Below are 136,102 nucleotides of genomic sequence, written 5' to 3' on the forward strand. Positions count from 1 at the left end.
TGTCATGAAAGTTAATAATTTTAAATTAATATGAAATAAACATATTGTGCTTTATATATATATATATATATATATATATATATATATATATATATAACAGTAAACAAGAAGTAAATATTTGGTAAATTTGACTTAATTTAGACACAATATTGCTAGGCATAATATAATATATAGGCAATGTCACAAAAGTATCGTTGCTCTAAATTTTTAAATATTGGGTGCTTTTATACAACAGTCCAGTAAACAAGAAGTAAATATTTAGTAACCTTTACTTATTTTAGATACAACATTGCCAGGTGTTGTAGTGTCACCCCCTGAATGAATCAGTGTTTTTGAACAAATCAGTCGAATGAGTGCATATACTATCCACCCTATCTGCCCTAAATAGTATTGAAAATTACTACTATCACATCGAATTTAGGATGGATTGTATGCACATTGGGACACAGCGTATTATTTGTTTTGTTCCAGAATGAATCAATGTGTTTGGACGATTCGGTTGAGTGACTCACACATGTTTCCTTCTTGATGCATCAGTGGTTCTAAATGAATCAGATAAGTGATTCAATGACTCACTTTGAATGAATCAATAGATTTGAACGAATCGGTTCAGGAAAAGACTCACTCAAAAAGTTATTTATCGCCACCTACTGGTGTCAACGATGAATCGGCAGAAAAAAAAAAAAAAATCAAAATCCTCCAGACTGAAACGCGCAAACGCAGAAAAGTCACAGCCGCTGAGCCAATCAAATTCGAGGGCCATAGTCATAGATAGTCATTGATGCAAATACAGGCAACTTCACGTTTCAGAGGTCTATCATTGGTGGTATGTATAACTTGTTAACTATTTGTTGTTGATATAAAAGTGTTTGTTGCTACTAATGTTTAGTTGAGCTCATCACCTTGTGTTTTTGTAGCAGCACAGTCTGCAGGTGTTAATGGACTTCTTCACTCGTCCATCTCTTGAGGGATAGAGGCCTTGTTTCAGACGTACACACCAGTCCTCTGTGGGATTTCATCAAAGGCATGTATGTAGAGGTATTTCCAGTTTTGTGCAAAATACCTTGTTCAAATGAACGTACTGAAATCTGAGAAAGGAGGAAACGAGGTATGTACGCAAACAATACAATGGAAAGAGGTGTGAGTGTGTCCTCGTGTGGCCCAGGACATTTTCTTGTCAGCTTATTTTTATGTACATCAATCAGCATATTCAGTGCTGTCAGTCTAGGCTAGACTAAACTGGAGTGAAACCATATGAGCATGTAAGCAAGCTAGAATGAAACCCACATATTTAGGATTTGAGGGACCAAGAAATCATGATGGAAAGCCCATATCCGTTGACCACTAATTAGATTTTTTGAGGTATTATCCCCTCGATGTTTGTAGTCATTATTATGTCCCTGCTGAAAATAAATTAACAGTTGTTATGTATCAAAGCAATTTGATTTGAGTTTTATTATTTGTTATTTCTTTGCATCAAATGCACCGAATTATAAATTAGCATATGCCTTTACATTGATTTAAGTTACGCATTTTTCATTAAGCAGTGATTTAAATGATATTTTCCTCACTGATACTGATTATTTGAAATACTTAATCATATTAATGCTGATATTTGCTTGTAAAATGTTGTGAAAATTTGCTTATGCAAACAAATAGTGCTTATGCAAACAAATATACAAATAAGTGTTTGTGTATGTGCTATTTTGTGATACAAATATGTGAGTGACTCAATGTGAAGAATTTAGATGTTGTTTATTAATTTCATTTAATTGATTTGTTTATTAAAAGGTCTACATCCGCCATATGACTCTTGTAGTTGGAAAGGAACTGGGAGAATTCTTAATTTAGCAAATATATCTGTATTGATTATAATTGAAGACAGGCACATGTTTTGAGGGATGAACAGGAATAGTGTGGACCTTTTTGATTATTTGATGATCATAACAAAATTCTGCAAGTTTCAGCTGTTGGTTCCAGTTTGGGTTTGTTCATCCTTTTATGACTCATGTCTTGCCATTTGAGGTCCGTCACTCCATCCGGAGATCTTCTCTTTCCCGTTAGTCATTTTGGGCAGAGAGCGTGACCCGTTAGAACTGGCAGTGAATTTGTCTTTTTCATCCAGTTGGCCATGTGGAGAGAAATACGAGCTCCTGCTAAGAACGTGGGCAACCTTGTTTAATTTGTGTTGACCTCGAAAGCAAGACAAATGAAAATGGCTGTTTTTATTTTTATTTTATTATCCAATCAGTCATTGCTGGAGGCTTTTGTAGGACTTTCGTGCCCCATGTCATAGGAGCATTATATTCGGCTCACCAGGTGTAGGAAGACGGACAAAGAAAGGAATAGGATAGGTACTTTATTTATAAAATTGATGAGTATAAAAGGACAGTCGTCATTTACATCAATTTGAGATGTTTGTATAGGCCTTTGTAAGTGATGTAAACCATTCCCCGGTTATTAACTGTACCACCCATCTCCACCCTTACTGCAGCCATTCATTTCTTCTGTGGTTCACACAAGGATTGTACATCACTTTGGTGACTGAAGCATAAAATCTGTTTTGTAAGAGCTGGTTTCTGAACAGCAGTTGACTTTTTACAGATTGGTTTTGCTGTATGTATGGTGTATGCGGCAGATAGGTGTGCCATCATGCACTGATCTCTATCTGTCAATGTTAAAATGTCATTTAAAAATTAGGTCACTGCTATAATTTGTTTGAAAATTTGAATGAATATAAATAAATAAATGTATGTTTGTATATGTTTTATATGGTCAATTATATATGTAAATTATATCTAAATTAAGGTATAGAAATATATAAAATATTATATTTAATATATATATATATATATATATATATATATATATACTTAATTTTTTAAATATATATTACATATCCCCCACCCCCAAAATGTATTTCACTTGACTACTTTCACGAGCCATTTTGAGTTTGTTGTCATAAATTGTGTAAGGGTCAAAGGTTATTATAGACCATAGTACTTTGGATGTAATGAATAAAAAAGGCTTTTGAAGATATATCCAATGTAGTGGTGTGATAAGGTGTGTGATAAGGTTCATTTTAGTTCTCATATATGTGTGTGTCTGTTGCAGAAAATGTACTAAATTCCACGCAAAGGTGGAAATAACCGATCGGCAGGCACACCGTGACATCGCCGCCGCCTCATGCATATGTGATTGTGTTTGTGTACATTATATAGCCTCGTTGACACATGGATCAAGCTGTCCTGTCTCTAAGCTGCTGCTTTATGATGTATCCATGTATGGCTGATGATTATTGGCTCCTGCACTAATCTCTTATCTCTGACCTTATCGTATTGAGCCCTGCAATAAAACGGCAACACAGACAGATTGTTTGTGTGCGTGCCTGTATGTTATGCAAGAAGCTTGTATGAAGGCTATATATGTTACTCTTATATAAGTAAATTGAACATTTTTAATGTTTAAATTTTATTAAACTGTATACATTATGCATTTTTTTATTATTAGTGCACCCATACAAAAGTTTTGAACGTTTAAAAAAAATCTATTTATTTATTACAATAATTAATGTACACAAATATACAGACAAAGAGTTGCATAAACTAAATATAGCTTGTAGACCAGTATGTGCATGCATGTCTGTATTTGTGATAATTGTTTTGGGGCCTGTTCAGGGAGAGGCTTTAGACCATCTAAGTGTTGTAGCAACAAAGCCTGGAAGTGATGTTTTCCTGGAAGCGTCTGGGGCTAAGTGGGCATGTCGGTGTTCCAGCAGCTCTTCTCGCTTGCATGTGAGGATGTGTTTATGTTTTTTTGCCTCAGTGCTGATTCACTTACATTCATTTTCCCTGTGTTTTGGAGCAGCCCTGACAGGTGTGTTCATGGCATGTCTGAGTGCTGACGCACAGCAGAAGGGTGTCGAGTCAGATCCAGCACTTTGGATCCAACAGTTCTGTCTAGCAGCAATAACCACTGGCTTAGAAAGCTGTAAGCTTGAGAGAAGGCCAGTTCTTGTTATCATGCATAACCAGTCTAACCATACTCTCATAAACTACTCACACGTCACACCCATATGTACAGAAATTATTTATTACAAGTGTGCATGGCTGCCTCATTGCACATTGTGAAATCAATGTGATATAAAAAACTAAAAATCTCCAGACTTGAATCTTTGTGCTGCCGAGTTGAACAATTACGAATGCGCCTGCCAGAAGTATTTATAAGGATATTTTTCTGGTTTTGTGCTGAATGTGTTTTTCCACATAAATTAGACTCTTTAATTGCCCCCTGCTTGGACAAAGCATTTCTCTTAAGTGCTGTGAAATGGTAATAAACCAGATAGCCAATCCATTGTGGGATTGAGTCTCTGCATTGTTAGCATTGCAGAAGGTCAAATGTCATCTTACAGGGTGCTGTGAGCCTTATAGGCCTCAATGAGAGCCTCTGTTCAGTTGAGAAACTGGCAGTCTTGGACCACTGACCTCAAGCTTATTTAAAGTCAGGGAGATGCATTCAAAAAACAGCTGTGAGCTGGAGAAAGAAGGCTTTGAATCCATATACATATTTTTGCCGAGAATTTAGCCGAAAGAAGGTGTCTCGTGGGGCCATTTACACAGATTTTGCAATGAAAAATGTGAGACGCTTACTGTTGAATTGTTAATTTAAGCACTATGTTTCTAAATGCTGGGTAGTGCAAGATGATGTAAAAAAGGCATGTGTCTAGCAGTGCAGTGGTATACAAAAACACATTCTGTGTGAAAGGCGTCAAGAAGTTTAAGGCAGTATTGCATGTATACTTTGCAGAGAAGGACAATCCCAGAATGCATTGCAACCAGCTCTGTGGGTGTGTATATATTTATTCAAAAATAGTTACATCTAATTAAAGTTAAACTGTTTTTCTAAATATTTATGTGTGAAATGTATTTTAAGTGATTGCTACAGTATCACACTGTTAGCTTAGCAGCATGCTAACTCTACTAAATAGTGTTTTCTGTGTGCTGTTTGCACTATTTGCTGTGTTCCATATCAGTTAGGACCCATCAGTAGAAAACCTCTTCAAATTATTTAAATTTTACATGCTGTATTTTAAACAGTTAAAGATGTGAAGTACGGAACAGCTAATTGTTGTGTAAGTGTAAAGTTAATGACTTAACTTTCATGGTTTAGGCTACTTTATGTAACACAGTAATGAATATTTATCATAATTTTGAATACAGTGGTTATTTAGGTTTATTGTTTACAATATAATTACTTTTTTGTTCTTTAGGTTACGTTCATGTTATGTTTCTGACTTCAATGCAAGACATGTTGTAATAGGACTTGCGAGTTTCTGAGGCAGTGCTTGCAACAAATTAAAACTGAAGGCCAATGGAACGGAGCTATGTGTGTGTGCGGAGCTCTCGGAAGAACAGCTGCTTATTCCAGCTGTCTGTCACACATGTGAAATGACTCACACACTCAGGGGTGGATATTTTCATCTTCAAAATACCTTAACAGTCTTCCCACATACACATCACCACCACTTTAAACCGCAACCAGCCCACAATGGAGGAAGGCCGGTGTGTTTAACAGTCCTCTGAAACTTTATATTTTCCATCAGCCGTCAGTCCTGTTATGGTAATAAATAAAAGTCCCTGATTCAGCAGGTATAACGCCCTCAAAATACCCGTAGAAAAAAACCACATCTTCCGGTATTTTTTTTCCTTCCTCAGTGTTTATATTTCACAGAACTCTGTTTAGGCTACGCAAACGCATTATCGCCTCTGTTCTTCCCTCGGGTTGTGATATACAAGCACAGACAGGGCCGCCACACCCCACAGTATTCAGGTAGCACAAGAAACGCAGGCCGCTCAGCTAGCAATTATCTGATGTGATATGTTTTTAGGCAGGTTTTTGTATGTCAAAATAAAAAATGCAAAATGTGTCACACAACAGATGTGTCCTCACACAGTGGTGTTTGCCTCTGGGGGCTTGTTTTTGAGAAAGATCTGTTGTCCTGATGGCGCTGCTTATTGAATGGCATGCATGTGCCTGTACATGAGAAATGAAAAAAAACTAAAACCCATAAAAACAATCTTGTTGAAATGAACATCCTAAACTGGTTTGCCAACTTGTTTTAGAGAGGTTTTAGGCAATTTTAAAGGGATAGTTCACCCAAAAATGAAAATTCTGTCATTAAGTACTCCCCCCTGATGTCGTTCCAAACCCATAAGACCTTCGTTCATCTTCAGAACACAAATTAAGACACGGAAGTGTCTTTGCACAAAGTATTCTCAGAGCTTCATAACATTTAAGCACTGTTGTCACATGGACCATTTTAACAATGTCCTTACTACCTTTCTGGGCCTTGAACGTGTTACTACCCTTGCAGTTTATGCAGGGACAGAAAGCTCTCGGATTTCATCAAAAATATCTTAATTTGTGTTCTGAAGATGAACGAAGGTCTTATGGGTTTGGAACCTTCATCCGTACATTGGACATATGCACATTCACAGTTCTGTCTATGAACTTTTTTTTTTTCTCTTCTGTATATTTTTATTACTGTTATTTATAATTTGTCTATTCTCTTCATTATTAGTGTTTTTATTACCTTAATTATATGTTGTCTGCACTGTTTTTACTTCTGTACTGGAAGCTCCTAACACCAAGACAAATTCCTTGTGTGTGTAAACACACTTGGCAATAAAGCTCTTTCTGATTCTGATTCTGAACGACATGAGGGTAAGTAATTAATGACAGAATTTTCATTTTTGGGTGAACTATCCCTTTAAGATATTTAGACCATCTTGAACCAGATAAGACCAACAAACTTGATGGTTTAGGCTGGTTTAAGCATGTTTTCTTCAGCAGGGAATGAGCCTTTTGAAGTGCTCAGTATGGACCATATGTGACTAATGCACCAAAAAATCAACTGCGTTTTCTGCTTTGTGACGAGGCCTGTGTGGGCTCGGTAATTGAAAGTTTTTCGCCAATTTCTGCCTCTAATGGAGATGTTGTTGGTATGTTGTTTATTCTGTATAGTCGTACAGAGCCGTACGAGTGGGTGTGTTTGGAACAGGGTTGTGGTTGAAGTCCTCAGGCTGTTTTTCATCTCTGCATTACAGGTCTTGGCCTACAGTAAATGCAAACAGAGATGATAATATCAGCCATAAAAACAAACTTTGCATTAGCGCTAGTTAGCTAACACACGGGTTTGGGATGACAAGGGAAGATAACAAATGTCGGTTCATGTGCATGTGCACTCCCCTAGATCTCAGGTTTCTCAGTTTGTTGTTATGCTAAGGCTAAGGTTCGTGTTTCTGCACGTGAATGTGAGTTGTAAAGACAAACAAGGAAATGAAAGTATCTGCGCTACGTCTTAGTTCCTCTTACAAACTTGCTTGAAGTTTTCCATACTCTTGTCATGTTTTTGTACATTTCTGAAGATTTTGACAGTTAAAGAAGAACTAGCATGATTAGCTGTTAGCTCTTAGCTTTCTGCCTCTTTTTTTTTTTTTCTCTTGTTTCTTGGTAGTAGGTTGTTTTGGTCTCGGTTTTTTTGCATGTGTCATGAGTCACAACATGATTTTGATGGGAATCATCTCACGTGCCTACATATTTTTCTGAGTGCCAGCTGTGTCTGGTTATCAGACGGCTGTTTGTGTGTGTGAATGTACTATTTGAAGGTGGGTATTTGGCTGCTGGTATAACCAGGCTATTGAGAGATGTACTCAAACAGAAGGCCCTGTGGGGGCCATGAGAAAAGGCAGGCATTGTGACTACAGATGTGTGTGTGCGGCTGCCTGTGTGTGTGTGTGTGTGTGTGTGCTGGGGGCCGTGGACTACGCAAATGTGGCGGCCGTAAAAGGAAGGGGGAGGGTGTTTTTGAGTCACAGACAGTCATTGTTGTTGTCTGCTGTGCTGGTCAATGAAGACCTCTAGCAGGCCCTGGCGCTCTGGACTGTAACCCTGTTCTTTTGAGAGGGTCTTTTCATGTCTCTTGGCTCAAGGCTAGTGAGAGTTGAGATCTGGCTTTTGGGCAGGGAAGAATGATGTGACAGCCATGGTTTCTCCTGCCACTGGCTGAAGAAAGGGTGCTTTCAAATGGCAGGGCACGAGATCTCTTTTGAGGACGATGACAAAGACCATCAGCCGCCCCTCTTGAAAATGTTTATAGCTCAGACAGAATCCACCCTGCTGAAAAAAAACATTAGAAACAAGCCTAAGCTGGTTTGTTAGTTGATGTACTAGTTTGTTGATGTGCCCTTTTAATAACATGCGCTCATATTGGTCTTGTGCTTTTATATCTGTAATTTTTCACACTTTTTAGTTAAGCTTAGACTTTTACCCAGTATTCATGAATGTATTTTGCATGCTTATTAGCATGTTGTTAGCAGCATAGCAACATGCAACACTCAAACTCTGTTGGTATCAGTTTGAAGTTTAACTCTACCACACTGCTAAAAAAGTTAACATTTTAAACCAGTTTAAACTAGTTTGCTGGTTAGGCCTATAGCGGCTTTAGGCACTTATTAGCTATACTAGTCAAACTGCCAACTTAAATCACCTAAGACCTGCAAACTTAGGCCGATCATATTTTCTGCCTAAATATGGGCAGAAAAGATATTTACAGACTGAATGCATATAAATTGCGTAATTCGTAATTACTGTATGAGTTGGGAAACTCAGAATTTTCCAAGAGATTCTGAGTTGGGAGGGTTCATTATTTAAATGTTAAATGTTTTTTAACATTTACAAAATACAATATTTTACAAATATGTTAGAATGCATAGAAATTAATGCAAAGCACTTTCATAAATTTTGCAAAATTCTTGCTGTACTTTTTGTGGAAAAGATGCATTACCATCTTGCTCTGATCACAGTGATTTCAACACATAATTTTGACTTTCCAACTCATAAGTACGAACTTCCATGGAGCACCGTGATTTGTTTTTTCTGTAACTAGTGCATCTTGTGCTATTGCTGTGGAAAACAGCGACTGTCGTCTTGCTGCCCGACAGCGTGAAGGTCATTTCCAGTTACCCCCACCCCTCCACCTACAGTTTTCCTCTAATGTAAATGGCATGTGAAAGCGTATTATATGAAGGGCGCATCAACTGGAACGGGGCAGTCAGGAAAGCAGAGGCTGTGAAAGAGAAACAGCAATGATCTTGTAATGCCTAAAGCAAGAATACATGCTGCATTTTCTATTCCTTTAACGCCTACTCTGTATATAAACAGTTGCTTTGTTTCAAAAGCTTGTGAGCTACCTATACATAGACAGCATGTTTGCGCATCGAAAACACTATTTGGAAATAGAATTACAGATTAAGATTAAAGATTGATGTTGAAAGAAAATATATCTATTGTACAACGTGGATTTGTATAAAAATGTATGATTTCCCTACACCTAACTGTCACTAGGGTGTAAGGAGATCATACACATTCAAATGAATTATCCACAAATTTGCCAAAACATAATATAGTTACGAATTGCCATGATAGTGTGTTGGCAAAATCACATGTATCCTTTCTGCATTGTGAATAGTTTATTGAAAAGAATCATACAAAATAGTAGACGAGTTGACCAAAATGCAGATTCAGTCTTTGAATACTAAAAAACATTTATGAAAATAGCATAAATCTAGTTTAAAGTTGGAGATTTGCTCATAATTTGAGTGTGTGGTTTGTTTCATATGCTTATTAGTGCATATGTTAGCTTAGCAGCATGCTAACATCATTATTGGAAATCTTTTGAGTAAGTAGCACTATTTGCTTATGTCATCACTTATAATGTTTTATGAGTTACGTTGCCTAAAGGCAGTTGATATTGAGAGTTTGGAAAAGAGCTAATATGTTCTGTGTTTTTGTTTTGTGTCAAAGCCAAGAAAGAAAGCCATTTTCATTTTGTTCTTTGCTTTTTCTGTCCTTTTCACTTTTCACACAATCTCTCTTTCACAGATGTATGCTGGTTGTGGGCTAGCGTGACAAACGTGTTAATAAATATTTGAAGTAGGTGACGTTATGATGAGTAAGAGAGGATGAGTTAGAGGGAAAGAGAGCGTTTGACAAAAACAGTGTCTTTTATGATGATGGCAGAACAAAGTGCTTTGGATTACATGCAATTTTTAATACACTGGTGTATTAAAACGCCAAACCCACATGCTGATACACACAACCAGTGGCCATTCTCTGTGCTATCTTTTATTGAAGACCTTGGAGGTGAGATCATCAAGCAATCAGGCCACTGCACTCAGATACATGACCCCCGACTAGGTTCAAACACATGACAGCATTTGGCTAAGTGTGTGTGCGTACTCACACGTGAGACGGTCTGTAATGTGTGTGTGTGTGTGTGTGTGTGTGTGTGTGTGTGTGTTAATAAAGGGAACACTGCAGCTGCAGTCAAATACGCCCTTCAGTGCTGCGTGTACCATTCCAGCTGAATTACATTAAGACCTCCATCATATCGATCCACAGCATGACATCACTGTCTCCTTAATGCATTTCCCGTGCAGGACGTTTTGGGAATGGGACAATGTGTGTTTTTTTTTTTTTTTTAATAAATGAGATGCCTGATTATTTTTCCAGTATGTCTTTCAGATTGACAGTTTAGTTTCTCCATAAATGAAAATTGTCTTCATTTACTCACCCTCGTGTCATTCCAAACCTGTATGACTCACTTTTTTCTGTGGAACAAAAAAGAAGATATTTTGAAAAATGTTCACAATGCTCTCTTCCATAATTATAAAAGCATTTTAAACAGCCCTGTATTCCAAGTTTCCTGAAGCCATAGGACCGCTTTTGTCTGAGGAACAGATGGAAGTCTAGTTATTTTTTTACCTGAATGTTATGACATTATGTGAATAGTATTTAAAAAAGAAAACGCCCTTTTTTTTTTTTTTTTTTTTTTTTAGCAACTTTAACCACAAAATTCAGTTCCAAAGGAACATTTGGCTTGATTCGGGCTGAAATATGGTAAACAAGCATATTCAAGACATGTTTTAAACTGCCTGTGTCAGTGGATGCATGTTCTGGAGGAACTTGTGTATCTTCATGATACACAATATACATAAGCGATAAATATACTGTTATTGTTTATTCTGGACATGTATTTTCTTATGCATGTGTTTGCATTATGCAAGTGAAAGAGAGGCTCAATACTAATAACATATGCTTCTTTGTTTGTTATATAACCCAAGCAGAATGGATCACAGTTCCTCCATGAGATCATTGCTTTTGTCAGTGCATTTATTTCTATGCTTTGTCTCATATTAAACGAACAATGCTTAGCAGTTCATTAGCTGATAATGTCTAAGTTGGCAGTGTTCCTACAGGGAACGGTCCAATATAAAGAGTTGAAAGGGAAAGGAGTTATGTTGGTGCTAGAGAACAAATGACAGACTTTTTTTTTGTGTCTATCTGTCTTAATATTATATATGTGGCTCGTTCGCTCGCCGAATTAGACTTCACATCTGAAGTAGGTCATGTAGTCTGTGTTCATAGAGCTGCTGTCTATAATCCATGCTTTCTATGGCTGTTATCACTGCAGCTCTCTTAAAGCTAAAAACCTGAGTTGTGATCTGCCTCTCTATATATCGCTAAACGTGTGACAATACCATGTTGAAAAGGCCAGGTTCAAATCAGCTGGCCTGTACGCCAGTAGATGGGGTTTTAAGGTAACCATCATAAAAAAAGCCATTATCATGCTCTTGGGAATGTCTAGTATTGACAGCGACATCACTGGCAATTTGTGCTAGTTATTCCCATAGCGAGACCACAGAAACTGTTTCATTGGCTGTTAGTGTTCACTTCTGTTTAATCGTATGTATTCAATTCGAGGCACCATCTAAAGAAACTTTAATTGCACTGGTAATGACTGAGTTAGCATATGTGCTAGTTGCTGTTATCACATTACTGATAAATACCTTTTTTCATTGAGATAGATATATTGATTGAAATAAAAACACAAAGACAACTTGAAAGACACATAGTGAGTCAAAAATATGCCCACAGCTGCTTGTGCTCTTTGTACTTTTATCTGCATGTAAAATTTCAAAACGCATCACACAATGGCTTGATTCTTTTTTTTTTTTTTTTTTTCTTTTATTGATTTGAAGAAAAATGGAAATGAGTTTAATTGCACTTCAGAGGGAAAGTGGATAATCCAACCTTCCATTTAATTACCATGAATAAAAGAAAAAACATTCGAACTGTTGCTATGGAAATGATGTAACAATGGTGTATTTAGTATTCGTGTCTCTGGGTTGTATTGATAGGATTGTGCATCTGTGAGAGAAACTACAGATTTCCAATTGAATTGTTATTGTGCCCCCTTTATTAATTTGTTTGATATTGCCGTATGATAAACCAGAATAGATTACGGCTTTTGAGATTGAATCTGCCAGCCTTTCATTCATTCGGAAGACAGAATTCAACACCATTCAAAAACAGATTGGGTTCAAAAGGAAATCCCTTGGCCTTTTTGAAACTGACAAAAGCTCTTCAGCTGACACAATCCATATCGGAGCTGAAATACTGAATTTTAATGAGTTATAATTATGACTGATCTTGAATATCTGAAGGATTGAGTTTTGAGAATTATAATACTCAGATTGGTGCCACAGAGAGACTCGAGGCATTTGGAAATCATGGCTTTCCCCGTAATCTCATCAAGTGCTGCTTTACATTTCGTCCTCCTACAAGAATCCTAAAGAATTCCATCCTTTGAATCTGATTTCACAGAACTGATTTGCTTTTCCACCTTTATCTTGCACCCTTTCACTGTAATTTTACCAGGGATGTCTATACTTGTTTGAATCTTATTTTTGACTTTTTGATAAGCCATACGCCCACATGTCTTCAAAGAAGCCATGGTTACCTCCTGTTTTAGCAGACCATGAGAGCTTTATCAAACCCAGAGCAAAACCAAAGCACAATCTAACCGTAAACAGCTTTTAATCTTCAAAGCGCTCTACAGTTAGCATTTTAAAAAGTTGTTTTCACAGACCATCTAGCAGGGGGTTCTGTTTAGCCCGCATTAGTCACATGGGACACTGAAGCGAAGCCATGAATTAAACTGCAAACTTGTTTTTCAAGAAAAGTTTGAATGTATTGTTGTTGTAAAAATGAGATGCATAACAAGATTAAAATTTATATAAATACCAGGTCAAAATTTTAAACAAAGTCATAATTTTGCTAACACCTTGAATATATGCTAGTGTAAACATCTCATTATTAAATATATATTTTCAAAGCATAAAGTGTTTTAACAAGTATAATGAATTCTTAACTCATAAATATCATGTTATTATATATCATAAGTATAATAGGTTTTTGTGCAGTCACACATTATATACTGTACAATATGAACTAATAAACCTATTTTTTTATTTATATTTTATTATTATATCATCTATATATTTGCATATTTATCTATAAATATATATTTATATAAAAAATAATAATAATAATAGATCCAGAAAAAATTAGCATCATGTCATTGACTCATCTAAAAAAGCTGACAATGCCCTCTCCATACTAAACTGTTCCCAGAAGGCATATACATTTCATTAAATGGACAACTATGACTTTCTTCCCATGTGCATATATCTGATAGTGATGACACTTTACTGGCCAAAACACATTTGACCTCCTTTCTCTCCTCCCTTCTTTGTAATTAGACTGAGACACAGGCTCGGTCAGGCTTGACCTCTCATTGGCACTGACCTGAGGTCAGTGTATCGGCATACACACTGATTTGACGTGTTCGCCCTGGTTTCCATGACTCTTTTTCTCACGAACCACTGGAACAAAAGCTCCATAATGCATGACCTTTAACCTCTCTGGGGTATTTAAGGCTTCGGGTGGGTACCTGTGGTCCGGGGCTGGAGAGAAGAACAATGTGTGAATGATAGAATTAGAAGGAGAGAGAAAGAAAGAAAAAGAGAAAAAGGCAGAAGTTACATGAAATAAAAGACCAAAAGTGCCGCAGGCGGTGGGGTCCTAAATCCTTCTCTAGTTCTTTCCCTGCCAGGCCATCTAATTTGTTTTCTTGGTCTCAAATATCCTTCAGTTAAATTAGGTTTTCGTTGACATAAGGGATCGCTGTCTGGGTGAACACAAAACTATAGAAGCCTCTATAGTTCTCTTTCCGCCTCTGAGTAAAAGATAAAAAAAGGTAATTGAGTGAGAAAGCTTGGAAAAATATGTTATGAAATATAAAGTGGTAATTCTGAGAAATAAAGTCAGATTGTGAGATATAAAGTCACAATTAAATTCGAGGGGGGACGTCGTTTCATTTCCAACTGGTTAGGTTTATTTTGAAATTAAAGTAATTTCTTTATTTTATCCATTCGAAAGACTGCGAAAGCGATCCCAGTTCTGCATATAACCGTAGCACAATGCAGACTAAATAAAATGTAGCGGGATATTTGTGTCTATGGTTAGCTGCGCAATGCCGTGTTTGATTGGCCGTCAAGAGCAGACTGCAGCCAATAGAAATGCTTCTCTATCGCTGCGCGTCCTACTCCTCACAGCACAGATTGTGAAAGCTGACTGCAGTTTTTGTCGTCCATTATAACAAACGAAGTGTAGAGACGATGTAAATAATAGATCCATTGTGCAGTGTAGAGAGCTTCATTCATTGAGATCGAGATGAACTAAGAGTGACAGCTTTTAATGATTAGCTATAAAGGGTTGGCAAATGTGAAATTTAACTTACAACAGTTTTATAAATTTTTGATTTTATACAGAAGTTAGTATTAAGTGACTTAAATTTTAGGAACACTGTTGTCTGATTGTGCTCTATTTTGTCAACGAAAATAGTTCCAAACAAAGTAACAGCTGAGCTGCTGCGCATCTCCAAAGCAAACGGCTTTGTTTCGTTTATGAATGAATCTGCGTTTTTGAACAAATCTATTGAGTCAATGATTCAATGACCCGTTCATAAAGAGTCACTTGCTTCGTTCCTAAATGAATCAGCCGTTTGAATGAATCGATTGAATGAATGATTCCGTGACTAAGCAGTGACTTGCTGCCACCTACTGACGGTTTCAGTTTCATTTTTAAAGTATTAATTTAGTCATTTAAATCGTTTAATAATTCTATATTCAAAACTTTATATTTAAAACATTAATCTCATAACGTTGTTATTATGAAATGCATGAATGCCACCTGAGTCTTGTCAAAAAGTCTGTAAATATTCTGTAATGCCACATTTGTGCTCTTCTGTGCCATGCAAAGATGAATTGTTGATGCGGAGTTCATTTGACTAGTTACTTATTCTTCCTGATTGTATCTTATTTTAATTGAATTTATTTTTTATTAAAATAAAAGTTTATAAATCTAAAAAAAAAATTGCCACTAAAGATGACATTTAATAAAGTTAGAGGCATTACAAAGGTTAATAAAAAAATAAAAAATAAAAAATAAAACATTTTAAGGAGTGAAATATTGCCTTATAATGGGAAGGTTAATTTCTGTCAATGACAGAAGGTGTTCCTAATTTTTTTTTAAGAAAAGTAAGCGTAGAGCCCTTAAGAATGTAATGTGACCTTTTAAAAACTAATTGCAAACTTTTATGCAAAGTATAAACTATTAGACATAAAATCATGCAATAGCCTACTGTACCACTAAATAAGAAGTGATTTGAGGGCTTAGCTTAACAGGCCAATTAAAGACAATTGCTAATCATTCAGATTTTTTTATTAAATCATTCTATCATTTCACTAATCAATAACTAATTTTCACTAATTATTATTTTTTTAATTAAACGCAAGGGGTCATTAATGATGCTTACATTATAACATGTGCAAAGTCACAACGTAGCTTTAATTTGGCCAGAATTGGAGGTGCCTTAACATCCAATTAAGGTTTAGAGAAAATGTGAAATAAGTTTAATGTTATTATAGATTATATCCGAAAGGTCATCTAAAATGACCATTATTCTCGCTGGTATAGACTACTACATTTGTCTTCATTGTTCTAAAATTTCTGATTCAGACAACTGAACTTTAACAAATGATCATAACTATTTTTATGTCAAAAACGCATATTGAGTGTTCGAGAGTTTGGCCCATGCAGTCGTGGTGAAGTTGTAAGGGAGAAGCAGGATAAATATTGTGGTTCCTAAACAACAGATCAACTAAAAATGACATTAAAATGTTGGAAAGTCTATCAAACCTTATGCTATTAATGGCTGTGTGTAGTTTTAAAGCAGCAACAACCACAACAAATAATTTGTTTAATTTAAAGGGTCAGTGAGGGTGGAAAATGGTCATGAAAACCAAATAAAGTTTATATAACAACAAAAAAATGTGAACCTGCTGGAGAAGAATGTAATATACAAAATGTAAGATATGACCCCTTTAAAGCAAAGGACACAGACAAATTAAACTCTTATTATGAAGCCTTCAAACAAACCAGCCAGTTAACTTTGTTGGGCAGCTGTTAGATTGAGAACAGTGCCTGAACAAAGAACAATTTCCCAGCTGAAATCTGATTTGAGCCAAGCACACCTCTACCCTTCAGCCGGGTGAAGATCCAATCTGAAATATGATGAGCAGCACAATGTTCAAGATTAAATTACATTAGTTCTTCCTTCTGTATTCAGTCCCTTTCCTTCCTCTTATCTTTCCCCCATCCCCCATTTGTTTTCGCTCTGTCCTTCTGATGGTCTTTCACTTGTGGGTGTTTTGAGTGCTCATTTGTCTGTGATTGTGTATGAAGGTAGATAGGAGTCTTTCAGTCTCTCAGACATCAGCTGGAATTCCCACACTCAGTTTTCCGAATCTCCCTCTGGGACCCCTCGGCATAATGCAGTCTCATTTTTTAATGATGTTTAGAAACGCAATATGCATTGATGGGCTGTCATGTAAGACTGCTGGGTTTAAGGGCTCATCTCTGTCATCTATTCTATACACACACACACACACACACACACACAGGTGTCTGTGCGTATAGTAATTTCTTGAGTGCTGCTGTTGAAGATTGAGCTGAGGAGTTTTCTGTGAAATTGTGGAGGCAGCATGTTTTTGACCAACTATTAGTATTACATCCATCTATCCATCTATCTATCTGTCAAATGATTGTAATACTTCCATTTGGTAAACATTTTTTCAAAGAAGTCTTTGATGCTTACCAAGGCTGCATTTATTTGATCAAAAATACATGAAAAATAGTAAAATTGTCATATATATATATATATATGTCCATATCTCTTTATAAAGAATTCTAAATTAAATTATATGGAGTAGAAAGTACAGTGTATATATAATTTTTTTTTCCCTTTGAAGTTTAAATGAGCCTGAGTATTCATTTTCAATATTACTGTAGTTAAATGTGCAAATTTACTGGATTAATGCTCAAGTAATTTACACCTCCGCTTGGGAAGAACACCAATAATAGCACCAAAACACAAGACCAGGAAATAGACTACTGGGGGATGATCTTTTAGAATGTAGAATACCTGAGACACTCCTAGATGAATGATCAGATGAATAATGGTTGTATTGTCATTCAGATGAATCAGATTCAGGAAATGACTGTCTTGTCAAGCATTAAGCAAGCGAATATGTTCTCAAGAACTGCTGATATGCTAGGATTTAGTCAATTGACGATGTTCCTTCACAAACTATTTTTAAGAAACCATGACAACCACTGCTTTGGTATTGTTTACATTTTTAATGATTCAGTACCGACTTATATCCTTTGCAGCTTTGCTTTCATTTGTGTCAAATATGACATCTATTCTTAAGTTTTAGGCACCAAGGTCCAAAATATTTTTCCCCCATTTTTTTAATTATCTAATAGAACAAAAAAAAAAAAAAAAATACTACTAATGTTATTGTTTGTATAAACACGTATGTGTTGAATAATTAAGAAAGTTAGTCACTGCCAGCAAACCTGTGAGAAAGCAGCTGTGATGCTCTGACACAGCTGGACTGTTAAAGTCACAGGACCGGTAATTAATTTGAGACACTGACAAAGACTGTTAGAAAAGGTCGGATTGATCCACTAGGACTGATTAACGGTTTCACTGTTATTTAACATGTGACTCGGGATTAATTCCCAGAAAGCGTTAAAGTGCTGTAAATTTAAATGTGGGAGCATCCATATATCCACGGCTGGCAGAATCATCACTGTTGTGGATTACGTACTCAAGGTGACTCTACCCATATGTTTAAACATGATTTATGGCTGTTTCAGTCTTTAATTTAATTCATTTGCTGAGATTATTTGTGCAATAGTGTGTACTGTAATGGACAGATCAGAGGTAAGTCAGCAGGGAATGGAGTTTGAGGGTGGGTCTGTCTAACACACACCTTGTTCTGTGGCCGTGAGAGTTTGCCTCAACTGTGCACACCTGTCTCTTTCTGTCACTGCATGTCTCATCACTGATTCAGTCAGCAGAGACTGAAGCCTATAAACAAGACAAGAGGAGAAAGTGAGGGATGATAATGAAAACTTGTTTTTTTTTAAGCACAAAAAAAAGCTCCCCTGGTCTTTTTTTTTTTTTTATACTGGAAAACAAACAACTAAAAACTCATTAAAAATGTATTTTTATTTTATAATTTTTTTTTATTTTGTCCAAATCTCACAATCAATGGCTTTCTACATTCACCAAGCAGCTATTAAAGTCATATATTAATATGTTAAGAAAGTAACATAATCTCTCACAGTTGATTCATTTGTCTATCCACATGGTTAAAGAATCCTATATTAAGATACTCAGATAAGCTCTAACAGCATTCAGTTGATGCATTGTCTATCTGTGTAGATAAAGAGAAGCACTTTCAGTTTAGCTTCTGTCTAATGTGGATACACAATCTAAATTTCTTGTACCCCAACAGAACATTGTGATTGTCTCTCTTGGACAATAATGAGCCCAAACCGTTAATTGTACGGCTTTATTCACGCATATAACATCAATGTGGATCTTTTCCGGCAATGTTACAACATCTTAAACCTGTTCAATGGGTTCTGTTCACACATGATAAAAAATCACAAATAATTACAACATTAAGAAATGCATTGAATTAAATGTGAAATTTTGAAGTAGAAAAACTAAACTAAAATAGTATTTTCTTCTAAAACACTCCAATAATTAAAAAAGTAATTGAAGTTGGCATGATGTGTGATGTTGCTTGGGCTTCAGGGCCTTCTGAGCATCTGTTGACTCCGGGTGATGGGGATTAAGTGAAAACTGATAAACCTGTGGAGGGCAGGAGCCGCTTTGTCTTGAGTTTCTTCTCTGCTTGGCTGTTATTGTCATTGAGTCGTCCTCACAGCTGCCATATTACACACCCACAGCTATTTTTCTCATTCGTGCTCCCCCTCCCATCCTCTGCTTGAGTCTGTTTTACAGCTGACAGGTACATGTCCCAACAAACACCCAAGTCTGAGTGATAGTTGACTTACTGCCCCGGTTGGATGGGACTAGTTTCCCCTGAGGACATTAGGTTGAGGTTTGCAGACGTGCTTTGCGATTTCAATACTGAGAAAAACAGGTCTATGTTTTTCTCACACAGCAACAATAAAATAAATGACATATTAATCCTAAACCAACTTTTCAGTAGTACTCTGAATTACTTTAAATTAAACAGTTTTAATTGTACATTGTAAATCCATCCATCCTTTCTTTTTTTTTCTGTAACCATTTTCATCAGCTCCATCCATCCTTTTTTTTTTTTTGTAACATTTTCATCAGCTCCATCCATCCGCCCATCTGCCCTACCTCAAAAGCAAGATCTTTTTTTACTTTTAGAAATGATTTATGTCAATTACTAGATTTTTTTCATCCTATCTGAATTACTTTGAAATGACAGACGTCATACGTTAATAGGTGCACATGACATGTAAATTAGAAAAGTAATCCTGTTCAAATAGTTCTTAAGGTAGTTATCTGTCATTATAACAGTTAATGAGCACATCTTAACCTGTTTTAAAGAAATGTGTGACTGGGATTGTCATATTTAGTGTGTCAGGGATGGACACTGTACATATGACATACATTAAGTGTTTTTTTCTAGTTTTAGATTCTTTTAGCACCAACTTTTCTACAACAACCCCCACACACACACATGTGCAAGACGTCTCTTTAAATAGCTTGTGAGGGGGATGTGATGAGGTCGAGAGTGGGGAAAGGTGTTTTTTTTTTTTTTTTTTTTGGTGTCTCTTTTGTGTAAAAGCGGCTCCCGTTTACTGAAAACAGATCAGAGGCCTAATCTCTAAACCTGCAACCATAGCACAACCTCAAGCAAAGAGTCAACACATCCAACCTACAGCACGGACTGCCTTAGTCATATAGTAAACCCAGTTTTATCATGTCCATTTACACCCTGAGGTCAAGCTGACCGTAGAAATGCATCGATGTTGGACTTTGAATGACTTTTTGTCCCTGATTAATAAATAATCCAACTGCATAGGTTCACATTTGCTGATAGCAGTCTTTTATCAGCTGTATTTAATGTCATCACTTACATTTGTGATACTTTGAGTTCAGTGATTCTGAAAGGAGGATATTTTCCTTTCTGTAATAAGTTATCATTTTACTATCCACTCAGATGATGTTCCATCTCTAAACTGTGTAGTAAACGTCCTCAGATGTGGCAGGAAGTAAAATCTGGTCTGTGTTTTAATAAAGTAAACTCGTTGTAAAACGGGTATTAGTTGTTTGTGAGTGTACGTGTGTATCTTGTGCATGTGTAATGTGCATTTCTGCCTCATCTGATAAGGCAACAGCTGCTGAGCTGGTTATAGAATGACTCACTGTTGGCTGTCTGTCATGTTTCACTCACTCACACACACACACTCACTCACACACACACACCCTTTTAAGTCCTCAGGAGCTGTGTCATCTATTTGCCTATTCGTAGCCTGAGACATGCCTGAGATCAGTATGGACAGAGCAGACTGTAGCTGCTTGCGCTGATATATCACTTTTTTTGTGGTGACATTTTGTTTTTAGATGTGAGATGGATCCTAATTATCTGGCTAAATACATGATGTTAAAATCTATAATTTTAAAAAATCAGTCTCTGGGCTGATATGAGAATTTGAATGGCCAGAGGAAGCTCTTTCATATCTCTGGACATTTATTTGAGTATAATACTATTACTACTATTACTTCTTCATCATCTTCTTCTTTTTCTTTTTCTTCTTCTTCTTATATAATATATAAGTATATATAAATATAAAATATATAATTTTTTTTTATATTTTTACTTATATTTTGAGTTTTATTTTAGAATGATTGATAATATATCAAATATTTTTATTTTATATGAAATTTTACATTTTTCATATCTCTGGACATTTGAGTATAATAATACTTCATCTTGTATTTTGAGTATTATTTAATATTTTATTTAAGAAATATTATTATTATTATTATTATTATTTAATTTCTACCTGGGATGACATGAAAATTATTCTTTCATAGCTCTGGAAACGTATTTGAGTATGATTTATCTGAGTTAGTTGTTTACTTGGTTGAAAAATCAGTCCTCTCTTGCCTTTGCATTCTAGAGGAACATTTTAATAGTCAGATCTTTTTATAGCTCTGCAGAAACAATTGAGAATTAAGGTTTAAATTCTAACTCTCATTCAATTATATAAAATTGGAAGTATTTGAATGTTTGAGTTAATTTATGTACATATTTTCCTTCCTTTACACACAGATTAGCATTGACAGAAGAATTACTGTAGTATAGAACTCTTTATGAATTCAGTGACAGGAGGGAGAGTTTGCAGTGTGTTCAGGCTCATGTTAAAGCACACACAAAAACAGACCCACAGACCTGCTACCGGATGTGACTCACAGGGTGGTGAATTTGTGCTTCAGCTGAGACGAAAACCTGGAAAACGTCCATATGAGCTCTTGAACATGTCCACACACACACACACACACAAAGACAGACAGACTGACTCACGAAGAAACACATAGTACTTGGCAAAACCGCAAGGACACAGACACATGCACACCGGGCAAGCTGGACAAGGTTGTATCCTTCTGATATGATATTGGGGTGTGTGATACCTCGTGATTACAGCAGAGATTAAAATAACACCCAAAGCATATGTACGAAGCAGCTGAAATGGTTCAAGCCTAAACCCGTAACATTCCTCCCACAGCCAGACTGTGTTCCATGACTTCAGAGAGCTGGATCAGCCCTGCTCTGCTACGCCTCATTTAAGGCAAAACCGCTTAAGTACAGGCCAGAATGCTGCTGTGATATTCCTCAAACTCTCTGCCACCCTGTCTATGGGCTTTGCACAAATTATATTTTCATTTGAATGCACTTACAGATGCTCAGGCCTGGTGTAGGTGGTAAATTTTTGTTAAAGAAAATCAGTTGTCACTCTGATGAAAGAGTGTTGATCTTGTCATCAAAAATGTTTAACAAATAGGTTTGTTTTTATTTAATCAATAAAGACAAGATGAAAATGTGCATCATGACGATAAATAAATTATTTTTATTAAAATGTATTGACAAAAAATTAGTAGAACAAATGAACTAGATAGTAATATTATACTATACCTTATATCTCTATCTATCTACAGTATATACTATACTTGTGTGTGTGTGTGTATGTGTGTGATATATCTATATATATATCTACATATAATATAAACAAATATATATTAATACATTTTTAATTGTAATGACATTAATATTAAATATATTTGTATAATATATTTAAATGTTGTAAATATATATAATAGTTATATATTTTTAATATGTATAGACACTCATAGAATTAAATCATTTTAATTCAACACTGTTCAATAGGGTTTAGGTCTGGAGACATGCTTGGCCAGTCCATCACCTTTACCCTCAGCTTCTTTAGCAAGGCAGTGGTCGTCTTGGAGGTGTGTTTGGGGTCGTTATCGTGTTGGAATACTGCCCTGCGTCCCAGTCTCCGAGAGGAGGGGGATCATGCTCTGCTTCAGTATGTCACAGTACATGTTGGCATTCATGGTTCCCTCAATGAACTGTAGCTCCCCAGTGCCGGCAGCACTCATGCAGCCCCAGACCATGACACTCCCACCACCATGCTTGACTGTAGGCAAGACACACTTGTCTTTGTACTCCTCACCTGGTTGCTGCCACACACGCTTGACACCATCTGAAACAAATAAGTTTATCTTGGTCTCTTGGTCTCACGACAGCCATGCAGACCAATTTGATGCAGCGTGCGGCGTATGGTCTGAGCACTGATAGGACCCCCCCCCGCTGGCAGCACTCATACGTCTATTTCCCAAACACAACCTCTGGATATGACGCTGAGCACGTGCACTCAACTTCTTTGGTCGACCATGGCGAGGCCTGTTCTGAGTGGAACCTGTCCTGTTAAACCGCTGTATGGTCTTGGCCACGTGCTGCAGCTCAGTTTCAGGGTCTTGGCAATCTTCTTATAGCCTACGCCATCTTTATGTAGAGCAACAATTCTTTTTTTTTCAGATCCTCAGAGAGTTCTTTGCCATGAGGTGCCATGTTGAACTTCCAGTGACCAGTATGAGAGAGTGAGAGCGATTAACACCAAATTTCACACCTGCTCCCCATTCACACCTGAGACCTTGTAACACTAACGAGTCACATGACACCGGGGAGAGAAAATGGCTAATTGGGCCCAATTTGGACATTTTCACTTAGAGGTGTACTCACTTTTGTGGCCAGCGGTTTAGACATTAATGGCTGTGTGTTGAGTTATTTTGAGGGGACAGCAAATTTACACTGTTATACAAGCTGTACACTCACTACTTTACATTGTAGCAAAGTGTCATTTCTTCAGTGTTGTCACATGAAAAGATATAATAAAATATTTACAAAAATGTGAGGGGTTTACTCACTTCTGTGAGATACTGTATATATGTATATGTGAGTATTATTTTTTTGTTAAAACTGGATGCCAATTCAGTCATATTTAGTAATATTTTTAGTAACAGTAACATTTTAGTATTAATATGGCATAGCCAAATACAACATTTAAAGGATTTCTTTGTCTAAAGACTAAAAAAAATACAAAAACAAACAAATAGTAAAAATGAAGAGTAGTTAAGGATGCTAAGCCCTGTATATGTGTCTCAGCGAAGTTACACAATATCTTATTCCTGAGTATATGATGGAGCCGGGGGCTTATGAGGATATTCTGGAACGGGCTCCTCTTCTCTCTCGCCTCTAAAAATAAAGTCATACCAGCCTGGCGACTAGGGGAGATATGGACAGATACGGAGTGTGGGGAGCACAGATTAGCACCCCTATTAATAGAGCCAAGGTCTGTAAGGTTGCTCGAGCTCAGTTCAGAGGTTATCAAGGGCCAGTGCATGTTAGAAAATGGATTGTTTGTTCCCGAATGTTGCTTCCTGTTCGTTAGTGTTTCAAAAATGTGTTTTCAGAGCCTGTGGAAATGAATGGGAAGCGTGTGAAGGTTTTTGAGCTGAAAAGGGGTTGAGTTTCCAGTGGAATGTCCTGCGTGTGGAAGCCATGGCCAAACCACACAGTTGGGGGTTTTCACTTCCAACCGTTAGAAAGAGCACTCCCATACTTCCTGGATTAGAACTACAGGAAAGAGAGGGGAGATGAGTCATGAAGGGGTTTGGAGGTTTTATTTGGACCCATAGTTATATACCTGAAGGACATTTTCCCTTTTTTCCATCAGCAGTTTATTCATAAGCCATGCTGAAAATCTTTGCAGTCCCTGAGGTTTATTGGCTTTCCTTTTTATGACTTTGCATGCTCTGACGTACTGGTAGAACCGCATTGAACTTTTGTGTTGGCTGTAGTTTTTTTTTCAGTTTTAACAAACACTTTCTTACCTAAGAGACTTAAATACAATGATCTATTAATGTCACTATCTGATATAAGAACAGAAGGAGAATCTAAATGAAATGTTTTGTAAATAAGTGTGGATCGAAGACAACCGTATCAAGTAAGTGTGCAAACTAGTACTGGTATTTTTTTTTATTTCAAGTCTGTTTCTAGTTTGAACCAGGACTGTTAGTCAGAGCCACATCCCAAACACCACACACTCATACTCAGTCCAATGAAAATCATTCACGGTATGTGTAATGTGTGTAAAATGTGTCTGTGTGATGGGTGTGGGATACAGTGTGGTTAATGTAAAATGTCATTCCGTTATGGTAGAATGTTGCCACAATGTAATGTTATTACATTTGTGAAAAAAATAAAAAATAAATAATTTTTGCTATATTACACTGGTGTTCAAAAGTTTGGGATCAGTAAGAAGTCTTTTATGCTCATCAATGCTGCATGTATTTGATCAAAAATACAGAAAAAAACAAAACAATAATTTGTGAAATAATAATATTATTATTATTATTATTATTATAATTTAAAATAATGTGTGTTCTGTTTCTTTAAAATATAATTTATTTCTGGTCTGGCCATGCTGAATATTTAATATATTTTTTAGAACCTGTTACTTTTTTCAGGATTTTTTTGTAAAAAAAAAAAGTTAAAAAGAACAGCATTTTAAATATTTAATACACTTTAAAGCATAATTAAATAGAAAACCATTATTTTAAATTGCAATTAAATTTTTCTGTATTTTTTATCAAATAAATGCTGCCTTCATGAGGATAAAAGACTTCTTAAAAAACATTACAAATATTACTGACATAAATAAATGTAATTATTAAATAAATTATATTATTAGAAATTACAAGTTGACTTGTGTTAACACTCTGAGACAACTGATAGTTTAGTTTTGATAACTAAGAGTTCTATCTATGTCCTTGAAAGTATGTTTCTGTTCTTCCACCCTTCTATTCTCACTCTTCACCTCTCTATCCCTCTCTCGTGTTTACTCACTCTATCAGCAGCGTCAAGGGGAAAGATTGCGTCAGTTCTAACGGATGAAGGCAATATTCTCTAAAGAGAGGTCAAGAGTGAGGGATGGAGAAATAACGGGGTAATAAAGCATTGTCTCGGTGAAGTGAATCCACACCATGTCTTTTTATTGGTGTTGTGTTATATAGTCCATCTCATTCCGCTTGACAAAAGTGAGAAAGGAGCTCAAACTCAACATGTCACATGTTTGCTTTCCTTCTGTTCTCTTTTACAGTCATTATTGTTGTCTGTGTGGAATCTGTGTTCCGGTAATGGGTCAGTAATTGTTAATATGGGGTATCTCTGTTACTTTTGATGCACTATGGGCTATGGAGGAGGACTAAGTATAGCAATGTTCTGGTTTCAGCATTAACTTTTAGAGTCAGTACCCCCACTGTCAAAATCCTACCTAAAAGAAATGGGGAAAGTTGATCTCAGTCTTGCAAAACGCATGAAATCCTCTCAACCCTTCGAGTCCCTGGACTTGTGGGTGGAGAGAGGACAGACATAGTGATGTGATTAATCGCCGCCACTAAAATTTGTGTATAAAATTTCAGTAACACTGGATTTTTCTAGTGCCGGTTAATGCTCTGCTTGGCTGCCATGTTTACCTGAGGCTTAGACTCTGCCGACTCTATTGATTATTAACCGTTTCATGGATTCAGTTTAACATATTGTGGTTCAAATATAGCCTATGGAAGATATGTTTCTTGCAATTCTGAACACAAAATTGCATGACAGAAATTTAGAATTATTTTTAAACTCAATTTTGAGTTTACATCTAAGAATACTGAGCTTACATCTTGGAATTTTGACTTTATTGTCTAAATTCAGAGTTTACATCTCGTAATTCAGTTTTTTAATAAAAAATTAAAAAGTTAATTGTGACCTTTTTATCTCAGTTCTGATTTTTTTTCTCACAATTGTGAGTTAACATCTTGCAATTCTGACTTTTTTCTTAGAATTGACTGTTTATATTTCACAATTCTGAGGTTATATTTTGCAAGTCAGAATTGTGAGAAAAAAGTTAGAATTGTGAGATGCAAACTGACAATTGATCCTTCACAGGGAGTTTGATTGACATGCGATCTGACTAATCATAATGCCATAATGCCAGACAGGAGAGTAGATAACGTCGGTTGACCTGGACTTGAAAAATGGTGTATTGACATCTTTCTGCGGTTGAAACTACATACCTTCTGATGTTCATTTATGTTTATTTGACACTATAACTAGTAACTATTTTTGTGAGAGAGTCAGGCTTCCATATTTTGTTGGTTCATTTGAGCCAGTCTAATTGGTAGCCTAATGCTACTTTTTTTTGTTTTAGTTTTAAATTAAAAAAAAATGAAGTGCCTTTAAAAAATGACGTAGCTTCTATAAAATGTGCCTTCTAAATACTGCCAACTAAACAGTGACTTGCACATATTTGTTAACATTAGCGTCAAAGAGATTTGCAAAGAAGACCAGGCCTGAGACCCAACGATCTCAGAATAATTATTTGCTAAATACTGACATTAGCTGCTCTTGGACCAACCAAGATGTCAGTGTAATTGAACAATAGGTGTGCAGGGCAGGTCAGGTTGAGCCTTGAGTCAGCACATGGTAGTTCAGAGGTGATTTGCCTTTGGCCACAACAGAAAAAGCAACAGAATTAGGTCAGAGTGTTCCTTGTAGTCATTTTGAAACGCCTTTCAGAGGTTTATTCCCACTGGTAAGTAAATACATAGCCACATACAAACATCCTAACCTGCTGTTCTGCTAATGTCAAGGTTTCACTCGGGGACAAAAACAAACCGTGGAAATGTACGGGTCTACAACCTAATGATACAGTCTACCATAATTTTCTTTTTGAAGCTAATACAAATTGTTTTGACAACCTTTTTTGGATCATTTTCTATCTTTGCCAGCAGGGTTCAAAAGCCAGAGTCATTTTATGCAAGTAGTGCCCAAAAAAAAATTCATCCTACAGTATGTATTTATGTATATGAAGAGTTCAGATGCAATAGTGCCATCTAAATGTTCTTCTAAAATTAGTATTTTTCTCGGGCTCCTATGTTTATGTTCAGTTATTTCACTTTAATGGCAATGAAAAAAACCTATTTATTGCCATTGAAGTGAAATTACTGAGCCTACACATAGGAGCCTGATAAAAATGCTCATTTGTGACCCTGGACCACAAAACCAGTCTTAAGTCGCAGGGGTATATTTGTAGCAATAGCCAAAAATACATTGTGAGGGTCAAAATGATCGATTTGTCTTTTATGCCAAAAATCATTAGGATATTAAGTAAAGATCATGTTCCATGAAGATATTTTGTAAATTTCTTACCGTAAATATATCAAAACTTAATTTTTGCATTGCTAAGAACTTCATTTGGGCAACTTTAAAAGCGATTTTTCTCTGTATTTTGATTTTTTTTTGCACCCTCAGATTCCAGATTTTCAAATAGTTGTATCTCAGCCAAATATTGTCCTATCCTAACAAACCATACATCAATGGAAAGCTTATTTATCAATTTCGAAATAATTACACTTATGACTGGTTTTGTGGTCATCCTAACCTGCTGTTCTGCTAATGTCAAGGTTTCTCTCAGGGACAAAAACAAACCGTGGAAATGTACAGGTCTACAACCTAATGATACAGTCTATATATATATATATATGAAGGGGTATATACATAGGCCTATATATTGTGTTTAGACAGTAAAAATGATCAAAGCTTGTTTTCGCCTCAAGTGGGCCTTTCTTTCTTTTTTATCTTATCTAACAGACTTCCTTAAAATACACCTACTGTTGGGTTAGAAAACATGTGGTTGTGTGGGATGTACATGTGTGACTTTATAAAGGCACTATAGTACACTAAATATCGGGTCTTCCCCTCGAAGAGAGTTGGGAAATTCCAAATATCACAGCAGAGAATACTACAGAATGCAGAAGTACATCTTTTTAAATGGCAGCGCGAGTCGTTATTATACGTATGCATATCAATGTTGTACATGAAAAGTGTCCGCAATGTTGTGGTTCAGAGGAAAGGGTTAAAAGCCATCATCCAGCCCTTTTTTCACATGCTCTGTTTATTTCTAGAGTTGTGACGCAAGGAGCCCACTCCTCCGCGCATACGTCACCTCGTGTCAGCGTCCTGATTGGCTCGTTGTTGTTGCTGTTGCTGCTGTTAGCGGCGGGGGCATTACATAAGCGCTGCTCGCTTTCCTCACGGTCTACTCTGCTGGAGGACAGTGACGGAGGAGGGTGGAACCCCCCTCTGTGTGCGTTTTCGGACAAAACAAGCCAAGACACAGCACTGTACCGTCCTGGAACACGTAGTACTCTCCGAATTTTCCCTCCCTCGACAAATAAATGCTCAGCATAGGCATCAGAGAAATAAAACACGCGAAAAACAAGGATCATTTTGCAAACGGAAACAAAAGCGCATTGGCCATACCGCGCACGGAGCCTCTCAATGCATACCCTCTGTGCCCGAGGAACGATGAAGCCAGAGATAAGCGCCGCCGTCGGCTTTCTGTCGAGATTCCTGCGGATTAAAGGACATATGAACGACAGACAGCTCCAGACATTCAGCCAGACTCTACAGGACATCCTGTTAGGTAAATATCCGCCTTTACAGACGAATATGAATGTTATTATATCTACTTTCTATGTATGTGTGTCGTTTGTTTGTGAAAAGTGTGGAAAAATAGCGATCTCTTTGTTTATGAGCTCATTTATGTGCTTGGCCACATAGGCGGAAGCGCGCGGGCGCGTTGCGCACGAACATAAACAGCTAAAAACATCGACATAAACAGCGACCTCAAAAAAAAAAAAAACACAGAAAAAGGCCGAAAGATATGTATTTATAGATGCGTGTATACATGGAAAATATACTTGATCTCGTAATTAATAGTTCAGTTTACTGACGAGTTATTTACGTAGTTCATAAAAAATAAATAAATAAATCGATGGCAAGCCGTATTAACATGAATTCGATAAAACTAGTGTTTTTTTGTTGTTGTTTTTTTTTGGTTATAATTACATAGTTTTAATGACTAGAAAGCAAATCTATTCTATGAGAGACGGCTATTCATTCAAAATTATTCCAGTAGTGACCAATATGCATTTATTATCTCAATATTGCTTATTCATAACATACTGGTATATTTTGGATTGTTACTAGTCGCCATGCCATTCGGTTGTTATATTAGTAACATACTAGACATGTTATTCTGTTTTAAATAGACTAGTAGTAGTACTGGAAAAGGTAGTAGCAACACAAAAGACAAACTAACTAACAACCACTGTTACTGGTTAATAGTGAAATTGAGAAAAGGTAATTTCATATTAATTGGTAGTAATATTATACTAGATACTAGTTAGTTTTAAGGAATAAATGTTAAAATGGTGTGCCATATGTTGTAGGCAGTAAATTACGTAATGCACAGCAAGTCTGAAGATATCAGATATGGTGTTGATGTCTCATCTCTTTTGCATACTGGTAGTAGTGCAAATGATGCACACTGTGCCTGTGTTTCATTATAATAAACGTGTAAGTATACAGCGTACTAAAAATGACTGCAACAAGTTGAATAGACAATAGAATAACATTTCAGCTGTTTTGCATTCAAATGCAAATTTCACTTAACAATAATTTCAATTACATCACAAGCTTTTACACTTTATGCTAGTTTCCCTAGCCAAATATTTGATCATATGAAAGAAAAAAGGCATAAAAAATGTGTTCGTTTAATGCTGTTGTCCTTGTCTTGTTTTGTTCCAGCCACCCATTGTTTTCCTGTTTTATTTATTTATTTTGAATGGACCAGCATTTTGTGAGACCCTTTGTTCAGATTCAGAAAACAATAATTTAGAATAAAAAATGTGGTTAAGCAGTTGAATAACAATCAAGCACAAAATTCACTAAAAATAAAATTATAATATGTTAATAAAAGAAGTAAATTCACGTTATACACACATACAAAGTGTTTGAAGTCAGATGATAAACAGTAAATGGTCAGAAAACAGTATTATTACATCCTTATTTTATTTTTGTGGGGAACAGGCAGTCGCTAAATGCTGTTTGTAAACAAATGTAGTTGAGGCCCAGTCAGACAAAATGGCCGTCGGTGGAGGAAGGGAGGATGTGTGGCTGCTAGTTTCACGTCACGTATTACGGTGGCAGTGGACTTGTTTAGTTTTTCTCTTTCCTTCCCTTCCCGGCGTTTTCAACCCAACATATGTCCACACAATGGAACAAAGACGACTCATAATCCCCACTGGGTAGAAAAAGTGGGTTAGTTCCTTCTCCACACAGTTAAAATGTGCGTTTGAGAGAGGATTGCCAGATTGAAAACGCAGGTGTTGTGTAAGATCGATCTGAAAATCTGTTTCTGCTCCCTGTGCTCTAATCACATCTCTAAATACACGTTCGTTACGGCTTTGTCCTAATTCTCAATCTCACAGCAGGCCTCGTTTCACAAATAACACTTCCTAATAAAGTTATTTGGACATTGACGAGCAACATTTTCACTTCGTTAAACATTTAGATGCGTAGTACGAGCATTGTTGCGGTTTGGGCTCCGTCCAGAGTTGTGGGTGGGTTGATCTGCATTGATCATTGTATACTAGGCTTTCAGGAGAATGGGACGTCACGTCACAGACAGCACACAGGCGGCATTATCTAACCCAGGTCTACAGGTGGCCTGCGGGGGCCTGGCCTATTTCAGAGCCGCACAAAGAGGCTTGAGGCCCATCCCTTCGTCTCCTGTTCTCCACCTGTCACCCAATACACAGAGCCAAAAGGGAAAGAAAGCACAATTGCGAGCAGTCACTTTCTTTTTGGAAAACAAGTCCTTTGTGTAGGGTCTAACTTGGCACTTTTAAAAGTTATGATTTGATCTTTAGCAAATGAATTAGCTGGAAATACATGGACACAAACATCTACTAGCGAAAAGCAAAGCTGATCCATTTGGAGCCGTAATATTTTATCAAATCTGGTTGTCTGAAAGGGACGCTTTGTCTTTAAGAGGATGGTCCCTCCCCCTCCGGCTGCTCTGCCAGGACTTCACCCTTTTGCTCTCGTTGTGTTTGAAGACTTTGTGCCTCTCGGGCCAAAAGGGGATTGTGCAATCAAATGGTTCTCTCTCTCCGTCACGTAGGCCTCTGACACAGATGGTTAATAGTTGTTTATCTGTGTTCTACCAACGATCCTTTCACACTGTGAAAAACATCCTCGCCCCCTTTATACTGTAACTTTTGCTGCAATACCAGGCCGAATTCTCAGAATTTGTGTTTTCTTTTTTAAAACTGATTAATTTCATTTATTATGGTTGGGGAATGCGTGGGTAGTTAAGTATTAGTTAGTAAGTCCTTACTTGAATCGCATCTAAGTTTCCTTTTATTGTTAGAATAACACCAACAAAATAAAACAGTTTATGATGGATTCTGAAACTTATTGTAGTAATTTTTATATAAAGTGCTGGATTTAAAACTATAAATGGACATTCTGGAACTTAAGCTAAAAAAAAATCGTCTTAGTGTAGTTAAGGATGAATATATTTAAGAATTACATAAATTGTAATATTTCTTATTTTAAATAATCCCTGAATATTATCAGCTGATATAATGGATATTTAAAAATGTATGTTCCACATAATTTCGCATCTAGCAATTGCTTAAAATGAAAAATATTGTTCTTTAATTCCACTAATAATATAATATACTCAATTTTATAGTTTAATATAATATAACTTCAACATTAACAATCTTAAAATTAATATTTTTGATTCTGAGACAAACTAATACACATTTATTTTTTCTATATTGGCTATAATAAAATTAATACCAAATTATCGGCCAAAGTTTTAATATCTATGCTTTCCCAACGGAGTTAAAAAATAAAAAATAAATTGTAAGTTCCACTTTTATATTTCATATAAAATATAAAACTTAACAGCTTTTTTCAATAGCATCATCTTTTTTAATTTTTTATCAGATCTTAAAATGAGTGTCTTTTTAATGTACGTATTACAATTAATAGTTATAATGTAAAACTATTGATTTGATTTAATTGTTCGAATGGTTATTTTTAGAAAATAAATCATCATAGAATTAGCATAGATACTAACACAGAATTGTAATACTGGCCATGATTTATCATCCAGAATTTTAATATCTGTGCATCCGTACTTGAGTTGAAAAAGATGTGCAGGTTTAACAGAAAAAAATCTTAAACATTTCAATCTAATAAATGAGTTTATCATTATATGTAATATGTAATGTCTGTTCATTTTTTGTTTTTGTTTACCAATGCTTTTTATTTATTACTTCATATATACAAGATTACAAAACCTCCTCCTCCATCTCTCTCTTACAGAGCAATACAAGCACCACTGGTTCCCAGACCGTCCCAACAAAGGTTCTGGGTATCGCTGCATACGCATCAACCACAAGATGGACCCTCTGGTTGGACAGGCTGGCCAGCGCATCGGCCTGAGCATCCAGCAACTATACCTGCTGCTTCCCAGTGAGCTCACATTGTGGGTTGACCCATTTGAAGTGTCCTACCGCATCGGAGAGGACGGCTCGATCTGCGTGCTCTACGAGTCCCATCCCAGCATCAATGGAAACCCCAGCGTCGCCACTGGAAACAGCATCCCCGCCTCCTCTGTCGCCCAGGTATCCCCGATGGTGGACAGTCACATCAGCTGCAAGGAGGAACTACTGGTTTTGGGCCGCACCAGCCCCGCTAAACCCTACATGATGACTGTGTCCAGCTAAATGGGTCACAGAAGTCATTTTTAAAAAATAAAAAAGAGAGAAAGGAGAAGGGGAAAAAAAAAAAACAGGATGTGTCCTATCGTCCAGGTGATGGAAACCTCGTAGGTTTAATTTTCACTCGTTTGGTTGTCTGTTCTGTTATTGTGTTGGATCTACCAGAGGCTTGACCCTGGGGCAGCTAATGAAGACCTGAAACATCGCCCGGCCCCCCAGCTCACTCCTACGGCGGCGGTCCTGGGGCGGCTTTTTCCACCAACGTCTGCCGATGTTGACTTTGCACTTTCGCTTTCACTGTTTATGTTATTGCATAAACTCCCTCTAAAATGTTAAGGAATTACTCTCAAATCCTGTTTTATCATTTCACTGTTCGCTGTCGAGCTGAAGCCCAGACCCACCGGCAGCCACACCAGACCCGAGTAGCCGCTACGAGCCTCTTTTTTGCTAAAAACCTCACTTTTTTTGGACCACAAAGCGGTACTTTTGTCTCTTTTCTCGGTGTCTGGTACGCACCCGGGCCTTCTTTTGGGCTTCAGGTCGGCGTGAACTGGCTCTGCCGCGGTGTAATACCTGTGTCATACTGTTACCCACGCTAGCCGTCGATGGCACTGTGATGCAAAGGTTCTCATGCTTGTAGCTTTTTCTAGGGGCTCCCTCCTGGATGAATGTAATTTCTAACAAAAAAAAGAGGGAAAAAAAACCTCAACTCAACAAAACATTTGATTTATTTAAGCCCCTCGTCATACCAAAATGAAAGATGTAGCAAAGTTTGTTTTTGTATTTGTTGACTTGGAACAGATGTGGTCTTTACTTTCTGCCTGGTTTAGAAAGGACGTTGAATGCACTTTGACATTTTAGACTGTGTGGGATGACGTTTCGATTCGACCCAGCTGCATTCCATCGCGTACCACCTCGTTCAGTTGTCGTAATTGGCTTTCTCTGGTTGCAATATTTCTGAAGGCACTTCAATACTGGTTCGTTCTCTAGCCATTTTTATCCTTTCGAATGACTGATTGAGGCTGTTAGAGATTAGTTCTCCATCTCTAGGACTCCATTTAAGGCCAGTACATGGAAAGAAACAACAGACCGGCATAAAAAAATTGGACCAATGTTTCCCATCTTATCACAGAATCGCAGGGCCAGTGATGCTTGCTTGTTACAGAGGGTCTCCCGATGCACTTTCCAGCCAGTCGTCACCGGTCTCAGTCTTAACTAGGAGTGCGCCATCTAAACATATCACCTCCCTCCCTAGGCCTGGCGAAGGAGGGGGTAGGACCCTCAGATCAGGGCAGCTACAATCCTCTCCGGCCCCCTTCTCGCAGCCCGGAGGAGAGTTTTTATGCCAGCACACAAACCGAGCGCACTCCAAAACCTACTGAGACTAACGTACAGGGCCGGGTCGGGACGGGAAGAGACATGCGGTGTGCTCCTGGTTCTGGACGATTCTGTGTACATTGGCGCGAATGGGCTGAAATAAGCAGGTTTGCAGGGTTTGCGTGCAAAGGACTGGTTTTGCCTTGAGACAAGGTGCTGATGATCAGTCCTATGTGTGCTAATACTTATGACCCTGGAGGACCAATGGGTAACGCCGGGTTGTTGATGCACTGCCGTCCCTTTCTTTGTTGTTTTGGTCTATTTTAAAGAGGGGAAATCCTCTTTTAAATCAATTTGACATTTTAAGTACGGGTCGAACCTCGGTATTTGGATGCAGTTCGCCATCCCACCCTTCTGAATGCTTTGAACTCTGACAGGCGGCCCCCTTCGCCTGATTTACTTTTAATAGTGAAGCTTTTTAACCTTATTCTGGTGATCGTAACCAAATTGGAACAGACAAATCGAGTGCTTTTTAGATCTGCAGCTTTTAAACTACTTTACTCCCTCCTCCACCGAAATAACATCAGCAAACCATTTCCACTCTCCGTTTCAGTTCGGTAAGCGTTTGCACACAAGTTTTAAGTGTCGTTGTGAGTCTATACTCAAGTCTACTCGGAGGCAAGAGCACATGAAATGCACTAATAGGTTAAACATTGAAGTTATGTGACTTTGAGACCGATGCGTCTCGATTGGAATGTATTGCCAAGCTCAGGCCACAGACATTCATTGAAACCCTTATGGATGTGCAGGTTAAAATGTGAAAAACAGAAGGGAATGATTCGTTTGGGGATTTTTGTCGGTCATTTCAGAAGTGATTCACGTTATTGCCACTTTCGCATCTGAGGTGGTTCCATATTTGTAGAATGTATTGTTATTGTACAACATATGGTAGAGTAAGTACATGACCATACATATGGGAAGTGCCAATAATTGATATTTTGCTGTGTAGACGTGTTCCTTTTTGTATTTCATATTTTAACATGAATTCCTCTTTCATAAGTGAAGCCATTTGTGTTAGGAGTGTTGGAGAGGACCAAAGTTGTTTTGGTAAAAAATATATATATATATCAGTTTCCATGCTCTGTGCTGATAGACTTTCCTTGTTTTTTCCTCTTATCTTTTCTTTCTTTTTTTTTTTTTATTAAAACAAAAAACAGAAAAAGAAAAAATTCTGAGCAACCCAAGATAAAGCTGTCTGTATCTTGTGATTTTTCTCGTCTGTACATCTCTTGTGTTCATTCTTTTCCTCATTCTTGGGTATGTTGTGATGAACTGCTGTAAATTTGTACAGTTCATGTAAATTGATTGTGCGGAAGTTGTACAGATTTCTATATTTTGGAAGAAAAGTTTTTTTCTCTGTAATAATAAAAGATTTCCTATCTTGGCAATGTTTTCCCGTGGACCTGGTCTTATTCTTTTATCAAAACATGCTCATAATCGCATTTCATTAGGTAATTTAGTTTTTTTGTTCTTTTTGGAAGATATTTACGATAACAGCACTGGGATAGTTTTGTATCACAGACCTGAGCATGCTGATATATGCCATTCCAGTTCCACCATTTTAGACAAAATATGCCAGACATTAGTTAGTAACAGAGCCCTGATGTTACTGACCTGCTTTTCAGGTTTTTTTCCTGCGTTAGGACAAAGAAAGGAAGTCTGTGTGGACATCGATAGAGCATGATTCTAGCTTGTAAAATATTAGACATTTAACCTGCTTAAAGTTAATTATAAATGCCCACCATTACTTATTAAAAACATTAACAGTCAGAATCCACCCAACTTTAAATAGTGTGCGCATAACTGCAACTTCTGTATTGGTGTGGATTCTAATATAATAGTTAATAAGTCTAATAGTTATCTTTCTAATAGTTAATAAGTCTAATAGTTATCTTTCTAATAGTTAATAAGTCTAATAGTTATCTTTCTTGGTGTGAACAGGCCTTTATCCCAAGGGGTCAAAATGTAGCTAGTTAGCAGTTAGCCCCTGCTTATATAGGTGCTGTAACTACACCATCATTACCACAAGCAAGCTTACGGCTATTCTCTTGTTTAGCATATTGCTAATAATTCATTATAGTACAGAAGATGTTTTAGCAGTGCCCTTTTCCCTCAGTATGCAATAGAATTTATGTTTTGGATATTTTCCCTGCCTACTGCATTTTGACAATAGCTCAGAATAGCTGCTAGTACGGTGTGTCCTTGTCGTGCTAATTAGCTAATTAGCATAATTTTCCTGCAGTTATGGAGTTACTGAATACATGACATTTATAGATCATATGAAATCCCTCAGTTTAAACTGAGGGACGTTGAGAAAAGTTTTGAAAAACACTTTCAGGGATGTTGTGCTAGCTGAGTAGCTAGCATTAAAATAAATGGGAATGCTAATGCTTGGCTTTATTTTTTCCAAATAATGTTCTTCTAACATAAAGCTTAAAAATTACATAAAGTAAGGTTGTCTATATCGATTTAATCTTTCTTTTGTGTTTGGGAAGGGAAAACATGCAGGCTTCAAAGATAATTGTCTCTAGCAAGAGCAAAAGATCAAACACAAGGCATTGTGGGTACAGTGTCAAAACGCTGACTCTATTAATAAAAAAAAATAAAGTGGGTGGATTGACTTGGCACAGTCCCCAAGCTTCTGTTTTCACAAGTTGCTTGGTAGCGCTCTGAATTGGAGGGTATTTCGATTCAATGGACAAAGACTGAGATGGGGGCTGGGAGAAGACGAGGATAACAAAAGGGGAGCATGAAAAAACCTGGATGGCTGTTCGTGTGACCTATAGTTGTCCGAACACTTGGAAAGCAGCGAGAGTGTTTGAAACGGGACATAAATTCTTTGGGTGCGGTTGTCGTGTGACTCAAACAGGTCCAATGCATCTATTTACCTGCAGGTCTTGCCAAAAGTTGCCTTGCTTGTTTCATATTTTGCTTAAGTCATTCTGTCCAAAACGCTCTAGCGTTCCTGGTTTTCCAAGGTAGTACGTATGCGTTAAACATCAAAAATCTACAGAAAACAAACCATCGTAGTCTGGCACAGCTCGAGAGATTGTATTTAGATGCTAGAATTCACAGTAAAACCATATCTGTGGATTTGCTGTAAGTGTGTGTGTGTGCGTTTTTCTCCACACTGTGTGGGCTCAGTTTGTTCCTCTTTCTTCTCACATCTGCCTTTCGGCGCTCAACCACCCTCTCGTTCTTCATCTGTAGCATAGGGCCACAACAAAAGAGGACCTGAGTGAAAGCAGCTGGAAGGAAACTGCAGTCTCTGTCACTTTGGGAGAGACTCACCTGGTTGCTTTTCTCTCTCACCCTTTCTTCTTTTATTCAGACTCTTTCTACTCCTGCCAGGTGTTCTTCACTTTCATCCCACAGAACAGACTGAATATTTTCTGTAGAACTGGCAGGATAAGCTTATTCTTTTTATTAATTATACATAATATGAAAGCAAACGCCATAAGTATTCTTTTATTCTGTGTATAAGGCTCCAGCATATCAGGAAAGTATTTCTGTGGCATTCAAAGGTAGTTTTTCAGCCTTATATGTTTTTATATGTTTGTCTGTGCAGTAGTTTATAAAGTGAGCATCAGGAAAATTGCTGTTATCTGTTCTATTTACACTTATCTTATCTTTAGTGTTTAAGTTGTTGCTATTTGCTGAAGACAGGCATGGAGCTGATAGTGAAGGTCACCAGAGGAGATGTCTCCTTTTTCCTGCTGATATGTATTCAGCTTGTCTATAAATTGTGCTATATATACACAGTGGGGTTCAAAAGTCTGAGTCCACACTGAAAATCTAGGATTCAAAATTGTTTTCAAAAAATGTTTTATGATTTTGAAAGAAGCTAGTGAAGTTAATGCAGCTCAAATGCTGCGGTCATTAAAGCAAAAGAGAGACAAACCAATTACTAAGACATAAAATTCATGATTATTTTTCACAAAATTTCTCTCAAAGTATTCTGATAATACAGTTAGTAATGACAAAAAATAAAAAAGAACTAAAGTACACTCACTTTTACACTAAGATTGAGGTCAGTACGATTTTTTTTTTAATTTTTGAAAGAAATTTCTTGTGCTGCATTTCATCAAAAATACAGTAAACCAGTAATATTGTGAAATACTACAATTTAAAATAGTCGTTTTCTACTTTTAATATTTCAAAATGTGATTTATTCCTGTGATGGCAAAGCTGAATTTTCAGCATCATTACTCCTGTATTCAGTGTCACATGATCCTTCAGAAATCATTCTAATATTCTGATCTGCTGCTCAAGAAACATTTTAAATATCAATATTGAGAACAGTTGTGCTACTTAATTTTTGTGGTACTCATTTTCAGGATTCTTTGCTTTGAAGTATTCATTTCTTTCAAAACAACCCCAAATTTTTAGTGTTAGTGAATGTAAAGGTCTTTTTTGACATGTTCATCCTTTAGGGAACTTCCAGGTTTATATGTCACAGTTTTTTCTCTGTTTCTATTACGGAATGTATTTTCCTGCTTTTACATCGAGAGAGAAATGTTTAGAATAGCTGGGTACTTTTTTACAAGGCCTCTCTCACTCAGTTTCTCTGTCTCTCTCTGAAGGTCTCTGGCCTGTGGTAAATGTGGTTAACTGCTGACTCAAAGAAAGAAATATATGAACAAACACTAAAACATTACTGCAACACCAGACACAAATAAAAATGCCAACCCCTTCTTACTCTTTCTCTCACATATGAGCAAATTTCACGGAAACATGTCAGGTCATATTTTTGGCTTTATTTTCCTTCAGAATTTCTCTTGATCTCTTGTCAATTATTTTTATGTGTGTGTGTGCATATATATATATATATATATATATATATATATATATAATTTTTAAAAAAAATTTTTGTTATAGGTACTGTTATTGTAATGGATCATTGAATATTATTTAAATATCAAGAGTTTGAATTTCAGTCAGAATAAGGATAGTATGCAAATGGAAATTGCTTAAAATAATATTAAATTATATTTTTTGCATTGTACTGTAACTTTTTTTGCTTTATGATAATTAGAATTGTGATGGAAAATGTGCATAATTTTCATTAAAATAATATAAAAATGCAAACAGTCTTAATGGCCCTAAAATAGGGTTCATTTTCTTTAAGCAAAATATATTTTCATTCATTTCCTTTGAGTTTAGGGTGAAATATGACCTGGACATGTTCTTGACAGATTTCATGTGATTCAGATTGTGTAACAGTAGCCTACTATAAATGTCAGCTATTATTTTGTCTCTGGCTCAAAAGTGGCTTGATGTTCTTGTACCGATCAGAGTTTAAAAGATTTATTGTGTGTGGATTTGTTTTAGGAAGGCCAAACCCTTGGTAAACATCCCCTGACTGTTCGGCTCAGCAGCCAAGCCTATTCTTTTGAATTTGTCTTTCAAACTGTTTTGATGTACTCTGGAACTAATTAGAAAGTTTATCAGTTTATGACATATCAAACGGGGAAAGGTGATAAAGAATGAGCATGGCAGTAAACTTAGCACGTGGCAAATTTAAAGCCCTCCGATCGCAAACAACTGCACATGTTTGTGTTTTTTGAGAACTGGTGAACGCGCTTCAGCTGTTTCCTGTTTTCTGTTGAAAAGCACACCGCAAACCTGTGACAGCTGAGAATGAGAGAAAAAGAGAGAACGACCACAATGGAAGATCTGCTGTGCTGCAACCTTGCAACATTGTGTGAAACCATCTCCGTGTTAAGGCTGAACCTTATCACAACAAAACTGCACGCGCACTTACACTTCTCTTTTTGCATTTTTAAAACAGATGTCCACTTTATTGAGCAAGATGAATAGTCTTATGAGAGCTCAATTTGTATCTCAATAATTCCTTGCTGAAAGCCAGGGGCGGTTTGTTCTTGTGTTTGACAGCACTAAATATTTCATTTTATCGCAAAATGTGCAACACTCTTCCTCTGTGGTTATATCTCGAGCAAAAACAGTGTTGTTGTGTAAGTTAGCACATCATTTGGTTCCCCTAAATGTAAGCTTCCAGATCTAGACTGCTTATTTTTTTTGAGCCGTGCAGCCTTGACCCAGAAAAGCAGCTCGCTGTTATCAATGAGTAACATGGGGCATTTTTTCATGCCTCTGAGACCGATTAGTAACTAATTTACTCAGACGGTTCAATTAATTCACCGTGCAAGTGCAGCGCAGCCTCAGATAAACAACATTTGTGCAGAGCTGTAATGGATCCCAGTACAGTCTTGCTGTTTGCCATCTCAAACGTTACTGAATTTACACAAACAGAAAAGATGTGCAGAAAAGGTGCTAGATGCTGCAAAATGTGAACCGAAAGAACATGTAGGCTGTACGACGTATGTTTGAGATCTTTGTCGCAAATGTGCATAAACCACATCTATTACTGAACCTCTATGGATCATAACATGTATAGACGCCTGGGCAGCTGTGATCGTAATAGCTGCCATAGCGACAGGACTGATTGCTGTAATGTGCAGTGAAGAGCACATTACATGCGTGGGAGATTGAGACATTCAGGGTTTATAAGCTGCTGCAAAGCAGCACGAATGACGCCAGCAGGTCAATATGGTAAACACACGTTTATGAGGTTTCATATCATTGGCCTGTATGTAACGTGGAGTCCGTAAGTGTGAGACCACATTAAAAATCTGGGATATAATATGGTATATAAACCCCCTTGCCTTCTTGATGCTGTAAAATAAATGTTATGTGGTGCGACTCAAAGGTATTTATGAAATAATTAATGTTATTTGTAAGTTGAAAATCAGCTGAAATGACTGAATGTTAAAAATATCAGTTTAACGCTTATCAATAATTGAAAAACTTTTATCCGCCAGATCAAAGTCATGTTGTGCAACCAAATAAAAAGGCAAATAATATCATAGAAAGGACTACAGACCCTTATGAGTGTGTGTCAAGGTGAGTGAATCTCTTAAAATATATAATATAAATAATTCATGATATTAGTAAAACACTTTTTACTTTAAAAAAATATATTTAAAAACTTAAAATAATAAATAATGATTAAGATATGTGTGCACAGGTGTAGGAAAAGGTTATTATTTTTGATGGTTACACCACATGACATTTTTTTTTGTCATTCCATTTAAAATTGTCTTGAAAATTATATAAGTTTTACCAATATTGAAAGAATTAAACTTTTTTTTTTAATATTTGACCTCTTTTGTATTGTGGACACTCTTATTTGTCATTAACCCTAATGTAATTTAGAATGTACAATTTTGTATTAATAAATAACCATTTTCATTTGTGATCTCAGACTTTTGGGCCCCAATATTTGTCCAAGTGGCACAGTACAGTGTTTTAGTTTTGGTTCTGATATGATTTGAGTGGAAAAAGTGGGCGAAGACCACAATGTGTGTAATGTGTGTGTTGCGTGCAGCACGTGATGCACTCCGAATGTGTTTGCTTTCAGTCAGGCTTCATTTCTACAGTCTTAAATATGCAGTCACATGTATATACGACTATACATTTGGACACGCTCATCATGCAATGCTTCATACCGTCTTGCTCTTCCTGGCCTAGTTTTCCTAGCCAAACCATGAGTGAAATCCCTTCTGCTACTGACAGACCCCTGTAAATCTCTCTCTCTCTCACACACGCATTCCTTCTCTTTCATGGCAAAGCTGTTGTTTTTCTGCTCTCCTTCTGGCTACTCCTGCAGCCGTGCTTATTTTTATGGTGGTTATATTCAGTTTGCTCTCATTTATAGAGACCATGTCTGAGATTTTAGAGGGGTGGGTCCTCTGGAGCATTTCAGCGAGGTGTGTGAGTGTGTTAACCCGCCTTTTAGTGCGCGTTTAATAGTTCGCTTCTACCCGTGAGGCTGATTCCAAGATGTGGGAGGTTGTGTGAGAATTGTCTAGTTTTTCCAAAATGAGAGATCAAGTGGTTATCTGTCTGCAAACAACTTATGCTTACAGACACACATGTGTACATATACTATGTGTATTACACACATATATGCTGTATATGTAAAAATAAAGCTCATATTCACACAGCTAAAATTCTTTTGCAGAATTATCATCAGTGGTTGTGTAGCAGATTGTATTTTAAATGACAGCAGTAATTTCAGTACAGAAAAGTTGCAAAATTTTGTAATTTATATAATTGGTTCATTTTATGAATTTGAAATGGCCATACCTGACAGGAAATTGAACTGGAATTACAGGAAGTTAACAATTTCAACATGGCCAGACAACAGAGCAATTTTAATAGAATGTCATGTGGTGTGACTCAACAAAACATAAAAGATATTTATGAAATAATAATTCATGATATTAAAAAATAAGTAGGGAGACTTAGTAAGTCTCTTAAAATATCAGAACAGGTCAACTCACCAAAGACATAAAAGACATTTATGAAATAAACATTCATGATATTTGTAAAAAAAACAAAAACAAAAAAAAAGACCACTTAATATAATACCTTAATACTTAATAACTAATTAATAATACTAGATACTTAATTTAAAAATAATAGTTAATACTAATTGAAAATAAAATAAACAATAAAAAACAGAAAATTATATCATAGAGAAGACCCCTGCAGAATATTAGATAATTTGACCTTTTGAAGGCTAATTCATGTTGTAAAATGTCAAGTGGTGTGACTCGCCAAAAACCTCATTATATTAAAATTATATTGTATTCATGTATTTTGGGTTGGTTACTGCATAAACACTTTACAGTAAGCTTTAATTCTTTAACATTAGTTAATGCATAGGAATCATCAACTAACAATGAACATTTATTAATCCATCTCAATGCTAATTTATACTATAGCTTGTTTGTTAATTTACAACTAGAAAAGTGTAGTAGAAATTAGCATTAACTAAAAACATTAAATGCTTTAAAAGTATTGTTTATTGTTATTTCATCAGCTGTTGCTTTAGCTAATGCTAACAGACTCAACCTTATTGTGAATATACGTGTGCTGTGGTGCAGCTACGCCAGCAGAAAGTCTGTGCCCGGGGCTTGTTGCCTGCGCATGTACACGTAAGTCTCGCACCCCTCGTCCTGTTTTTCATGCAGAAAGCAGGAATGTGCTCTCTCACCCTTTGAGATTGTACAAGAGGCATTGTGACATTCATTGCAACAATCCCTGTGTGACTCACAATCAAGGGCTTCTGTTGCCATGGTGTTGCCACAGCTTTTCTAAAAGCCCAAAGAACTTCTAGTGAGTCACAAATGAGAAACTGAGCTGAAGTGTGTGTCGTGTTACCATAAGCTTGGGGTTAAAGTTAGTGCACTATGACAAATATTGCCTAAAATGGTTCAAAACTGTCATATATAAATTACGAAACTTTATGTAAAAAAAAAAGTGTCCCGCATTTTTCATGTCACCACCAAAAGAATGTATGTTTTAGTCCATTGGCTGAGACCTGATTTTAACTACACCCCTAAATTTATGATCGGAAATATTCTGTGACCCCCTCTCTCATAACTACAAGGTGCAAGTAGATAGGTCTCATCATTTTAAGGTAAATGTGACCCTGGATGGCAAAACCAGTCTTAAGTGTCAAGTTTTTTAAACTGAATAAATATGCTTTCCATTGATGTATGATCTGTTAGCATCGGACTATATTTGGCTGAGATACAACTATTTGAAAATCTGGAATCTGAGGGTGCAAAAAAAATAAAAATATTGAGAAAATCACCTTTAAAGTTGTCCAAATGAAGTTCTTAGCAATGCATATTACTAATCAAAAATTGAAGTTTTGATACATTTACAGTAAGAAATTTACAAAATATCTTCATGGAACATGATATTTACTTAATATCCTAACGATTTTTGGCATAAAAGAAAAATCGATAATTTTGACCCATACAATGTATTTTTGGCTATTGCTACAAATATACCCCAGCGAATTAAGACTGGTTTTGTGGTCCAGGGTCACAAATTGTTTTCAAAAGTCAGAAAATCTGTGTGTAACTTTAAGGATCGTCACTACCGAACATCTTTTTTTTTCTGCAGTTTTTGGGCTAGCTAACCATGTGCTGATCTTTGAGCTAGATTCAAAAGTATCTAAAATTGTCACTACCAAAACAGTCACTACCGAAACATTTGGTGGAATTTCAGTAGTGACATCTTCGGTTTTTTGGGTGTTATCCCATAGAATTGCCACAACCGAAACATGTCATCATTGTTTCTGAAGTGACAAAAGGGCAGTGGTGGAGGTAACGAATTACAACTACTCATGTTACTGTAACTTTTGAGTAGGCTATATTTTTAAAGCTGTACTTTTACTTGTACTTGAGTACAAATTAAGCAAAATAATCTACTTCGTTACTTTTAAATCATAGTTCATTACGGAGTACGCCCACAATCTGAATTGATATTCAAACCTTTCACGAAACTTCAGTAGCCATTAAAGATATCCGGACGTAAACGGACCAATAAAAACCCTGATATCTGATTCTGATCGGTACTTTGATACCGATACTGAAATATCTGACACTGTTCCATTACTCATTTTCCACAGTATCTACTATGTAGTCTACACCTCCTGTCAATTACAGAGTCTGAATGTCTTTGCGGGATTGCAGGTATTCTTCATAATTTTAATCATTCCCGCGCAAATGTGGCGAGCGCTTTATTGTAACATGAGAACACAGTCATGTAATCACAGAAAACTGGATGCAAGCTTTTAAAAAGGCTAGGTCTAACTTATACTAATGAACTGCTTGTCCTCTCACTCCGATATTGCTTGAGCGCGCTCAGACTGTGTGCAATCGCGATCTCTCCGAGCTTTTAAAGTAGAAATTATTTCTCTTTGCTCCTGGATTAAACTTTGTCGAAAGTTATCAACCATTCAGAATAGATCCACGCCTGACCGATGAAAATCATACCGGAAATTTTATTGGCTGTAAGTGAAATGCACCAGAAAGTCTTTCAGCAATCAAAGATGGAACTTTAATTTATTTACAATGTAAGTTTATGCTAGAAATGTTTTGGAATGGGATATTTGTCTGATTTGTAAATATAAATATCCTAGTCTGCCTAATTACATTGTACAGACATTACAGGTCAAAACCATCTGATGTTCCATTTCTCTAAATAAATAGGCCTAAAATATATGGCTCTTAAATCACTGCTTATAAAAATTATAAGTGTACAGTGCTGTCATGTTTCGAATACCTCAACTGAATTGAGGTCATTTGTTTTGTCTTTTTTTTTTTTTTTTTGTAAATTCAATTCAGTTAAAATCAAGCTTCCTTGTGTTGTAAACTTAACCTAGTTAACCTAAGTTAACCTATTTTAAAGACACAAATACACAGAATGAGCAAATGTTTAAGATTGAGATTTTTTTGTAACTGTAATTGATCAATATTTATATGTATGTACAGAAAGGCCTATATTAAAATCTGTTCATCATATAAAGCGAATGTGTCTTTTTAGAAGACTTGGATTAAACCAGTTTCGAAGCTTGAAATAATAAGCTTGAAATAATGATTGCCTTGAAAAAATGGATGGACAAAAAAATGTAAAATATTAAAATATAGTAGTTTTGCCAATGGTATTGAAAATGATTAGTCGTCACGAAATCAGAATGACCCTACTTACTTTTTTAGTGCACATTACTAGTCTTGTGGTGAACAATTAAACCGTGCAAGTCAATACACTGCAAAAAACATTGTCTGCCATCATAATCTTTAATCAAAAACTGAAAATTTTGCTTCTGCTCTAAAATGGTGTCTCGCTCTGATGACGTCAGTTTGAAGGCTTGGGGAGAATCCTCTTGTTAACTATGACGTAAGGACGGCTGTTTCCAGGTCCATGCCTCTACTCATTTCACTTGAGAATACTATCTCAACAGCCATTTATGAGCACTATTTAATTAATATTACATATTTAAGCTAAGCATTTAAATATTTGCTGTGCACAGTCTCCGTGCTCACAGTGTCTCAGACACTAACATTTTAGCTGAATCACTGTCTGGCCATCTGGGATTTCAGTATGGCGATTAAGGTTAGGGTTATAATTTTTCAGTATTACATGACATCGTGGGTGTATATTAGCACATTAGCAGATTTGTTAATATCGTCTACACCAAACCCAACCCTAAACCTACCCTCTCCCAACCTACTTGCGGCGTAAGTCCCTCCCACTTGCAGGTCTCCGGGCTGCAGCGATACATACTTGGATATTCTTAACCACTCCTATCCAACTGTGAATCTGCTATGAGCAAGAGGTGGAGTATTCAATATCCAATATTTCAGTCAATAAGATAAAAGTGGGTTTTGTTCAAAGTAGCTATTATCCACATAGATCTTTGATATGAATTAAATTTTTTTTTCATTAAATATCACCGGCTAAAAAGTAACTAGTAATTAGTACTCTGAGTAGTTTGGCACCAGTACTTTTACTTGTAATTGAGTATTATTTCAGCAATGTAACAGTACTTGTACTTGAGTACAAATTTTCAGTACTCTTTCCACTACTGCAAAAGGGAACGCGTAATCCGCATATTTGGGAGAAATAAACAACATTTTAGTACAGTTATGCAATTGTTTTGTATTTTTTAGTAGTGTTTTAGTATGCAAATTAAAATTCTATAATGTGATGTGGTTGCTACCAAAGCATTACGGTCACTACCGAAAATGTGCTTTCACTGCTGAAACATGGGATGTTTTGTCAAAAATAAAGTATACTGAATTACCGACTAAGATGTTATGATAGTTTTTGGTTCGATGTATATTCAAACTAATGAATCCTTAAATTTGAAATCAGCATGATCAAAAAGAAATACCATATAATCACCATAAAAGCATCATGAAGTCCATACAGCTCATGTGTGTCTAAATTATGGTCTGTTTGTCACACAAAGCTATTGTATGGCTGTGGAAGACTTCAACATAATGTACTAGATATATGGACTACTTTATGGTGCTTTAGTGTTTTTGTCCTATTTAACAACCCATGATTATTATGAACTCTCATCAGATGGAAAAAAAAAATTGATCTAGATCTGGAGCTGTTGGGATGACGCAGTTTTATTGTGAGATTTTCAGTGCTTGAGATCCCATTGCGGTCTAAAGCAATCAATATAGTTCTTTTCTTCTATTTTTAGATCTGTCATTCTGTTTCCCATGCTCATCACCTGACACATCAATTGTGTCTCATCAGTTCAAAGATTTATGGAGCTCCTGACATCCTGAGCCTCATAAACGAGTGGTCTGTGAGGGGTTTTGTTCATAGTGGGAGGGAAACTGATCAGAGGAATTCAGTCAATAATACTGATCTGGAGACCTTTGATTCACCATCACTATATACAGTATGAGAACAGAGAGGGAAAGAGGAGGTAAATGACAGAGAATGGCCAAACATGGTTTAATTAAGCATTGCTTTCAGTCAATGTTATAATGTAATTTTAGCATTCTGGACAGTTTATTAAAGATTTTATTTGATTACGGAAGCAATGATAGAAATTTTTCACTCATATCTTAGCTAAAAAAATGCTCAAGTAATTTTGGGCCTCATAAACCCAAACATCTGTTCATTTTTTTTGACATATTAATAGGAATGCCCTTGTTCATGTTTGACCTTGAATCTAATGCTGGTTAAAAAGCAATAAGTCGTCCAGCAGTTGATTTTGCATTAGGTATTACTTAACAGGCTTTGCTCTTTCAAAGAAAATATCACGCAACCAATACTGAGATATTGTAAACAGCCACTGAGATTACGGAGCACGGGGTGCAGAGAATTAGTCAAGAAATGCATGGATACTGATGCCGTTTTAGTGCCGTTACCATAGCAACAGGCCAAAGCCACTTCCTTGTGATAATCTAATAATCACTTCTCGGGTGTAATGAGAATGTTCCCATGATATGAGCCACAAAGACTATAGTTACTGCTCATACACAAGATCCAGGCACGTTTGCAGGGAGAGAGAATAGAAGACTACATCTAACATATGCTGCCCAGTCTATCAGCCTGTCTCAGATTCCCCATATGCAGCCCATGGAAAAAAAATGTGTGCTTTTTATTGTGCATTTGTGCCTGTCAGGTTTTGCAGACATTGTGAAGACCAGACATTACAAATCTTGAATAACTCAAAAAAAGCAATGTTTAGCCTACTTGTTTGGCAAAAACTAGAAGGCTGCATGTACCATTGATGCCATGTTTCTTTCTTTCATTCTTTCTTCATTCATTCATTCATTCATTCATTTATTAAGATTATTTGTTTTGGGGAAAAAAAAAAATCAGCAATCAGCTAGTTATTTCTTACCAGTTTTGCTTTAATGATTCATAGAGTCATTATTTTGTGAATTATCAATTTTATTTAGTTGCATTCATTCTATTCCACAAAAGGTTCATTTATAGTGGAAAAATATTCTTTAGATTAAAATGTTCCCTTTATTAAAAAGATTATTTTAAGAAATGATCACTGAAAGGTTCTTTGAGGAACCAAAAGTGCACTGTAAAACCGAACAGTGAAATGAATGAAATGAAATGAGTTAATTTCACTCAAATAATAATGAAAGTTCATTGGACTTAATTGAAATAAGTTCTGTAAACTCAAAATGTTGTTGTAGTAAGGTGAACTTGCATTTTCTAGTTCCCAGCATGCATTGCATCAGACAACAAGGAAAATAAATGTAGAAATTAAGTGTTATTTTGTGTGTTTTTGCACAAGATTAACAGAGAGAGACATAAGTAAGTACTTAAATGTTGTGTTATGTCAGGATTTACATAGGTTTGTTACGTTGGTTTTGTAGTGTTACCATTGTGGTGAAGAATAGAGCCTGTGAGGATGGACAGCAAAACTTCAAGACTATATATACTGCATGTTTTTTGACTATTTACATGCAAGTGTTGTAGTAACTGGATGCACACTGAGGTCACTGTCAACCGACAAACAGAACAATGCTAATTATATATTGTGTGAAATGTTCCTGGTTCTCATTTCGGAAATCTGGTCATCTGAAACCAAGAAAGTGCAAATGCATTTACCAGAACTTTTAAACATCCTTAAATATGTGAAAGCGAATCAACTTCCACTTTCTTTCTATGTATTTGTTGGTGTTATTTTATGCTTTTGCTTACAAAGGTGAGGGATTAACAGTGAAGTCTGTGCAAAACATTTCTGTTACTTTCACTTTTACCTAAAATTCCCTCCACAATGATTGCCTGTCACTTGGTCCTTTTTTTACTTTCCCTTGGACTCTGGGCACAGGGAAGCACGGGGATTTTTCTTGACGGCCCATAGTGATAACAGCACCTCCCTGGTCTCTTATTGGTTGAGCATCTCAAAATGATTAACAGCAGAAGTCCCCTGGATTCCTCACCTACAGGACCTTATTTAGAACAGCCTGACACATGACATGCCCAGACACGCCCTCGTATCTGATGAAACATCCTGGCACGGGGAGAAACTAGTACTTCTCACATGTGACTCACTATGCATTCAAATCTGTAAATCTCAAGTGCTTAGAGTTTTTTTTTTTAAACAATAATACAGTAATTATTTAGAGTATTTTGCAAGAAGTCTCTTACACTCACCAAAGCTGCATTTATTTGGTCAGAAATGCTGTAAATCAGTAATATTGTGAAATATTATTACAATGTAAAATAACTGTTTTCTGTTTGAATAAAAAGTTATTTATTCCCGTCCATTTATATCACTCACTCCAGTCTTCAGTGTCACATGATCCTTCAGAAATCATTTCAAACTTCCTGACTCCAAACCGTTAAACAGTAGTAAACAACATCTCAAAAAGGCTCAACCCTGAAACAAAAGCCCTCATCAGATTGGCAAAACCAACAAGGGCTTCTCTCATTCAGCCTTCTTTCAGGCTGGGTTTTAAAATAGTTGCATTTGCGTCATCAAGTGTGAAATAGTAACAGCCACACAGAGGTCAGAGTACATGGAGAGTGATTATTATATTATGAGAGATGAGGGAACGCTGCCTTGGCTTTCAGTGGCTGTCATTAGCAGGCTAAGTGCATTAGATCTGTAAATGGTGAAATGGTGTTCTGGCTCTTTGCCTCCATCTGCTCACTTTCTCCATACCTCACCTGAGGCGTTTCTAGCCTTTCATCAGTGCTAGAGAGCAAGCACCCCATTAAGTTAAAAAAAAGAAGAAAAAGTGTAATCTTTTGAGATATATAAAAAAAAATAAAGTTTTCAAGTGTTGTTACATTTTCATTTGCATTACTTTGAGGTAACTACGGGCTTCAGATGATAGCTAGTTTTTATCTGCGTAACTGTAACCTTAACATATTTGAACATGCTAACGTTTACCTTATCTGCGACCCAGCAAACAGATCGAGGTTAAACGGATAGTTTCTTTTCCTGACATTAGTGGAGCTGCATCCTGCTACATTTGTTCACAACGTTTTTAGTGATCTTATGCGTTCTGCACTTCAATACTTTGTACTTTGAATAGCCTTCATGTAAACACCACCATCAATCCAACTGAGCTTGATATCTGAATTAAATTTTGATTGGAAGAAGTGTGGTTGACCTGAAATAATCTTATTAGTAGGAGAAAATTATGCATGTAAATGCTTGAATCAGAATATTTTTACAATCAGATTGAAAAATAGCTTATGCTGATGATGTTTATGTTTACATATGTTTTATGTCTTATGAACATTTTTATGTCTTATTATGAACTGGTTAGTGCAGTTGACTGAATGTTTACTAAATATTTGCTAAAAACTCTGGACCACAAAACCAGTCATAAGAATCAAGTTGTTTGAAATTGAGAGGATGTTTGGATAGGACAATATTTGGCTGAAAATCTGCAATCTGAGGATGCAAAAAATCGGCCTTTTAAATTTGTCCAACATATCTTCATGGTACATGATCTTTACTTTATATCCTAATGACTTTAGTAAAAATACCCGTGTGACTTATGACTGGTTTTGCAAAAACTACAATTACACTCAAGGTGGCTCCAGTGAAATTATTTGACTTTCTCTGATTCTGAACGCAGCAAATGGGTTTTGTTTAGAATACATGCGAACAAATATATGAAACAGATTGAAAGGTTTAGGGATTATATAAACAGAACTTTCAAAATTGGAAATTAGATTGGATTTATTGCGATTAATGAAATGCACACATTACAAGCATCAGCTCGTTGGCTACTTAGAAAACAAAAAATGTTTTTATAACATTTCAACGTTGCATTTTATTTTCAGTCAGGTAACTAGTGTAGAAACCACACCTAAAAATAAAAATGATGTGATAATACCTTTAAAGGGATAGTCTTCCTAATAATGAATATTCTGTCATCATGTACTCACCCTCATGTTGTTCCAAACCTGACCTCACAGAAGGAACACAAAAGAAGAAATTATGAAGAATGTTGATGACTAAACTGTTTTGGTTCCCACTGACTTCTAGACAAAAATACAATGGATGTCGTTAGGAACCAAAATTGTTTGCTTATCAACATTCTTCACACTATCTCTTTTTGTGTTCAGCAGAAGAAATAAATGCATACAGTTTTGGAATATTTGGAACATGAACAAATGATGACAGAATTTATATTTTCTGTGTGGTCTGTCACTTTAAATAGCTATAAAACATCAATACAACATGATTCACAACAAACACAAAGCCAAACCAAACTTGCTAAATTTGTTGCATGTCATACTTAGGCTGTAGAATAATGTTCAAACAAAAAACTTAAAGCTTGCAAATAGAGTTAGTTCAATGGCAAATATATGCCAATAACAGGCAGTTTACCATACCTGTGAAACATTTCCCTTAAGTAAACCGTGATTATTCATATTATTTTAACTTCATGAATGAGACGCTTTTTCACAAAGTTGCTGAAATGTTATGGTGTAGTTAGCTTGCCATAACAGTGTTTCTGCATTGTTGTGAAAGTGCTTATTATGTTAAACTTGAGTTAAAAGGCTAGTTTACCCAAAAATGAAATTCTGTCATTAATTGTGGTTCTAAACCCATAAGACCTTTGTTTATCTTCAGAACACAAAGATGATTTTGATGAAATCCGAGAGCTTTCTGACCCTCCATAGACTGCAACGGAACTGAAACGTTCAAGAGGTTCAAACATTCAAACGTTTAAAATAGTCCATGTGACATCAGTGGATGGAGTTATGAGAATACTCTTTGTGCTGTCTATGCAGGGTCAGAAAGCTCTCGGATTTCATCAAAAATATCTTCATTTGTGTTCCGAGATGAACAAAGGTCTTATGGGTTTGAAACGACATTAATGACAGAAGTTTCATATTTGGGTGAACTATCCCTTTAAGTGCTTTAAGTATGTAGGAAAAAAACATCATAACCTTTTACAACATAAAATGAAGATCAAATTCAACAAACAGGACTGTGTTTGCTCAGGTCGGTGTCACTGCAGAGATGGCGTGAACAGGACAGGAGGATAATGTAGAGGTTAACATATGTTTATGCTGAGCTAATGGAAAGTTTCTGTGGCCTGTGCAAAAAGAGGGGAAAAGCAAACAACAACAATCTCCTGAGGAAAAAAAGAGTCCTTTTGCCCTGTTGCTGTGGCGACCACCCCCAGAGCTCTGTGCACACATACAAACGTGGGCAAATTCTGGCATTCACCTCATCTCTCCCCTGCCCAACCAGACAGCAACAAAGCACAAGCCTGTCCACTGCCCCCGGCCCACCAGAGCTCTTTTGTGTGGGCAGGCTAGTCTTTTTACCAGACGCTCACTGTGTGTTTCTCTATGTGTAGACAGCTCTTGTTTCCAGGGAATGCGTCTGTGTGCAGGACCCCAGGGCGGCTGGAATGATGCCTGATGAGAGTGTTTGCTAGAGCTTTGTTTCGCTGCTTGTGTGTGTTTGTCAGCCATTGTTTACTTATCTATCTTTTTGTTCAGGGAATCTCATGATCAGATTTAGAAACCGAACGTACAGAAATAGGCCATCCTGCGTACATTTAAACATTGCAGAATTGTATCTCCATCCATCTGTTTTTTTGTCTGTTATCGCCTCTATGAAAACTGAGGCTCCATCACACAGCAGCACGCTTGACTTGGCGGTTTCTGCATGAGTGCATACGAAACTAATCTTATACTCTTATCAAGATAATTATGTCTAAAGCAGCTAAATTACATTGTACGTGTCCTATATGGAACGTTGGTTCCCTCTTCGACTTTTTCAATAACGCCTCCTGTCTGCAGTTTTTTTTGTTTTTTGTTAAGCATACAATTATAGCTCCATCTACTTAAATGGGGAAGACAGAAATGTCCAGAAGTGTTTGGCAAGATTAATTTTTTATAAAATAGAACTTAGCAGTCTGACAATATCATTAATACAGCTTCTTTAACTCAAATTGCACTTTTTTTTGTGGCTAGTCTAGCTAATGTGCAAGTGAATTCTAGAGTAAACTAACACTATAAAAAAATGATTTTCTCTTTTAGTGGAAAGGCAGAACTTTCATTCCTACAGTTATTGAGTTTTTACTCCACCCATTCAAAAGTTTGTGGTCAGTATTATTATAATTTTTTTTAAATGGATCCTTTATTCAGCAAGGATGCTTTAAACTGATTCAAAGTTATAGTAAAGTCTTTTCTATTTCAAATAAATGTTACTATATTATTATGTCATGTTGTTGTTATCATCCAAATTTCATGATAATAATATCCTCTACAAAAATATTAACTAGCACAACCAATTTCACCAAATCAGCATATTAGAATGATTTCTGAAGGATCATGTGACCCTGAAGACTGGAGTAATGGTTGCTAAAAATTCAGCTTTGCATCACAGGAATAAATTAAATTTTAAAAGATATTATAATAGAAGACAGTTTTTAAATTGTAATAATTACTGTTTTTACTGTATTTTGGATCAAATAAATGCTGCCTTGGAGAGCATAAGAAACATCTTTCCAGAACTTAAAAAAATCATACAGGTTCAAACGTTTTGAACAGTGGTGTACATTTATGTTGTTTTACCAAAATTCTAACAGTATGTAAGATAAATCTGACAAAACTTCCCTTTGGGGACATTTGGGAACACCCTTAATTGGAAAAAATGATTCATACATAAAGTAATTTGCTTAATTTAATATTGAAAAAACTGCTTTCTGAATAAGGTTAGGGTGTAAGTTTGGGTTAGTTCTTAATTAACTATTAAAACAATGCAAGTTAATAGCATTTCCTTATTTGACGTGTGAATGTGTGTTGATTTACTAGTCTGAAAGAACAAATTGTCTGTTCCCTTACTGTGATAGTGTGTTTGTGAATGTCTTACACAGAATGAAAGATACAGTATGTTTGAATATGACTCTAAGAATGGAATGTAGGTGTGTGTAAAAGTATATAATAGCCATCTCTTATCTCTGCATTTGTAAAATGACTGTTCTGACGCAAATGTTGTGTTTTGTACATCTGTGTATCTAAAAATGCTGAAAGTTATGTGTGGAGGTTAGTTTTAGCGGATGGAAAATATCCCCTCAGATTAAAACAACAGAAGTCAGTGAATGGAACTAGCATGCAGCTAATGCTAACAGCTAAACCTGTGTACAAAACTGGGCATTTCAGTCTTTTGTGTGTGTTTGCCGCAGTAGATTGATCTAGATATTAGTAAAAATGTTGGCAGGGTGTGTGTTTGATCAGCGTGTTGCCAAACCAGCTAGATAATCAGGTGTGTAGAAACAACAGCAGGTGACTGTAGAAAGTCACACGCTACTGGAGTTTACACTTGCATCTCAGCCAAATCATCATATCATATTACAAACGGACAACATGTGTGCCTAGACGTTTCATCTCGCACAAACACATGCTTCAATCACCTTCATATGTCCTTAACGCTTGCATATGTGAGCCACACGTATCAGAAATGCACTGCATGAATAGCACATACAATAGCCTATACACAGCACTATAATTTATTGCCTTTCTGTCCTTAAAATGAGACAGATGTATTTAATAATTCATGAACAGTCAGAATATGGTTGAACTCTGAATTGTAATGAAGTTATTCAATTTTTCATTGTGGTGCGCAGCAGTGCTGCATATACATTAAGGCTCACATATAGGAGTGAAGGTCAATGTGATTTCTCAGTCGTCATCCATTTCCATTAGGCTATAGCGTTTGTGTGTGTGTGATGTATGAGAACCGTGATTGAATGATATTCATGTATTTGGGAGTGTGATGGATGAGTCTGTGTACCAGCATACATACAGGAAGTGATTTTTGCTGTGTGAGTGTTTGATTGATATGTGGGTGTGTTGGTTTGTTATTTGTGTAGTAATTGCTGTGAACCTTCAGGAAGCTGTGCTGATGGTTAAAATAGATATGGGTAAATGGATTTCGCAACTGAAGTTCAAGGAAAGCGTGTTCAAATAATTCCAGCAATTACCATAATGAGCTTCCCCAACAGCTCAATTAATGAATTGGGAGTGGAGCTTCCAAAAAGATGCCAAAAGTACAATAAATGTATATGTGTAAATGAAAGTGTGACTTCTGCATTACTGTATATATTTTCAAAAGTTTGGGGTTGATTTAAAATTCCATGATGTTTTTGAAAGAAGTCACTTATGTTCTCCAAAAATACAGTAAAAATACTATGTTATTAGTGTTTAAAACACTTGTTTTCTATTTTAATATAAATGTAATTTATTCCTTTTTTAGCAGCCACCATTAATCCAGTCTTCAGTGTCATATGAAATTATTCTAATACGATTTGCTGCTCAATAAACATTTCTTATTTTTAAAACGGTTGTGCTGCTTGATATTTTTGTGGAAATCGTGTTTTTTCCCAGGATTTGATTAATGGAAATGATTTGGAATTTTTTTTAGAATATTATAAAAATGTGTTTACTGCCACTATTGATAAACTTATTGTATCCTTTTTAAATAAAAATATTATTTTCGTAAAAAAACAATGCTACTACTAATGCTACTATTTACTGATCATAAAGTCATATCAAAAAGGTAACTGCTACAACCAGATAACTGATTCAGTGAATCAGATTTGTGAATGAATCTTTCAGACTCATTTGGTCAGTCAGATCAGACTCAAAAGAATGATTAGTTCACAAATCATACATCAAAACATCCAGTCTGTATTCACTGCAATTGCATGAAAAAAAATCAACATAATTCACATCTTCACACCATCATTTAACGAAGATGTAGCCTAAATGATGACAGTTTTTTTTTTGGAGCGGTCTCTTTGAGAGCAGTGTGAAACATGAAATGACTGTACCATGAGGACCTTTTCATAGAAACGTTGTAACAGTTAACTAATAGATTTACTAACATGATTTTTATCAAATGCATTCATCTACTGGGCAAATATGTGTCACTGGCAGCCATTTTGTAAAGCCCTGTTCTCCTTTTGCATGTCTGTGTGTGTGTGTATCCAACAGACAGTAATTAAAGCAATTACCATGACCCACAACTCACAACAACAGTGTCACCTGGGTCTCAGTTGTTAATGAGACTGGCACACAACCACACACACACTCACATAGATGGAAACTGGATAAATGCTTACCTGTCATTGCATCAGATTCCTCATTGATTCAGATCTGCCTGCACTGCTTCCTAAAAACAGCAGCAAATGCAACCGCCATGCAGTGCCTAGCAGTAGTGTGTACTGAGCCTGTAACGTTTTGTATCTTGCATTTCGCCGCATACATTTATTCACAACTGCAGTAAGTACTTTGAGTTTGTGATGAGCTGATGGTTTTATATATTGACTATACTGAGTGCTTTTAAAGTACAACTTTAACAGTGTAGCATTTACTCTATTATTTATGGCAGTTATACTCACATCTCCGCATGCTACATACTTGGCTTGGCAGATCGCAGCCTTCTCTGGGATTTTCATGGTGTAGGTGATTTAAAGTGAGATGCTGAGCATATTAAATGTTGTTTTGCTCATCTTCTGGCCCCAGTCATTTGAATTATTAACTCTGAGATCGGAAGAAATATCCTAACTTTTAAATAAATTAAATGACTGTAATAAATTTTAGAACTTGTTTTTGTATATAAGATCAGAGTACAGTGTTATATTTTGTTAGGTGTTTCGTGTTTTAAAAATTATACTTATGAATTATTGCCATTTCTTCCACTATCTCTCGAAGCTCCATCAGTTCCATCTTGATCCCCTTGGGGAATGGGAATGGGATGGGGGTTGTTTATGGATGTGTGCATATCCAGACAGATGTGGCAGGAGAAAACACACAAAACACATTACTTATGGTTGTGGTAGAGTCAGGCCAACAGTCAGATGTAATCTCCAGCGTCTGATTCAGACAGACATACTCAGACCATCAGTAAGGGAGAGTGGGGTAAGCTATGCCACGTTGTCCTCTAGGCAAAAAAAAAGATGAAATTTATTTGCCTAATTATATTTCGGGGTGTCTCCTATAATCATTTATAATGTGTTGCCACAGAAATAAGACTTTAAAATATTTAGTTTATTATAATTATTAACAACAACAATAAAATTGAAAACAATATATTTTTAATAAAAAAATAAATAAAATAATAGCCATTATCATTATTATTATAATTACAAAATATTATATATTTTTACAAATGAATAATATATTGATATATTGTTTAATATTACGGTTATGATGCTTTTATTATTATTATTATTATTATTATTATTATTATTATTATTAACAATGTGTTTTACATCCAAAAACCAAACCAAAACAAAAAAAGTTCTGTTTAAAAAAAAAAAAAAAAGAAGATTTTCATATCCTTTCTAAATCACAGGCAACTGTTTCTAAATATATAGTCACGTTAAACAATTAGCCACAGTTTACATGATTAGGTCAGCAACACTCCATTCCCTCTGTTTTTCTCTTTACACCCCATCTACGCTGTGAGTGACTAACTAAATCCTATTATGATTACCGAAGCTGTCTTCATTGCAAGTGTGTGGATCATTATATTACAATTTGCTGTAATTTTCTTGAAAAGGCTGCTGTTTGCTCTGTCATCTCCACGCTTGTGAAGCGGCTGTACGTTCTGCTGTGTTTACTGTAATTGTTGAGGGATATGGACTGTCTGCTGGCTGAATGATTCCTGAATGATGGGCAGCACTGACTCCCACCTGTGTGCTTCAAACACACATACACACCTTTATACAGCAAACACCTTTATGCTCAGTTTGACGTCAGTTTCAGTCTCTCTCTGTTCGTCTCGTCTCCTCCCCTTCTCTCTGCACCTACGCTCTGATGCACTTTTGAAAAGCTCCCCTTGTGCAAAGGCTTGATCTGAGTCTTTGTGAGGAAGATGCCTTTTATCTGAGCCACACATGGGCGCGTGCACAAAAGCAGCTGAAATGCCATAGACACACTGTTTGGACTGACGCCCCCTTTGCCTTTCACACACACTCACACAAAACGCTTTTTTCATGACGGGGACTTTCCATCGACTATTTTCCTTTGTTATTTTTATGCTCAGATAAGATATTTTCTATCCCTTAGACCTAAATCTAACCCTCACTAAACATTTACACATTTTTATATTCTCAGTTACAGATTATTTAGTGTATTTATTTAGTATCTCCTTGTGAGGGCCGTGTCTGTGTTTTTTGTCCATACAATGAAAGTCAATGGGGTACAGTAGTGTTTTTGTTCTTACTGACTTGTATTGTAGGATAGAAAGAGTTAAACATTCTTCAAAATATATATTTTTTGGGGGTGAATTAGATGATGCTTCTGTGCGTAATTCTGAAGAAATTTGGATTTGGAGATTGTGTGCGACTTTCCATTGACTTTGTTTATTTTAACACTGAGCTATTGGGCTAAGACTGAGTTATTTTCTATCCCTTAATTATAGCCCTCACAGAAACATCTTTGAATTTTTATATTGTCATTTACAAATGATTTAATGTTTATTAAACCGTTTCTTCATGGGGACCATATTTCAGTGTTTATACAATGAGTCATAGGCTCTAGTGTGGTTTTGGACCCCACTGCCTTTCATTATATGGACAAAACATTCAGTTTTGAACAAAAATGTTAAAACATTTATTAAAATATCTTATGTGTTCCACAGATTTAAAAAAAACAGTCTTACAGGATGAAAGTAAATGTTGGCAAAAGTTTCATTTTTGGGTGAACTGACCAATTTTGGATGAAGTGTTATCATGCAATTTGCTCTTTTTTTAATCAATAGACTCTCTTTGTTAGACTTTCCTATGAATGCACTTACATTACATGTTTACAGAAAGAGAAGCAACATTTAATTGTTTTGATATGTTTGCGCAACTGCGTATTTAGAGATTGTGTGCGACTTTCCATTGACTTTAGTTATTTTAATGCTGAGCTAAAGATATTTTCTATTTCTTGAACCTAAATCTAACCCTCACAGCAATATTTCTGCATTTTAATATTGTCATTTATAAATGTTCATTAAACCATTTCTTCATGGGGACCATGTCTCAGTGTCCATACAATGAAAAATCATTGGACTCCTGTGTTGTTTTGGACCCCACTAGTTTTCATTATATGGACACAATCAGCTAAAACACTCTTTAAAACATCATCTTTGTTCCACAGAAGAAAAACAGTCATATGTTGACAAAATGTTAATTTTTGAGTGAAGTGTCCCATTAAAACCACCTTCGGATGATGCATTATGATGCAGTTTACCCTTTTTTAATCATTGCGCTCTGTTTGTTTGACTTTCCCATGAATGCACTTGCGCTACACATTTACAGAAACGGGAGCAACATTTAGTTGTTTTGACGTGTCTGCACAGTTACGTATTTGTGTGTGTAATTCTGAGGAGATTTGTATTCGGAGATTGTGAGGGCCGTATCTGATTGCTAGTTTCCGTTAGCTGTCTGATCCTAGACTCCCCACTCAGCTAATCTCTCATCAGTACAAATAAGCACTCTTGACAAAGCTAAATGCGCTGCATTTAGCATAAACAACAACAGTACAGCATGCTAAATTGTACGTTTCCATGTGAATTACCCTAGCAGGACTGTAACTGGAGGGTTAAACTAATGCGTCTGCGGTCACAGACCCTACTGTAACTACTGTTCATTCATATCTTATCAAAATGGACGTTTGCAAAACAACGCTCTGCATCTTCCTTTTTCCATTCCCTCCCACCTAAGTGGCTCTATTTCAAAGGCTGTTTGTTGGGGCAGAGGGCTTGGCGTCTAATGGAGAGTGTTTTGTATTAATCTCCAGCACAAAATCAATGTGTTTTGATGAGAGGGTGAGCTTTAGCGAATGCTAATGTATGCAGCAAGCCGCACTAAACGCTTGCTGCCATGGTTACTGCCATGGTTAGGGCGTCTGAAGGTCGTGGCTGGCTCTCCCACCGTAGGTAGCGATGAATGTGGTCACTGCAACATCAGGTGATCGGACCACCTGGAGGAAGACAGACAGATTGAGAGAGACAAAGGCTGCTGGGATTGCTTTAACTCTTGCTGCAGAGTGTAGTATGTATTCTGTGCACATAATACAGAGTTTTGGTGTCTGAGCGTTTTTTTTTTTTTTGCCAAAATGAGAAGTATATGACCAGTATCGTTAATGTTAACAAACTCTATTAAAAATAATTTTTGGTAATTGAAATGCAGCTGGAATAAAATATAATATTAGATGAAAAACTTAAACTTGAATGAAAATTAGAAATGTTGCCTTAGATTAAATGAGCTGAAGTACTATAATTACTAAAACTAAAATTTAAATAAAAATAAACGAAAAATAAATATTTAAATATAAACAAAAGCTAATAAAAATTGACAAAAGTACTACACAAAAGTTCTAAAACCTAAAATAAAATGGAATCAGTCTTATTAAACAGTTAATTAAAACAGACTCCAAGACAGTCTTATAGGGTGAGTAAATGTTTTCATTTTTGGGTGAGCTGTCCCTTTAAGACCATATCTGGATGATGTATGATATGATTGATTTTAAATTGAAAGAGAACAACTGTACATTCACTTAAGCATAGACTATTTATTAACCAACGTTTCGGCTAGTAGCCATTTTCAAGGTTTTTTTGCCTCACTTGCTATATTAATGATTGATTTTAAATCAGTGTGCTTTCTTTGTCTGACTTTGATTTTCATTGTTTTAATATAAATATTAGATGAAAAACTTAACAAAAAAAGAACTATAAATGTTGCCTTAGAATAAATAAGTTTAAGTACTAAAATTACTACAATTAAAATTAAAATAAAAATAAAGCTAAAAAGAAATATTTAAAAGAAAACAATTTATAAAAATAAAAACAAAACTACTCAAATTAAAATTAAAACTGTAAATATGAAAACAAAAGCTAATTCAAAATATTAATAAATTATATAATAGCATATAAATACAAACATGACCTTCCATTTCCAGTATAATTTCACTTACTGTGATTTTAAACGGCACTTTCTTCACCCATTATTTCATCAGTGTCAAATATTGATATTTTTTTTACGCACACAAAAAATAAAAAATTGCAATTAAATTGCAAAATAGCTCCCCACTCTATGAATTAAACATGCAATGTGATGAGTTCATGTGATGATACAGCATACTTTTATATACTACATAAAGATAACACTGTCTAAAGAAAGAGAAACAGATAGACAGAGGATGGTTGCAGATGGATTCAGTACGCTTGTCCGCACATTGTCCCAGAAGGCTGAACAGAAGCCGAGCAGCCTGTTCAGGACATACACTGAACATCACCCAAAACACAGGCCCAATGCACTCATTCAACCACCCCCACACACACCCACATGTTGGTATTTGTGGTTTACGGGGACTCTCCATAGGCGTAATGGTTTTTATACTGTAGAAACTGTATGTGCTGTTGCCCTACACCAACCCTACACCTAAACCGTGCATTTTCAGATTTTCAAAAAAAACACCATTTAGTATGGTGTTTTTTTTTTGTTTTTTTTTTAAGCCTTTTGAATTATGGGGACATAGGCAGTGTCCTCATAAACCACCTTCAAATTGAAATACCTCTGTCATACCCATGTCATTAAACAAATTTGTGTCCCCCCCACACAGACACCCAGACACAGACAGAGTAGCTGATGGAGATGTTCGTTTAACTTTGGCTATGCTATACTGTGTCTTATACATTGAATACTGCCTACTATTTTGGAAAAATATGTGATCTGAATAAGCTTTCCATTGATGTATGGTTTGTTAGGATCAGACAATATTTGGCTGAGATGCAACTATTTGAAAATCTGTAATCTAAATATTGAGAAAATCGCCTTTAAAGTTGTCCAAATGAAGTTCTTAGCAATGCATATGACTAATCAAAGTTTTGATATATTTACGGTAAGAAATTTACAAAATATCTAAATGGAACATGATCTTTACTTCATATCCTGATGATTTTTGGCATAAAAGAAAAATGTATAATTTTGACCTATACAATGCATTTTTGGCTATTGCTACAAATATACCCCAGTGACTTAAGACTGGTTTTGTGGTCCAGGGTCACATATATGAAATGGCCTGCATTATGCAACAACAAACATACTCTCAAAGAAGAGCACTTTGTGTGTCTATGAGTACTTGTATTAATGAACACATATAGAGTGTCCTTCAGTACATGCATAGACGTATCTATTCCAAACCAATAGCCGTCCAGCCATTTCTGAACCACAACCTCATTAAGATAACAATAAATGTGATTTGTTAAGCCAATTTAAAGCTGGTTCTGTTCACTAAAGGCCCTTGTGTCCTTGGCTTGTACTGGTTAATTAAACAAATGTAAATTGTGTAGACAGAGCAGAAGGCGAATTTTCTGTGCTGTAGCATTTGGAGGCTTTGATGTTCTGTAATTCAGTCTGTCGATCGTTTTAAATATATGTCTGTCCCAATAGACTAGGGTTTCCATTGAGAATAAAAGCAAGTGGGGTTGTCAAAAGGAAATGGGATGAGAATATTCTTAGTCTCAGCTGCTTTGGTTTTTGTGAGAATTTTGATGAGTATGGATTTAATTATGATATATTTGTGGTATTTTTGCTCTGGTTCTTGGTAGAGTGTGCAATAAAATAATATTGAATATGTCAGTGTTTACTTTTTCAAGAAAATCAACACATGAACTGTTAACCTTTAGTCGAGTATTTTAAAACAACCTGAAGTCAAAATTTGTATCATGTGGTCTATTTCTTTTGAGAACATTTATATGCTAGTGTTCTCTTAAATACTGACACATCAGTTATCATTGAGCAAATATACTTTTTAAAATTTTTTAAACTGTTCTCCTGGGAAAACTAGAAAAAAATATTGATGACTCATCCTGCACTACACTGTTTTTTGTCCAATCAGATGCTGTTTAGAATAACCCCCCCCCCCCAATATGACCTGCAATGACTATCAAGTAGCAAATAATGTTTGTGAATCTATAGGCCCCTTTTTTATTTTATTTTATTTTTTATATTTATTTTTATATTGATTTGTCCCTCCCAAACTTCCTACTTCAATAAGAAATGCATACAAGACAGGAAAAATGCAATTTTTCTTTCAACACGGAATCATTTAAATCAAATCTAAACCATAATGTTACCTGCATCATTTTTCATTCTTAATTTTCATTTCTTTCTTTCGTTGTATACATTCCCTGTTGTCCCCCACTAATATCTGTCAGTGTTCAGTGAGTAAGTGATTGTTTATAAGCTACCAAAACTAGGTCATTGTCTGTGGAGACTCCATCTTTTCTGCCCGTCTGACACCCTCTTTCTTCTGCCGTGTGTCTGTTGGGGGAAGGCAGAGGTTCCTATGGGCCTGTTTGAGCTAGCATGTGCAAATCTTGGACTGGAAATGCTTTTTGCCATGTCTTTATGGGGTTGGAAATCTTAGTGACCTCTTCATGCCCCAGCACCCAATTAAGAAGCATCTGAGACATTTCGAGAGTCCTTTTGTAGTTTGTGTAATGCAAGTGTGAATTCAACACATTTATAGTGCATTTATAGTTTGAACTGATGTTGTATTCTCACAGGGCGACGGCAGTTCACAATCAGAAAAACAAACCGAATCTTCTTATCTTATACAAACACAACCTTCTCGTCTTGCATTCAGTGACATTCTCATTGTGTTCTTTGTTTGTACTTACTCTTCTTTATGCTTGGGTTGAGGGGCTGATTAGTATGTAATTTGAAGAGTCTTTGTTGATGAAACGAAACTAGGCAAAAATAGCAATGTTTGTGCATATTATATGGAGTTGGGTACATTTGTGTTGTGTTGTGTGTTTTTGTGCCTATTTGTGATTTAAAGTCATAGTGTGGGTTAATAATTCAAAAATCCATTTTTTTCACCCTATGTGTAAAAAATCCCCTTCGTTATTGTGTGTTATATATATGAACAGCATTCTTTTCCCCCCTCTGTTCACACAAAGCCTCGCATCGTTCCTGGAGTTCCTGTAATAGTTAGCGGGCTAATGCTAATCTCATGTTCTTGAGCTTTAATGAGGGGACATTTACGCAATTAAGGCTTAGATTTAATTACGTGATAGGTCGAGAGTGTTGAAGAGGCCGAGGTAAGAGAAAATGACAAATGAGACCTCTAATATCTCAGTTTTGCCTAAAAAGCAATGTGATTAAAGAGACAGCAAATACTTTTATTCTCAGAAAAGTGGAACGATAGTTTCTCACAGTCGTGAACATGATTTGCTACTGTGCTTTCTGTTGTTAGTTTGTGTCAGGCGGTATTGGTGGTGGATTGGTAGAAAGCATTTGATTGGACAAAACTAAATGTAGTTCAGGATGAGTCATCAATATTGTTTGATCAGAAAAAGACTAGATTTTGAATGTGAACATCTACTTAAAGTTAATTTTGTCAGCTATATACTAGAATATATGTTACTTTAAAGCTAATAGAGATGGACTAAAAGTCACAACTCCAGTTTATATTTCGTCAGGTCTTTAAAATGTCAATTTGGAGAACAGCAGCTGTAAGGAAGACAGTCTTTGGAAAGTACACTCTTTGTTTCTTTTTCAAATGGAAAAATCGCTTGGCTTGGCTCGTCCTTTGGTGTGCTTGATTTCGCAGTCAGTGTATGGTTAGTTTGACAGCAAGAATGTGGGGAATGGAGGATTAGTAGATGAAGATAGAAGAAACTGTACTGAGATTATTCGGAGAGGCAGGAACTGGTTTGGGTCGGGGGAAATAAATAATTTAGCTGAACATTCTATAATATTCTATTTAATGACTAATTGTGGATACATATCCAATACATGACAACAATATTTTATTTTATGTATTTGACTGTAGTTTTTTTTATGGAAATGATGGTGCAAATGTTTTTTGAAATAGGCTTTTTGTAGCAAAGGCTTTAAGATTTGTGTCTACTCAGAAACTGACTTTGAATAAACCTATAAGAAAATTGTGACAACTAGCCCCAGTAGTAATTTCAGTTGGTGTAACTTCAAGTATTTCGAAAAAATATCCTCTATATGCTGTTGTTCTCTGGAATTGTCTAGCAGCAAATTCTGTGACTTTGTTCATACAAAACAGGCTGAGGTGGAGTAGAAATCCAAACTCACAGAAAGCCCAAGGGGGAATCAATGTAATTTGAGATCAGGACTATTGAGCAATATGAGTCACATTTTGTTTCTTTTCTTTTTTTTTTTCTTTAGAGCTGTGGTTCCTTACTTGGGACGGGAAGTAGCAAGACAGAGAGGGAGAGAGATGCTTAAATTACAAGATAAGATCTTTGTTTGCAATCCTAAATATAGGACACTCTGTGGGGGAGGAATTAGTGTCCACGGATTAGATGAAGTTTTCTGACAACCATAAATAATCCAGTATCATTTCACACCACCCCACCTTCTCCTTCAGCACACACACATAAAGGTAATTTACAAGGCAAACATGCCCAAAGAGCAAATAATCCTATCTAGAGATCTAGGGCAAGTTAGATGCACTTTCTCAAACATGTTGTGGACCCATATCATTGTCCCAAACAGGTCTGACCTGAAGGAAGAGACCAAAGCTAATTCCCTTTAACCCTGTGCACTGTTCTGCTTTGAATTTGACAAAAACAATGCATCACATGCTCATGGTACACAGTACACTCTTCAGTAAGAATGATGTTTGAGTTAAGATTAGATTTTATCCTGAATGACGATTCATAGTGTTACATGTTAAGGTGGTTTTGAGAGGGTGATGGTGTCCGTTTATCAGCCTGTCCGTTGAACGCTCCAACTGATTGCATGTGAATGAAAAACCTTATATGGGTTGGCCTGGACTGGCTGGGACAGACACAGCTGTTGATTAGCAAGGTCAGTACATGGTAACAGGTTATTTCGGACAGTTGGCCTCATCTTATCTGTCAAGGCTGTAGGATCCTGATTTCACAAGACAATCGTTTTCAGGGTGTAGAGTTTTTATTTGTTCTTTCATCAACAATGAGGGCAGTTTTTCTGTTCAAGACAATAGGCAACAGTGCTATTTTAGTTGTTTATTTTTATTTTATTTTAGTTTATTGAATTGGGTTTTATTTTTATATATATTTTAATTTTAGTTTAAGTTTCAATCATTTTATGGGCTTTTGTTATTTTTCAAAAAGTTTACATTTATTTTATTTCATTTTCCAAAAAATATTTTAATAGTATAGTTAACAAAAACAACACTCTTAGGCAACTTGATTATGATGCCTTGTAAGATGCCGTGTTTTATCCAAATAAAGTAGCAGTCCCAGAATGCATTGCAACAAACTCAGTGAAAAAACAAATCCAAGATGGTGAAGAAAGTAAGATAATTTTTTATTATAAATACATTTCATATTAAGAAGTATCTATAAATAGTTCAGTATAAATATAGATGGACTATTTTACACTGTCACTGCTTAAAAAATCTCTCACTTAAACCACCTTAAGCTGTTTGCTCTTAAGTGGTGTAGGTTGGTTATAAATGGATGGTTATATAGTTGGTTTAAAGTCTCCCAGTGTTTAGCTGGTTTATCTGAGTGTGCAGGTGGTCTCCCAGTCTGACCAAAAACCCTCTAAAACCAGCCAACAGACCAGATGAGATCAACAATCGAGCATAGGCTGTTTAATGTTTCTTCAGCAAAGGTTAGTGTGTGCTGTTTGTGTTTATATTATGTTGTTAGCTTAGCAACGTGCTAACATCAACCTCCATTGGAAAGTTGCGAGTTGCTGTAAAGTGTTTCAAATCAGTCACTTATGAAGTATCTGATGAACAGGATGTAGGCAGCGAGGCAGATCACTAGGGTTTGAAACAGAGTTGCTGTGTTTATTCCAGTTCTATTTTAGAGTTCATTGTTGTACTAATCACAGTATTTTGGCACATCTGGTTGCCACAATCTGAATAGGATTCAGATTGAGAAACTGTTGTGGGTTATGTAAAGATTAATCGGAATATAAGTGATGAAATTCTTGTTTCTTGGTTAACCACAGGACAAAAGTTAAACAAATAATAGCCAGAATTGTGTAAAAATATTGTATAAGGAAAAGTAGCTGTGCATGCTTTCTCTAAGAAACAGTTCTCAGGTTTTGACCTTAATAGCCCTGGTTCTAGTCATGAGGAACTGATAAATCCTTCTTAGCTGGATGCTTGGCCTTTTGATTACACAATAGTGCAAAGTGACTTTTCTACAAAGAATAATTAAACATCTAAAGCCACATTAGCCCTGTTTTCCTTCAAGTAAGTAGGTTTAATACTAATGCACAATCACAGTGACCTTGGCCATAATATTGCGAATCTCTAACTCTAACTGTGTGACCTGAAAAGTTATCTTGTGTTGATTGTGGCAAATGAATCTAATGTTTATCATATCAGAACATGGCCTTGATTGTCAAAATGTTGGCAGCTAACCAAATGTTAACTTAACCATTGTTTTGATAATTAATATTACTATTACGTTTTATTTCATTCTTATTTAGAAAATGTTATGAATATTAATTACAAAAAGTTACACCGTTATTAAAATATATATTTAGAAATAACTGGATAAATATAGTAAATATAGTTATATTCATATTTAGTTGCTATGTGGGGCTATATATTTTAAATTTATGGGTTTTTATTTAATTTTGTATTTTTATTTATTTTTTTTAGATTGAGAGGTCAGTTACTTAGTCAGAATTTATCTGTGATGGCGAAACTGTTGTAAACTGAAATTTTCTCAGGAAAACGGATAACACAATTGTGAAACACATGGCACAAATACAATCAGCAGGGATCAACCACAGATGTGCACACACGTACACACAAGCTTTATTACCACAAATCTGTTCACAAACCTCTTATATAGACAACAGCTCTCAGTATTTATGACAAATCAAACATATAAACATATCCTTATCTAGCTTAAACCATCCCTTTCCCAAGAACGTTGTTGTGTAATTGTGCAACTGTAAAAAAAAAATCGGGCCTTCACTGACCCAGTGATGCGTTAAACATGGATGGCAGTCCGGCTGCCGTGGCAACCGGTTCAATGCAGTTATGCAAGAGATGGGACGTAGGATGGCAGAGATCGTGTTATGAATTTACTGCCGTTTAGAGGTTGTCAGACAAATTAAACAGCCTTTTCTGCTCCCGCTCTGAAGTTACATAACCATTCAAGAAGAAAAAAGAAAGCAGGCCAGTTAAAAATTTTTTAAAGCCATAATCTTTAATTTTTTTATCATTGCATATAGATACATATTATCTAATCAGTCATTTTTTTGGGCCTGTATGAGTGTTTTGCTTGTGTGCGCAGCTGTGGGTGGTTGTGGGAGAGCAATCGCATCAGCAAGGACAGAGTCAGATGCTTGGGTCCAGATAGCAAGAGCGTCTCTATACTGCAGAATGTTACGTCACCTGCTTAAATCGCAGTCTAACACGACCCATTTAAGAGAGCGAGGCATTCTGAATGCAGTTTTGCCTTTTTTTTTTCTGTTTTCTGTGCAGCCATAACCACTTAAAGGTCAAAATATATTCAGCCTGATGCCGTGTGCTTTGTGTATATGTCATACTGACCTAATTTGGAGTTGCAAAAAGTGTGTGTGTGTGTGTGTAACTACCTCACCTCATACACATCCTGATTGAGTTGAGTAACAATCCTGGCACTGGTTGCCCTTCACTGACATGAAAGGAAAATATACATGCATATGTGGGTGGAGAAGGGAACTCGTCTGTGTCTATAACAAAGAAACCTTTCTGTGTGATTAAACCTATTGCATAATCATAGTTTTTAGTACATCTTACATAACATAATGCATTTTTCCAATTTTGCACATTGCAAAATTGACGTTCTTACTATTTCTGTTTACACTTTTATACATAAACTCTCCTGAGTTTGATTCATTTCACATTTTACTTAAGTAAATCTGTTTTGTTTTAGGAACGTTATTTGTACCGGAGAATAAGACCACAATACTAGGTAACTAAATCTCTTTTTTGCAGTGCAGTGAAGACAGCTGCTTTTAAATGATGTAACAATGGCACAAACGCTGACATCAAACGCAGCTAAAGCAGGACCGCATCAATATTCTAGTAAGTGGGAGGCAGACAAATAGAGGACAGACGGGCAGCTGGTTACACCAGCGGCAGGGCTGAATGCGTTTATTAAATACCATGCAGGAGGGCTGTGCGGGCGTAGGAAGACAGCTGGACAGAGTGAAAGAACGACAGATAGATTGATAGGACGTTTCAGAGACTGAAAATAAATGTGTGTGAACTGGATTCCATGTTGCATCTTTCACTGATAAATCTTCAATGTTGGAATAGTTGACCCAAAGATGAAAATTTGCTGAAAATTTCCTCAGTGAATGGGTGCCGTCAGAATTAGAGTTCAAACAGGTGATAAAACATAGCAATAATCTACAAGTAATTCACACGACTCCAGTTCATAAATTAACATCTTGTGTTTACAAAAAACAAATCTATCAATAAGATGTTTTGACTTTAAACCATTGCTTCTGGAGAAAATAATCCACAATAACACTTCCTCCAGTAGAAAAAGTCCATCCCTTGTTGTCTTCTCACATCAAAATCCACCGGCTGGAGTTGTGACTTGACTTCATTACTTACACAAGTTGGATTATTGTGATTTTTAATCAGCTGTTTGGACTCTCATTCTGACGGCACCCATTCACTGCAGAGGATCCATTGGTGAGCAAGTGATGCAATGCTAAATTTCTCCAAATGTGTTTCGAGGAATAAACAAACTCATCTACACATTGGATGGCCTCAGGGTGAATAAATTTTCACCCCACTGACTTTTTTAAATATATTTATATTCTTATTAAAAGAAATAAAATCCAACAGGTTGGAAAAGACATGAGGGCGAGTAAAATATACGACAGAATTTACATTTTTGGGTGTATACTTTTTAATGCTACACTATAGATGCCCCAGGGATCATTTCTGGTCCCCCTTATTTTTGATGCATTCAGCACACAGTAATCTGTTTGTGTTTTTTCTTGAACTGAATAATTCAGACAAATGCTGTGACCTCGGGGCTGAGGGACAGGATGTTCTGAACAAGTCCATGTTAATTCTGCATTAATGAAGGGTTTTGGAGGCCAAACACACACACACTGACACGTACAAGGGCACACTCGCAAACTCAAACATGCTGAAATTCACATGCATGGACACACATTTACACTTATGCAAATATACTTGCATAGTTTTCATTTACTCACTGGCTAAAAATTGACTTCAGGGTTATGAAATCATGAGCAGTTTCCCAGACTTTAGATGCTAATGAAAAATAAAGCCTAAGTTGAACACATTTTGTCTTAATTAAAGGCACAATCGCAGTCCAACAGAACTGCAACTTAACAAAGGCTTTTTGTGTATGGGTGTGTGTATGTGTGTGTGTGGTTACACCTGCTTTTTCATGTTCCAGGGAGTGTATGACATGTTAAAAATCAGGTGTGGATCTCTGTTCTTAAGGTTTGTACATGTAGAGGCATGTAACGCATTGCCACTTTTTTTCCATCTGAAGAGAATAAGTTCTATCAAGGTGTAGCCTATATATACTGGCAACATTAAAGGAGCAGCACAGTATCATTCTCTTTAAATGTTCATTTAGTCCTTGAAAAGTACATATTTCTACAATATCCCTTTATTAAATGTTTTTTTTTTTTTTTTTGTCAGTATAGCCTATTGCATTCTTGGCCATTAAGAATGTTTATTCTTTTGTGCATTCTGCATGACTTTTTTAAACAATCAATGAAATCCATTTTAATATAAAATGTAATTTTACAATTACAGTCATGTGTCCTTGTGAAGATTAGTTCAGTCACTACAGCAATATTTTACCTAAAGCTTTAAATTGTAAATATTAAAACCATTGTTGCAGATGATGCTGAACTAGAGATGTATATTAAACAAACAAACAAATAGGGAATTAAAAAAAATAAAGGACTATAAGGACTTGGTGTACACTAATCAAATATGATGCTTTATTTTTAATTCACCAAAGCGCATATCAACGTGCACCGCTATTTTTGTTGTTTGTTGCTTTCTTAAACCGCGGTAAGCTGTGTTTTTAATACAGCGTGTCATTTAAAAAGTTATTTTCAAGAACCTGTGTTATGTTACGCTCAGTTGAGCTCCTTAACTGTTTGAAATGAGGAACGTTCCGTGACGAATCCTCAAGGACCCATATTTACGCGGCAAGTTTAAATATGCGGAAGTGCGACTGAGATGCGACCGCTAGAGGAAAAGTTAAAATCAGTATTATACAAGAATTAAAACGTCGGTGTCGGTCGATTCAGCACACAAAACTATTGTATTACTTCACAAGACTGTTAATATAGCGAATACGTTTTATGGACTAGTTGCGTATAAAGAGTATAAACAGAAAATCGTGGTATTGATACGCAAAAATTGACTTTCGGCGTACATATGATACTCATCTACCCTAAACCCCTAATCAGTCAATTTCTGCTTATAAATAGTGCTCCAAATCAAATCAAAACATAAACTTGTGCTTGATACAACAGGTTGACTAGTTTTATACAGCATTAATTGTGAATTTTATTTCGTTTCGGAACTTATCAATTTGGGTTTTCATCCACTTTCACTGTATGGAATGACCAAGGCATCCAATCTTTTATATTTCACCTTCTGTGTCCCACAGATGAATTGGAATGACATGAGAGCGAGTAATGATGACAGGTTTTTATTTTTAGATAAGCAATTCCTTTGACTATCTAATGTCGGCCTACATCAAAATGGACTGACAAACAGATCACTGACACCGTCAATAGCTGTTCGTTACACTTGCAGTGATCAGATGCTTTTTGCATATTTATACGCTTTTTGTACATTTGTGTGATGAGTATTTAGGTCAGTTGGTAATGCTCAGTCCAGCTGGTGTTGAGATGCTGGTTTGTGAGATGTTTTGTTATGTGTGTTATGTCTACATTTAACAACCCACACGCATCAGAAGTCCGTCCCCCCAAAATCCTCTAAAAGTATGTTGCCCGATACACAGCAGATAACTGATGTGACACTGGCTGATCGCACCATCTGTATTCTAATTGAATTTGTCTCATTACAGAGGACAGTATATGACCACCAATACTATAAACTAATGGTGGAACCTGTAACCTCTGCCAATAATCGCTTAAAAGCAATGATAATGGAAAGCAGATAATGGTTAATGGCTAATGCAAATGAATGTGTTATTTCATTGACTCCTGTTTATATGGATGTGTGTTCTGTGGTGCACAAAAAGGTGAGATCATAAATGTATTATTGCATTACATCACTTGCTCATCAATGGATCTTCTGCAGTGAATGGGTGCCGTCGGAATCTAATAGCTGATAAATACATAAAAATAATCCACAACATAACTTCATTAGATCAACGGCTTGTGTTAGCAAATGCATCAAGACTAAAAGAGACCTCTAGCTATAATATAGCATGATTATGGATTATGGACTTGTATTTTGGATTTAAGGGATGGTTTAAAGTTAAAATGCCTTGATGGATTTGTTTCTCACAAACATGCAGCTTTTTACCTCACAATGTTAACTGATGGCATGGAGTCGTGTGGATTACTTTGATGTTTTTATCAACTCTTTTTTTGAACTCTTATTCTAATGGCACCCATTCACTACAGAAGATCCATGGGTGAGCAAGTGATGTAATGCTAAATTTCAGATCAAATGAGACAATTTCATTTAAATAAATGTTATTTTATACAAAAATTATGTTTTATTTCTGACATGATAATATTTTTATAATGATCATATGTATGTAAAAGAAAAATATAGTATTTTTCAAAAATACTATTTTTAGAGATTTTTCAGTATTCCATTCAGAACATGAAGCAAAAACGCACATAATAGTCCTTCACTTACATAATACATGTTGCTCATTGAACTAACCAGGTATTTTGGAATTAGAAACTACTGCATTGGTCTGTAATGAGTGTTTCCAGTTAGTGGCTATGACAATCAGTAAGCAGGAAAATAACTACTTGTGATTTCTTCCAGTAAGTCAGTATGGGTGAGAGAGATACACAGACTAAGCACATGGAAACTTTCTGGCAAGTATTTTATGATACTTGCCAGTGTGTGTTGTTGGATGATCAATAATCTAGCTGTGTTTGACTGCTTTTTTTAGTGCTGATTCTTTCCTTATGTCAGAACTGGTGTATAGCTGGAACTTTAAGTTGCTGGATGATAAAAGAGCTAATGAAGGATGTGGGAGGCCGGAGCCACATAAAGGAAGCAGAATATTTCAAACAGATGCCAACGACACACATGCACTTTAATCTAATGAGCTACATTCATTTCTTTACAATGTGCAGTATGGAGATTAATGGGTAGGAGAAGTTTGTTTGTGTAGTTTTATTTCTTTGGTTGAGCAATCTTTCATCTGGTTGAGCGTGTGTGTTATGATGTGTTGTGTGTAAACTTTGGATGACGCCTACACACTAAAACATGCTCATGCACCCACAGGAAGACTGTGTGTGGGTCTGGTCTTGCCTAAATTGAAGGGACCAAATGTCTACAAAAATATAATAAAACCTGATATCACCTGCACTGTGGGGACCACACAAGGAAAATGGTTTAATAAATGGCTAGGGTTAGCAAAAGTTTTGTATGAGAGTTAGGTTTAATAGTAGGGATAAAAAATATTTATAATATTACAGACTATTACCTCAGTATAAAAATAATAGAAGTACCCACCATGACAGATAAACAAATAGAATGTTCGGGTATGTATTGAGTTATATTGATAAAATATAATATAAAATATATATATGTTTATTGCAAATATGTATGTTTATTTAAAAAAAATATATAAATACATATGTATAGTTTAATGGTTAGAATTAGTCAGTATGAATTGAAAGTACATGAATTTAAAATGATTTTTTCTTTTCTATATTTCTATTTTTCAATGTGCTATATGTATTTATTCATTTACACACCACATCCTATATAAATGATGGATATATAAATGATATATTGTTCTAATTTCATTATAAAAACAATAAACATCTAATATTCTCCATTTAGATAGCTCAGTAAATGTGTGTGTGTGTGTGTCAGAGGACAGAAGAAAGAAGGTTTCCAGACAATCCAATTTAATCCACTCAAAAGACTGGATTACTACTGTGTCTGTACATAAACACAGATACACACATACTCAGTGCATTATAAAATTACACCGGCTTTATATTTCGACCCAAACTGGCACAGCTCACAGGAGATTTGAGGGTCTGGTCTTCACTTTACCACACTATGATGAGAAGGGACAGCCTGCGCTCTCTTCATGTTAAGTGGATTGTCTGGGCTTCCTAGAGCAGAACGGACTGGCCCCTTAGTTTCTGTCAAGTTTAAACAAACAACCAACAACCAATGCAGCTTTACAGTCGAGCATATAGAAGCAATCTTATATAGCATGTGATTTTGTTTTAATGAGTCGGTTTGTTTGGATTGTTCATGTAAATGAGCCAGATCAAAATGATTCATCTATTTGAATCTCTGTGCACGAGTCAAGAACAGCAACAGCTGCTGGCCAGCACTTAACATAATAATCTGGCCACATCTTTTTTTTTTATTATTTTATATCTACATTTTCCATTGGCGCAAGCAAACAAGCCAAGGCTCTACAGCATTAATCATCATGTCAGCCGGTGGTTCGATCCGAGACAGGTTGACATGGAAACACAGTGACTTATCTAGATTGAGAGAGACACTCGTCTAATTTAAACACCCTTCAGGATGGGGAGAAAACAGCCTTTGTTAGGGGGAAAAACCAATTTGACAGTGTTATTATTGAAATTCTCTCAACAGGTCAGATTTGACAGTTATTTATAGTTTGTATCCAGGGTGAAAGACAGCTGATGGGTTGAGAGAATAAGTTTGGTTCAGATAGGTATCGGGAAAGGCTTTAATATGTGTCCGTTTCAAGCCGTGTGTGAAAAGGCCCTTTGTTTACTTGCTGAATACTGTGCCGTATAAACCTCAAAAAGATTTCCAATAAAGAAATAAAAATGTCATGTGGTTTAACTGTCAAGGGAAAAGTAATAACATTTTCCTTACACCTTTGTGTACACATCTTTATAAATATAATTTATACCTGAGCTAACCTTGCCTTGCAATGAAAAGGTCAAACTGAAATTTAAAATAGTTTGGACCACATGACTGTTGGTTGCACCATATGATTTTGATTCAACTGTTTTTTTTCAAAATATTAACAATGTTTGTTAACATTGTAGAAGAAATAATCGAAAAAGATTGTCGAATTCACTTTTTAAGAATTTCAGTCTTTTAATGAGGTTCTTTCCTTCAATATGTTATCAGGACATTTGATATCAGCTTGTTAATGTCAGTTCAACCTGAAAATCTCATTATATGTATGCACTGCAACATTCATTTTGCAAGACTTAATAGATAACAAGAGCACTGACCCTGATATTACTTTTGGTTCAATCATATTGGAAGTAGTTCACACACAAACTAGACACTGAAAAGGTTAACATTGATCTTTCCAAACCCTCCGAAATCAGTTTTGTCTGCTCTTGTACAGTGTCTATTCAGCCTGACCTAAAAACTCATCATCATCATCCGAGCGAGAGAGACACAAGCTTATGAAATGAACATCTGTCTACGGCAGGCATGCTCCTTTAAGCCGTACCCAGACGTATTGTTTTCAAAGTTTGCATGAGAAGCTTCTAAAATGAACCCTTGGGAAGGGAAATCTAAAGGGTGGAAGCGTGAAGGTAGTTTGCTGGAAATGTGCGTTTCAAGCTCTATTAAAATGCAAATGTGATCTCTGAACTTCTGCATATCTACTTTTGTGAAACACATCACAGCACCTTAAGAAAGATGAATCGTCTTTTGGGAAACTCAGTTTGACAACTCGAAACCTCTCTCTCTCTCTCTCTCTCAGCGTCTCCCCTCAGTTTGAGAGAGTGCACTTTCACACAATGTTAAGCATCTGTTTTTTTTTTTTTTCCCTTACTCAAGGGACTGCATGATTGGTTAAAAGAGCCACTATGCAGCCAATGAGAGATCTGTTGTCATGCAGTCTTGGCCGTCTTTGGCGTCACCTATCAGCCCCCCACAGCCAACCTCCTGCCCCCCCCTCTCCCCCAAAACACACATACACAAATACAAGTGTGCCAGTGAGTGCTGTCATGACATAATAGCATGTCTCGCCAACCTGAGCCCCCCTGCTGATACACACTAGGTTTAAGCCTAGATCTCACCACGAGACAAATCAGCATGTCTCTAGAAGTCTGCCACATGTCTTTCCTCTAATGCGCTCATGGGTGGCCCTTTACCCTGGTTCTCTAGAAAAACACAGTTCAGAGTTTGGGGTGTATACAATGTTTTGATTTTGTAAAAGGATATTTTTTATAATGTTATTTACTGGTTGGGTTTTCAAACCTTTTATGGTTATATAATGCCAAAGTATATACAGCCTTTTAGGCTTATTAAAATTAAAAGTATTGTAAATGTGTAAAATTTGATTTATATATGTGAGTTTATATATCACAATTCTGTGTATGCAGACTGTGTGTATGCACACTTACACACACACACAGACAGAGAATTGTGAAGTATAAACCTACAGTTGTGTATTATATGTGTGTATATATGTGTATATATATATATATATGTGTATGTATGTATATGTGTGTATGTATATGTGTGTGTGTGTGTGTATATATATATATATATATATATATATATATATATATATATATATATATATATATATATATATATATATATATATATATATATATATATATATATATATATATATATATATATATATAGTTTTGTTTACATAATATATGTGTATACTGTGTATATTTATGTATGTGTGTGTATATATATTTTGGATGCGATTTAATCATTTGACAGCACTAATATATGTATTTTAATATTAGTTTAAAGTTTATTTATATATAATATAATAAACTTTAAACAATTCATTCACAATTGTGGCTTCATAAATCAAGATATATACTCACAATTGCAAGAATTGTGAGATTAAAAATCTGAAACACAGAATTTCAAGATGTAAACTCGCTGAGATAAAAACCAGAATTGTGAGATTAAAAAGTCACAATGACCTTTTTTAATATACATTTTTTTTCTGTGGTGAAAAAAAAAAAAAAAAAGAGAATTGCGAGATGTAACCTCAAAATTCAAAAGAAAAATTCAGAATTGTGAGATGTTAACTCGTAATTTCGACTTTATAACTCACTAAGAAAAAAGGCCAGAATTGTGAGATTAAAAAGTCGCAATGAAAACAAATGGAAACAAAAAACAAATTGCGAGATTCAAAATTCTGAGGAAAAGGTCAGAATTGTGAGATGTTAACTCGTAATTGCGACTTTATAACTCAAGATGTAAACTTGCTCTATATCTCTATTCTAAAAATTGTAAGTCAATTAAAAATTCCAAATTGTGAGTTATAAATTCAGAATTGTGATTTCATTTATTTATCAAGCTTCCATAACTTCTGCTGTAGCTCTTAAATCAAATATGGTGCCATTAGATCTATTGTGAAATTGTCAAATTAGTATGCTCAAAATTGAGCTTTACAATATCACATCTGTTTTGAGTGCATATTTAAATTTTATCAGTGCACTCTGGGATTGTGTGCGTGTGTGTTTGATTGATTAGGAAATGCAGCATTGATACAAGTGTCATGAAACATATGGTGTTGCTGTCAGCTGAGTCCAAGTAAGACACAAATACACACAAACACACACAAAAGCAACACTCTGTACATATGGTCATCTGAATATTCATGCAGTAGGTTACAGCCAACCTAAAATCACGGTCTAACTTGACAGGCTTTGGAAATCTGTCTCCCTCTCTTTATTTTCGTATTTTGCATTATCATCAGAAGATCACCAGCTGTGTCTTAGTCTCCAGCGTCCTACATATGCGCACAAATCAATACGATGCCTATATGCGTCTGTCTGTGCGTGTGCTTTTAATAATCCTCGCAGATAGAGGGCTCCATTATATAGATTGGTCTGTCTTTCACATCAGCCCCATTCTTACATATTAAAGTGGAGTCAAGCTTGCAACTTCCCGTCATCCACACAGACTTACTCAACTCTGACCTTAATGGTTGTCTGATTTGATTTGAGGGCAGATTTATTTAGATATAGATATATTTCATAAACCTATAGTCGAATCCTTCAGTTTGTGCAGCTCATGAAAATATACACTGCAGAAAGTCTTGTTTTACTATAAATATAAACCAAAATCATCTATAAAAATAGATTTTAATATAGAATTTTTGATGATAGACATTTTTATGATACTAGTGTTAAAACATCTAAACATCCTTAGGTTAGTTTACTTTTTAGAGATACAAAAATACATACAATAAAATATATAATGCAATATAAATATATATAAAAAATATAATACAAATGTGTTTATAAAACACAGAAATTTCACTAAACGAAATAAAACAAGGCATGTTTTTAAATATTGAACAAGTATTCCCAAATGATAGATGAACGTCTATATGAATAGTATTTTAAAAATAGAATGTTTTCTGATCTTTCAGTTTTAATATTTTTACAGGATGAGTTATAAATTTCCCTTTCGTCAACATGATGCATGCATCTCATTTTTCCTTTCAACACATGTCTCCCCTCTTTTTTTATTGCTCTCAGTGCTTTCCAAAGACTTCCAGCTCCTCTCTACACATCGAACGATCCACATGTCCAAAGAAAACATGAAGAGGGCAGGAATAAACTGGGATATTCTAGGCAGGGTTAAGACAACAGAACAGGGGCCTGTCAGGGGCCCCGCTTCAGGCCTCATAGATCTCATGAAAGAGGGATGGATCCATGAAAATATTTGGATGTTCTATGCGAGTGAAAAAAAAGTCTACGCTTGTACATGTGTGACTGGTAGCGTGTGGTCGGTTTCTGAAAATCCAGGAATAAGGAGAAATTAAAGTCTCGAAATCGGGTCGTCCAACTGCTACATTACATATCTTTTGGTAATCGGCTCTGGGATGTGAGACTGAGCCAGAATTAGCAGTGAGCTGTGATTAAACATTTACACAGGCTTTTCTATCAGAGACGTGGGCAGGAGACAGTTAGTCCCATAGTTAGTGGCATCAGAGCGACAGACGGTTGGAAAATTGATAAGGTTTTATGTGTATAAAGATAAGACAAGCATAAAGTTCATTCTGTCTTTACTGTATGAACATGACACACACACATTGATCACTGTCTGCGACCTATGACCTTTCAAATCCCTGAACCCCAGCAGACAGATGGATCTGTGGTTGAGGGGAGGAGATATCCTATTCTCAGTCAATGTCACTCTGGCTCTCCTTTCTCGGTTTTCCTTTCTGTTTTCAGTATAAGCATCATTAGTTTCAGCAGAAACTTGACTATTTCCATTGAAAATAATACTGCATTCCAGTCAGGCTGTATGCGAAACCAGAAAGCACGTCCTTGGTGGTTAAATCACTCTGTGAGAGACCCAGGTGTTCCTCAGCGTAAGGTCAATACCACTAAGCTTTGATACACCCAAGGTTGACAGGATCCGGAATGGGAATCATGGTGCATTTATGGGCTTTCTGACCTCAGACTTTGTTTGTCCATCACTTTGTTCAATGAACAGTTGACCAATGATATGTTTGTTTATAGTGTTATAAGCACAAAACCCTGCATCTTATTCACCCAGTGTGGTTTAGCCAAGCACTGATGCACTGAATCAGTGCACCTTAGAAAAATCATAATCTGATTTTTCCCCAAATCATAAAGTCTGTGCATTCAGCTGTGTGTGTATGCCAAATGTTTGCGACAAAACTTAAGTATATTTTAGGGTTTATTAATTTGGCTGTTCATGTCAAAACTGAAGTATGCTTTGGATTTATGCATTCGGATGTACTTTGCGTCAAAACTGAAGTATACATTGGACTGCAATTGGCTGCACATGTATACTAAATGCTCACATCAGAACTGAAATATATGTTGGCTGTACACATACGCTATGCATTCGCGTCAAAATTGAAGTATTGGGCATATGCATTTGTCTATACCCTAAGTGTTCGTGTCGAAACTTAAGTATATTTTGCTCTTAAGCATTTGGTTATATGCTAAGCGTTTGCATCACAAATTAAGTAAACTTTGGACGCTAAGCAATAACATCAAAACTGACATAAACTTCGGGCTTATGCATTTGGCTATATGTATACACTGTAAGTGTTGTGTCAAAACTTAATTATATTTTGGGCTGTGCAACTATGTTAAGTGTTCTCATCAAAACTGAATTATGTTTTAGGCTTATGGTTTGGCTGTATGCTTACGCAAAGCGTTCACATTAGAACTGAATTGTTCTTTGGGCTTATGCATTTGTCTGTACACATTCTATGCATTTGCATCAAAACTGAATTATATTTTGGGTTTATGCATTTGGCTGAAGGCGTACACTAAATAAGTGTCAAAATCAAAGTATACTTTAGACTTTGGAATAGTTCACCTAAAAATGAAAATTACCCCATGATTTACTCACCATCAAACCATCCTAGCTGTATATGACTTTCTTCTTTCAGATGAATACCATCAGAGTTCAATAATAAAAAAAAAAAAAATTCCTGGCACTTTATAATGGTAGTGATTGATGGTGGAGAATTTGAAGCCCCTGAAAGTGCTGGGCTCCGGGGGTTTTATAAAGGCTTTCAGAAGTGAAGCATTTGTGTAAGAAAAAATATTCATATTTTAAAACTTTATAAACTGTAATCTCTAACTTCCACTAATTGTCATATGCATGTTCACGAGAGAGTGGTGTCCCAGCGGATGACGTAAGTCGTAAGCGTAGCGTAAGCTTCCATGAGAAGTGATGAACATAGAAGTGCAGAGGAGAGAGCAAAACACCGTTCATGAATTAGAAGTACAAAACTAGGATTTGTAAAAGAAAATCTGAGGATTTTGATATAAGTCAAGAGGAGACGTTATTTCACCAGAGCTTACACCACACTTATGTCATCCGCTGGAATGCCACTTTCTCATGAATTGCACGTATGAAAATTTGCAGAACCTAGAGATTACAGTTTATAAAGTTTTAAATATGGATATCTTTCTCACTTCACTTCATAAGGCCTTTATTCACCACTGGAGCCGTGTGGAGTACTTTTTTTATGATGGATTGATGCACAAAATCTCTTTTGGGTGAGCTATCCCTTTAAGTGTTTGTCTGTATGCATACATTAAAAGTTTGCATCAAAACTGAAGCGTAGGCTTATGCAGTGGGCTGTATGCTAATGCTACACCTTCGTGTCAGAACTGAAGTACTGTATACTTGGGGCTTATGCGTTTGGCTCTACGCATGCGTGTTCATGTCAAGTATACATTTGGCTTTAGTGAATTCCCCTACATGAATCTAAATGATTGGTTAACCTTCAGGGTACACATTTAATAGCAAGCTGTAGTGAAACTTCCTCGCAGTTCTGGTTTGGTTATCGAGTGGATTGATGCATGTGTGTATATGTAGTCTGCACACACTCACACACAAAGTGCAATCAATTAGTCCATCCGAAGGCCAAAACATTTGCTTTTATTTCAGGTCTAAATTGGAATTGGAAAATCAGCCATGAGGTTTCTATTATCTCTCTTTGACTTCATCGCTGTTCGGTTAAAGTACAGACTGTCAGCTTTAATTTTAGGATATTTGCATTCATAAACAACAAGCCGTGTTGAAATTACAGTCCTTTGAGCAAATGTAATTGGACAGCTGGCCGTTCAGCTGTCTCCTGACCAGGTGTGCGTCATTACAGCTTTAGCACATGCACAAAAGAGAGCTAACAAAAGGTTTAGTGTTGAGTCTAGCTGTGTCATCGGTGTCTTTCAACAAATGTAAAGGGTTTACCATTGACACCATAAGGAATTAAATAAGGAGCAATAATGGTATAAGGCCTGAAAATGCAGCTTTCAGATATATTACATGATATTTAGGCCTAATGTAAGCTCTCCTTATAGTTGAATATGAAATATTAACCTTTTTTTCTACTCCCACCCTGTTGCCTTTTTCCAAACAGGTGGTCCGTCTGGGACAAGCTGCTCCAGTTTCTTTCCTCATCCCAGCAGATAGTAAGACTAACATTATCCTTTCTTTTCTCAAGTCTGTGTCGTTCCCTCATTCTGTCCATCTAGATCTCAGAATGATAGTAGTGACACCAAAGATAAATAATCATATTTCTCAGTGTCCTATTGTATTCTGTATTTACATGCGCTGATGCCAATAGCACTTTATAAACAGGTAGCTGGAAAAGTTTGTTGGAGAAACAATCCGCTTCTATATACACTTCTGACCTAAATTCTTACATAACACAACAGAGTGGCCATATGGGTGAACATTTGAAAGGTTAAATGGTCCTGTAATGTCCCCTGGTGGTTTATTTTAGAACTTTATCTATTAAAAAAAAAAAAAAAAAAAAAAGCCTACACTTGGGGGTGAAAATGCTTTCTTTTTATGTATAATATAATACTAATATTTTAAAAAGAACTTTTATTAAATGATTTAATATGTCTATATATTTTAATATAGTGTATGTTTAAAAAAGTACTCGCTGTGTTTTAGGTGATGTGTATATATTAAAGTATTTACGATGTATTTTATAATGTAGTCTAATCCTCATAAAAAAAATAGCATGCAGACTGCTGTTTTCATTGAAGCTCAAAAGAATATTAAAGAATAACCGTCTTTTGATCTATAAGACACAAGCTGTTCTTCACTCTGTCATACTGCTGTGCTGACCATTCAAGTCATTTAGGGCCATTGGGAGCATTCGATTTTAATGAATGTGGATTATTTATACAAGTTATATCCCCAACGTGATGTTATGGTGTCTTCTATCTTTCTTGTAGGCTATGGATTGATAATACTTTGAGAGAGCCCAGTGACGGGCCTAACTGGAAACACAATTCCACTGAAGAAAAATGCAAGATTTGAAGACTTAGGCATAGTGAAAACAGATTTCACAAATGTGAAAGACATTTGTCAGGCTGTCATTGGTCATTTATTTAGTTAGCTTGAAATACTTGTCTTTATGGCAGTGATTTAGAGTAGGGGGCTCCAGGGGGCTTTTAGCGGGTGCTAGAGGGTTCATGGAAAATGTCAGATAGAAAAAGTGTAAAAATGAAAAAATATTATTGTGAAAATGGCCAATTTGTGTTGTGAAGTGTTATACAGATAAATTAGATTTATGAATTCATTTAAAGTAAAAAAAAAAAAAAAAAAAAAAAAGTTAGTTTGGTTAGCACAGTACAAAATAATGCCAATTATTACGTTTTTAAACACCATTTCTTGACAATATCTCAATATCTTTTTTACATAAATGAATCTTAAAATATACATGTTTCTTCATATCATGACATTAAGGAGCCCACGAGTTTGAAAACGCCTAATTGAATTCAAACGTTAAATATTTTTAAAAAAATGTAAACAAATTTGAGTCAGAATAAACTAGTACTGACATGACCTGATAAAGTTTTTATGCCGACACCGTGAAACTCTGCCCAAATATCTGTTTCCCTGCCAGCTCACGCATTCCTCTCCTGCTGCTTGGTGGTGACAGCGAACATCTTACTTTAATCATTTTTTTATTTCCTCACACTCTGATTAAAGTTGCATCTGGAGTCAGAATTAGGCAGTGGCTTGCAAAAATGCCTCTGAAAAGTGAAGACATTTCTTAGAAAATGTTTTACATCTGAAATTCGTGATTGGTGATGGACAAAATGGCTTTTACAATGACAGATTCTTGAACATTTGAATTCTCAGTCTTGAATATAACTTTCTTCATCCAAACAATTTGTCCCTCCTCACACAGCTCTATGTGATTAAATACGAACCTGTTGTAAGGTCAAAGGCCACAGACCCTTTTAGGGAAACACTTGTCATTGTGGTGCCAGTGAGTCGGCACCAGTATTTGTGAAAGTAAAGCAAATAGTGTCAATCCTAAAGTGAATCCTGACCTTTGACCTTTCTATCCACTATGTCTATCTCCGTTCCCCTGAATTGATCCGTTAGATTTTTCTGGATCTGGTGTGTGAGTGAGAAAATTCCCGTAATGATAAGTGTCTTTGAAGAGAGCTATTACTCAAGAGTGTATCATTTTTCTGAGCGTGTATGTGGAATTTGCATTAGGGAGAAGGAGAGTCTTTAAATGGGTCCATTAGTCTGGATGCGCATCTATTTGTTTGTGTATGTGTGTCAGTCTCAGTCGTGTAGAGACAGTCTATGCAACACAGGAAGCCAGCATGTCTTCCATATCTGCAGAGTACAAGGACTTAAACATCTGAAGGACGCCACATACTCACCTTGAACGCACTCCAGGTAAGCTGTGCCTGGCGGGCCGATCTCATTAAAAAATCTCACGATCTGGATTTATTGCTCACACGATCAGTTATGGCTTGCAAATGGAAACCAGTTCAGATGCTTCCTGGCACCTTTTATTGTGGTTGTCAGCCATTTAGAAAATCATGAGTATTTTATTTCAGTCTCTGGGAGCTCGGTTGATCGCCACAGACCTTTACGGCAGACAAATACATTTTTAACAATCTGCTTTTCACATCAATTAGAAAATTGTTTTCTTCTCTTTAGCCATTTTAGCCAAAAATGAAGCCCCTCATGTTGCTGTTTTGGATTTTTGCTGTGCCTGTACACACAATTGTGCTTCAGCCAAGTAAGTGCTCTTTGAATTTAAATGATTAATTACTCATGGTTAAATTATTGCTTTTACTTGATTTTTTTTAAGTTTGTCTTTTACGGTTAAGTACAGAATGTTTCAGATGAAATAAACACAAATCGTTCAGTTCATATGTAAATGTATTTGTCTCTAATGTCCCTAACTCACAGTGCAGTCTTTTAATCATGTAACTTATGTATTACAGTTGGCAAATGCCCTAAAAGCAAATGAATCATCAGTTATGAAGGAGATTTTGTGTTCATTAAGTTCACAAAGGTTTATTGCCTCTTACAGGTGTAAATGTGACAGTCATGCAGAATGTATCAGCAGAAGGTGACCTTTGGGCGGAGCGGAAACTTGATCGTTTGATGGAGGCTCTCAACACTGAAGAGGAGAAAAGAAGTGAGGAAGAGGTCACAATGCAAGAGGCAGAAGAAGAAACGGACACAGGTGAAGAACATGGTATGAAGAAAACAAAAAGGGTGAAACAAACAAGAGGAACTGATGTAAAAAGCAAAGAAGTAGTAGAAAAAGAGGAGCAGCAAGAACAGAATGTGGATGAACACGACATGTCAGATGTAATCTTAACCAAACCCATCCTTACTGCACAGAACACCAGCCATTCACAAGAAATTGAGGGTGATCTACCTCCAACTGTCAATCAGAAGGCCACTCCTCCAACCATGGCTACCGCCTCCCAACCTGTCTTAAACTTGCATACAAAATCAGTTACTGTACCTTCCTCATTCCCCTCCACTTCACAAGGACCAGCAACAACTACTGAAACCTTGCCTATCATAACCACAAAACTTCACACTGTGAATTCAACTGCTGAGGCGACTGGAGCCACCTTACTAGTAAATGAAAGCAGCACGAATGATGATCTCAGAGTGGAGCTCCATGTGATGAACAGCTCTAAACTCCACCCACTGGAGGAAGTGAGTGTTGATGCCGCAGCAATGGCAGCAAGGGCAGGACCCACTGCAAAAGCCCCTACATTTATAGTCAAATCAAAACACAAACCTAAAGACAATATGACACTGAAAGCAAAGAAAAAAAAGGTCCTCAAAGTAAAGGCGAAGAAGACCAAAGTTCCGAAAAAAGCAAAGAAAGTGAAAAAGTTCAAACGAGAGAGAAAATTGAAACCAACAACACCTTCGTATTTTCCCTATTTTGAAGATCACTACTGTCCCTCAGAATGTTCCTGCTATGGGAGGTACGTGTCTACTAAATCTTAAACCAACATGCTTAAAGTTATAGTTCACCCAAAAATGAAAAACCCGTAAGACCTTTGTTTATCTTCAGAACACAAATGAAGATATTTTTGATGAAATCCGAGAACTTTCTTGACCCTGCATAGACAGCAACGCAACTGACACATTCAAGGCCCAGAAAGGTAGTAAGGACATCGTTAATAGAATAAAGTTGTTATTTTTGTTTTCGTTGTGTACAAAAACCACTGATGTCACAAAAGGGTCTATTTTAACGACATCTTTACAATCTTTTTGGGCCTTGAACGTGTCAGTTGCATTGCTGTCTATGCAGGGTCAAGAAAGTTCTCGGATTTCATCAAAAATATCTTCATTTGTGTTCCGAAAGTAAACAAAGGTCTTACGGGTTTGGAAGGAGAAAATTATCATTTTTGGGCACACTATCCCTTTAAAAATGGTCCTGATGCTTCTGAGTATCTGATCAGTTTGCATGCTGTAATTTGACATGGTCTCTTCTTTTCCAGGGTTGTGCAGTGTTCCGACAAACATCTGGACAAAATACCTTACGGAATTCCTTACAACTCCCGCTACATTCTCTTAATGAACAACCACATCAATAGCATTCAACTGAAGTTGCTCTCTGAGTATGACTCCATGGAGTTCCTGGTGTTAAGCAACAACCATTTAACAGACGAGACGATCGAGGGTTCCTTTGACGGGATCAAGAGCCTTAAGAGACTATACATAGAGCGGAACCTTCTCCAAAGTATCCCAAATGACCTGCCTGTTACTCTAGAGGAGCTACGGCTGGATGGGAACCAGGTAAATGCAATGTCCAACACAGCCTTCGGACGCTGCCCAAACCTGCTGATCCTCAGCCTGAGCAACAACAGCCTGGGGAACAAATCATCCACTATCCCTCCAGGAGTTCTTCTACCGTTGGGCAAACTTCGGACGCTTACACTTTCCTACAATCAGCTTGCCTCTGTTCCCCTGCAGCTGCCCATCAGTCTTCGAGAACTTTATCTGAGAGGCAACCGAATTGAACGCCTCCAAGGCGACATGTTCTGGGGCGAGGCGGAGCTGCAGGTCCTGGATCTAAGTGTGAATAGATTGACCGATAAAGGTCTTGGGAAGGCAGCACTACTGAATGCCAGTCGCCTCGAGAGTTTAAATCTAGAGGGCAACTTACTGAAGCAGGTTCCTCTCCATCTACCCCGCAGCATAAAGACCCTTAACTTGGAGAGAAACTTCATCTCTAGCATTGGCAAAGATGCTTTTATCTCAATGCCTCAGTTGGAGCACCTAGGCCTAGCAAGAAACAAGATCACTAAAGTGGCCCTTGGTGCCTTCCGGGTTCTTCCACTTCTGCATCAGCTAGACATGAGTCACAACGCCTTACAACAGGTACCAAGGCAGCTCCCGTTATGGCTCCACTCTGCAACATTTTCACACAACGAGATCCGTGTAATTCCACGTGATGCTTTCTGTTGGGGTCAAGGCAATGAGTCTCCTCTCAGCCGCCTAGTCAGGGTTCACCTGGAATATAACTTCATAGATCTGGGCAATCTGGACACGTTGGCCTTCCGTTGCCTCAGAGGCTTTCAGGTGGTGCAATTTTACTAAACTGAACCAATTGGGAATCCCTGTAAATGGTCAGCATATGGGTTGAAGTGGAATTTACAGGTCTCAACTTGGTTTTTCTTTCTTGTCTGGACTGAAGATCTAGAGCCAGCAGCATCTGTTACAGTGATGGAGAAAGTTGGTGAACTTTCAGTAGGACGCAACTACATTGACCGCAAACCTGTCATATAAGACAAAATATGTGTCCCAGCCCTGATCTACAAACTTTACAAAATAGGATTTTTAAGTTTGAACTCTGTGTAAATGCATTGCTCCTGATACATAAAGAGCAGCTGTGCTCATGGGGACACAGAATTGAGTCCTAATGTGTCCCTTTTCCTGTACCTTTCTTCTGTTGATGCTTAACTGATTTTATAAAAGCCAAAATATAACAGGATTTCATTGTCTGAGGCCTGGGTTACTTGACCTCCATAGGATGTGTTGATGTTTTATAACTGTTACATCATTGAAATGTGACACGGTGTTAAAAACCAGAGAGAACAAGGCTGTTTTGTTTGGACGAATCCCAAGACAGTTGATTTGCGATTACATTGTTTTTATTTGATGTTATATAATTTTATTTCATCATTTAAGTGTATTACTTTTTAAAATAAAACACCCATTTTCGTAACCTGGCAGTCTGCTATATCTTTTTTGAGCCAGTGTTATATCAGCACTGGTTTGCCAAAGTGGTTCATCAAGACCTTTCAGCTCATTTCAAGCTATAACAGCTTTCAACAAGAAAATTCATCATGACAAGTATATAAAATATTGTCAGTATGTTTTTCATTATTCATAGTGAAAAAAGTGTTTTTCTGAAAATTGTTTATTTTTCTTGGTAAACGCTTGGCAGGTTTTGCTGCTTGGTTGCGGTTATTCTTGCCAGATTTGAAGTGAAGAAAAGCGCATTATTCAGAATTTGGCTGAGGTGAACTTGGCTGTTTTTCTCTCTCACACATGGGACTTACATACGCCAGTTACAGCAATTCCAATGTGTGTGTTTTTTTCACTGCAAACAAACATGTTTGGATGAAAGTTATTGAGTGTCTCCCTGCTCATGTTTATGCAGGACGAGTCCAGAATTAAGGAGAATACTACCTTGTGAGAGACTCTTGTACTTAGTTGTATTCACCACTAGATGGCAGAAGAGTATATTTAAAAAATGCTTCGCCATACATCACTTTACATCATGCTTTTTTAAAATATTTCTCCTATTCTAAAATAAATTGCAAATAAGTTAACATGATCTATTAGGAACTATTATGCACAAATAGATTTGTTTATATTCAGCACTTTGACATATACGTTATTAATAACTCTAATTTGAAATCTCCCCAATCTTGAATATTTGCTTATTTGCTTTTTGTCTCAAATGTATGTTCTTGTTTAATTTCTTCTGACCTGTTGAAAGCAGATGCAAATGATGTGCCTGCTCTAGGATATGACCAAATTTGGCAGAGTGCTGCCAAAGTCTTGAGGTCTTTACATTCAATTAAGTGAGACTGTTTAAGCAAACCATATGAGTGTGTGTAAGCGGAGAATGAGTCAGGGAATACAACGAAAGAGAGGTGAAGAGGGGGAAGGGGGTGACAAAGTGAGAGAGAAATGAGATGGAAAGAAAGAAAATAGCAGCTTCATGTGTAGGGTTGGTAAATTCCATCTGTCTAATAATGCAGGAAAGCTACGTGGCACTGGGAGACAGCTGCAGAGAGAGAGAGAGAGAGAGGGAGAGAGAGAGGGACAGAAAAAAAAGAAGGATTTTAGGAAGGTGAAGGACTCTTCCAGAACCTCCCTACAGTCCAGCAGGACCCTGACCCCTGTAATTTATCTTTTTGTCTTTTTATATTTTTTTAAAACTATTTTTCTTTTATGTGTTCAATTTATCTTTCTAGAACCAGTGCAATGTGAAAGTTTTTACACTGTACAAATGGGAGGGTGAGTAAGCTGACACATTTGACATAATGTCCACCAAGCAATATAATTGGAAATCACAAAGAAGCATTTCTAACTATCATTTGAAATGGAAAGTGCAATAGAAATGACTTTTAAAAAAGTTGTCTAGTGACACAATATCTGCAATTTATATTTCAAATAAAATTATCAACAAATTATCAAAAATGTAATGCACAATCCCATTCCAAAGTCAAAATATGCATATTATTTAGATATTCATAATCCAGCCAAGGAAAGGTTTAACTTTCAGTATATTGTAATTTAGTGAAACAATTTTCAACCTTCTCTGTAAAAGTGACTGTAACAATTACAACATTTTTTGTTATGGTGTTTTATTGCAATATTAGTACACTCCCTTTTACTTCCATTTAATGAATCAAGGCATCATAATTTCCCACTTTTCCCTAAAGTTTTTTTTCCAGGAACATTTCAAATTCACAAACTTTTCTTTGAAATATCGTGCTCTTTCCATATCTCCAGGTAACTTATCGAATTGTTAAAGTACAGTGTTAAATCTGACAATCCCTAATACAAACGGTGCCATTGTCCCAGTCCTGGCATCGTATTATTTCTAAATTAAGAGGCTTAGAGACAAGCGAAGGAACAAACAAGAAGACAATTATTGGATGCTGGCCTTGCAGACGTTTCATAAATCAGGATAGGTCACTGACTGTTGCATTGCCTGAGTTTAAAATTTAGTTGCTTGAAGCAGATAGTTGATACTTCAACACAATAAATTAAAGTAAAAGTAGAGGCAATGCGGAAAATTGCGAGCAGCAGCGTATAACCGCAAAAGCCTGCCTGCTCTTCTAAGGCTAATGCTAACATCTGTGATTCCATTAGGATTCAGTCTAGCCTGTGGCGTTTAATGAACAGAAGGCCTGAACTTAGTTACCATTGAAGAATGTCTGCAAACACAAAGCCAGGAAATGAAACCCCACCCTGAAAAAGGGGAAAAGGAATAAATGGATAGAGACAAAGCGTCTGCCCAGGTCAATAAACAGAAAATCAGGTCAACATTGGTCTGGAGGACCTGTGTTCTCTAGAGGAGATGGGTCACGTGGAAATGGGGAGTCTGGGATACCTGAATGAGCAAAAACACTTGGTTTGATCACTCTTTCTGTTATTTTGTGGTGGAATGAGCTTCCAACTTCCAATTATCTTTTCTATTTTTCCACACTCACACTTCTACAAAACTGCAGTACTGTTAATATCTTTAGTCTTTGAGTGATAAATTGCTTGGGTTTGTCCTCATTTTGAAGTCACTTTGGATAAAAATGTCTTAAATGGCAATGTTGGAATCAGATCATGGTTTGTTTGAATTGACAAGAAAAAAACTCAACTCAACCGTTCAGTTTATCCAATTTCATGTTTAAAGTGATCTGATGATCACAAGCAAAAGATAACTGTACCATGATATAACATGAATCATCACACACAATCTCAATATTTCATAAAAAAGAATGATTTTACAAATTTGTAGCCTGACCCTTGAGGTTAAAGGGACACTTGACAAGTGTTCAAAGCTGAGCGACTCTGCTATTACTATAACTGAAGTGAGGTGGCGCTTGAGTCAGTGGAGAGGAGAAGGATGGAGACAGACAGACAGAAAAGGAGGAGGAGAGTGAAAGGGGGAGGTGGCAACCGAGCAAGAAAGAGTCGAAGACTGAACCATGGGAGCCAGACGGACCTCTATATACCCACACCCACACTTATATATATGGACATATGTATGCATTTGCATTTACAGCCCCTGATCTCTCTCACCATCACTTTTTCCCTCTGTTCCCTCCATTTCATTTAACCCTTAATAAGACAAACACTTTGGTGTGGACACAAGGTGTGTGCTCAGTCTCATTTACACACGTGCAGGCTCCACAAGAGGGCTGTTGTGTTTACTGTTTTTCAGATTAGCGAATCACATGCTGTTTCACTTCATTATCACATATACAAATGCATGCAAATATATACATATGAATATAAATGAAACATTTTTCTGTCTTGGAAAGCTGCATGCAAGCATATGTGGTCTAGCCACGCCTCCTTCCTTCTGCACAGAGTCTGTGTGTAGGATACAGGATCCTGTATTGGTTCATCTCAGGTTATTTATACATTTTTAAAAGATTCTCGCAGAACAGATATTTTGAGCATTTAAACAGTGTAATTAAAGATCTGGCTGTTTAGAAAATAAACAATAGCTGCTGGAAGTGTGTAGTTATGTACCTAATGTTTTATTATATATCCTTAGATACAGTGAAAGGATATTTTCCAGCCTGAGGAACATTCGCAAGGTTAAGAGCCATAAACAATGGGTCATATGACTGCCAGTGTTAAAGCTGAAGGTCAAAGGTCAGTATGCTCGTTTTACACCAGCCCTGGTTTTATCCCTAAACGTTATCTGTGAGGCCGGATTACGAGACCCTTGAGCATTCAGGTGTGCTCTTTAGGGTCTTTATAAGAATTCCACGTTCCTGAAGTGTATTCATTAGGTTGTTTTTCTAAAAGACGCCAGTTTGAAGAAGAAAAAAGGAACCAAGAAAAGGTACTTTTCTACACGAATCAAACTGAGAGCTGGACAGGGTCTCACCCTTTTTGTATTGTTCGTCTCAGTTCCTTGTTTAGATATTCTCCCCTGTCGTCACCTTTCAAAGAAATCATACAGAGACTATTTAACACGCAAGACATGAAGTTATTAGTGGTGTTTGATTAAGGTATAAGTGAAATGTTTAAAATCAAAATTATAAAACGGATAGTTCCGGTCCTTGATTCTGATTGGTCGAGCCGCGTTTGAAGCTGTTGTAAATTACTCTACAAACATACACCTTTGTTTATGTCTGTGTGTTGCTCGGCAACCACTACCGTTTCTGAGGAACAACATTTGGCGGAAGAATAACGTTTTTTTATTAATATCATTACATTTTATTTGCTTTGTTTTGTTTTGTGAAACCTTGCTACATATATGGAATAACCGTTTTATTTATAACAGCTCCGCTCCGTGTCGTGCCTAACAACGCCCATAAGCTGTTATAAATTCACTGTAAACCACGGCTTCTTGGGGCTTATTGCTTTATTACCCCATGATTTACTCACCCTCAAGCCATTCTAGGTCTATATGACTTTCGTCTTTCAGACAAATACAATATGAGTTGTCCTGGCTCTTCCAAGCTTTGTAATGGCAGTGAACAGGGTTTAAGGCCAAAAACTGCGTTCATACATCATAAAGAGTACTCCACCCAGCTCCGGGGGGTTAATAAAGGCCTTCTGAAGTGAAGCAATGCATTTGTGTGTAGTGTAAGCTCGTGTGATTACATGCTAGTCTCTCAAGAACCAAGTTTTATTAAAAGCAAAGGAAAACCAGCCTCCTTTTGGTTTATATTGAAATCCTCCAAATTTTTCCTCATTTTTGTTCTTCTAATTCGTGATCGGTGTTTTGTTTTGTTCTCTTCTCTGTGTTTGTCACCGCGTTCAACTACATCTTACGTCATCCTCTGGAATGCCACTCTCTCGTGAGCTTGATTCAGAAGGCCTTTATTCACCTCCAAGAGACGTGAGGAGTACTACTCTTCATGATGAATGGACGCAGCTTTTTGGCCTTCAAAATCTTAAACCCCATTTATTGCCATTATAAAGCTTGGAAGAGCCAGGAAATTTTTAATATTACTCCTGTTTTATTCGTCTGAAAGAGGAAAGTCATATATACCTAAGATGACTTGAGAGTGAGTAATTTTCATTTTTGGGTGAACTGTTTCCTTTAAGTATTAAACTTTGACAAATGATGTGTAATGGACCATGAACTATACATGCAATTGTATGGCTTATTGAGGAGTGTTTTTGCTTTTCAAGTAAAAGTTTTTGCTTGACAAAGTAATTTTTTGACATACATTGTAAAATATGACCGTGACTTTAACGGTAAAAAACTGTGAAAATGCTACAGTAAAAGCCTGTTAAATGGTTAACGGTAAGTTTCTGTAAAATTTACAGGGAAAAACGTAAACTGACGTTCCCAGAATTCCCTGTGTTGCATTTCAAATTTTGTTTGAATTTGATGTTTTTTCTTTGAAATAACTGTTTCTTCTTAGTTTTTTCTTATCAGTTATATTTATTAGGGTTGTATGTTACATCTAATGTTGTTAAATTAATGTTTATTGCATATTTCATTTTAATGAGTCTCACCATGAGGGTGTTTAGTGCTTGTGTGAATGACACTATGCACCTTCTATATATGTTATTATTTAAAAGCTGCTTGTGATGGACTTTCCCAGACAGCAAGCAGTATCGGCCCAGATCCGGCCCACATCTGGTTCATCCTGTGACTTTCTCATCACCACCTGCAGTTGGTGATTATCAGTGTATTTCAAAGGTACAAAACAGATTTCAGTACTTTAATAGGTTGGTATATTAACATTATATCAGTTAATGAAATTATGGTATTTAACTGTAAATTGAAGTTAAACCCGTAAAACCTAAAATGTTGTTTCAGTGTTTTTTTACCGTAGAATTCCGGCAACCACAGCTGCCAGTTTTTTACCGTAAATTTTACGGAATTTTAGGGCAATTACTACTCACATTTTCTTCAGGAAATGTAAAAATCGACTTTTAAAATAGCCTTGCGTAAAAATTCCTGTTTTTCCTTTCCCTCTCTTCTCTACTCAATTCATCCCTGACTAGACAAAAAGTCTATTGTAGAACACAATGTTTCCTCCTCGAGCAGACATTACCTAAGCACTCTAAAGTTTTTGCTTGTCCTACTATTTTTCTGTCATTTTTTCCTTCTAATACTGTCTCGTACATGTCAACGGAAATTAGGACGGTAGCTTCATGAGCTGAGGGGGAAATGTTTGTGAAAACGCTCTTATGATTTAGCGTTTGCCACTAGGAAGCTGGGTAAGCGTTCATGACGCAGCTTTTTCTAGGCCTGGAGACGCTCAGTAATGTGATCTCCAGCTGTGGCAGACCAGTTTGTAAACTTTACTGTGCTGTTTGCTTGCGAGGAGGTTTACCGCAGGTTAAGTATTCATATCTCTCTTCGCAACATTCAGCTTTTCAATATGCGACATTCAAAAACGAAGCCAAGAAATCAGAGACTTCATAAACACAGACTCGCCAGCGGTGATGAGTTTAGAGCACTTTTTAATGGTGCATCCCAAAGTCTATTACAAGCTCTAATGAAGTTTTCAATAGCTGCATGAGTGTCTGTTTGGGCAAGTATGAGGCCTTCAGAAGAAAGCAGGATGTGTTCAAGGAGATAATTGTTGTTTTAATGTGTTTTCTGCATCACATCGAGGCCGCCTGGAGGGCTCTTCAATGATTGTGTGTGTGTGTGCGTAGACTCAGGTTATGCACAGAGGCTTTGATATCCCATCTGGCATTTAAAGGTGATTTTTAGTAGACTCATTTTTCACCTAGCCTTCAAATCTCTCAGCATGATCCGTCTTGAATCTTTGACTCACCCTTTAGTTTTTTCAACAATTGAAAAATTCTAGAGCCTATGTGCAGAGTAAAGCACAACATAAAATAATGGAAAATACCATGCAAAAATTTGGGATTTGAAAGATTTTATAAACATTATTTGAAAGAATAACCTTATGCTCACCAAGGCTGCATTTAGCAAAATACAAAAGACTGGTAACACTAAAAATTATTATTCCTGTGATGCAAAGCTGATTTTTCTGCGTCATTACTATTCAGTGTCACATGATCCTTTTAATATGCTGATTAGCTGCTTAAAAAACATTTAATCTTTACTGTTGATGTAGAAATGTTAAACAGCTAAATATAAAAATTTGCAGCATAATAAATGTCTAAACTGACTGACTAATTTAATGCATATTTACTACTAATTTAGTGCTGTTGCCATTACGCTGATGGGATGCTTATGCATATGCATGCAGTGTGAAAACAGTGCTTATTATTGAGGAAGCCACATCTGTTTACCATTATCACTCATTAGGATTATATAAACGTGAACTCATGAAGCTCAAGTTGATCAGTTGGATCAAGTGTCTGTATTAAAACAAGAACCTTGTGTTAATTATTTACTCTCTTAGTGCTGCTCTGAACACTAAATGCATTTTAATTTAATCCCTCGTTTGGCTATTTGTATTTTTTTAAATCAATTTGTATTTTTTTTTAATCATTACAACATTATAAATTTACATGCAAAATTGTAAACTTTTTTCAAGGAAAATACAGGCTGTCTAATCTTTTGAATGGTGGTGCGTCATGGTTTCCACAAAAAATTAAGCAGCAAACACTTCAGCATTGATGATAATGAGAAATGATTCCTGATCAACAAATCAGTATATTAGAATGATTTCTGAAGGATCATGTGACACTGAAGACTGGAGTAATGTCTGCTGAAAATTCAGCTTTGCCATCACAAGAATAAATTCCATTTTACAATATATTCACATAGAAAGTTGTTATTTTGAACTGTAATAACATTTCACAATATTACAGTTTTTGTAAATGTAAGTAAATGCAGACTTGGTGAGCTTAAGGACTTATTTTAAAAACATGAATTAAATAAAAATAGTAATTATTCCAAACTTTTGACAAGTAGTGCGAATACAATATATAATGCATATAAAATACACATTTATTTTTCTTAACCACATTAAAATCAAGATAAAATTCTGATGAAGAATGATTTTTTTTTTTTTGCAGCACAGAACAGTCATTCGTTTCAGATGGAGAAATGAACAGAAGCAGATGTGCTGTGTGTCGATATGAGATCAGCCTCAGGAGACAGAGCCAAGCGTAGATGAGAGGAGAGCCAGGAGCACGCTTAGGTAAGCAGGCACTCTGTCACGCCAGACACGCTGCTGGAGTCATAGTGGGTAAGCAGGGCAGAGTTCACACACTGATCAGTCGAGATGTGAGCTACACTGCCAGCATGAATGAGCTGGAACACACACATGCGAGCACACGCTCTCGCATACACAGACTGAAACTGATAAATGGTGATGTAGAACAGAAACAGCAGATCTATGATCCATCAGTCAGCAACTTCGACTTTGCAGCAGAGCCAAATATACTGGGGCCCAAAGTGTCAAGAACACACACAATGCCAAAAACGTCATTATTATTGCAGATATGTTACTTTATTAGCACTCGCTAAAGCTACTTTCGCTAATACTTTGAGTTAGGGATTTGAACAGACCCCTGGAAACAGTGCAACCAGTGACAAGACTTTTGAATTGTTGTGGTGAGTTTTGCATTTAGCTAACGCAACTTTAAAAAAGTAAGAATCTAGTTTTATTACAGTTAGGATTGATCTCTGCTTCTCTGACTCTCTCTTGTTTTCCTTATTCTCTTTGTGAGTATGGATAACTCATTCTCTATAAACCGTTTTAGTGGTAGCAGAAAGCAAGCCACAGGCACTTGATCTCAGTTATGAAAATTTGAAGCATTCAGCACAGAATATATGCGAACTGTAGAGCAAACACACGCACGTCCAAAAGAAACAGACTGGGCTGCTATTATACTCTCTGGAGGATGATGGGAAATCAGCCCCACTGGGCAAAGCAAGGAAGCCACGTGAGAGGATTCACAGTGATTTCAAGATTTCATTCATCTCACACAGACTTTGTTCAGTGAAAGCAGACTTATGGGTGACTAATGTAGGTATGTGTGATTTTGACAAGAAAATATCTTGATGGGTGCAAATAATAATTAGCAGACTCCCAAAACCCCTATTTTTTGTAACTTATACAATGGTTCTTTCCATATTTGCCACCTTAAATTGATTTCCGGGGCAATTTTACTTTTATAAACTGAGCCTAATTGCATGCATGCAATGCATGCACATGAAGAAAGTGCAAAAGCCAGGATTCTTAAAGAGAAAGTTCACCCAAAAATTTAAAATTCTGTCATTAATTCCTCATCATGTTGTTTCAAACCCGTAAGACCTTCGCTCATCTTCAGAACACAAATTAAGATATTTTTGATGAAATCAGAGAGCTTTCTGACCCTGCATAGACAGAAACGCAACTGACACGTTCAAGGCCCAGAAAAGTAGTAAAGTCATCATTAAAATAGTCCATGTAACATCAGTGGTTCAACCGTAATTTTATTAAGCAACGAGAATACTTTTTGTTCGCAAAGAAAACAAAAATAATGACTTTATTCAACAATTCTTCTCTGAGTTTTCAAACTCAGCAGTCTGAACTAACACTGGTAAGTAATTCATGTAAGTAACATGGGTAAGCATAGCTCTTTTGTCAAAATTCTTACAATAATGATAAATTAATTTATAATAAGACACTGTAGATGGGTTAGTGTTACCAGTCAAATGTATTTGTATTGTTTATACAATACAAAATTGGCACAGAAGCTGCATCTAAAGCAGCATTTAGATCTATGTACAATCCATTTTCAGTTGCATAAATAATTTTTCGCTATTAAAGCAGCTTGCAGTTAATTTCAATGTTAGCATGTTGCTAAGCTAACAAGTAGACTCTAATATGCATAAAAATACTTTAACCGACACGTAAATTTTGGAAAAAATGGCACACATTTATTTTGAGTAAAGCTTGTGGATAGCATTAGCATAGCAAAAACAAACAAAAAAAGATATATATTGGGTAAATTAATGTTTTAATTGAACTATTGTAGTTAGTACTGCATTAAATGTATGTATTTTCATTTTATATATTTGCATGAGTTATAAATAATTATAATCAGCTTTTTCTTCACCTCATCTGTCATTTTGAATTTACTTTGTTTACCATAGTGCAGTGTAGACTTGCCTTGTCAACAAATTAAAATTTTCCCAAAATAATATATTTTTAACGTAACAATTAAAATGTTTAACTTTTGAAACAGACTTCGCTGCCTTAGATGCTCCCTCCATAGGTAGTTCACTACATTTTGGAGTAAAACAACAGTCAAATGTATTGTCTTTTCTAAAAACTGATTTTAGACAGAAACTGGCACCCATAATGGAGAAAAAGTAGAGAATGTCTTTTATTTTCTCTTCCTATCAAATGCACAAACACAGAATGAGATAAAAACAGGCGCAGTAATGGCCAGGCGCCGAGGTCTGACATATACAAAGGAAGTGTTTCGTCTGGCAGTCGGTGTTACCAGGCATTCACAGAGAAAAGCTGAAAGCTCCACATTGCTCCATTCAGAAGAGAGTTGAAGAAAGATGGCTGACCTTCTATTCAGCCCAACTCCCCGTCAGTCATTCGGCTGGCTAACTGTGAGCTTACAAGCACGGCGGCCGTCACGGTGGGTGGGTGGGTGGGTGGATAAATACTCTCATGATGTTGTTGGAAATTTGCAAGTTAGATATTGGAGTTACTTGTGCAACATGTTTGCTTTGTGAAACTGCTACTTTAGTTTCTCTGAGCTTCAAAGTGGTTTGTTGTTATGTGATAAGGCATGTCTTTGAAAGACGAGGGAAGGATAAAAAACCCCCCAAAAGAATAATGGTTCAAGATGTCTGGGACAGAGGAGGGGGTTTTGACCGTTTATTCAAACTTTAGACAGGAAGGCTGAGCCAAGGCCTCGATAAAATCAACAGGATCGCAGAGGTCTGGGAACAATAAGCCAATGGGAACGTTCATTTGCAGCAGACGCAAAGAGAAAAAGCAATAACACGACAAGCAATCATTTTGAAACACAGTATTTGGAAAAATGTAGTTACAAGAAGGAAATATTTACTTGTGCTTTCTAAAGACATGATTAAGTTTGCATAAAGCCAGGAGGAGTATCATACTTTCTTCTCTATTTTTTTTTTTTGTCTTTGTGTGGACTCTAGGCTGAATCTTTTCCCCCTCCACTGGCCCTTTCCTGACCAGCCAGACTCCAAGTCTCCCCTGAATTTGTACATTCCTCTGGTATTGCCTAATACATTTTCTTGTCAGGGTGTGTGTGCATAGTATCGTAGACTAGAGTGTGTGTATATTGGATGTTGTTTGGGATATGGGTGTGTTTTTGTGTCATTTGTGTGCGTTTGGGGTGGAAGCATCTGTTTATCTTATCACTGACATTTTTTCGGTGATGCGCTGCAGACGTTTGGCTCTCAGGGGTTTCTTAAAAACTTCCATCTTTCAGCTGCAAAGGATAAAAAGCTTGTTTTTCCTGCATTTCACTGATCCAAAATATGAATGGATTAGCTTGTGCCGATCAGTTAAAACAGTGATAATGCTCACTATATTGTTACCTGAAAAAAAAAAAAAATTAGTAGGCTATTTATTATTACTTCAGTCCTATAAACAACTTAAGTTTAATTAAGAAGCTACAGAGTGTGGGATATTAACTTAATATTATCCCAATTAGCTAGTGCTGATAAGTTAAACCAGTCAAAAATGGTCACTATGTTGTTACCCGGAAAAAAAGTTAATTTAATTTTTTTATTTTTAAAGAATTTAATCTTACTTTCGTCCTTAAAACAATACATTTAACTGAGAAATATGTTCTGTTTCTAAAAATGTTTGTTTAGTTTATAAGATTATGCATGGTTTAGCTCCTCCTCCTCTGGTTGATTTTATTAAATTTAAATCTATTGAAAACAGAGTAACTAGAGGTTAGAGCAGCTAAAGCTCGTTTGGTCAAGCTGTTTTTAATTGGAATTCACCAATTAGAGAATGTACATCATTTAAATAATTTAAGCATCATTTTAAGAAATGGCTTCTTCATAACTAACAATGTGAACATTAATGTTGTTTTATTTTTTAATATTTTTGGAGATTTTTTTTTTTTTTTGCAAGATCACTTTGACTTTAATACTACACAATTAATGTTCTTGTGTCACACACAAACTACTGCAGACATTCCAGGCTGCGCTTGCAAGCTTGACGAGACTGGTAAAGACATCACATTTTTTACCGTCTGTCAAGATTTTTCCATACAACCTTTTCTCACAAATGCACTCGAATGCAAACTCACACTTACGAGGCTGTGTTCCTCAGATAACATATCTGAGTCTTATTATTTTAAGATTTTCTCACACACTCAAAATATTTAGACGAAATTCACCCCATGTTGGAAAATTTCCTCCAGCATTTCTCTTCAGCGTTTGAGCCTCACAATCCAGCCCACCTCTGACAAATCAAACAGCTTGTGTGATGTAACACGAAATCCAAGTTAACATAATTTCCGGTTCGCTTTAGTTAATTCAGGTGAGCAAGGGGTACTGTATTACTATGAATATTCCCATAATTAATAACCAGATAAATAGACTGTTTTAAAAAATAACATTTTTAAACAACAATTTGAAACCAAAAGTCTATTTATAAAACTATGTAAAATGTTCTGGAACAGGATGAGCTGTAACTTGTCGCTCTGAATTGTGTTATTATCTGTAAACTCCTTCCATTTAGAGTGATTATTTGCTCTCTATCTCATTGTGTTTCTGTCAAGCAATTTAGCATTTCATTAGATTAGCTCGACAGGGCCAAAGGCAACCAGAAGCACTGTGAATAAGAATTATTTAGATCGTCCCAGGCAAAGATAATAGTACCTGAAAAAAATAATAAATGTGACAGAAGAATAATTCAGGCTGTCAGTCTAAGTCCTGCTCAAATCCAACAACAACAGACCATTTCTGCTTTTTAAATTTATATTTCACAAAATTAGCATTTATTCACTGAAGCAACACAGTTATCCTTTTTTCATCAGTTTTTTTTTTTTAATGGCTTTGTGAAGGGTCTGAAGCTGCCTCTTTCTTGTATACAGTCTTTGGTTCAGGTCTGTTGGTTTTCCTTTAGTTGGGGCCTGTTGACTTTATTAGCAGGTTTGTGTGGGGTTCTGCTGGGTTCTTTAGGGTTTTGGCCCATTTGACGCTCATTTTATGGCTCTTTTGGGCTCTGGTGGTCTTGTGACTGAGTTGCCAGCAGTAAAAGCTGTTTGGTGTCTGATGGAAGCTATAAATCAAAACCAGACTGAACCAGAAAAACTGACACTGGATCAGCCCTCTAGAAGAAAAGCAGTCTGAGTTTGACTCAACCACCAACATACCAGATTTTAAGAAATTAATTGCATGAAATTGTAGTTTAATAACTGAGGATCAAGTTTAGTGGTTAGCTACATTTGAAATAGCAAGGCGGTCTGGTCTGTCGTGTGTCACATCTTGACCCTCTTGAGTTTTAGTACAACAAGTATACACTAATCAAGATGCCAAAGAGATGACACACATCCTGGAACACACAATATTACTTCAGTTATAAAATCCAATTGCACAGAGATTAAGACATCTTGCGAATAAATGTAAAGCTTTGAATGCCTGATAAATGGATAGGATAAGCAAAGATATTACATCTGTGATAATCATGTAAATAATAACAACACACATCTGAAAGAGTGTGTGTAGACCGGAGGTGAGAGGACATTCTCCACCGCCCACACTCCCACAGCTGTGTTTTCTCTTGAGACCTTGATTCAGATGTGAGGTCTGTGTGGTTTTCTTTGGGAATTGTGGTTGGTGATGCAGGGATTAGAACAGAGCAGCTTTTAATGGCAGCATTCATCAGTTTCACAAAACCAGACCAGTTTAAAAAAATAAATAAATAATTTGACATTTTGGTGAATTAGTTACTAATCCCAATGAACTCATTTGTATGTCTTTATACAATCTGTTTACTTCCCACACTGTAAAAAAAAAAAAAAAGTTGAGCCAACTTAAAATTTTAAGGCAACCAGCTTCAGCAGATTTTTGAGTTTTCTCAACTTGTCATTTTAAGTTTATACAACAAACATTTTAGAATCTCCCACAAAAATAAGTTGAGCAAACTCAAAAATCTGCTGAAGCTGGTAAAAAATTAAGTTCGCTCAACTTTTTTAATTTATTTAATTTTTTTACAGTGCAGTGACGGTTATGTGGGTGGATCTTTATGCTTAGTCCCCCCCCCCCCCCCTCCAAATATAGTGTTATCGTAAAGATTCGTTCACAAAATTGCCACCTCATAAAATAGTTACATTTTCCTGTAAGATCAGGTTGAAATACCATATATAAATCAGTGTACAAAACCTGGTCAGTTACTAATTTATTTATTTTTTTCAATGTATTACTTTAATACCTTTAATATGTTATCTACAAAAAATAAAAATCAAAGTATACATATTTATATATAATTAAACTGTTATTGTTTTTATATTATTTTTAAAAAATGTTTATAATGAACTATTAAAACAACTATTAAATGTGTGTGTATGAATTACTTTTAATTTTCTCCTTTTTAACTTAAAAATTTAATTAAATTAAAAATAAATTATATAAAATAATATATAAAAATGTTATTTTTTCCTCTAAAGAATCATGAGAAATGGTGGCTAAAATATAAGAAAGTAACTAAATTTGATCAATGCATAATTTACACATTAATTTGTATTATTTTATTAAGCTGTTAAACTGTAATTGTTTTTATATAATTTTTTATTATTTTATAATAAACTATTAAAAACATGATTAAATCTTTGTGTATGAATTAATTTAAATTTTTTACTTTTTTAACTTATACCTTTTGTAATGAATACAATAATTGAATCATTCAGTTAATAATAAATTATACACACACACACACACACACACGTGATTGAATATCCTCGAAAATATGGAAAATAAATCGAGTCAGTTGTATTCATATAGAACATCTCTTAAAGATTATGGTTAGATCTTGATGCAGTAGTGATATTTTTTAAAGAGAACCATTCAGTTAAACGACAATCCAAATTTCTGACAATATAGGAGAAACAGGGTGAACTTTTATATTATTATAAAAACAAAAAAAAAAGAATTAATGTGTTCCTCATCAGTGCAACTGAACCCTAAACCAAGACTTTCCATTGAGTGCTTTTAACTAATGACATTGTACGGTTTATTTACTTCAGTGGTTTATTAAACGATTGGGCTATGTGTGGAGCGTCAGTGCCTAACACTGCTGGGAAATATCTGGGTGTGATTGTTGAAGATTGGAGAAACAGATATATCCACACACATGCTTCACAACATACAGACTCACTGTGGACACATGTTTTCATTGCAGGTCTACACCCTCATAAATATTTTTTGCCTCGCAAAGTATATAGTAGTTTGGTATCTTTTGTCTTTTTGTGATGTTTTTCTCCTCATCTTGTCCCAGCTGTTCAGCGGTTCCAGAGGCAGCAGAGGTTCGGGTTTCTCCGCACTGCTCCGTCGTGGTTTGGTCTGCACTCTGCCTGCAGGTTCTGATGATTCTAACAGACTCTGAGCTCCCTTTTCAGTTGCATACATCATGTCTCTCGTCTGGAGGTTGATCTGCAGATCCGTATCTATGCCAAGCAGAAGGCAGACAGAGCCGCTTCAGTCTTGCCACTCTTTTGAAGCAGTTCTGAGATTAAATCCAGATTGCTTGCAAAAGTTGAGTCATCGGTCCCGATTCCACTTTGCATTGTGTAACTAACCGCTGAATGGCGTGGGATCTCACACAGCTCACTTTTATAACAATGATTCAAAGCCTTTGTCAGGTCAGGATGTCTACAGGAAATTTTTAATGTGTGTACATGGTTTTCACATGTCCAATTTATGGGTAGCTGACATGATAATAGGCTACTTTTTGGAAAGATCCTGTCCTGCAGTGTGACATGCTTTATGGCATCTGAAATTGTTTTAAAAGGTTCTTTGAATATTTTAGGATTACGTCATGCATTTAGTTTTTATGACCTTATATTATTATAGACTGCTATACATAGAAAATTAGTACTTTTAAAAATACAACAGAACGACCATATATACACTTATACTTTCTCCAGTTATATTTTCTAAACTAATTAAGCCGGTGTGTGGTGGGAATTCTGGCGCACTATGGGTGCCGTCGCATCATCCAGGTGCACACTGGTGGTGGATGAGGAGGCCCCCCCCCCCTCACAATGTAAAGCGCTTTGAGTGCCTAGAAAAGCGCTATATAAATGTAAGGAATTATTAATTATTATAATTAAGACCATATATAACACATAATATATTATTATGAAAAATATGTATCAAAGGAAAAAAAAATTTTCTGTATTTGTGACATCATAGAAATGTAGAAACATAAAAATTCATACTTTTAAAAATACAGCATAACCTTTATAAATTAATTCATGAAGGGTTTAAAATATATACAGGTGAAGTTTCCGAAGTCAGTGATTTGGGGTGCCGTGACGTCTGCTGGTGTTGGTCCATTGTGTTTTATCAACTCAATGCAGCCATCTGAGATTTTTATGCTTCCATCTGCTGACAAGCTTTATGGAGATGCTGATTTCCTTTTCCAGCAGGACTTTAGCACCTGCCCACAGTGCCAAAACCACTCCCATGTGGTTTCCTGACCATGATATTACTGTGCTTGATTGGCCAGCCAACATGCCTGACCTGAACCCCATATGGGATCTATGGGATATTTTCAAGAGAAAGATGAGAAACAGTCAATCCAACAATCCAGACGAGCTGAAGGCTCAATAGTGCCTCAGCCGTGCCACAGGCTGATCGCTTCCATTCACACCTCACTGATGCTGGAATTTGTGCTAAAGGAGCCCCAACCATGTATTGAGTGCATAAATGGTCTAAGGGTGTTTTGGAGCTCCGGAGAAGTTTTGACATGCCCTGACATTTGTGCTTTTTTTCAGTTGCTTATAAACATTTTAATGGCTAAAGTCTAAAAACACTGCATTCAGCACAAACTGGGCTACAATAATATGTGAGCAGCATGTACGTACGTGATTGTGTTTTTGAGAAAACAATGTTTATGCATGGTTTGAAAAAAACTAAAATTTTAAAGTAACTGAAATAAGGCCATAAAACACATACAGAACATTTGTTCACAAGACTTTTGAGAACTGGATCTTGTAGCCTAGAATATTTGCTTCAAAATGATCTGAAAATAATCTAACTCACTCATTCAGAGAAAACAATATATTGATTTAAATTTTCTAAGTCACTTTTTGAGTAGAAAGGCTCTATGCGAGAGGGCGTGACCTATCCTGGATAATGCTGTGACTGACACCTGAGAAGACAAAGGCCCGCATAATGAGCTCCATAATGAGCCATTGAGTCAGGTGTGTGACTGAGAGAGAAGAGTTACAAGAAAGAATGTGAGGAAAAAAGAAATGTGTATACATATAACTATCACATAAAATAACTTGAGATTCACTTGTGAGTGCAGTTAAACAGTTTATTAGGAACAAACAAACAAATAAACAACAGAAGAGTCAAGACATCGTGGGTGCAATATCCAAAACAGTGGCAGGAAACTGGAACCCAGGAAAACAGGAGACAGCAGAAACTGCATGAGAAAACACAAAACAGACGTGAGCAACACAATGAACGGACAAAGACAAAGCAAACATGGTGACAATACATACACTACCAGTCAAATGATTTAAACAGTAAGATTTGTAATGTTTTTTTTATAAGAAGTGACTTCAGCTCACCAAGCCTGCATTTATTTGATCCAAAGTACAGCAAAAAACAGTACATTATATTCATTATAATATGTAGGCCTACATATTGTTACTATTCAAAATAAATAAAGCACCACCCCCCCACTAAAATTAATAAGTGAGCATGTTGATAGGCTTATCAGGAGCAACTATATTACATTAGCAATCACCAATATTACCCACGTGATTTTATTTGAATTATCATACAATACAAAAACAACATTTTATAACTGAGAAACTAAATTATTATTGTTAAGCTTATTATAAACATGTTTGAGCAGGTATTTGCAAACAGAGTAGGCTACTTCACAGTAAAGATTGGTCTAAACTTTCTTAGACATTACTTTTATATCATCGTTTATAGAATAGAACATATAACTGTCCTCACGTAGTGCAACATTTAAATGCAATTAAAGTTTGCCTATCATATTTCAAAATGTTGCACCCGATTTCACACATTTTATTCTGGAGTTATAGTTTGGGAAAAGTTCACCTAGTAAATGCCTTCAACTTTGTCACAACAACACATTATCGAATGCCAATAAGAAACATTACTTACTCGGTATAAAGTATCTCGTCCTCCGGCGGCTCCAGCTGCGCTCGCGCTCTGTTTGTGAGGTAAACAAAGCTTTTTCCTCTCAGCGTGTCTTCTGGGGGTAAATACAAGGCTTATTCCTCACAGCGTGTTCTTCCAAAACAGATTACTTTATCACAGAATATTTGTTTTTGGTAAGACTTACTTCATTTAACAGTAGACATGTCAAGCTTTCTATAGATATATTTCTCATGTCTCTGTGTGAAGTATTTGCTGAGTTACAGTTCATTTTAGTGACGTGTTTCAAAAAGCAGTTCGTGGAGACGGAGAAGACAGAGAAGACAGAGAGCGCACCCTGTTTGTTTTCGTTATTCTTACAGATTGGAATGGTGTATTGCTCTTATCTGTACGATCAAAAATGGCAGAGTAATTCAAGCTCATTTCGGCCTTATCAGGAAAATCTGCCTCAAAACGCGTATACGCGTTTGTCGTCCCCAGAGGGTTAAACAACATGAACTTTTCTGTTTTGCAAATCCTTTTTTGATTGATCTTGGGAAATATTCTAATATTTTGAGATACTGGACTTTTGACTTCCTTATGCTGTAAGATCTAATCATCAAAATTAAAACAAAAAAAACTTTTGAAATGTTTTACTTTACATGCAATGAATCTAGAATATATGAAAGTTTCACTTTTTGAAATAAGTTACAAAAAATAATGAACTTTTTCACGATATTCAAATTGTTTGAGATGCACCTGTATAGTCCAAATATAATACACACACAGGCAGTGTTGCTTGAAAGTTTGTGAACTCTTTAGTGAACGACTCCAAAGGTCATCAGATTTTCATACAAGTCCTGGAAGTAAACAAAGAGAATCAAATCAAACAAATTAGCCTAAAGTATGTGAATCTTTGCTTCTGTCACGAATCCGGTTCGTGGTCTTCCGTCTACTTGCCACCAGAGGTCGCTTTTGCATTATATTGACTCTCACACTACACAGACTGTTACATGTCACTCCGGACTACATTTCCCAGCAGCCATTTCACTAATCACACGTTCACCTGAAACCAATCACACCCACTATATAACACCCACTCAGATCCTGATCATGTTGCCGAGTATTGTCTAGCGTTTATCGCTCTCCCAGTGATAGCTACTTTATGGAGCCCTTCTGTGTTTTCTGAGTCCAAGTCTAGTTTATCCATTTTATTCGTATCTTGATTCTAGCCTGTGTATCTCGTTTCTTCTCTGATCTCTGCCTGCTCTGAAGTTTATAGCCTGCCTTGGATCTCTCAATTGCCTTGTTGTTTTGGACTCTGTTTGCCCCTGCCTGGACTATTATCGTGTACCTGGATTATCTCTCTTTGTTTTGCTCACTGGATTAAGTTTGCTGGCGTCGTTGTCTTACTGTATGTCTTACTCTTGAGATTCAGTTCTTGAACAGATGTCCTAAAATTCCCTTTTAGAATTTGCTGATAATTTAAAATTCATTGTTCTATCAATGATAGCAAGCCGTCCTGGCCCAGATGCAGCAAAACAGGCCCAAACCATGATACTATCATCACCACGTTTCACAGATGGGATAAAGTTCTTCTCCTTTCTCCAAACATAACGCTTCTCATTTAAACCAAAAAGTTTTATTTTAGTCTCATCTGTCCGTTAAACCTTTCTCCAATAGTCCTCTTGTTTGTCCACAAAATCAAACTGCAGATGGGCAGCAATGTTCTTTTTGGAGAGCATTGGCTTTCTTCTTGCAACTCTGCCATGCACACCATGGTTTCTCAGTGTTCTTTTGATGTTGGACTCATGAACTTTACATTACCTCATGACCTCACAGACTATTACACTTCTTTCTTCTAACTGAGTGATATTTGTTGGTGGACCACTTCTGGGGAGGATAACAGTGGTCTTGAATTTCCTCCATTTGTATACAAACTGTGGAGTCCACTGTGGATTTGTGGAGTTCAACTCTTTAGAGATGGTTTTGTAACCTTTTCCAGCCTGATAAGCAACAACAACTCTTTTTTTCTGAGGTACTCAAATATTTTCTTTGTTCAAGCCATGATTCACTTCCACAAACATGATCAGACTTTGATAGATCCCTGTTCTTTGTATAAAACAGGGCAGACACTTAATAGTCATCCCATTGATTAAATCTGAACAGATGGACTCTAATTTCGTCTTTAAATTTGCTGCTAATCCTTTTGCCACTCACAGATAAGTAATATTGAATCATTTTCCAAAATAAATAAATAACAAAGTATATATCTCAATTGTTTGATTGGGTTCTCTTTGTCAACTTTCAGGACTTGTGTGAAAATCTGATGATCTTTTGGGTCATATTTACGCAGAAATATAGAAAATTCTAAAGAGTTCACAAAATTTCAAGCACCACTGTATATACTACAATATCATGGACACATTCATTAACTACATCTTATGTGTCATGTGTTTTTTCCTAGCAAAGCTAATAACTTCCTCTCTTCCTTTTGACTTTCAGTGTAATAGTTTCCACATTAGCGTTTATAGCTTGTGTATGCAGGCACACACAGCTAAACAGACATTGACACCAGCAGGGGCCCTTGTGTCAACTATCCTTTAGGGAGCACTGGTGGTGTCAAAGACAAACTCATGGAACAGCTGGAACCTGCTTTGATCCCATTGACTAAGCAGGAGGAGAAATCAGATTTGAAGAGGGACATAGGAAAATCAAGTGAGAGTCATCATATGGAATAGAAATTCGTAGTTATTCGTTCCAGTTTTTCCAGCAAAAACTTCCCGTCGGTGAATGTGTTTAAGAGTTGTGACCGAAATCAGAAAGGTTTGTTCTGATTGGAAAACTAAAGAAACAATGTTAAACAGAAATAATAGCATGCAACTAGCAACTGTATATGTAACACCTTATGGACTTTTGTGTTTGTTTTCAATTCATCCCTCGTGTTCTCTGTGTGACCTAGTTTCTGTCTTCTGTTGATTGTGTCATTTGGTCCAGCTGTGTCTCTTCAATTATCATCATTAGTTACCATTTATAAGTTGTGTTTAGTTCTCAGTTCTTCGTCTGGTCTACTACGTCCATATGTGTGGTTCCTGCCTGTCTACCTTCTGTTTGCCCGTGTGTGGATTTATTAAAGACTGTTTGCATTGAAACTTCTTCTTTGTGCGTTTATCCATGGAACCGTGACAGAAGACCGGACCTTAAAGTAAAGTGTGCAGCGTGTTTCCCCACATTTTGTTTTTCGTTTGTTGTCAGTATTTTGTTTTGTTATGAATGATCCTGCTGTCCTCATCCTCCTGCTGGAGCAGGGGGACCACTCTCTCGAGGACCACACTGAAGACTTTGTGTTTCTTGCCAACATGACACACTACCCGGACAGCTGACTCTGCTCGTTTTATCAAGCTGGACTGAACACCTCCACATTAGCTCAGCTGTCCGGGGACGGTCCTCGAGAGAGCCTCGCCGCCTTCATAGAGTGGGTGCTGGTTTCCTGCAGATCCCCGCTGATCGTGGACTTCGTGGACGACGACACCAGCCCCACTCCTGACCCAGAGCCCCACCATCACCCCGATTTGCGGAGCGTCAGCCCGAGCCCACTCCGGACGGAGAGCCAGAGCCCATTGCAGCCCACGAGCCATCGCAAGAAGGAGAGACTGAGCTGAAGATTGCCCCGGAGCCAGAGCCTCGTCAACCGTCCGATCAAGTGCGAGATCTGGCTACATCGCACGCGACAGTGGATGTTACAGTGGAGCGTGAGGGTGCTGAGGAAAGCCCCGCCCACTGCAAGTCGCAGGACTCTGAGGACTTTATTGATATGGATATATATGCAGACATGCTTGTTCTGCTTCCGCCTTCATCTGAACTCCCTAGCTACCTTGAACTGTGTAACTGCCTGGATTTCCCACCCACCCTCCCTCTCCGGCCTCCTCTTATCATCCCTGCAACTTCAGCTCCGCCACCGCTGCTTCCTGGCAGCCCCTCGGCTCACCCTCAGCCCACCATCTGTGCGGTGGGATCGCCACGGGTCTGCCAGTCTCCATCAGCATCGTGCCTGGAGGATCCCTTGTCTCTGCCTCCAGCTTCTGAGTCCTGGACTCCGCCTCGGTCCTTCGACCCAGCGGCTCCACCTCGGCTCCTAGCTCCCTCGTCTCCACCATCGCCCGTCGGCCCACCAGCTCCACCAGCTCCACCAGGCTTCCTCGTCCCTCCGGCTCTGCCATGGTCGGTCGTTGTTCCACCATCGCCTCAGGACTCCATCGCTCCATCCCACCGGCTCCGTTGGGCTCCTCCCTCCCTCCAGCTCCACCATGGTCCTCAGTCTCTCCGCCTCGGTCACCAGAGCCCTCGGCTCCACCCTGGCCCTCCAGGTCTTCCCCGTCGCCCTGGCTCTCCAGGTCCTCCCCGTCGCCAATGACTCTCCAGGTCCTCCCCGTCGCCCTGGCTCTCCAGGTCCTCCCCGTCGCCCTGGCTCATCAGCTCTCCGTCTCCACCTCGGGCTCCACCATCACCTGCTCCGCCACCATCGGTTGGCCCCTGGAGTCGTCAGTCCTTCCTCCACCATGGCTCCTCCCTCCGTCAGCTCCACCGTGGGTTGCCATCATGGCTGTGGCCTGGCTCCAACTGTTTCTTCCCTGACTCATTCCTCCATCGTCACCATCCTGGACTCTGTTGTTTGTCCTCCTCCCGGTCATCCGACCACTGCCTGAACCTCCTCCAGCCTGTTTGTGCCAACTTTTCCCCATCCCTCTGCTTTCTCTTCCCTTCTCCACGGCAGGGGGGCGAAATGTAACACCTTATGGACTTTTGTGTTTGTTTTCATTTCATCCCTCGTGTTCTCTGTGTGACCTAGTTTCTGTCTCCTGTTGATTGTGTCATCTGGTCCAGGTGTGTCTTCAATTATCATCATTAGTTACCCTTTATTAGTTGTGTTCAGTTCTCAGTTTTTCATCCGGTCTAGTACGTCCATATGTGTGGTTCCTGCCTGTCTACCTTCTGTTTGCCCATGTGTGGATTTATTAAAGACTGTTTGCATTGAAACCTCTTCTTCTTCGTGCGTTTATCCACGGAACCGTGACCATATAATCATGTTTAGTTAGTATAGCAACATAAACCAGAAACATGTGTCAAAGACAGTGTGTCTAACCAAAATTTTGGTGAAAATTCATGTCAGCTGCTCAAATTAAGCAAATATGAACAGGTTGCGTGACATCTTTATATTCGAAAACCTACTCAACAAAACTACTCAAAGTAAAAAAAAAAACATAAAATCCAGTCTATATTAGATGCAGATTCATGTGTGGTGAGCGAGAGGAAAAGAGCAAGAAGGACAGAATGTGAAGAGGGTGAATAGGAGTGTGTGGGTCACACAAGTGTGTCTGAGTTTTATGTGGACATTTGGCTGTGGCCTCAGGTTTACTGGCCAGATACTCTGAGCTCAGCCCAGGGCAGATGGCCGAAGGGGATGATGAACAGGTCATCATCTGCATCCTCCACTGATCTGACGCCACATCATCCCCTCCAGCTTTCCGCTAAAGGAGCACACAGTGTCTCCAAGTCTCCTTATAGCTGACACATGGCTCAGGGGTCAATGAGAAGTAGTTTTGAAACCATAAGTTCAGGTTTTGTAATGTTTTAAAACCATAAAACTGATACTGTGAAAGAGTCAAAGGGGATTTTAGACCTTATTCAGGGGTTTGATGAGCATCCAGCAGTATCCGACCAAACACTCCTTTGTTATGAATTATTACATGAGTAACAGTGACCCAATGACTTGAAACAATTGGCGTGTCCAATGACTTGAAACAGTTTAACTTTTATGAAAACATGCAGTTAGATGATACTTCCAATGAAATAGTGGAGCGCACATGATACATATCCTGTATTACTATGATAATGTGGCCGATTTCAATGTATGTATGATTTATCAGCATGATCTCATTAATAATTGTAGGTATTCATATGTAAATTGGGTAACACTTTATTTTAAGGTCCAAACTAGTTGCTTATTAGCATGCATATTACTAGTATATTGGCCATATTAGTACTTATAAATCACATATTAATGCCTTATTCTGCATGACCGAATTTTATATCCCTTAATCCTACCCCACATTTGAACTCAACAACTACCTTACTAACTATTAATAACCAGCAAAGTAGGTGTTTATTGAGGGAAAACTCTTAATTAGCAGTCAATATGTGTTCCCTATTCTAAAGTTTGACCATTCTAGCATATATGCATTTTTTGTATATTTGATATACACTGAAGTGTATATTATATTTATACTTATGTATACTTAGGAGGTTCATAGAATTTTGAATTCATGCATTGAATGTTGATTTTTTTAAATGAAATGTTAAATGTCATTACATCTTAAATATTAATTAAATATTCATTTACTTTTGCCTTTACTGAATAACAGGTTTTTCCATTCTGTAAGATTTCTAATGATTTATTATATATAGATAGTTAAAAAAAAAAAAAAGTAAAATAAATGAAGAAGTAATTAGGATTGTTATAAGTGTGCTATAGGGGGATTCCAAATATATTTATAAAAGAAAATGTAATTTAAAGGGTTTGTGAAATTTTGAAGTTTCTAAAGATGTGCATATGCAAATAATTTAGCATTTTACTACATCCATATTGTGTGTTACAGGTTATGTCTAAACATATGAAAATATGTGTGTATAATACCTATGAATATGAATGGGATTAGGCTGAATTTATACATTTTATTTAGTGGGAAAAAAAAAAGTCATTCTGAGTGATTTGATTGTTTGCATTGATAGTTATTCATAGTAATAGATAATTTATCATTATATGAATTATTATAAACTGATGCGCTTCATATAACACATTCCTCTCCTAAATGTTTATTTTTAGCAGTAAAAACCTGATTCATTGTCACAGTTGAATGGCATGTTATTTGTACTTGAATTATATCTAATTTGTGATGAGATTTTCAAAAGCTTTTCAAATAACCAGTAATGCAGGACATCCAGCGGTGTGATAAAATCAGTGTGAACGAGGCTTGAGACTGAAATCCTAATCACCCCTGTCCAAATGTACAGCTTATCTTTTCTGTCTCCAAAAAGTGTGCCAGAAAATCCCAAAAGCCCAATCTGATTTAGGAGGATTGAATCGTACCAGTTCAACCCAGTCTTTCAATTTAGACAGAAAAGAAGAGAAAGTCAGGCAAATGTAGAATAACCGAAATAAAGAAAGATAGAGAGAGAAGAAAAACTGGGACCTGATTTTAGTAACTAGCTGAACTCAAGCCAGCTCCTCCCTCCCCATTTTGGGTACCTCCATTTGCACATTCAATGCTCTTCCATGCCTGTTACTCCGTACAAATAAACAAGCCTAATACGGATTTGGAAATGCTGTACGTGTGTGTGCAATTGAGGTTACGGGTCACTGAATAAGTTTCTTGTTTCAAAAGAAACAAAAGTATGGTGGGTGGAAAGGAGGGGAATGTTTCCACCACGCAAAAAAAGCAGCATGAAGTCCGCCGAAAGACTACGAGAGGGAGGGAGCCGAGCAGCTTTTGTCGTATCCAGAATTCCCTATCTTTACCAGATGACACTGTATGGGAACTTGCCAATGCCTGTATAGTCGCAGCCTCTCGTCTCCCAACTTTTTTCCCCCTCGTTTTTCTTGTTCCAACTGCATTTGGACCGCTTCAAACCGGGGGAAGTTCTTCTCCAATTGTCTCATTTGAAAAATCAACCCCTCCCTCTCTCCTTTTCTTCCCTCCCTCCCTCCCTCCCTCCCTCCACTCGTCCTCTCTCTCTCCCTCTCTGTCCTTCTCTCCATCCCCTCCCCCCGTGACAGAGCACACCTGCCTGATCTTGGCTGCAGGCGTCCACACAGCGATCAGCCCTCGGCCTGCCGCGCTGCACATCGGCTCCAGCCCTCTCTGGATTTGCGGATCTTCGTCTGCAGCTCTACAAGCTCCTGTACGTGCAGGTAAGATCAGCTCACCCTAAGCTTTCCCCTTCTGAGTGATGAAAAGAAGGGATTTTGATTGAGAGAACAGACTGACCGTCTCAAAGAGAGGTGGACGATTTGCACTGATGAAATGTGGGTATAACCCTTCGGGAATCTGCGGTTTGGTGGTTTCTGCAGTTCATTAGGGCTTGGAGCAGAAATGAGGACTTTGCATTGGAAGTTTTCAATGAATTTGCTTGATTCTGGCATATCCTAGATGAGTTAATTCAAGAAATCGAATGGAAATGAGAGAATACATGAGTGCGTCAATGATACAGATGCTTTTATTTTAAAGCCTCCTGTGTTTAATAGCTTTGCATGTGGATTAAGGTTGCATTCTGATGAGAAAATTTAAAGCCAGAAAAGTGTATGTTCATGCAAACTGATTGCAGAGGTGATTTTCTTTGTTGTTCAGTTGGAGAGGACAAGACCTTTTCCGACTTTTCCAAATTGTGACAAGTATCCTTGCTCTTTGAAACCCCTCCACACAAACTCACTGTTGTGAAAAAGCCATTAACTTTTCGAGTGCCCTTATTCTCTCTGCTCCCGAGTTTTCCCTCCCAGTTTTTCTTCCTTTTGTGCGCGCGACTTGGCATTTAGAAAGAGTTCATGTAAGGCCTGAAAACACTAGAGGATTTCTCTCCTCGGATAGACCTGTCTGGAGAGACGTTTCGTCCTCTGGCCTCGCTCTGCATCTGCTTGCCTCCACTCGCTCGAAGTCGCATCCTAAACTCTTTATCCATGGCATGGAAGCCAAAGTGCCTTGAGCCATATCAGCTGAAGTATGAAAGCACTCTGAAGGAGAAAAGAGAGAGATGGAGAGAGTGAGAGCGTGGGACTGGTGTCTCATTAATCCTTTAATGATATAGCTTCCTTCCAATCGCAGGCAAGTCTGACAAGGCACTTCCTGGTAATCCCACCGCAAAATTCCCAGCTAACTCAAAACATTCAGTGGAGGGGGGCAAGGAAGAGGCAGACGAAGGTTAAGATACATTCAACAGGCTTTTTAGTTGGGTTAATTGGGTCATGTATTTCTCTTTTGTTGGGGTTGGAGTTGAGGTTCGATTTGGGGTTGGGTTTTTGTCCTCTTTTGTATGGTTTACAACTTTCACTAATTGAGAACAGAACTCACGTACACAGTTTGTGCCATGACAGGAAACTCTCGTCCCTCTCTTCCTCCCTTCAAAGGCAGCGTCCTCGGGCCATGCAATAAGTATTCTTTGGAAGCCAAAGGTCTCCATTTGGCTCCAACAATTTGATGTTAGAAAGAGAGAGTCATTAAATGGTAGCCATGCTGGTCACTGCCTGCTTTTTCCTCTCTTTATTTGCCTTTTAACCCTTTGAGGAAAAGACACTGGAGCTTTGGACCAAAGTCAAAGCAGTTGCTTATGACAGATGGGCAGTTGCCTTGGAAAAAGGAAGTGAGAGGATGAGTGTAAGATTGCTTGAATGTAAATGTGAGCAACTGGGATTGTCTTAGATACATTATAGTCATGGTCATGGGCTCAAACCTTTATTCATTCATTTTTGGGCCAAAATAATCAGCCGGCCTTCTGCATATAATTGCTTATTCATCATCTGAATAACTTCTTGTGGCTTTCGGGTAGGTCCTTTTGAAGACAACCATGTTTGATGGGTTTCTGTGAGAAAGTCTAATTGTGCTCTGGCAGTGGCTTTGGAGTTTGGTTTAGTGGTCTGGAACCAGCCTGACCGCACAGGGCAGAGTGGTTGAAACCCTTGTATGCTAGTGTGGTCCAGGAGTGCAGTTTGTTGAGCTCAGTATTAAGTCCACATTTTTTTTAGGCTTTTGCACATTGGATATTATATCTTTTTGTGCTTTTGTCTTGACATATGACTCATTGGAATGAGCAGATAATTACATTTCTGAAACATTCTCTCAGTGTTTGGGGAATTCAGGATATTTTAGAGCTTTCGGTGGAAGAATGCTTTCATAAATAAAAGTCAGGTTTCGGGGTGCAATGATAAGACTGGTGTATGTGTATGTTTTAAAATGAAGGGAGCACACATGTTTTAAATGTCCTGTAGCCTGTAAATACCTTTCTGTGAGTCATTGCTGAAAGGAGAAACAGGTCAATGAATGTGTGTGTGTGTGTGTGTGTGTGAGACTTTTTTTTCCTGAAAGCAAGACTTATTACCTTTTAAGTAAATAAATATATAAATAAATGTCTTGATTTTGGACTGTTTAGATATTCATACATTGCATACAATTAACTGCAATAGATCATTTTAATGTTTATACATGCACATTTTCTACTATTACTTCTTAATAAACAGTAACATAAACACTCATCTGTCGCCACAATATCCCATAAATCACTTATAGTGCTTTGCATAAGTCAACCCTTCTCAGACGTAATGCAGTCTTAATAATACAGTACAAAACCATAATTACTGAACAAACTAATATCACACTTCTGTAACATAAGCCAAATGTGGTGTATCAGTTTTGAGATTCAATTCAAAATTAGTGTATGTGTGCAATGTATTAAATATTTATGTTAGGTGTGGTGACAGTCTCCACTAATTATATTATTGATAGTTATAAGATGTTTTATCAAAACTGATCCCCATGTATTTCGGTTCTTAAAGTTATCTTGTTTTAAGGACATTTGCAACAAAACAAGATTTGGCTGATTGAGGGAGAGAAAACTAGAAGTGTCAACCCTCCCTTTTTTCTCTGCAGAGACAAATCAGACCTGCTGTGACACAACCCAGACCTCAAGATCCTGAAAGACAAGAAGGGAAAGTGAAAAGTAAGGTAGAAATGCTTGGAGAAAGAGAGGAAAAGTGGAAATTTTCCTGTCTCCTCTTAATCATTACAAGCCCACATTTATAAGACCAGAAACAGGATAGAGCTGATTTTGGGTTCTGTGAAACACTTTAGTTGGATCATATTGGTGCCCGACCCGCAGACAGAGAGAAATCAAAGATGAAGGTCTGTAACAACTTGGCAGAAGCTAGTAGTTATGCACAGAACTGTGTCTGTGAAAAATTTATTTAAGATCACTTCTGATAATCATTGTCACATTGAGATATTTGACACTGGTCCATCAGTTCCTGCTGAGAGGAACACAGCATCCTTCCTGTTGAGTTGGTTTCCAACTGCTTTCCATTTGATATGATATTGATATTTTTTAACAATGTATGAAACATAATGTACATGTATTAAAATATATAGACAATTAAAATATATATATGTAATTTTGTAAAAAACATAAAATATTAGAAATTACAGAGAATAACGGTTATATAATGATGCAGATGACATTGAACGTGTTTAAGTAATCATATTGATTGAATTAAATTAATCAAACTATTGATTGCATAAATTCAATATTCTATTAATCTAAAAAGATTCATAAATGTTTGTAGGTCTCTTAAGTTATGCATTCGTAAAATGCTTAGACAAAATGTTTAGAGGCTGTCAATATAATAAAATATTAATAATTTATAATTCAGTGTCTATGCAAACACATAACAAATGTTTGTGTGCTAGAACCAAACTTGACCTAGAACCAATACCTCCCATTTAAACACATTGCATGTTCACAATTTGTGATTCGCTTGAATGGTTTTAGTTCAAATTTAGAAGTATTATGCTGCAGTTCCTTATAAAGTTATCAATTTATTTATTCAAAAGCCAATTTTTACTCCTGTTTTGTGATTGGCTAATGAGAACTTTGTACCCTGCCTGTTTTTTCCCAACAAAGCCATGACACCATCAATCTGTCTTGTCTGTTTGCCTGGCTCTCATAGCAGCCTGTGGTTTGTTGACAGGACGCAACTCAAATGCAGCAACAGCTTCCCATGATCCCCCTGCAAACAGAATTGCTCATGGTGACAGCCTGTAATGCTCAGAGGGCTTTTCATACTGCTGACCAGCTCCTGAGGCTCTAAACTCCTACTGTGGCTTCATTCCTGCTGGGAATACATATAGAAAAAAAGGTTTGTGCGGCTCAACCGGTAGAGCGCAAGGTCATGGGTTCAATTCCCAGGAACGCACAAGCATAAAACTACCTTGAATGCACTCTAAATCTACCAAATACTTAAATGTTAAAGGGCAAAGTGATACTGCAGTGTGTTTGCTCAAAGCGTCTCATTGCCCACTGGGTCAAAGGTAATTAAAGGTGTCTGACGTGATGGATGTTGTATCCAGGCCTGAAAACGTAGTATTAAATTAAATAGCATGTCTAAATTGAGGTCGGCAAGTTGTTGTTTTGAAATGCCGTTGAATAAAACTACAATTTCTCATTGTTTTTCTTGAAACATGGATACCGGTTGAGCTAAAGGTACCTCAGAAAATTGTTTCAACATGCTCTCCCGTGATGCAAATCAACAGTGACGAGAAATCAGAGGTTGAAGGTCACTTGCCGTTTTTTCTGTTTTCTCCTGAGACTTAGTCTTTTGAGAGAAACTGTTATATCTATACTTTCTGTACTTGTAGATAATTGAGATTATCCAATTGGAGTCTTTTTACGGTTCCTCAATGGAATATATCACAAAGTTCATGTTATATACAAACTTGTCACCTTTCGGCGAAATTCGCCGTTTTCACCTTGAAATAGGTCATTCACTTGAATCGTGTAGATCTGTAAAAAAAAAAAAAAAATGGGGGGGTGGGGTTGTATCTGTGAGTCACCTGTAACATTCACCCCCCTCCCGCGTTGGCAAAGGAATGGACCCACCCTACTCTGCCTCTGATTGGCTTACCTTAATGTTTTTTCCCTCAACCAACCAATCTCAATTAAGTTCGCTGTAGAGCAGGACGGAATGCATTTGTATCTGTTGTAAATTGTGTTCCAGTATAAATGGTGATTACCGCGTGAGGCTGCTGTTTTTTTTTCGTTTTTGCATCAGGCTGCTGTTGCAATAGCTATGAAGATTGTAAGTTACGTTATCGCTACATTAGTTTGCTACCCTTTGCAAAAAATAATTTTTGTTTTAACGGTGATATGATTTTTAAACACATTTCCGATATTTCGATATACATTACTAGTGTTTCCCATAAATTGATTTATTTGTGGCGTTTGACTTCATTGAATAAACATGAGCACTGCACGTTTCAAAAAGCGGGTGATTTATATGAAAGTATCTCTGAAGGGAAACATACTGTCTTCAGAATAGTTTTGATGGCATTTTCATTTTATCTGATAAAGTAGTGTTCACGAGCGGAGCTGCTTGGATTACAGCCGTTACCGGGGAAACCGCTAGTTCTGCCGCTCTCAAAGCGCCTCCTACTGGCAGACAGTCAGAGTCTACTACGCTGTTTTCAACATAATAATACATGCTTTTTGAGCAGCAAATCAGAATATTAGAATGATTTCTGAAGGATCATGTGACTGGAGAAATTATGCTAAAAATTCAGCTTTGAAATCACAGGAATAACTTGCATTTTAAAATATTTTCAAATAGAAAACAGTTATTTTAAATGGTAAATATTTCAAAATGCTACTGTTTTTGCTGTATTTTTGATCAAATAAATGCAGGCCTGGTGAGCAGAAGAGAATTATTAAAAAAACTAAAAGCGTACTGTTCAAAAACCTTTGACTGGTAGTGTGTTAGCCTACAGTTTGAAGTTAAAGATATTAATAAGGTGAGTCTGAGATGTTTATTTGACAGTGATTTCACATTTCTTGTTTGTATGAAGGCTAAATACAAATAAAAGGTATTTATTTGTCCCCCATATCATATTGAGTTCATAGACTTGGCAAATTCATTTTTCGTAAGTTTGTTGGTACAGACATCTGTTGTGGGCATTCTTGGCAGTTTTTATGAGACTTTTTATAATAGTGTTCATATTGATATCGGAATTATATCGTATCGACCGAAATGAAGAAATATATCGTGATATAAACTTTGGCCATATCATCCAGCCCTACGCTAAGCTAAGCTATAGCTAAGTGTGATGGAGAATCGCGTTTAGCCCGTCAGCTGCTTCAATAATTCGAGTGCTGAAATGAAGATTTACAGTGGTTTATTTGCCCTGACTGAGTTCATGTAACATCGTACCAAAAATCCTTGTTGATTGTAGACCGTAGTCTTTTAATCATATAAAGGTGTTTATCCTTGAATGGTGCACTGCAAAAAATTATTTCTTACTTAGAGTTTTTGTCTTGTTTCTAGTCCAAATATCTAAAAATTCTTAAATCAAGAAGCATTTTCTAGACAAGTTAAAATTGTCTTGTTTTCAGAAAAAAAAAAAAGTCAAAATTAAGTAAGTTTTGGGGGGTGGGTTAATTTGGTTTGTCACCTTTTTCACCCCTGACGAGTTTTCACCTCTGTATATAGATCTGCACCGAGAATTAATGTATGTATCGTTGTCGTCTTTTGCTTGAGAAATTAAGAAAAGCTCCTTTCCAGAAGTTTGTCAAGGTCGAGCTCTGGGTTTCCAGAGTTTAACAACAGAGGCGCAGTGGTTATTCGCTGTCCAAGTGACGTGGCCGCCCGGAGGATTTGAACTACTGTAATTATGCTGTATGTTGATTACATGGACCTGAGATGACCCTGAAAAGTCGAACTGAGCTCTGGGAGTTTCTGTACCTACTTTACAATTTCCTCGTCGTTCAGAGACGTCCAGCTGCTCCTCAGACATATGTTTATGTATGGGCTCGTGAACTGCTTTGTGCACTCTATCTGAGAGAGGACATGGTTATTTTTTTTCTGAATGAGGGCAAGAATGAGTTTGGTTATGAAGTTTAGTTTGGAGTTTAAAATGCATTTAGTCATATAAGCTAACCATCAGTCTAACAGCATGAAAAGCTGCAGCAAGAGTAACCAGAGACCTGTAAAATCTAATATATACCTAAATTTGACCCTTGACCTCTGCCTAGTTATCACCCACATTGCTCAGTCTCATTCATGCGCTCTACATCTGTTGATTGACTTTTAACCTTTCACCATCACAGGTCCTGAGATGCCACCCAGCATATCGCCCCTCACCTTTAACCCCTTCTCTTCTCCATTTTACCCTCCAGGCCTCCATCAGCAACATGAAATCGGCCTGTCTCTCCCTGCTTTTGGTGTCCGTATGCTGGGCTCTGCCCTTCCGTCAGTCCGGCTTCATGGACTTCATGATGGAGGACGAGCCGGGCTCAGGCTCTCCCATGCCTCCAGTTCGTAAACCACCTGTTCAGACGCCTCCTCCACTGCTACCCGATGGACCTGATGGACCTGATGGACATTTCTGCCCCTTCCGGTGCCAGTGCCATCTGCGAGTGACCCAGTGTTCTGATCTAGGTAACGATTTCATGACACTAGACTAGACTGCTTGATGAAAGCTGCATAGGCCTATTTGACACTTTTTTTAAAGAATCACTGTCAGTGTTTCTGGCTTGTGTGAATGATCATTATGTGAGAATTGATCAATGACAATAACAACTTGATGGCATTTGCCAGTCAACTTTCCGAGTAAAACCACAGACTGGCAACATTTTGTTAGCTATCTGTCTGATAGCCTACATATTGTTTATAAAACTAGGAAATACTTTTTTTCTGGCAAGCTGTAATTTAAAGGTGCAGTATTGACAGCTAGCAGTTAAAATGAGTCAAATTTCAAAACATTAGAGATATTAGAGACGGTTGTTTCTCCCTCCCCCTCCTCCTCAGACTTGACGCTCATGCAGGTTGCCAGATTAAGGACACCTAACAGAAACAAGCGCAATTGACTCTTTGCAGAGAGCTTGATTGACAGGCGATCTGACCAATCATCTCTCTGAATCTGCCGTTTTGTCCGACAAACAAACCAGACAGGAGAGTAGATTAACTTCGGAGTCTGAAATTTTCATATGCGTTTTTTTGTATTCATCATCGTCACGCACAGAAACCTTGCACACTGAGTCAAAATGCTTGCTACAGGTGCGAAAATGCAGAAAATCATACCCAATCCGAATTATTTTATGATGGGCGAAAGTTAGGAGGCAGTGTATAAACGTGATTGACACAACGTGTGGTTGTATTTATTTCTGAACATGCAAAAATTTTCTCAGTGTGCAAAGACCATTAAACTTGAAAAATGGTGTGTATTGATGTCTTTCCACTGTTGAAATACAATAGCTTCTAATGTTCATTCATGTTTATTTTGTGCTTTTACTAGTAAATATGAAAAGCATCTTGAAGCACTACAGCGATCTGTTACGACACTTTAAAGAGTTACAAAACTGTATTTATTGTTTGAATTTCTTAAAAAATGATCAAATTGGAAAGCTAAGACTTTTTCAAACCAGAAGTAACCTGCTCTGTCTTGTCTGTCGGCACGTTGTCAGTTTCCTCTTTGCTCCATGATGCATTTTTCACTGCGTGAGAACATGATGACAATAGAAGGCGATAAGCCTTACGTCATAAATTGATGAGTTCAGTTATCGCAATTATACAGAAATACTTTGATGACAGACATTGCTCAGGCACTTCAGAATGACAACATTTCAGATGCTGTGCAGCGAGATCAGTCTGCTGGTTAGTCAGGTTATGCCTTCCCATAGTGCAAAGTCACATGACTTTTTTGACGCGCATGGAGGAATTCATTTCATTATAATTTATTTCCATCTCCTATTCTTCGCATTAACCCTTTTTCGCACAAGTCAAAAAACACCTCAAGCAAGCATAAAAACTTATTTGCAAATTAAGGGATTTTTTTTTAAATTTTGCATTTCCATCACTCGTTTCTGATGCGATTACTTCAAAATGCACATAAAAACAGGGTGATAGAAACAGCTATAGAAGGTTTTATATGGATGCCGAGGCTTTTTAAGTCGGGTAGAGTCTGCGATCTTTGACCCAGTTCATTTGCTGGCTTCCGTGGCTGCAGAACGTCACCCAGTACTCCCTTGCAAATTTGTCAACTGTAAAACATTCAAATATTGAGCTTGTAAAATTAATTTTAAACTTTCAGAAAAGGCTTTGTCAAGCCAACATCAAAGTTTGTCTTTATCTATTTTTTTTTTCTTTCTTTCATGCTGGTTAATATGTTTCATTGTTTTCCTTTCCATTTCCATTGTTTACACCTGATGTTAATTATTTCATGACATAAAACTGTCCAAGGCCAAGCAGCCATGAACAAAACCTCTCTCTTTGTTTGATCTGCCCATTGTTGAGTCATCATTGAATTACTAATGTCACTGTTTTAAAACCACTTTAAATGTTTTCATATGCTGTTAACTGCCCTCACTTCCATAGACGACTAGGCACTAACTTCCAGACGGCTGCCCCATTTTCCTAATTGAATCCCCAGGCGCGTGTTTGTTAATAAGTGAAAAAGTCATGTCTGTTCTTTTATAAGGTTACTTCCAAAAGATCGCAGCTTCCCTTCTTGTAAAACTACCCTGTCTGCTGGGTCACTGTGATCTACACAGAAAAGAGCATTAGAAATCTGCCATTTTTCCAGATTTTTCACTAAGTTTACTTTCTTTGACATAAGGTCCCCTTTTTACCCTTTCAAAACATGTTTAGCATCAGATCCTCCAAGAAATATGTGAATGTGGTTCACTTTAGTAACACTTTAGTATAGGGACCAATTCTCAGTGTTAACTAGTTGCTTATTAGCATGCCTATTATTAACATATTGGCTGTTTATTAGTACTTATAAAGCACATATTCTGCATGACCATATTTTAGATGCCTTAAGCCTACCCGATACCTAAACTTAACAACTACCTAACTAACTATTAATAAGCAGCAAATTACGAGAGTAAAAAGTCGTAATTAATAGTTTGTAAATGGTGAGAATTGGACTTTAAAATAAACTGTGACCGTTACATTTATGTTGGCGACAACAATACAGTACATTATTGTATTTGTAAACCAAACAGAAACATTACTGTAAATGGATATCACAGATTCATTCTTCAATAATAATTGCCTACAGGGTTTTGATTAAGTCAGAGGGTCATATTAAAATTGGAAATGATTATGTAATATTTACAGCATTATAAATTTACAGAACATAGAGTGAACAAGGGTTAATAAAGCATTTCCTAGCATGCTTTATCCTGTAATGTAGTGTAACTAAGTTGCTGTAACATGTTTTCTCAGTTAGCCTAGTTTTTCATAAACAGGAAATTACTTAGAGGTCTGTTTGATTGACAATGTCTGTTTGGAAAGAAATACTGTTGACCAGGCAAAACAGCAGTTCTCAGTAATTCTTTCGCAATGTTAACACTCAGCCCCAGTTAAAGAAGACAGGGAAAGTACGAGAACGAAAATGGGATTGAGAACAAGGACAAATCAGAGAAGAGTGAATATTTGAGGCCTCCAGCACTCATCTGCTCCGCAGGTCTTTTGGCACGAAACAGACCTGGGAAAGAATGGAGGGAGGGGGGATAGGTGTGCCGACAGGCCTGTTCTCCATCTAACTTCACCTCTTTTCAGTGAAATATGTGACCCAGTTTATACAACTCTGCAGCTGCAGGGAAAACCGTCTGGAAATAGCGTCAGAACCCAAGAACAACTAATGGCAAATATGAATTTGTTTGTCTAGGAAAGTTTGATTAAGGGCCCGCTTGTGTTTTTACTTCCTAACAACAGGCTGTAAGTGTGAGATACTTTCTCTTTTAGGTACCAGTTGATATGAGGTTGGCATTTTTTTGTGTTACAAGTGAGATAAGTGTAAAATATTCATTTTTGATTATTATTGACCACAGTGTAGTGTGATTTCCATTATGAAAATCTTGTGGATTAAACAGCATCCCACGTTTTTACCAGTAAAAGAAGTATAGGAATGAGTTTAGCATCCATGGGCCTGTTAATAATGGTTTTGTGTTTTCTCCTCTCTTGATTTCAGTGGCTAAATAGTATTTCTAACCACAGAGGACAATTTGTTTTTGAGTAGTTTAATGTTTGTTCCATAAGAGTTGGCAATGGACTGCACATTCTGATTGTCTCATCGCCAATTGGGTTAAAATTCTAACTTATTTACTCAAACAACTGAAGTTATCATTGTGTTATTAGAGCTTTTAGGATTACATACTGATAATATAGTCCATAGTAAAACACATTTTGACCTAAATTGATTGCCGTGATTTTGGCCGAGACGTGTAGCCACTAGAAAATTAGACTAAACAGCCGAATGAAAAGAACATATGTGAGACATCTCAGCAACAGTGATACGTCCAACTGGGATCTCCGTGTCCTCTGTCCTGTGGATATATAATTAACAGGGACATATTCTTAAACTGTTTATACACATGCAGTGATGAGGAAACTCACCGCAAAACAAAACCAAACAATGTTTGTGTGAGGTTCTGCCTAAAAAGCTTTTAGAGTTGCTAGAGCAGATATATGTATGTGTATGTATGTGTCATGTGTGTTTACCTCATTTTTCCTATGTTTTTCTCATGTTTGAAGCAAACACTATGATACACAGTGGCCCCAAAAAGCTTTTGGACACTTAAAAATATATGAAATTAATTTAAGGATGCTAATTTTCTGAGCAAACTTTGTGAAACGTTTTGTGTGGAAAAGACATTTATACAAATGGAAGTGTCTAAATACTTTATTTTAAGGACCAATTCTCTCTATTAACTACTCCTAATTTGCTGTAGTTGTTCAGGTAGTTGTTAAGTTTAGGTATGAGGTCTAAATATGGTCATGCAGAATAAAGCATAAATATGTGCTTTATAAGTACTAATAAATATGCTTGTAATACGCATGCTAATAAGCAACTAGTTAATAGTGAGAATTGGGCCTTAAAATAAAGTGTTACCATATGTTTTGGTTTTCGCTGCATATTCCATTCAAGTAACCTGGTCTGCAGCACATTAAATGAAAGCTGTGTCACACTGTCGTCCAATGTTGGCAAAATCAAATTCCCCTTGTGTGGAAATCTTATGTCAGCTTTTTCAGTTGACTTCATTGTGCAGCTTTTATAATCTTTCCAAGAAAAACTGTGAGATATCTGGCATAGGACTGGTCTGTGATTAACTTTCAGAACTGTTTCGAAACACTAAAACTTACGTGAACCATCATCGTAACTCTTCACTGTGTTTGGTCCGGTGTCCAACTGCACATTCAGACTTTTTTCTTTTTTTCAGTCTGTGGAGTCCTTATGAAACCCTCCTGGTTTTGTAAGGAGTTGATTCATTGTTCATTTTGATGCTGTTTTCAGTGTTTTTTCAGTGCTTTATAGTTGACTGCTCAGGCCCTGTAGCTCATGAAATTTTATTTAATTTTAATTTTGTTTTTATATTTTATAATTGAGATTATGAGTTTAATAAAGATTAAGAAGAAATAATTCTTAAGCGATGATATTATATATAATAAGAAATTTACAGTTAAAACTGTTTTTGTCCCTGTTTTTTTAAGAAATTCTTCAAGTTACGCATGTGGTCTATACAATGATGGCTGGAGCTCATCCAAAACCAAGACCACTCCAGAGTTCACATTCTTTCTGTAATTTAAATGTTTTTCAGGAATGTGGCTGCTCTATTTAGTACCACAATTTACACTCTTCAAGGATTTTTCTTTTTTTTCTTTTTTTCGTATCTGGATGTGTTGTGTTGATGTCGGACCAGAATCCATATGTCTACAGCTGATTTGATTTCAAAGTAGATTCTAGCCCAGCCTCATAAAAGCCCAGATCAGCTCATATCCCATTTCATCAGTGTCATTTTTCTTACTGCTTGTGGTTTTGTGTCTCTCAGGTTTGAAGAACGTTCCAGAAAAAATTCCACTTGATACCACTCTCCTGGATTTGCAGAACAACAAGATCACAGAGATCAGAGAAAATGACTTCAAAGGCCTGAAGGGTCTCCAAGTGAGATATTCAATTACTCACTCTTTGCCTTGTTTTCTCTCTTTTTTTCTCTCTTGCATTTTCTTTAATTGCCTAAATTGGATCGTAGAAGCAGTGACATTTCTCAGTCCCCTTTTAAATCCAAGTAACCCTCACGGGACAAATCCTATTTCACTTTGATTTATGCATTTTGGGATCAGTTGGCTGCTTGCTGCTGATAACTGGAAGTGACAGCGTGATGTTTTTGCTATGACCTTGAAAGCGTCAATTCAATGCAGAGAACATAAAGTCCAAACGTCCAAATCAAAACCACTTGCGAGCCTCATTTAAGATAAAAGAAAAGTCATTCTTTTCCCAAAAACAAATGCTTGAGCAGCACTGAAAAACTCTCCAGAGAAGAACACTCCAATGCTGTTTGTCTGCCAAATGTGGAATCGGGTGCTAGAACTATGCGATCTTTGAAGGCAAATTATCTGCTCTAATTTTTCGAAAACACTGCAAAAAATCTCTGGAGATCTTCAGAAACACTTTACAAAACAGAGCTTCAGGCAAACTCATAATCCGGAATGTGAAATCCTCCGTGCTTCCAATCCATCATCTCCAGAAAACAGCTCTCAGTGTGAGAAATGTGTCATTCCCAGGTGCACAAGTGTAATGGTTCACTTTTGGAGCGGATCCATTGTCCAGCCTCCTGAACTTCAATAAATATGCAGCCTCCCGTCGAGGGCCCTTTGCTGTTTCTCACTTTCCAAGCTCAACATCCACATGGCGCCTGGATCTAAATGCAATAAGAACGTAAAAATTAGTATGGACTGGAATGTAGTATAGATTATAGCAAGTAGCTAGTGAACTTTTAGTGAACTGAATATCAGGGGTGAAAAGAATATTACAGATTTGAACACAAACACTGAGTAAAACTTTGTGCATTTAAACACTAACAACTAAAGAATTATACCGATAAGTTCCTAAAGGAATGTCTTTTTTTTTTCAGACACTCATCCTGGTCAACAATAAGATCACCATGATTCATGCCAAGGCCTTTTCTTCTCTGGTCAATTTGGAGAGACTCTACCTGTCCAAGAATCTCCTGAAGGATGTTCCTGCTAACATACCGAAAAGCCTGCAGGAGCTGCGCATTCACGAGAACCAGATTAACAAGATAAAGAAGTCCTCCTTTGCCGGCATGGCCAATGTCATCGTCATGGGTAGGAATTTTCATCCGTGCTTATTAGAAAACTATATATGGAAGTGTTTTTTTTTTTTTTTTTGGTTAGCACATTTTAGGTTATCATCGAATGCGATGATCATGCGCATCTAGTCAGTAAAGCCGGTTCTGTGATTAGTAGTAAATGTCCTTCATGTGCTTTCAGATAGAGCGGCATTTAATACATTTACACAGCCCTAGCTGCATTATTACATATTTATTTATTTAATCCAATAACACATTTATAAATTGTATTAATCCTGTGTTTTATCAATATTACATACCATGTAATATGCAGTATAAATTAATATAATATACCATGTATCAAAAGGTAAAGCAAAAATATGGTTATTTTAGTTTAGTTTTTGAAGTTTTGTTTATATTGTTTTAGTTTTTCCCAGTTTACACTTGTTTGTTTTTTTACTTCAGTTAAATGAAAAATGTTTTTTTTGTTTTCGTTTATATTTTTGTTTTAGTTTTTGTGGTATCACTTTAGTATAGAGACCAATTCTCACTATTAACAGGTTGCTTATTAGCATGCCTATTATTAACATGTTGGCTATTTATTAGTACTTATAAAGCAGATATTCTGCATTATACATCGCTAATCCTAAACTTAACAACTACCTTACTAACTATTAATAAGCAGCAAATTAGGAGTTTATTGAGGGACCTTAAAATAAAGTGTGACCGATTTTGTTTTCATTTCTGTTTTTGTTAATGATAATAAAACTTTGTGTGTTTCAAAAATAAGGCTCAGTATGAGTCACGATGATTTTATTGTATTATTATTTTGATTTTATTCTGCACTCAAAGCAAATAGTACATTAATAATCACCATCAAATCAACAGTGTAACAATATTGCAAAATGATTCAGTGCATATTTTGACTCTGTCCCATTCTAGAGCTGGGCTCTAACCCTCTGAGTAGCTCTGGAGTTGATAATGGTGCCTTTGCTGATCTGAAGAGGGTTTCTTACATCCGAATTGCTGACACCAACATCACCTCCATTCCCAAAGGTACAGAATCATCCCTATTGTGAATTATGATGGAGGCCCGTTTCACTTCAGTGAATTGTATCAATATAATATCACTGTGTTTTCATTAATCTGTCTCAAAAAATGTTCAGGTCTGCCCGGTTCTCTTTTTGAACTTCACTTGGATGGAAACAAGATCACCAAAGTGACCGCAGACAATCTGAAGGGCCTCAAGAACCTGTCCAAGTAAATGCATCTTTCTTGTTAATATATTTGTAATTTGTTATGCAAAAAAAAAGTTGATTTTCTATCATGCCAGACTTGAGTCTGAAGAGAAACAGCTAAATATGTCTCTGTATAGCTGAAAACCTCAGCAAAATCTGACTCAGAAGGGAAAGAGTTTGATACAGAGGAAATAATAATTCAGATTTCATTAGGTTTGTTTCGAATTTGCATGAGAACAACCCTGTGAGACTCAAACACCATGACATCATAGCATGGATCAGTTTGCTTTGGATCGCACAGAGAAATTAGAACATTCATATTACAGAGATTTTCCAGCGTACATGCCGAGACTGAATCACAGCCGAGATGTTATAAAAGAGTACTGACTCAAGTACAGACTGCTTTATGAGAACACTGGCAGATTGTTTTGCTGTTGGTCTCATTATTCTGATTATATTTGATGAGGGATATTAATAATATATGTAAAAGTGTTTCTTTATTTAGCGAAACAGCACTGAAAATGTAGGTTTATTTATTTTTTTATTTAGGTTTCTTTTTTCTTTTTTTTTCAATTTGTTGTTACTTCATCATTGTTAGTTTTAGTTTTTTGTCAAGAGTTTTCTAGTATAAGTTCATGCATTTTATCATTTGTGACCCTGGACCACAAAAATAGGTATATTTGTAGCAATAGCCAACAATACGTTGTATGGGTCAAAATTATCGATTTTTCTTTTATGCCAAAAAATCATTAGGATATTAAGTAAAGATCATGTTCCATGAAGATATTTTGTAAATTTCCTACCGTAAATATATCAAAACTTCATTTTTGATTAGTAATATGCTTTGCTAAGGACAACTTTAAAGGTGATTTTCTCAAAATTTAGATTTTTTTCAATTTCTTCAAATAGTTGTATCTTGGCCAAATATTGTCTTATCTTAAAAATCCATGCATCAATGGAAAGCTTATTTATTCAGCTTAATAAATAAATAAATAAGTATATTTCACAAAATTGACCCTTATGATTGGTTTTGTGGTCCAGGGTCACATTTTTGTTTTAGTATTTCAAGGCTGCCTATGTTTTTATATATTTATTTATAAATATTTACAACATTGGCAGTCTTAAAATACTTTTATTTATTTATTTTGAGAAATTAATACTTTTATTATGCAAGGATGCATTAAATTGATCAAAACTGAAAGTAATGACACAAATATTGTCACAATATTTCTGTTCCAAATGAATCCTGTTCTTTTCAATTTTCATCAATGAAATGTATTCACAAAAATAATAAGCAGCACAACTGTTTCTTGAGCTGCAAATCAGCATATTAGAATAATTTCTGATCATGTCTGACACTAAAGACTGGAGTAATGACTGCTGATAATTCAGCGTTATCATCACCGTAATAAATTGCATTTTAAAATATTTTAAAATAGAAACTGTTATTTTAAATGGTAATAATATTTCACAATATTACAAATAAATACAGCCTTGGTGAGCATAAGAGACATCTTTCAAAACCTTAAAAAATGACCCCATACATTTGTGTGATAATGTACCATGTATAAAAAACCTAAAAACACAGAAAGAAAAAAAAAAAAAGTAAACTAAAATAGATTTTTATTTTAGTTCAGTTGGTTCCGAAAACAGTTTCAGTGTTTTCTGAAAATATTTAGTTTTAGTTTTACTTCACATTTTTATTTTGGTTTTCATTTTCGCTGCAGTTTTTATTAATGCTAATAACACGGTGTGCGTTTTCAGGCTGGGTCTGAGCCACAATGAGATAAGTGTGGTGGAGAACGGCTCTCTGGCCAACATGCCTCACCTGAGGGAACTTCACCTGGACAATAATATGCTGACTTCAGTCCCGTCCGGCCTGCCAGAACACAAATACATTCAGGTGAGAGATCACGCCTGAAGTTAACACGCCATTTCCACACATCTTTAAGTCACACGTCGTCACGCTCTCGTTCCATTGATTCCAGGTGATCTACCTTCACGCCAACAAGATTGCTGCTGTGGGAACAGAGGACTTCTGCCCACCCGGCTATAATACAAAGAAGGCCATGTACTCAGGCATCAGCCTGTTCAGTAATCCAGTGCCCTATTGGGAGGTCCAGCCCATCACCTTCCGCTGCGTCTTCGACCGCTCGGCCATTCAACTGGGCAACTACAGAAAGAAATAGAGCGTCCAATCAGACGGCTTAGTCACTGTTTTCATCCCGCCCCTTCCTGTCTGACCTAATCCTCTCAAGCACATAACTTAGTCTGAATGTCATATCTCAGTTAACCCCAAATAAACTACAATTCCATTTTCAACATGCAGATTACTGGACAGATATTCAAATAAACAAATGCATATCAGTATTGTATTGAACATACATATTGTGTAAGTGCAGAGGAGAACAGAAAATGTATGATTTTGAAAAAAAGAAAAGAAAAATAAAGAAAGTAAAGCCATGACCACTTAGAATATCCAGTAGCGCACATCACTCAGATAATGAAATGATCTTTTTCGAAGGTCACTTTGGATCTTCTGGACCTAAGCCATGTTCTTCTATGTTCTTCGCTGGCCTGCGGAGCGGGCAGCAAGGGGTTAACACGTGTCAGCCAGTGCCATTAACAAGAGCTTGTATGCTAGAATGTATTCAGTTATTACTTTCCGTGTAGCGCTAGTTCAGATTGTGCTGTTAAAAGTCTAAAAAAATCTCTCGTAATCAGTTGAAGTGGGAGAAAACAGGAAGTCGGGCTGTTCGAGATTCTCTTCGTCTCAATTCAGATGCTTGGGTGGCATTTGTGTTTATTAGTTTCCTCAGATCCCGTCTGCTCTACCCTGGTGAACATAGCGCTTCGAGATGTAGAATAAACTATGTTGTCATTACGACGAACGCGATTCCCGAACCTATACGCATGCTTTTTCTACTCTGGTGACTGCTGTGTTATGTGCGAGCTTGTACATGTGTTTTCTTTCTTTTATTTTCGTGTTTGTTGATCGTCTGTGTTTCAGTCTGGAAGGATCGGGAGGGAGACGGCGAACATGGACACCTCCTGCTTTCATGAGAGTCATGAATGTCTCTTGTATAGACGCTGTATATAAATGCTGTATAAAAGAATCCTATCAATGCTTTGAAGCACAAGCACTTACAGTAGTTTGGACTTTAATATATCGGCAATAAAGGTAATCCCTTTCTTCTCTCTCTCTTTCTCTCTCTCTCTCTCTCTCTCTGGCCGATTGAGGGCTCCGACACAGGTGTCTTTGAACCAAATAAACAGTCAAATCTCTCACCGTGCTTTCTGGGAACTTTCACTGTGTGGTTTACCGGGTTTGTTCGGGCACAGGGTTGGTTTTCAGGTAAATGAAACCGAATGAGGCCTCAAAATAACACACAGGACAAACTTTCTACGACGGATGCTACAGTCGCAGAAGGCCTTCAAGAGCTACGGTAAAAATGTCACGTTTGGGTGCTAGTTCTGTGTCAAACAAAACGGTGTTTGTATCATTTAGATGAATTATACAACCATTGCTCAGGTTGAAACTCTTAAGCACAAAATGTTAAAGCACTTTTAGGGAAAGTCAATTCAAGGAACAAAAGTTTTCAGAGCCTTTCATGTGGCTGTGTCCAAAAACACACACAAAAAAAAAGTTAATAAGACATTCAGTCATTTTAATTGTGTGGTTTCATTTCCTTTAATTCTTCTCAGTTTCTGTTTTGAACTGAAATATTATTTTCTCTGGATTTTGTTTCTCTGATACAGAAATAGCAGGTTTTAAAAATAATAGTTGCAGTTGTGTTGCCTCTGTCACCACTGCAGACAAATGCGGTTTCCTGGTCGACCATAAACAAACTTTATTAAAATTAAAAAATAGTCACAAGTCTGTTTAAACACAGGGATTAGCTGTTAGGATGTTAGTTAATAGTAGCTTTTGTGGAGATGAATAATATTATATAATTTCCTGATTTGATAATGACAAAGTCTCTAGGCAATATATGCTTATGAATCAGGCACTTTAAAAGGAGGAGTAGAAATGGTAAAAATATAAATAAAGATTATTTTTGGTTTAGGTCAATTCTGTGAAGAACAATGAAATGGCTAGACGTTGAATATTAACTAACAAATACACACTTTTATACAAATCTATATGTTGGGATCATTTTAATACAGCAGAAGTGTTGTAAATGTATTATAACACAGGTGTAATATATAATATCATAATCTAGCTATCCAGCAGGTTCTCTTTCTCTGGTGCCCCCTTGTGGCTCATTTTGTGCTGCACTATTTTGAGTTCTCTCTCAGTTCATACACATTTTACTGTCAAATGTGCTTTAACAATTAAGCTCCTCCTTCACTCAAGGGTGAAGTGCTGTGTGTGTGTGTGTGTGTGTGTGTGAGCGAGAGATGGAGGGGACACAGTGTGGGATTGTGTATGTGTAAATATATGAATGTGTGTGTGTGTGCGCCGCAGAGCTAAGTGTGTGAGAGGTGGTATATTTAACAACTGTGGCAGTTTAAAGCATCTCTTCTTACATGAGGGAAAAAGCTAATATCACCACACTGCACTGGACAAAAGCTTTACAGAGTAGAGCAGAGGTGGGAATAAAATTAATAATAAAATGAGTAAAGTGGACATTATTTGCATAAATGAAAAAGTATTTTCCAAATGGCATGTTTAAGATTTAAGAAGTATAAATATCACCCACAATCATAGATCTACACAGTTTTCTGTGAAAGCCTGTTTCCTGCCTTTTAAAAATTATTTAAATAAGTAAGCAAGCAAATAAAAAGATTATTGTGAAATAAAGTTTAAAATTAGAAATAAAGGCACTTTATTAGCGTATAAATGTTATAAAAGCAGCATATAAAATAGTTTTCTTATTGTTAACTAAAAGAAAAAAAGGTTAATTGAAAAAAGCTGAAGTAAAATATAATTCTTAGATGAAAATTTAAACGTAACTTAAATGACAATTAAAAAATGATGCCTTGGCAACTAATTGCAATAAAGGTGAAGTGCTAAAACAGAAAGTTAATAGATATGTTTATAAAAAAATGAGTAAGAATTTGAGTTTACAACTAGTAAAATTACAAAATTACTAATATTTAAAGTAGAATTAAAATGAAAACATAATACAAGTTAACTCAAAATATTAAAAATACTATAATAGTATACAA

At 36.7% G+C, this 136,102-nt stretch overlaps 3 protein-coding genes across 11 annotated transcripts; all 3 read left to right on the forward strand.

The window, feature by feature from the left end:
* Positions 1–692: 692 nt before the first annotated feature.
* wu:fc23c09 lies at positions 693–89,519 on the forward strand. Of its 6 annotated transcripts, none has more exons than XM_058773248.1 (7): positions 693–826; positions 918–1,038; positions 83,421–83,472; positions 85,599–85,717; positions 85,985–86,066; positions 86,364–87,285; positions 87,805–89,519. In XM_058773248.1, exons 5-7 carry the CDS (start codon positions 86,000–86,002, stop codon positions 88,904–88,906), a joined length of 2,091 nt encoding a protein of 696 aa, XP_058629231.1. In that variant the 5' UTR covers positions 693–826; positions 918–1,038; positions 83,421–83,472; positions 85,599–85,717; positions 85,985–85,999; the 3' UTR covers positions 88,907–89,519. The 6 variants fall into 6 exon arrangements, with proteins under 6 accessions (XP_058629231.1, XP_058629234.1, XP_058629230.1 ...); XM_058773251.1 differs by having other exon boundaries at positions 85,661–85,717; XM_058773247.1 differs by having other exon boundaries at positions 918–1,028.
* btg1 (B-cell translocation gene 1, anti-proliferative) lies at positions 29,031–36,370 on the forward strand. Its single transcript, XM_058773258.1, has 2 exons — positions 29,031–29,442; positions 33,204–36,370. The coding sequence occupies exons 1-2, from the start codon at positions 29,298–29,300 to the stop codon at positions 33,605–33,607; spliced, it is 549 nt and encodes a 182-aa protein (XP_058629241.1). The 5' UTR covers positions 29,031–29,297; the 3' UTR covers positions 33,608–36,370.
* Positions 89,520–115,601: 26,082 nt separating the features above from the next.
* Positions 115,602–134,215, forward strand: dcn (decorin). 4 transcript variants are annotated; one of them, XM_058773254.1, is made up of 9 exons: positions 115,602–115,758; positions 118,484–118,553; positions 122,775–123,036; positions 128,433–128,545; positions 129,516–129,729; positions 130,635–130,748; positions 130,859–130,952; positions 132,695–132,833; positions 132,919–134,215. In XM_058773254.1, exons 3-9 carry the CDS (start codon positions 122,790–122,792, stop codon positions 133,117–133,119), a joined length of 1,122 nt encoding a protein of 373 aa, XP_058629237.1. In that variant the 5' UTR covers positions 115,602–115,758; positions 118,484–118,553; positions 122,775–122,789; the 3' UTR covers positions 133,120–134,215. The 4 variants fall into 4 exon arrangements, with proteins under 4 accessions (XP_058629237.1, XP_058629236.1, XP_058629239.1 ...); XM_058773253.1 differs by lacking the exon at positions 118,484–118,553; XM_058773256.1 differs by lacking the exon at positions 118,484–118,553 and having other exon boundaries at positions 115,612–115,748.
* The last annotated feature ends 1,887 nt before the right edge of the window (positions 134,216–136,102 follow it).

This window comes from Onychostoma macrolepis, chromosome 04 (genome assembly GCF_012432095.1).
Source record: "Onychostoma macrolepis isolate SWU-2019 chromosome 04, ASM1243209v1, whole genome shotgun sequence".
In the NCBI taxonomy this organism is placed as follows: domain Eukaryota; kingdom Metazoa; phylum Chordata; class Actinopteri; order Cypriniformes; family Cyprinidae; genus Onychostoma; species Onychostoma macrolepis.

Coding starts and splice junctions, on each gene's coding strand:
- btg1 (XM_058773258.1), top strand. CDS start 29,298: ATGCATACCCTCTGTGCCCGAGGAACGATGAAGCCAGAGATAAGCGCC. Junction 29,443..33,203: donor TCTACAGGACATCCTGTTAG/GTAAATATCCGC, acceptor TCTCTCTTACAG/AGCAATACAAGCACCACTGG.
- wu:fc23c09 (XM_058773248.1), top strand. CDS start 86,000: ATGAAGCCCCTCATGTTGCTGTTTTGGATTTTTGCTGTGCCTGTACAC. Junction 86,067..86,363: donor CACAATTGTGCTTCAGCCAA/GTAAGTGCTCTT, acceptor TGCCTCTTACAG/GTGTAAATGTGACAGTCATG. Junction 87,286..87,804: donor GAATGTTCCTGCTATGGGAG/GTACGTGTCTAC, acceptor CTTCTTTTCCAG/GGTTGTGCAGTGTTCCGACA.
- dcn (XM_058773254.1), top strand. CDS start 122,790: ATGAAATCGGCCTGTCTCTCCCTGCTTTTGGTGTCCGTATGCTGGGCT. Junction 128,546..129,515: donor AAGGCCTGAAGGGTCTCCAA/GTGAGATATTCA, acceptor TTTTTTTTTCAG/ACACTCATCCTGGTCAACAA. Junction 130,953..132,694: donor GGCCTCAAGAACCTGTCCAA/GTAAATGCATCT, acceptor GTGCGTTTTCAG/GCTGGGTCTGAGCCACAATG.